The 143,457-nt window shown below is 42.6% G+C and overlaps 4 protein-coding genes and 1 long non-coding RNA gene across 9 annotated transcripts; 3 read left to right on the top strand and 2 right to left on the bottom strand.

Moving 5' to 3' along the window:
• Nucleotides 1-66,028: 66,028 nt before the first annotated feature.
• NDUFB6 (NADH:ubiquinone oxidoreductase subunit B6) lies at nt 66,029-76,483 on the top strand. The gene is made up of 4 exons (XM_008519032.2): nt 66,029-66,839; nt 68,775-68,867; nt 73,372-73,416; nt 76,306-76,483. Exons 1-4 carry the CDS (start codon nt 66,660-66,662, stop codon nt 76,372-76,374), a joined length of 387 nt encoding a protein of 128 aa, XP_008517254.1. The 5' UTR covers nt 66,029-66,659; the 3' UTR covers nt 76,375-76,483.
• Nucleotides 74,574-78,804, bottom strand: SMIM27 (small integral membrane protein 27). Its single transcript, XM_070590255.1, has 2 exons — nt 77,477-78,804; nt 74,574-77,146 (listed from the first exon to the last, which is right to left on the bottom strand). Exons 1-2 carry the CDS (start codon nt 77,519-77,521, stop codon nt 77,039-77,041), a joined length of 153 nt encoding a protein of 50 aa, XP_070446356.1. The 5' UTR covers nt 77,522-78,804; the 3' UTR covers nt 74,574-77,038.
• TOPORS (TOP1 binding arginine/serine rich protein, E3 ubiquitin ligase) lies at nt 77,333-87,045 on the top strand. Of its 3 annotated transcripts, XM_070590246.1 has the most exons (4): nt 77,354-77,522; nt 79,013-79,207; nt 79,638-79,863; nt 83,497-87,045. In XM_070590246.1, the coding sequence occupies exon 4, from the start codon at nt 83,500-83,502 to the stop codon at nt 86,434-86,436; it is 2,937 nt and encodes a 978-aa protein (XP_070446347.1). In that variant the 5' UTR covers nt 77,354-77,522; nt 79,013-79,207; nt 79,638-79,863; nt 83,497-83,499; the 3' UTR covers nt 86,437-87,045. The 3 variants fall into 3 exon arrangements, with proteins under 3 accessions (XP_070446346.1, XP_008517253.1, XP_070446347.1); XM_070590245.1 differs by lacking the exon at nt 79,638-79,863 and having other exon boundaries at nt 77,333-77,522; XM_008519031.2 differs by lacking the exons at nt 79,013-79,207; nt 79,638-79,863 and having other exon boundaries at nt 77,340-77,522.
• RIGI (RNA sensor RIG-I) lies at nt 77,343-142,203 on the top strand. Of its 3 annotated transcripts, XM_070590247.1 has the most exons (19): nt 77,343-77,522; nt 79,013-79,207; nt 106,975-107,109; nt 110,498-110,679; nt 111,608-111,755; nt 112,764-112,886; nt 114,367-114,456; nt 114,857-115,010; nt 115,550-115,808; nt 117,476-117,638; nt 119,123-119,242; nt 122,664-122,821; nt 123,789-123,924; nt 124,678-124,826; nt 127,297-127,387; nt 129,574-129,744; nt 130,942-131,093; nt 138,459-138,602; nt 140,298-142,203. In XM_070590247.1, the coding sequence occupies exons 3-19, from the start codon at nt 106,977-106,979 to the stop codon at nt 140,592-140,594; spliced, it is 2,670 nt and encodes an 889-aa protein (XP_070446348.1). In that variant the 5' UTR covers nt 77,343-77,522; nt 79,013-79,207; nt 106,975-106,976; the 3' UTR covers nt 140,595-142,203. The 3 variants fall into 3 exon arrangements, with proteins under 3 accessions (XP_070446348.1, XP_008517255.2, XP_008517258.1); XM_008519033.2 differs by lacking the exons at nt 77,343-77,522; nt 79,013-79,207 and adding an exon at nt 101,224-101,576; XM_008519036.2 differs by lacking the exons at nt 77,343-77,522; nt 79,013-79,207 and adding an exon at nt 102,203-102,597.
• Nucleotides 122,816-128,725, bottom strand: LOC139078628 (uncharacterized). The gene is made up of 3 exons (XR_011531651.1): nt 128,400-128,725; nt 126,391-126,614; nt 122,816-123,002 (listed from the first exon to the last, which is right to left on the bottom strand). It is a non-coding gene; the product is annotated as an uncharacterized lncRNA (long non-coding RNA).
• Nucleotides 142,204-143,457: the final 1,254 nt, after the last annotated feature.

Raw genomic sequence — 143,457 nt, 5'->3', positions numbered from 1 at the left:
AGATATTGAAAAAAGAAATCAGCTTGACACTTGCCACCCTTCACTGCAGCTGGGTTCATGCTTCCCGGGCCCAGTGATTTTGTTCAGTGAATGGAAGTTATGTATGAAGAGCAGGGTGAGAAAACCACAGAATTCTAAAGTCCACATAAGCTTTCTCTGGGTTGAGAGGGGAAGCAGAGAATAGTCAGTTGATTCTTTTACTAGATAGGTCACAATGAGGCCTCCTTATCAAGAGGTAGAGTAGAAAGAACTTGGCAACCACTGGCTGTCAGGGTGGGTTGGGGAGAAGTTAAGGATGATGCCCAGGCTTCTGACTTGGCAATTGAGGCACAGAGAAGGAAAAGTTTGTGGGAGAAATAAATGAGGCCCATTTTGGATATGTTGCGTTTGGATCCAGGTGAAGAATTTGGTGTGCAGTCAACATGAGGGTCTGAAATTCTGGATTGGGCTAGAGATACAATTTGAAAGTCATCAGAATACCTACAGTCTACACACGTGCAGGAAGTCAGAGAAGAGGATTTCAAAAAAGAGGGCAGATAATGATGCCAAATATCTCAGAGAAGTCAAGTAAGAAAGAACCAACTGTCCACTGGCTTTAGTAATGAGGAAGTCATTGATGACTTCAGGTGAGCAGTTTCTGTGGATTTGTAGGGCAGAAGCCAAATCATGCTTGATGGAGGATTGGATGGACGGCAAAGTGGCAAAGCTGATTGGAGATGACTCTAGAAGCCTGGACAAAAAGAGGTAAAATATAGAGCGATACCTAGAGAAGGCATGCAGGATGGTGGGAGTTTTGTTTATTATTTTTTAGATTCGAAGAGACTTGAACATGACTAAGTTATGATGAGAAGAAACCAAGAGGAAGGAGAAGTTGAACAAACAGGAGAACAAATAGATTATTGATAGAACAAACTCCTGGATGGAAACGGGGAAGAGTAAATTCAAGAGCATTGCGGTGATCTTGTTCTTGAAGCATCCGTCCTCTAAGACACCAGGGAACGAAGGACACGGGTGCAGGTAAACTTGTGAGTGAGAGGTAGCGAACTGAGGGAGCTCATTCCTGATCATCTCAATTTTATCAGTTAAAGGAAGTGGGGATACTAGAGCTGGGCTAGGGAGCATGAGAAAAGGGGCAAATGTTTAGACCTACCATAGATAAGAGGGGAAAAAGGAAAGTGACCAGGGAAACAGACAGGGTTGTCTAGAAGCACTGGGGGCCCAGATGAGACTGGAAATCCTAAGTGTGTAGTTGCAACCAATCCACCAAGCGTGTGTATTTCTCTGTTGCTTGGCTACCAGTCTGTAGAGCTGGAGAAGACAGATGTGTTTGGGTTACTTGAGGGTTGGGGATTTATAAGACAAGAGTAAGAGCAGGGACAAGGAAGCTGTGTTTTCCAGGTAGAGAGTAGTTGAAGTGATGGACCATGGGATCTGGGCAGGAGAGAGGAAAAGTGAAGAAAGAAGCGACTGGTGCCAGGTGGACGACTGAGATAAGACGGAGTCCTCAAGTTGCTGGAGACCTTGTGAAGGTCAAAGAACAGATAACATCAGAGGAGGGCTGGGAGGTCTAGGAAGACAGGAGCGTGTGGTGGAGGATGCCTACACTGGAGTGTTTTCCAAAACCCTTTACCTCTATTTCCACGTTGCACCGTAAAATTTACAAGTGTATTACAATTGAAAATACAAATGTCTGGTAAATTATTTGTTATTTTGTGTTATCTGTGCCTTTGGTTCTCTTCCATGTAATTATCCCATTCTCTTTTCATCGAAACAGGAAAATGTGGACCAGGTTTTAAGAGTATTATTTCTCTAATGCTTTGACCATTATATATGTACAATGATATTATTATCATTATTATATTTTTATTTTAAACATAAGATCTTGGGAAAGAAGCCAGTGTTTTCTATTTCAGCCATCCCAGCAGCTGCTATAAGCCTAAGCAAGCTTCCAATACATCTGCTTTCTCTGGCTTTGTCCTTTCCCCTAAATTTCAGTTGATTTTAGGAAAATTTAACCTATAAACCTCAAGAGGACAGATCATCTCAATAGAGTCCACATGACAAATGACTAACGGTACCAAAGTGGCCCTATGGGAATGGGGAAGGTCAGGGCGCTGTGCACACTGCTGTGACCTAGATTGGAAGCTGAGCCTGAAGCCAGTGAGCTACGTACAGGTTAGAGGGGCATTGCACATAATTAAGGTCCAGGTCGCCTCCGTTCTGTCTGAGGCCACTCCAGCTGTGCTTCTGGAAGAGATATTAAGAATTAAGTGCGTGCATAATTTGAACGTAGCTCAGTAGGAACACAAATATTTCATTTGTTATGCATCGTTTTGCTAAAATTTGAATTTAGCAGGTATGCAGATTAGGTTGAAAATGCAAACAGAATTGCAGGTAATGGATTAGAATCCCACTTGCAGAGAAAATTGCCCTGAGACATTTTATTAGTCAACAGGACTAAGGTGCTTCTCAAGAAGCCTGTTCAATTGTCTTATAACTGGACAGAATAAAGACGGAGTTGACACGTGTAATGGCCACCAACGTCTAGGAAAAAAATAGCAAAAGAAAATAAAAACAAGAACAAGGATTTATCATTGGGTCTGCACTCTCAGGGTGCACAGGACGGCTAGTGAGAAGATTCTTGTCCCTTTCCCAAGTATATTCCTACAAGATTAAAAACAGGGACAGTGTCTGCTCCATAGGAGGTGCTTAGGTAAATGGCAGGTCTGTTCTCATCTCCCTCCTTTGGGTGGAGATAGCGTCGCTGGTTGCCACATCTCTTGAGATTAACATCATCTAATTGCCACCGTCTGAGTCCATGCTCATCAAACCACCTGCTAATGGTAATTTACCTTCCTATGTAGACTTTTCAAAAAAAGAGCAACTCCCCGGCATGCTGACACAAGTATTCTACTTTGCTTACCAGTTTTGTCTTTCCTGTAATTAATGAAATAGCATTCTAGTTTATTTACCAGTCTCCTGTGAGATGGCTAATTAGGGCAAGTTGTTGCTCCTGGTCCTGGTGACTTTGGGAGGAAAATGTAAATTTCTCCACCTTTAAAGAAGACGAGCAGGCCTGGATTCTACAGGGCCCCCGCCACTCCGAGAAGCCCCACGCGAGCTACTGCCAACCTCTCTCTTTGATATCTTTTCTGTTTCAACAAATGCCATGTGTGCCCTCTCAAATCATACAGTGCTACCCCTTATTCTGGTTACAGCGCCTAGACTTCCACTAAATTGCCTGTAACTCAAGTAACCTCGACCTCCATGAGGGGCCTTGTCGTGAGGCAGTGGGGCTCAAACTGCAGTCTCATCCGAATGCGGGAGAAAATGTCCCTTCCCAGCTTCCCCATAGAGATCCTGCCCCCGCAGGTCCAGGGAGGACAGAGTCTGCCTTTTTAGCCTAACTGGTTCTGATACACGAAGTCAACAGATCACTCTGTGAGAAACGGGCTTTGACTGGGCTGCTGGCTCACTTGTGGCTACGGGCTCTAGCGAGGGATTTTTTCCTGTTCCTGGGAGCCAGGGGCCCCTCCCCCACCAGAGTGAAGTTTGATGCGCCCAGAGGAAGGGGAAATGAAGCCGGTGTGGAGCAACAAAGGGGAGAAAGCAAGGGTGGCAGCCTGGGAAAGGGGCTGGAAGACTTTCTGCTGGAGCTCAAGCTGTTTGCCTGAGATCGACCCACTCTGGTCACGGAGTGAGACAGTGTGTCTGCCTGACCAGCTGGACCTGTTGCCACACTCTCTCCTGCAGAAGCAGATTTCAGGTTTAAAGGGATGTTTACTTTAATCAGGCAAAGCTACTTTGGGAAACGGCAGATACTCCCTCAAGCTGCCTCAAAGAATGGCGGCAGCATGTTGTGTTGCAAATACGTGTGTGGCAATAAGGCTTCTTTCCCTTGTCCTGGAGGTCAACAATATTGGAATCTCTCATCCCTGTTTAGTGCAGGAAATCTTTATTAACTGGCATTTGGCAATCTTTTTTTTTTGGTGAGGAAGATTGGCCCTGAGATAACATCTGTTGCCAATCTTCCTCTTTTTGTGAAGATGGTGCCTAACATCTGTGTCGATCTTCCTCCATTTTGTATGTGGGACACCCTCCTCAGCATCGGTTGACAAGCGGTGTGTAAGTCCGTGCCTGGTTCCCAACCCGCGAACGCCACCGCCAAAGCGGAACCTGTGAATTTAACCACTACGCCACCTGCCGGCCCCAAGGCATTGGGAATCTTATCCAGGGAATCATAGAATCTAGAGCTAGGGCTAACCCACGGAGCGTGGTTGAGCCCCTCCTCATTTTAAAGATGCAGAAACCGAGGCAGAGAGAGGATGAGTGATTCATCAGTGTCCCACAGCATCGTGGAGGAAGAGCTGGGACCAGAAGTAGGGCTGCTGATGTCGGCGCGAGCGCCCGCTGCCTGCCCCCGGACCACGAGACCCGCGCCTGCTGAGTCAGCATTGATGAGTTAGATGCGTTGTTTCGTAACTGTTTAAGCATATTCTCTCGAACAGGTAGCAGACACGATCAGCTGCTTTGCATTTCGATGTCATCCATTTAACTCTACATAATTCCTCACCGCTTTAAGCAACCCATTTTTTTTGGTGATGGTTTTTGTTTTGCTTTGCTTTGTTTTTACCAGTGATCCTTCGAAGTCAGCATTCCTCCTCAACTCAGTACAATTGCCATCTAGTGGCTCAAAGATAGCAATAAAATTTCCTGCAAAAGCTTTGTATGTAGGCCAAAGGGATCAGCATTTTTTTTTTTGAGGAAGATTAGCCCTGAGCTAACATCTGCTGCCAAACCTCCTCTTTTGCTGAGGAAGACTGGTCCTGAGCTAAGATCGATGCCCATCTTCCTCTACTTTATATGTGGGACGCCTGCCACAGCATGGCTTGATAAGCGTGCGTAGGTCTGCACCCGGACCGGGACAGTGAACCCCAGGCTGCTGAAGGGGAACGTGGGAACTTAACCACCGGGCCACTGGGCTGGACCCAGGAATCAGAATTTTTACAATCTGGAAGGGAACTCCCTTGGTCTTCAGGTCCGATACCCTCATGTCACAAATGAGGAAAATGGGGCTCCAAGGGGGAAGTGACCTGCTGAAGGCCTGACAGTGGCTCAATGGAGCCAGGAGTGCCCTTGGCTATACTGAGGACCCGAGGTGGGAATGGCCCGGCCCCACCCTCTTGCCATAGGACGGTGCTCCTGGAGGGCAGAGGGGTGTTGGGCAGGGGGGTGTTGGGCGCACCTGGGACTTCAGAGTGCCTGGCCCAGCAGCTGACGCATAAGAGTGCCCAGGGTGTGTGTGATGGGTGGGTGGGTCCTCTGTGACCAGACTCGCCAATCTCCATTGTTTTTCTCCACAGTACCATCAAGCCAAAGTGATTCTCCACACGAAGGAGGCTCCATCAATGTGTGTTGGTGGCTGGACGGATGCCTGCTTTAGCTGAGTCCACCAAACAGTGTGCTGTGGCTTCTAGTGGGCGGGATGTGCTTTCTGCCTCTCCTTCAGCCACGCGCTTCTGCACCCTTTCTGGCTGAGCCGCCTGTGCCCGGGATGCTTTTGTCCTCAGAGTGAATTTCCTGACAGGCAGCAAGTCAAAGCATCCCCTGACAGAAGCGGGGTGAGCGCTCAGGGCCGCACTGCCTTCTATTAATAGTGTGTGTCGCTGTCAGGCAGTCCCAAAGAGGGTGCTCGGGGCAGGGGGCAGAGCTCAGAATGCGCCCGACCCACAGGAAGCGGCCTGTGCGGGACGGCCCCACTGGGGTTGAGGACGCGCAGGGCTTTGAAAGGCTGCAGATGGCGAGGGTGCCAGGGTGACAGACTGTGGGCGGCAGTTTTCTTTGTATTCCAAATAGGCTGAGGATTTTCTTTTTTGCACTGAAATCCCGGAAGAAAACGGGGACAGGAAGAGTGGCAGGCAGAGGAAGCCCCCATGGAGAAGATTTCATATCCTGGGGTCTGTGGGTGGGCTTCTGAAGGGGCGTGAGGTCTGAAGCCCCCCTGGAATTATACACGCACATTTTGTGTCTGTGTATGGTTTTGGGGACAAAAGGTCTCTCTCTAATCGGCTCCTCAAAAGAGTCCATGACCCAAACATGTGAAGAACCCTCAAGATCAAATCCATCTCCCAGCTCTCTGGTATGAACCAATTTTTCGTCTCATTCTGGAAGAGAAGATTCAGCCACAGTTGTTTTTCTCTCTTACCACCCTTCTCCCCGACACCTGAGTTATTTTGAAAAGGGTGTGTACACGTGGAAAACAAGTGTATAAGTAAAATCCGACTTTCTTTTATGATGGGTACAGATCGAAGTCCCAAACTGAGGCATGCAGAAAATATATGTTTCTTTTACTTTTCTAAAATTCAGTTAATTTCTCTTTTAAGCCCTCATTCCATTCATGGGGCAGAAATTTAATCTCTATGTTTAGGATTTTCTGCTTCTCTCTCTGCCCTGGGGGATTGTGTCTCAATTCTGGGGTGCCCACCTAGGACCAGGGTGCCTACCTGGGACCAAGGAGATGGGTGTTATAGGAGGCAACTGTCCTCTATGTCATTTGTTCACAAAGTCGTCTGCTGAGAGACATCCTTTATCCCATTGAGTCCTTGGCCATGGGACCACACGTGTCACCACTGAGCTGTCCACCCTCTGGTTCTGGCCCTGGTAGAACTTCCCGCTGTCTTCATGATGAGTCCCTGGGGCTGCACGTGGCTCTGCCTGCCCGAGCTGAGGCTCTGTCATCTTTGTAATCTCCAGGACCCTTTGATCCAGGAAAGAGGGAGCTTTGGATCTCATTTTGAGGTCCAAAGTTGCCAAATCTTCCAATTTGTTTTTCAGGAAGAAGCTGGAAATTTTCACTTGATGCAAACCTTTCTGATTTTAAATGTTGGAAGTTAATTCATTTTGGAAAAAGATAAATCACTGCAGGTCAAGCAAAAAGACCATCTGTCACCCCGTTTTGTCCCAAGGGTTGCCATTTTGCAGCCTCTGCCCGAAAGGCTTAGACTGGCAGAAACCAAAGCAGGAAGCCACCTTTTCTCCTGCTTTCACGTGTGTCGCATCTGTCCCCAAGCCAGTTAAGCACAGGATTATCTACCTACTGGAACAAGAGAGAGAGGCAAAGGGGAGAAATCTGGGGGCAAAACATTCATTAATGTTTCAAAAGTGTTATCCTTCTACACCTCGATAGTGAGCTTATAAAGACAGGTTCTGTATTTAAAAAAAATAAACTTCCATGGCGGCATCCCACATAAAATAGAGGAAGATTGGCTCAGATGTTAGCTCAGGGACAATGTTCCTCACCAAAACAAACAAACAAACAAACAAACAAAAACCAACAAAACTTCTATATCCAGGAACAAAGGCTGTGATTGCACAATACATTTTCAGCAAAGTAATCCTGTCCAGCAAATGCTTTCAGTGGAATTATAGAGCTTTGTAATTTTTTGTGGTTGTTTAACCCTTCATGATTGTTTAATCCAATTCCTGAGACTGCAGTGAATAAATGAGACAACTGAAGCCTAGAGAGGTAAGTGCCTTGGCCCTGGTCACCTAAAGGTCACCGCCAGCTGGACTGACTGTCTCTGACTCTCGGCTCCTTGTGTCTACTCTCCCCTCCCAGACAAGCCGAGGCCCAGGGCACCAAGCAGAGCGCGGTAGGGAGTAGGGTGTGGCATGGGAACGGGGGGGGGGGGAGCAGGGAGGGGCGGTGCCAGGACGCAGTGCTTAACTCAAGGAGGGAGGACCCAAGAGGTGATGGCCCCTGGAGAAGCCAAGTCAAAAGGGACTGAAAACTCAAAGGCAGTAACCCTCAAAAGGGCCTCAGGAGAGAGGGAGAAAGCATGGACAAGAGGCAGGTGGACACCAGGGAGTCGGTCACACAGCAGGCGGGATCAGAGCCTTCACAGGCCCCTGGGCTCTCTGTGGGGTGCTGAGGCCTCCAGTGGGTGGGTGGAAAGGACCATCAAGAGCATCATGGTGACCGCGACGCTTTGAACCATAGTTGGGAAGTGCCTCAAAGGCACTGTTACCCCAGGGACCTTTCTCAAAACACAACTTCAGTTAGATCACTCCTCTTCTTCAGACTGTCCGAGGGCTCCGTGTTGCCTGGAGGATAAGGTTCTAACTCTTCTTTGTAATCACGCCCCATGTACATTTCTAGGATCTTTCAACACCCTTACCCCAACCTGCTAATGCTCTAGCCCAGTGGTTTTCCAATGCTATGGTGACTGGATGGTGACTCAGAATCTCCTGGAGCCCTCGAAAAACAGATTACTGGCTCGCCATCTGCAGTTTCAGGTTCAGTAGATCTGCAGCAGGGCCTGAAAATTTGTGTTTCTTCCACGTTCCCAGATGATGCTGATGTTCTGGACTCTGAAAAGCATTGTTCTAGCCACATGCTGGTGTGTTCTTTGGGCCAGCAGCATCAGCGTCAGCTGGGAGCTTGTTGGAATGCAGGTTCCCAGGCCCACTCCAGAACTCCTGAATCAGAATCTGCATTAAAAAGATCCTCCGGTGATCCAGAGGACATTGAAAGCTGAGAAGTACTATTCCGGCCTCCGTGTTCTCTACGCTGGCTCCACCTGAGAACTGCCTGCAGAGCTTTGAAGTCTCATGTGGGCCTGCATTCCAGCCCTAAAGATTCTGATTTAATCACGCTGGTGCTGGGGTCAGGGATCTGTGGTTTTAAAAGCTCTCCTGGTGATCTTCACAGGCAGCAAGCTGCTCTAGCCACGCGGATCCACCACCGATCTCCAAACACAATGCAACCACCCTCCCTGCTCTTGATCTGCACTCCCTCTGCTTCCAGCCTATAACAAAACTTCTGCTCTTCCCCCAAAACCCAGGTCACCAAACTTCCTATGGGAAGATGTCCTGGAAGTTTTCCCCAGCAGAGTTAACTGCTCTCCTCTTCGGATCCATGTAGATGGATCATATGGGATTGTAATCATGTTTTCATGTCTCTTTCTTTCACTCGGGAAAACTAAGCTGGGAACCTCTTCGGGGCAGGGAATCTGGTTCATTTACTTCCACTGAAGCTGCAGAGCCCAGCTTTTGTGTGGTTGGTCCTCTGTATCTCTGTTGGTGATTGAACGCACAAATGAGTTAAGTTGAACTTTGAGAACCAAGTGTCCTTCAGATGTTCTCAGTCCCTCCAATCATCCCCACCAGAAAATTACCCCAATCCTGCCAACTCTTTACTATCCGCTCAAAGAAAACAGAAGAAAGCAAACCAGCAAACCACAAACCCCCGGGAACAGATGCCTACGTAATGCACGTGTCCTGGCTGCCTCAGAAGGGGTCCTTGGGAACAGACTGTAAGATCCACGAGGGCAGGGATTTTGGTTGGTTTTCTTCCTTGCTGTATTCCCACTGCCTAGAACAGCACCCGGCATTTAGACAGGGCTAGACGAAATGGATGGATGTTGAGTCAGGGGTGATTGTAAAACGGTCTTCTTTTTTCCTCTCCCTTCCCGTTTGTCGTTTACTCCAGTGATGCTGGGCCCTGTTTTGAACGCTGTGCCTTATCCCAAGAGAGCATCACCAGGAGCTCCCTTGAAGGACGCTCTGGTTTTGGAAATTTGCTGACCCTGACGACAGTATTTGCAGGCAAAGTGTGACTCAGTCCCCAGTGGTATTCTAAGTGCTTCTTAGAGACATGGTAATCTTTCAGACTGACCGAATATAATATGGTCAGAAGACCCTAAACTTTTTCATTGTTCACCCTCACCCCAACACACACACACACACACACACACACACTGAGGGAAGAGCCCGAGTTACACTAAGCTGTTAAACATTGAGCATCACTTGGATCTTGGTAAACCAGGACTCCACGCTATGTCCTGTCCTTAAGAACTCAGAAGCACTTCCTGCCAGTGGCTGAATCAGCAGTGAATTTGACTCTCTCTTGATGACTGCTTGTCTTGCTGAATCCCTGACAGAGAACGACAGAATGTAGCGCCAGAAGGGATCTTAGAGATCATCTGGTTTAACCCCACGCGTTTGAAGGATGAGGAGGCTGAGATCCAGAGACATGTCACTTGTCTAAAGTACCCAGCTCATTAGTTGCTGAGTAAGAGCATCAGCTGTGCCCTAGCTTCTGGTCAGCTGCGCTTTCTGTTCACCTTATTATCAGCTAGACTCTGCCCCACACGGGGTCTAAATTATTTAAAGTAGGGAGGGCAAGTCATTCTCTGTTCCTTATGTCTAAAAAGGACTTTAAAAGAGAGTTACGATCCTTAAAAATAAACCCCTTTAGGTTAAAAATGAGGTTAGAATCTGTTGAAATGCACCGGTCTCAGCTTTAAGGAACAGATGGTGACTTTTTTTTCGCTGTTCAACTGAAAACATTAGCATCCATTAAAGTTCTTCTCAAAACCAAATTCTTTTTCCAGATTTAGAACTTCACAAAGAAACAAAACCAAAACAATGTCTTAACTAAGCTGATTTATTCACTGTCCCACAAATACACTTTATATTTGTAGACTATCCTCTCCTCTTTAATCCAAATATTTTGTCCTGCCGGTGTCTATGCAAGTCACATCCTACATGTTTTTCCAAATCCAGTTAAACTTCCTCTCTTCGCTAAATGTCCTCTTGACCATTTGCTTTGCCTGGAATAATATCTTCTTTTCCCTAACTTCTTTAATATTTATTAGAGAATTTAAAAATTATGTATTCATTTTATTGTGTATTAGGAAAATATATTACTAGCATATCAGACTCATGTTTTCACAGTTATTTTTTTAAAAGGTGATTTAACTGAAGGTTGTATCAGTTCGTTATTGCTGCAAAACCAACTACTCCAAAACCTCATGGCATGGAAGAAAAGTCCTTGATTGAGCTCATGATCCTAGAGGTGGGTAATCTGGGCTGGGTTCAGCTGGGCAGGTCTTTTGGTTTCTGCTGGGCTCCTTCCGGTCTCTGTGGTCAGCTGCAGGTTTGCGAAGTGGTTAGGTCTCTGGGGACAGCTCGGCTGTCGGCTGGAGCCCGTTCTTTCTCCTCCATGGGGTCCATCATCCCCCATCAGGCTTGCCAAGCTTTTCCCCTGGCAGAGCCAGGGGTCCGGGAGATACAGCAGAAGCATGCAAAACCTCTTGAGGCTCCTTGGGACCGGCACAACATCACTTCTGCTGCATTCTATTGGTTCAAGCAAGTCATGAGGCCAGTTTCTCCCTCTGAGTGGGAGGAGCTACAAAGTCACATCGCAAGGGGCGTGAATGTAGAGTGCGGAGAAGAGCTAGGGAAACCTTGCAGTCGATCTGCTACACAAGTTGGTTTAAAGAAAAGTACAGGTAGTAGGAGACCACAGTAAAGACTGTGAAGTTGTTACCCAAATGCCTGCCTGCAGATCCATACAATCCACCTGACATGTAATCATTTACTGCCTGTAACAATTCTGGTGTGACTTCCCAGCAGCACCAGCCTGGGGTGCAGTTGGAACAAGGCATTCCCAGTGTCTTGATCTTGACTACTCGGATTTCTAGAATTCTAGCGCCATCTAAGACTTCCCTTCAGATCTTGGGATGGGGGTGTGTGGGGAGTGGGAAAGGAGCATGCTGGGGTGGAAGAAGGTCCTAAGGGCATCTCACAAAATGTTGTCTTGCTCCACAACCTGTAGGCCGTAGATACTGTGGACCCTGGGTCGCTCCCAAGGTATCTAACGCCAGTGTTGCTACCCTGCTGTCCGGGGCAGGTGTTCAACAGTTCAGCCGCTGTGATCCAGCCACATTGAAGCCAAGAACATTCTGCTGGGGCATAAATTACAACAAGCAAAATTTCAATTTAAGAAAAAATTAGTAATGCGAGAATGCATATTTTTGCCCTATTCCTGAGCCCTGCCCCAGAGTCCAGACAAGGGGTAGGGTGAACCACGCCATGTTGAGTGGTTGACAATGATGCAGGAGGTTAACCTGGGCTTCAGGCTGAAATGCTAAAATTAAATTAGAATACATTGAAAATATGGTTCCTATTAACCAGATTTCCACAAGCAACTCCTTACATAACTAGAAAAATGCAAATTGATCCACTCTGGCTCAGGGAAACAGCATAATCAAGTTGAACTGAAAAAAGAAAGAAAGAAAGAGAAAGGGAAAGAAAAAAGCTCCTCATAGGGAAGACACTGACCTGTCAAGTACTTTCACAATGAGTGACTGCAAATTACCTGGTGCAATGAGAGACCACAACAATCCTGAGGACATCCAGCCCCTCGTCCCTCGCGCCGGTAATTGGAGTCAGCCAACAAGCTGAGACAGTTTCATACATGTCGTGTCAGTTTCCTAGGCCTGCTGTAACAAAGCCCCACAAACTGGGTGGTTCAGAACAACAGAAACGTATTGTCTCACGGTTCTGGAGGTGACAAGTCTGAAATTAAGGTGGCGCAGGGCCATGCTCCCTCTAAGTGGTAAGGATTCTCCTTTGCCTCCTCCAGCATCTGGTAGCCCCAGAAGTTCCTTGGTTCGTGGCTCCGTCTTCCCATGGCATTCTCCCCGTGTCTCTTCACATCATCTTCCCTCTGTGCATGTCTGTCTTTGTGTCCAAATTCTCCTTTGTACGAGGACACAGTCATATTGGATTAGGGCCCATTCTAATGACCTATTTTAACTTTACCACCTCTGAAAAGACTCTGTTTCCAAATCAGGTCACATTCTGAGGTATTGGAGGTTAGGCCTTCAACATATCTTTTTGGGGGCACATCGTTCAATCCGTGACACGTGACATGGTGCCATTTCTCTGGAGTGGGTAATTTATTTGATTACTTAAATTGTAAATTTGCCTTGTAAATATGTAAATTTTAAATATGCCTCTCAAGAAATTGCCTGGTTCAAAAAAAATCACAAAGGAAATCTACAGAGAAAACAAGAAATGTTTTACCATCAAAAAATCTGGAAAAACAAATTTTTAAACATATTTTGATCAACTGCATCTATATTTACATAAGTTACCATTTATTACTGTTCTTGGTGAAGATTCAGTGGCAAATGGCTGTCTAATAATGAGAGATGGAAAAACAGTGAAATGAGGGCAATCCTGAAGACATTAAATTGTTTTTTCCGGTCCATATGTCTAATAAATGCCTTCTCTTTGTAACCCACATCCCTCTGGAGGCCCAGTGGACCTACCATCCTGGGGTGTTACATGAATGAAAAAAATACATCCCAGGATTAGGACAGAAAAATGTAACTGGATGCACTTCACATCTTTTCAGTGTCTTTTGACAAAATGCCAAAGTGAGAGAATATCCTTAACAAATAGTGAAAGTTCTGAGGGAGGACACTCTCCTGTCTCCCTGTCCCTTTCTCACGTAGACACAGGCACACATGACACTCACATACACAGCTGGCAGTGGCTTCTGAAGTCAATGATTCCTCTCTATTTTCTCCCGCAAACTCTTCTTTTAAAAATTATTTTATTGATGTCAATTGGTTTATATCACTACCTAAATTTCAAGTGTCCATCATTGTATTTCTGCTTCTGTACAGACTGCACCATGTGCACCACCAAAAGTCTGGTTTCCATCCATCTCCATACATATGTGCCTCTTTACCCCTTTTGCTCTCCTCCCTTCTTCCCCTCTGGTAACTACCAATCTGTTTTCTGAATCTATCTGAATCATATATCTTCCATATATGAGTGAAATCAGACAGTATTTGTCTTTCTCTGGCTTATTTCACGTAGCATAATACCCTAAGGTCCATCCATATTGTCACAAATGGCATGATTCTGTCTTTTTTATGGCTGAGTAGTATTCCATTGTGTGTATATATACCACATCTTCTTTATCCATTCATCCATTGATGGGCCCTTGGGTTGCTTCCCCCAAACTCTTTTAATACTCAACCATGTGATCAGTCTTCCTCTCTCTCTTTCTCTTTCTACCTGAGCCCTTTGTTATAGAGAACAACCAAGTCTCTCTGATTTCTTTAGGTTTTCTTCTTTGCTTTTCCCACTGTGCCTGTTTCTCAGATGCTGCAGAGCAAAGGAGAGCCTGAGCGTCAACCCAGCCTGCCAAAACCTACCCTCCTGAGAAGAGGAAGTGGAAAAGGCTGTGAATGTTCAGACATTAATATCTTGTCAGCTGCTACACTTCAATATTTTTGATGGTGTTATATTTTTAATATAAAGCAAGCAGTATACTATTTTATTAATAGAACACAGTTTCTTCCTGCAGCCGTTAAATAAACATTGAACAAATATTTTAGAATATCTCTTTGACTGAGTACCAGTTGATTAGCCCCCGAGGGACCCACATTTGAATGTCTTGGAAAGAAGTCCTTTTGTGATCAAAGGCGATAGGGTATTGATGGAGAACAACGTTGAAAAGCTTGGGAGTCAATGTGAAAAGATGATGACTGAGAGAAGATGTAAAAAAAAAAATCAATAAAATCATTGAAGGCATGGAGAGCACATGCATGTTAGCATAGTTTCCTAGTCCCAGGATATTAGAAGTAAACAAAGAGGGGTACTTTGAACCAAAAGGGAGGTGTAATTCCAAATAGCAATTTTAAAGTTCAATTTGTGTCATTTAAAGTTTTGGCCTGATGAAAAAAGGGTTTAAAATGAAGTCACAAATTTCCAGGATTTCATGTTAGTAGTACATGATATGCCATTTCAAATCTTCCCAATAAAATGCCTAAGAAAAGGCACGAAAAATACACCACCAGAAAATAAAGAAAAGACTATATGCTGTGGTCTGGTGGGAATTTCTACTACAGGGAATTTCTAAGAACAGAAACAATGATGAATGTACCCCCAGTGATGAATTTAGGAAAAGGCTTTGCTCACCCCCTCTAGATCTGAGATGTCTTTACTAGAAAAACAGGTGGTCAGAGCTCTTTGCAAGGGGCTGTTTTCTGTGATAGGCAGAATTGTGTAACCTGTCCCACACCTGCCTCATTGTTTTTCCTCTTATATCCTTTGGAAACTAAAACTCCAAGTGTGCACCACAACCAGGAGTAGCAGGACATAATTGGGTTCACATTGCACATATTCATCGTCTCAATCCAAGGGCCATATTGAGTAGGGTGGAGGGTAGGTGTGCACACATTTGTATTCACACTGTCTGAACATTCTCCTACTTTATTTCTGTGACCTAATCTGAAAAACAAAGGTGTGGAAAATACACTAATATCTACTGGCACGATCATTGCTATAGAACTGATTCTCCAAGCACTTATAATTATTCTGCAATGTGAGTCCCTGGGCTACACTCTTCAGACCCTCTTTGGGGTGATGTCGTTGTTAGGACATGGCAAAGTCTTTGGGAGCAGATCCTAACATAATACCAAAGTGCTGGAATTGCTAGTGCATATTTTATAATTCTAGGAGTTTATGAGGTCACATTTGGTGCCTATAATCCCTAGGGTGCAATTTGGAGAAGAAAAATGGAATCTAACCAAAGGCAATGTAGAAATTTTGAAGGAAATAGAGCGTTGGCAATTACAATGGGAAAGAATTCTCTTAAAATCCAAACCCAGATTTTATGCCACTACATTAACACAGAATGATAATTTTTAAAGTTAGCTATTTTTGTATAGTAAAAGGGAGAAGGAAAGGAAAATTTGCCCTAAAATTGCTGTCTAATTTTTAAAAAGTGACATTTACTTTTGCTTTCAATTTGAAAAGTAACATCTGCTTAGTAGAGGACTTTTAAAAATGATAACATTGTATTACTAGAGAATTTTTTTAAATACAGTATAACACTATAGTACTGCTAATACTATATAGTACTTACAATATGTCAGACGTCATACTAAACACTTGATAAATGGTTAACGTTAACCATTTTGGCTTTCACAGTAACTCCTTATGTAGGTGTTATTAGCCCCATTTATAGATGGGTAAACTGAGTCTAGAGAGCTTAATTAACACGTACATACTTGTGGTCTTCTTACTTTATAATTTCCTTTTATTATCTTCTATTTTTGAAGATCACTCGTAGCTCCCTTTTAACTTTTTCAAAAACATTGTTAACCTATATTTTTTCTAATAATCAAAATAAGAGATGAAATAGTATCATCGGATTTTCTTCTATATATATATGGATGAGGAATTAACACTTACTTCATCTTCTCATCTCCGTTTCTAGTCTTTGTTAATGTAATCTGGAGTTTAATTAAATTGCTTTTATATACTCTTTTTTTCTTTCAAGATTATAGTTTAACAACTCTATTCTGTTTTATAGCAAAGTTCATAGTTCTTCAGATTTATCTCAAAATGTTTTCAATGCTTGTTGCCAATTCTTTTACATCTTCCTATTTTTCCCTGAAATTTTGATTTGCCTCTTAATCTGAAAGGTTATTGTTTGCTTGCTTGCTTTTAAAGACGATAGGGGAGTGGAAACTTTTAGTCCCTCACAGACGTGGGACTGCCTTTTGATTGCCTTCACATCTATTCGAGTGAATTTTAAAAACCTGGATTGGAGCATTTCTCTCCTAAAAACTCTGCAGATCTGACTCCCTTGTGTTCTGGCCTCTGCTGTTGTGCAGAGAAGCCGGGGACCTGCCTGGTTTTGGTTCCCTTGTGTGCAACATGTTTGTTTTATTAAATACCTGTAAGGTTTTTCTTTATCCATATCATTCTAAACTTTTTCCAGAAGATGCCTATGCATGTATCTTTTTTTCAAAGGGAGGCAGGAAGCGTAATGGTTAAGGGCTCAAGCTTGGAAATCAAATAGCGTAGACTGAATCTCAAGTCTGCTACTTGAGTTGAGAAGTCTGTCAAACCTAAGCCTACAAAGTGGAATAATGGTGGCACTTTACCGCTTAGGTTTGCTGTTAGGATTCAGTGAGATCACAGATGTTAACCGCACAGCGCAGCGCCCCTCTCAGAGGAAGTGCTACAGTTATTGCAGTTAGTCTTGCCCGGAACATGGTTACTTTCAATCTTTGTACTAACACAAAAGTCAAAGCAGACTCACTTGAATCGTAGCGCCTCCTCCTCATCAAATTTTCCTAATAATTCCAAAGATAGAGGCAAAAACCAGGTGGAAACCAAGCATTCTTTTCCTGGAGGAGCCTGAAATCATCAGAAGCTTGCAAAAGTTTGCAAAAATATCCCCTTTTTTACACATTGGGTTTTGACTTTGGATTAACCAATGAATTTTGAACAATATGCGTGGAAATCTTGTTCACAAGGGAGCCATTTTGGGTCAAGGACCGTTCCATTTATAATCCATCGATCACACACAGATAGGAAAAGCTTACATGACTCCCTTTATCCTCCAGCCACCATACTCCTTAAACCCAGACGTTCCAGGTCTACTGACAGTGAGCAACCTGGACAGCCCGGCATGTCCTGATGGCAACATTCTCTAGAGACTCCTCAGGGAAAATACCATTAACATGTCTACAGTGAGGGCTGACTGAGGTCATTTATTCCCCTGGGTAGAGACGGGATCAACCCTTTCCTTGCTAATCTTCATACTCCAGTGGTTTTTCAATTCAGAAAAATTTTCCTAAAATATGTCTTTGATTACTGCTCCTGTCTCAAGTGTTCCTATTTCTTTGGAAGGAACATCAATAATTCTTCTGTCCAGTTCTCTTTCTTTGTGGTCCATGCCTATCATTTTAAAAATTATGTTTTCTTCATTCTTTTCCCCTCATTTTCTTTCATTGTGTACATTTCATCTCCAAATGTAGATTTAAATATTATATTTGGGTTCATATCTTTTCTTATCTCACTCATCTCCATTTTCATCTCACCCTGTTATCTTCCAACTTAGACTGTTCTCTTAATAGTTTTTTCTATAATAAGAGTATTATTTTCTTATATCCTGCTAAAGATGCCAAACAGATTTCTAGAATTTTCCTTTTTTGGATCTTAGATGATGTTCAGAGGTTTCTGAACTGAGTATACATTTCCATTTTCTCTATTCTATAGTATTTTTAAAATAAACTTTATGCTTTTTTTCCCTGCTAACTTATACTTGAGTAAGAGGTATTTCTACACTGATGATTATCAACAGACACAGCGAGTGGATGGGCTTTGGTCTCGTTCTTTGTCCTCTTGAATCTGGCTTATTCTGTTTTCAGAAGGCAGAATCTGGCACTCTTTCATTCTGTGTGGCTTTGCTGGACTGAAATGCTGCAGCCTCCTACCCCTACTGCCAGACCCTCTAGTCACTAAACAGATGATATCATGAAAGTCTGTCATTTCCTGTATACCTTGTTGTCAGAGCTTGTCTTTCGCCAGTTCCAACTCCTGTCCTTCACCTGATGACATTACCTGCTCGGCTGTCCCAATCCCCTTCATTCCCCACTTTGTGCTTGCATGGCTTATGGGAGTCATAGTTGCTGATAATGGAAAAAAAGTAGAATAAATAGGAGATAGAGAATAACGTTCTGGTAACCTGAAAAAAACAAATAGCATTCCTGCAGTAGATGGATTTGTTCTCAGTACTCCAGCTGGTAAAGGTCTTGACTTTCTCAACAGGGGAAGAAAAGTGGCAAGAAGCTAAACCAGACCTCTTAGTTTCTGCAAAAAGAGAGGTGCCAGGGTTCTGAGGCTTAGGATATAAAAGATATGGCGTCTCCTGCCTTGCTATGTTTTTGATCACTTGTTCTCAGGAGAGACAACTGTTGTGTGCTAAGTACACTCCTGCAGCCCTGTGAGGAAACCCACGTTGAGGGGAACTGAGGCCTCCCATCCAAAACCAGCACCAATTCAAAGCAAATTCTCCAGCTCCAGTCCAGTTTAGTCTCGACTTCTCCACGTGAATGTAGCCCCAGCAGCATCTTGACTGCTTATGAGAGCCCTCAAGTCAGAATCTCCCAGCCAATTCACTCCCACGTTCTTGACTCACAGAAACTGTGGAAAACCATAAATCTTTGTTTTGTTAAATTTTTAATTAAGATAAAATTCACATTACATACAATTTACCATTTTCACCATTTTACAGTGTACAATCAGTGGTTTTTAGTATATTCATGATGTCGTGCAGCCATCACCACTGCCTAATTCCAAAATACTTCCGTCATCCCCCAAATAGGTCCTGCACCTCCTGTTCTTCCCCCTGCCGCCCCCTGAGAACCACTAATCTACTTTCTGTCTTTGTAGATTTGCCTATTCTGGACATTTCATATAAATGGAATCATACAGTATGTGACATTTTCTTCCTGGTTTCTTTTATTAAGCATAATATTTTCGAGCTTTATTGTGTTGTAGCGTGTATCAGTACTTCATTCTTTTTTTTTTTTTAAGGATTGGCACCTGGGCTAACAACTGTTGCCAATCTTTTTTTTTTTTGGTCTGCTTTATCTCCCCAAACCCCTCCTGTACACAGTTGTATATCCTAGTTGCAGGTCCTTCTACTTGTGGGATGTGGGACGCCGCCTCAACGTGGCCTGACGAGTGGTGCCATGTCCCCACCCAGGATCTGAACCCTGGGGGGCCGCAGCAGAGCACGCAAACTTAACCACTCGGCCATGGAGCCAGCCCCATTCGTTCTTTTTTATGGTTAAATAATACTCCATTATATGGATATACCACATTTTGTTTATCCATTCATCATCAGATGATCTGTTCAATCATTTGAGTTGTTTCCACTTTTTGGCTGTTAAGAGTAACACTGCTATGCACATTCATGTACAAGTTTTTGTGTGAAGATAGACTTTGTTTTCAATTCTCCTGGATATATACTTAGGAGTAGAATTGCTGGGTCATATGGTAACTCTAACTTTAACTTTTTGAGAATAAATTTTAATTGATGTTTTAAACTACTAAAGTTTGGGGGTAACTTCTTATGCAGAAATAGACAACAATCACCCTTCTTTTAGTGCATAGAACAGTTGATATGGCACAGGTTCTCTCAAGCCAGTTTCATTGGCTTTGTGGTTAGAGACCGTCCCTTCAGCGTTCTGAGAATAGATTGAGTCTCAGTCACAGTATTCAGTCTTGTTATGATTTTTTCCAGTTTTTCTGTATGTGATTTCCTAACAATTTTTGCTGAAATTTGGGAAAAGCCATAAGTGAGGCTGTGTATTAGTTACCTATTGCTGCATATCAAGTTAGCATGAATGTAGCAGCTTAACTCCACACACATGTACTATCTCACAGCTTCTGTGGGTCGGAGCTTACTTCTCTGGGTCCTCTGCTCGGGGTCTCGCCAGCTGCAATCAAGGTGTCCCCTGGGCTGTATCCTCATCTGGAGGCTCATTTAGGGAAGAATCTGCTCATATCTTTGGCAGAATTCATTGCCTTGTGGTTGCAGGACTGAAGGCTCCAGCTTCTTGTTGGCTGTCACCTGAAGGGTTCCCACAGTTCCTAGTGGCCACCCTCAATTTCTTTTCACCTGGGCTTCCCCAACACGGCCACTTACTTCACCAAGCCAGCAGGCAGAGTCTCTAGAATGAGGGTGCTAGCAAGATGGAGCCTTATAAAATGCAAGCTAGTCACGGAAATGACATCCCATCACCTTTGTCCTCTTCTATTGGTTAGAAACAGGTCACAGGTCCTGCCCACACTCAGTGGGAGAGGACCATCCAAGGGTGTGAACACCAAGAGGCAGGGATCACGGGGGAGCGTCTCAGAGTCTGTCTGCCAGAGGCCACAAACCAAATACTATTTGAAACAAGGCGTGGAGAAAAATCTTGCAGATGATCAATCTCTTTTCCATTTTACTTTAATTAGTTTCCAAAAGACTAAAATTTATTTGATGGCACTTTTATGGTATATTTTCACTCTCACCTTTTATCATCTTTGATAACAGCGTTGTCCAGTTTTCTTTCCATCAAAAAGATTTTCTTTTCAGAACATGGCTCCAGCTCAAAAATGGAAAAACTCCTTGCAAGCCAGATCTAGCCCTCCTGGCTCTGATGTCTCCATATAGTCACCCTGTGGAAAACTTCATGAGGCCATGTAGCATAACGCTCACAAACATGGGTTCTGGAGTTAGGAAAACCTAGGTTCAAAATCTGACTCTGCCGTTTACTGCCTGTGTCGCCTTGGATAGGTTAATTAACCTTTTGTGTCTCAATTTCTTCATCTGTAACATAGGAATAATAATAATGTCTACCCCATGGGGCTATGCGTCTTCAAGGACAGGCTGCATGTCAAGTGTTTCACACACCACTTTATATACTGTAGGCACTCTATTAATGCAAACTTATAGTAACAGTGACAATAATAATTATTATTGACCTAAAGAGGAGAGTTTTGAGAAGGAGGGAACAATGAACAGTAAGGCTTAAAGGCCAAGTATGATAAAGACTGAAATATACTCAATTGATTTACAACTGGAAGGTCATTGGTGGTCATGGTCAGAGCTGTACCAACGGATGGCGGGGGGCTGTGCTGTCCTGCAGGAGGGGTGCAGGGGGAACGGGAAATTAGGAGGAGAAAACAGAAGGGAAAGACGTTGGCTCTGGCAGAAGAAACTTTGCGGGAGCGACAATTAGGCGATATCTACCATATGCCATTTGCCTCTGCGTACAATGGGTAACAGGATGCCACCTTACAAAGTCTATCCTGCAACTCCCCGAACTGTGCAGGAGATTGTGTCTTTTCTTTTTGGGTCAGTGCATTTCTAGCCTTTCTCATAAGAAAAAAATTTAAAAATCCAAACTTCTATTTCAGGCTTCTCTGTAGTTTGCTAAATTACAGCTTTAAATAGTTAAAGGTTTCCAGCATACATCGCAGGCTGATGCAACATATGCAAAAAGAGAAGCTGATCTGTAAGAGGCAGGAGAGGTTAGTAAAGAGTTACAAATTCCCAGCTGGTGTGGGAGTGAATGGTGGAGCTTTTGAGCATTTGGGGGAATCAAATGCAGCCAGAGATGGTGGATTTAGAAGTTTGAATATCGCATGCTAAACTGCAAACCCATTCGGCATGTGACCAACTGTCGATATGGGTAAAATGCGGAAGCTGATGTTTATATTTTTCCTGAACTAGTTGGAGGATTTATCTGTGTGGTAATAAGTTCTCCAGCTGGAACAGCAGGGAAGATGCTTGCGTTTGTAATTTATTATTATTCCACACTTAGCATTGTATTTCACGCCGGCAGTCACAATTTATGCAAGGGCTTTCTGAATGGTGTCAGTTCATCAGCCAGAAGGAAGAATAAGTCCTCAAGGGTGAGGGCCATGAGCCGAACGCTGTGCCTCACCATAAAGGGCACTGGAAACATCGCCTGATAGACTATCCGGATGCTTGTAGAGAAAGGAGATCCGCAGTTCTCCCCCTTGGGGGTGCTCATGGAAGCTTCAAAAAACTGTTACTGTGAGGAAGTGGAAAGGGCCTGGAGTCACAAAGTTTAATTTCAAATCCTAGTTCCGTGATTGCTGTGTGGACTGGGTCACTTCATGCCCTCCCTCCACCCCATTTCCCCAGCCGTGAAATAGGGCAGTTCCCTCAATCTCGTGGACTGTCTTACAGATGAGACAACACGCAGGGTATCTGGCATCTTGAAGATTTGGTAAGTTCTTCCTGAATCTGGATTCATAGCACATCTCTACTTCCTACTCAATAAACATTTTGAATTCTTCCTGTGAATATAACCCGTGTAATAACCGCTAAGTTCCATCCCCCAAATGGGGAGCCGTGAGTTACCTGTTCACAGTGACTGCCGTAGTTGTAGGGCAGAACACGAAGGGGGCAGGTGGTGAAGCCACGCGACTTCACTGCCCCGGAAGTCAGGACTCCTGACTGTGCCTCTGACCCACTGAGTGACCTTGAAAGTGATATTGACTCTCTGACTTCTAAATTATGCCCACGGGGCTGGTGGTGGTGTGGAATAAACCGTTCTAAGTTTTCTTCTCTCTTGAACATTCCCCGTCTAGATCAGCAGTTCTTTCCACACTGGGCTCTTGAGTCACTTTTGCTCACGGTAATTCATTAGGAAGCATTATTACCGGTCATTATTGCTACCACTAATTCTCAATGATTCCCATAGAAGAATTTAGCAGCTAATGAAATCATTCACAATAAATGAATTTGCTAACGAAGACGCGGTGCGATCCTACAAAGAAGAGAATTTGTTTTATTATAATTAAAAATTTATTAAAAGAAAATCATTATCATTCACTTCCTGAATTGCCTGTGCCTGAATATTTGTTTATTTAACGTGTAAATAGATTCCTGCGCTCTATACAAACAATCAGTGCAACAGGGTCACCCACGAGCATGGGCTGTTTGGAGATTAGAGGAAGCCCAGGAGAGGCTGTGTCCTGATCACTTGCCGTTCTGCGATGCTGTTCGTGACTGCTGTCCTAAAATACGCCTTTGCCTACGAGGATCCTGCAGGCTAATTTCAGCAGCTGGGAACCTGCCCAGGCTGTCATCGGCTTTGAGGTCTGCTGCTGCAGGTGGCTGCCAGCAGGCATCTGTCTCCAGATCTAGGGGGAGCTCGCAGTGGCATACCCCAGCCCCAATATGGAGCCCAATGGAAATTGATGTCATAGTCACAGATCCAAATATTTTTGTCAGAATAAATCGGAGACTTGTTTAAAAGTTGTAAATACACACAGAGGAGTTACCTTGACCACACGGGATCAATGCTGATATTATCCAGGACCGCCTATTGACACAGACGAGCAGGGAGATTACATAGAAGAGGTCCCTATGCTTCCAGGTGCTCGTACACCTGTCCTACCGTGGGGTCCTCCCATCAAGCACGTGAGCTTTGCAGTCAGCCAGACCCAGATTCAACTCCCACGGCTCCTTGTTAGCTGTGCGACTTTGGGCAGGTTTTCTTTTCTGTAAAATGGGGATAAAATTAGCATCCTCCTGACACACAGTGAATGTTAGAATTAAATGAGATAATGCATATTACATTCTTTGTAAAGTGCTTCTCACATGGTAAGCCGGGAAGTAGTATACTTTTTATTATTATTTTTATTTATTTATTTATTTATTTATTTATTTATTTATTATTCTTACTAATAACAAAAACTGGCGCTCAGAGAAAGTTGCTCAAGGTCAGGCAGGGCCACGTGAACACCCAGGTCCACCCCCCTGGATTATAGCCTGCTGCCCTGAGGAGAATGAGTGTGGTTCTCCGAGGACGCTGTGGCAGAGGTAACGCTTGCCCACTCACGCTGTTGTGGAGCAGTGGGTTCCGGGCAGAATCCTGTTGGTCAGCGACAGAAGGAAGGGGGGTCCGTCACACCTGCAACAGCCCTCCCACCTTTCTTCCCACAAGCTACAGAAAGACTTTAACCTGGGCCTCGGGCACTCCCGAAACCAGTCAAACCTCAGTGGACCTACTTGTGAACTGAGGTAAAATTTAACAAAATCAGTAGCAAGCAGTGCAACTAGCATGGTTTCTTTATTTGGTACAGCTTCTCTTTTGTCCTCTTCTATGCTGCCATCACTCCTGTGTCCACGCGGTGGACTCTGTGAGAAAATCTCTTTCCAGCCCCAAACTGGAAGTGGGGCACAAAGACCTCTGGCTTTCCTTTCCCCAAACTTTCTGGAGTTATCTTCTCACAGCCTTAAGGTGACACCCAGAAACGAAGGTGGGAGGGGAAGCCAGGCCCTAGGATCTAACCTCTCATCGCTCTTCTCTTCTTTTTTTTTTTTGAGGAAGATCGGCCCTGAGCTAACATCTACCACCAGTCCTCCTCCTTTTTGCTGAGGAAGACTGGCCCTGAGCTAACATCTGTGCCCATCTTCCTCTACTTTATATGTGGGACGTCTGCCACAACATGGTTGACTAGCTGTGCGTAGGTCCCCACCTGGGATCTGAACCGGTGAACCTCAGGCTGCGGAAGCAGAACGTGCGAACTTAACCGCTGCACCACTGGCCGGCCCCTTCTCTTCTTCTTTTGACAAAAGACTTTTTATTTCGTATTCCTGTTTAACAGGAACTTTCCTTAGGTCACCTCTGAGTCCACTCTACCTATGGCTTAGAGGAAAACTATATATTTTCAGACATATAAGCATTCCTTCTTATATGTACAAAGGAGATTTTAGAATTTATGAAAAATTTCTCTCTCTCCAATGTCTGGCTTTCAAGCCTGGCTTGATGTGGAATTAGAAAAAGAAGACATTTATTAGAGGTGGTATTGACCTTCTCCTTTCCTGGGACAATAGGAGTCTTGGCTTATCTTTAAGGCAGAAGGGATGCATGGGAAAGACAAAAATAACACATGGATGACTCAGAAATTACTGAGGAAATAACAGAAGAAACTTAACAAGTACTATCCCCATGACACTGGTGAAGACCCAAGGTTATGCTATTCGGATGGAACTTTCCTTCCTTCCTTCACAACTATTTATAGAGAGCCAACATGAGCCAGACACTGAGGTTCCCCACTTTCCACAGCCCAGACAACAGCACTGAGACCATCCACATTACAAGTGCCTGATTTTCATAAAGCTTGGAGAAGTCTCACTGAAAATGAGTTGGTGTTTTTCTGGACTGTCTGTGAGGAGAATAAAGAAATTTGCCATTCAAAGGAGCATTGCATAATGCCCTTTGTTCAGGGGTGCTATACTCCCAGACTGTCTGCATTTTGTATTGGTTATTTTTTGTTGTAGAACAAATTATGCTCAAATTTAGCAGAATAAAAGAGAAAATACATTATTTCAGAATTTCTGTGGGTCAGGAATTTGGGAGCAGCTTAGTTGGGTGACTTTGGCCCAGTTCTGTGGTCTCATAGAATTGCAGTCAAGCTGTCAACTAGGGCTATAGTCATCTCAAGACTTGACTGGGGCTGAAACCCTACTTCCAAACTCATTCACATGGTTATTGTCAGGCCTCAGAAGGTCTGCTTCCAAGCTTATTCGTGTGGCCTTCTCTACCAGGATACCTTACAACACGGCAGACAGCTCTCCAAGGTACGAGCAAAAGAGAGAGCCCAAGATGGAAGCCACAGTCTTTTTATAACCTAATATCAGAATTGACATCCTATCACTTCTGTTGTATTCCATCTGTTAGGAGCAAGTCAATGAATCCTGTCTGCACTCTAGGGAACAAGATCACCTCAAGGTGTAAATATTGGGTGCCATCTTAGAGATACTGGCTGGTACAACCTTCTTCACCTGCCAAAAATGCCTCCTGGGATACATGTCACAGTATAGATTTCTATAATTTCTCCCAGTTCTTTGGCATAAATGGTCACAGGCACTTCATAGAATGTTTCACACTTTGTGCCTTATTCTCAGATGAGTTTAGGCAAAACTACCATGAGGGTGATGGCCGGCAGGGCCCACAAAATGGGCACTTCCCTCTAAGGCTGCCTCTTGTAATCACTTGCTCTTTGCTTGCTATCAAGAGAGCATCTTGGGATACAATCATGGACTCTCAAAGGAGTGGTTAGTGATGAATCAGAAATACAGAGTTTTCCCCACCATGATTCACGTCCTGCCGTTTCAGGAGTTGTTTTAACCACAAAAGCCCTTGAACTCATCAAATCACAGAATTAAGTCAAGAAATCTGAATTTTGATCTCTGGCCCTGCCTCTAACTAGCTCTTCACATGGGACAAGTTACTTCACCTCTCAGAGAGGTGAGAGTCCACTAGCTCCCTCTTGAGAGAGAGTCCTTTAGAGTTCCGTTTCTTTATTTGGAAAATGACAGTTTGGACTGAATGGTCTTTAAGGCCCTTCCAGCTCTGACAGGCTGTGCTTCCTTACACAGGAGTTTTCTGCTTCAGGAGTTTCTAGTGGAGCCAGATAAATGATCTTGCTGCAACCTGGCTCTGTTTGTATAAACTGCTGGGATTGGGTAGATTGCCATCATTTGGCAATTTTCTAGTTTCAGTTTCTGGAAACTGCTGAGACACGTTCCCGCCAGTCTTGTATGGGAAAACAGTGAATGTTTATTGTAATCTTACCGTGTGCAGGCACTACGCTAAGCACTGTATAGGATTCTCATTTGATCCTAACAACAATCCTATGAAGTGGACATCTTTTTATCGATAGTTTATAGAAGAAGGCACTGAGGCTTAGAGAGTAAAGTAATTTGTCAAGATCACAAGCTAATAATGAGCAAGGCCAAAATTCTAGTGGTCAGTCCGTCTGGCTCAGGGCCAGGCTCTTGACCTCTAAGTTATCTGTCTTGTGCACTAGTTCCCTGGGTGGGGCCTGAGCAGTCAAGGGTCCAGGACCCTTAGCACTAGAGCTTAGCAAAGTGCTCTGGCCGGTGTGATGTCTTAGAAATGCTAAGCAACCCAAGGGAATGAGCCATATTGTTTCTAGAATAAGCCAGTGATGGAAAGTGTGACTTACAGGAGGGTGGGTCCTATGAGCACATACCATTTTCTGATAAGACCCCTAAATGCGTGTTGCTGAGCAGAGATGGCCAATAAACCAATGGTTCCTCTTTTTTTTCTTTCTGCTGTGATTTTTTTATTCCTCATAGATGTGCATTTCTTTGAAAACCTCTCCTGTGCTTTTGGTTAGTAGGAGGGCTGCAAAATAGAAATGCCTTTCTTGGCCCCTTTGGCCCTCCTGGAGGTATAGCCATAAGTTTCTTGTTGCCAGAAGGTCTTTCAAAGCGGGCAGGACTTCGAGGCTGTTTTTTTGCTCCTCTAAGCTTTCAGTCAGACAACTAGAGCTTAGACTTGAATTGGAGCCACAGCACACTGTAGAATAGTCTGCAAGAGCTCCACTGGGAGCCCCCTGGCAAAGGACACGTCTGGTCCCTGGGTCTTCTTAGTTCATGCTGACGCTGATGCTGATGCTCAAGCCAGTTCTTGCTATGGGCTGATGGGGGGCATCAATCACGTTTCAGTGGCTCTTGTTCCTAAGTGGCTGTTTTGAAAGGGAGCCCTTTAGAGTTGGAAGAAATACTATTTAAGATAGCCATTTATTTGGCTGTTGCTATAAGGAAAATTTCCAGCAACATGAAGAAGCCATTCCAAAGATTTTACTATATGAGAAGGGCTGCACTAAAATCATCAAAACTATAACTTGTTAGTAACAAGGCATAGTCACTAACATTTATGGAGAATGTTGCAGATTTGCACATTATCTAAGAAAATTCTTTCACCAAGCTCAGGTGATAGATACTATTATCATCTCCATCATGCAGATGACGTGTAGAGAGTTCAAGAGACTCATCCAAAGTCACAATTCCTTAACTGGGAGGGCTGGACTAGAACCTGGGTCTCTCAGAATCCAAAGTCAGTGCTTTAGGCCACTATGCAAACTACTTGCAAATAAGTTAGGGATTTCTTTTATTCAAACCTCAGAAATTTGGAACTGTGCTCATCTGTTTAGGATGAGATTGGCACTTAAAATGTTCTTTTCTTGAATTTGTATCATAGACAACATAATAGTTAAATTATTTAAAAAGAATAAACATTTGTAAAACACTTCAAAAGTGCTAATTTACAAAATTGATAGAAAATACGCAATCATAAAACCTCTGGATTAGAAAAGATCTCAGAAATAACAGACCGTTCTCCCCACATCCTCATGTCTCTCATCATTCTCACAGGCTCAGTTAAACAATCCTTTTCTTGGCAGAACACTCTTAGTTTATACAGCTCTGTGCCTTTAAGACATTCTGCAACTTGGCCAACTTTCTCATTCAGTTTCTACTTTCCTCAAAATTAGACCAAAATGGTGTGGGTTAATTACTATTGAATCAAAGTTTATGCAACAGCAAGAATCTCTTAAATCTCTCCATGTTTACTTTCCTTTGGAGAACTTGTACTACTTCTTTGTCTGTTCATTCTCCCAAGTTCCTTGAGTAGAGCCGTAGGGTCCAGTGAGGTTGCCATTGGCTACTTCAGGCCATTGAGCACTTGGAATGCAGCTAGTCCGAACTGAGGGGTGCTAAATGTGTAAAATACACGCTAGATGCTGAAGCCTTGGTACGAAAAAGAGAATATAGCATAGATCATTAATAAATTTTTATGTTGATTACATGTTGAAATAATATTTTGGGTACATTGGGTTAAAGCATATTATTGAAATTCAATTCACCTGTTTCTTTTAATTTTTTTTAAGGTGGCCACTAGGGATTTTAAAATGACATAAATTGCTCATATTATATTTCTATTGGCCAGTGCCAGATAAGAGCAATAAAGGAGATGTAACTAGAAAAGTTGATTAGGTCCCAAGCTTGGAAGGCCTTGAAGAATGTTTTTGAATCTCTCTGAGTGTACCAAATATTGGCCACAGCTTACAGAGATGTGCAATGTCTTCACTCAAGATTCACCCTGTAATATTGCACAGTAAGTTATAAGTTTACCATGGCAATATCCACAATTGTTTGAGCCAGTCACTTTTTCCAGTTCTTTGCTTTCATGTTTTATGAAGTAGTTAGGTAGTTAGAAAAAGCTACCCAGAACGGAGGTGAGGAAAGAAGAGGGCACCATTCTGAAGGGAATTAGGAGACAATTGCGTAATTTCCATCCAAAAATGATGAAAATGAAGGCACTAAGCCATTAACCCAGGGTGCGCTCTCTGGCAGGCCTTTGGCAAGTGGCACAATACCTACTTAAGTGGGTCAAAGCTTGACTGTTAATTTCCATTCATGAGGTTCCTTTCATTTTCTGGTGTCTCAGTCAATTCTAAGGGTATGCTTTAAATAGCTGTGAAGGCATCCGTGGAGGTAGTCAAAGTTTCCGGAGTGGTCATCATTAAGTTCCTTTGTCAGTATTTCTCCACCTTCCAATATGTCTTCAGCAGAATCTGAGCTATTCCGCTGGAATCCAGCAAGTTGTTATCAGGATTCTCCAGCCACTCCTGGATATCATTGCCAACGAGCTGGAAAGAATTACGTAGGAGGAAATGCCTGCCTCGCTGAATCAGGCAACTTCTTCAACTCAAAATTGGCTGGTAATTATGGTGGCTGCATTCATGGGACCACAGGAGGTACAGTCAGCCCAGACCCAGCTGCACCCGGCTTTGCACTCCAGAGGAGAGGGCACTGTCCAGGGTAGTGAAATGTTCCGGCTCTGTGCAGAGAAGAGTCAGGCTATATGCCGGCAGCAGGTGTGGTTACTAGCCCTCTGAATTCTGGGGCTCCTTTGGTTTGATTAGATTGCGGGTGAATGAGAGAATAAAAGCTGAGGGTTGATAAAACCTGTGCTACTCACAAGCTCATGCTTTCGATTCAGATCTAGTGTGGAGGAGGGTACACGGTCCAGTTTGAACAGTCCCCAGAGTGACTCTAACTTGGAAGTTTAGTTGAATCAGGGCTTTAGAGTCAAACAAATTGGAACTGAGTAGTGATTCCGTATCTTAACGGCTGCATGATCTTGGTCAAATCACTTCACCCCTACAATTTGCTCATCTGTAAAATGGGCGTATACTACCTCCCTTCGGGGGCTGTTGTTGGGCTTAATTGAGATGTATATGCCTGGCATCTAGAACAAGGAAGACAATGAATCTTTCTGACCTTTCCCCTTTAGTGTGTTTTTATTGTTAAAGACTTAATGTAAATAGATATCTCCCTTGTGGGACCAAATTCCAACCTTTGGTAATGATCATGCTTACTCCAGCTTCTTTCTTTTTTTTAACTACTTCACTTTGAAGATTGTTCAGCTCTCATGATGATGATGATGATGATTCATACTTTTATTTTATCCCGCACTTAGCCGAGGGTCAGCCCCGTGTTAAGTGCTTTTTGTATATTAGGTCATAAAGTTATCACAATAACCCCATGAGCCAGGTATTATTGCTCCCATTTATAATGAGGATTGAGGTTAAGAAAGACTAAGTAGGTTGTTTGAGGTTATAAAACTAGATAGTACAAGACCTGGGACTTAAACCCGAGGACAACTGACTCCAACGCCATCAGTCTCAACCGCTACGTTATATTGCGTCTATGCTCTTAGTTCACCTTCTTTTTCCTCAAACCAAAAGATTTCCTGTGTCTGTAAAAGGTATCAAAATGTGCTTTAAAACAGAACCACACCCAGTTCGAAATATCTTAAGTGGTTCAAACATATTTAATGTCCTATTGAAACAAAAATTTTAATTGAAAGACAATCAGAAAATCATTTTGATAAAAGAAAATTGAATTTCTTATTCTGTATGAGAATTTAGAGAATAAATATATTCTGTGGAGAAAAGAAAATAAGTTATGTTTACATCAAAGTCTGGAAGAACTCATTATAGAATAGACACAATTTAGAAACAATTGCAGTAGTTAAAGTTTTATTATGAATGTTTTATTATTCATGAAAATGTTTGAGAATTTATAGACATGAAAGCTTGTTTGTGTTCTTTTAAGGTTCCAGATGCTACTTTTGTTTTGTGTAAGAGCTCAAAAATTATGTAATACCCACCTGCTCCCATATCACAACATATGAGAATATTAGATAAATATGAGAAATTGGAGAATGTGGAAAATAAAAAAAATCCGGAAATTAAAGTAGACAAAGCTATTTCTGAGGTGAAAGAAATAATACTTCAAATAAATAAAGGGGCAAACCATTGAGCATTTTTCATGGCCAGAGTGGAGAGGAGTTTTCTCTCTTCTTTCTATAGAGTTGACACGAGGCAAGGCTGTTATTTGCTGCTGCCCAGAGGGTCTTATTAGAATTCTTTTCTTAGGTTTTACTCAAAAGAACAAATGCCATTCTAATGCTAATGTTGTCCAAGGCCATTTATTGCTTGGATTTACTCTTCCATTTGCCTTCTCCTTCTTAAATAAAATATGTCTTTCTAGAATATTAAAAGCCCTAATTTAACTAACGATGAGATTATTCAGATTAAGTAAAGTGTCTTTGAGCAATTGGCCTATCAATGTAATTCACATAAACTGTCTCAGTGGAAAATTAGGAAATCTTATGTTGGTACAATAAATAGCATCTTTTCTGTTAAGCTAAATAGAGGCTGTTTTTAAAGATACAGAAGAATTATTTTCACTTCGTCAATATCATTATTCTACAGAAATAGCCTCTGTCAAGTTCACCAATGACCTGGACATTGCTTAATCCATGGTTTTACCTGCCCCTCTAAGAACTATGCATCCTGCTTGCTTCTTGAGGCACTTTCTAAATTTGGTTTGAGATATCACTTTCTCTTGGTTCTCCTTCTATTCCACTGGCCAGTCAGGTCCTCTTCACCTCCTGACTGCTAAGTGTTAAAACACTTCAGGGTTTAGCTTTAAAACCTTTTTATTTCTTTGTCTTTATTTACTCCCTCAGTAACACCATCCCAAGTCTCTTAGCTTTGAAAGCATCTGTACAGCAATGATTCTCAAATTTTCATTTCTAGCCCTGACCTCTTTCCTAAGTTACAGGCTCGTAGTCAACCATCTGCTCAAATCTTTACTGGAATATCTAAGAGAGATCTCAAACTCAATCTGCCCCGAATCAAACTCTTGATTCTCCACCAGCATCCTCCATCCCTCCACTGACAATCCCCTCCTTGTACAGTCTCCCACATCTCAAGAAATGTTCTATGTTTGTAGCTGCCCAGGCAAAAGACTTATTTCCTGACTTCCTCTGACACTCCACATTAGTAAATCCTGTTGCTTCACCTTCAATATGCTATATGTCAAAGATCTGAACACTTTCCCCCCTTCCATTGCTATTTTTCTAGTCCAAGCCTCCATCATGTTTCCCTCCCCCCACCTGAATTATTTCAATAACTTTCCAAATGGCCCCTCTTCTTTTCCCCATGCCTGCTGCAGTCTGTTCTGAACATAGAGACCAGAGGAATCTATTTAAATTGCAGGTAAAACCAAGTCACTCTTTTGCTCAAAACTTTTAATGGCCCCTCATCTCATTCAGAGTAAAATCCAAAGACAATATGACCTGCAAGACCCTCCATAACCCTGCCCTCAGCTACCTCTCTCACCACCGTGTTTATCTCTTGTTCCCTGTACCCCTCATACCCACTCTGCTCCAGGTACACCCAAAATCTCCTAGAACAAATACCTCTCTCGCTGTTCACACGTATTTGCTCAAATATTGTTATTTTGGAAAAATCTTCCTTGACAACTCTTTCCCTCATCCACGGCATGCCTATATCCTTTATTCTGCCTTTTCTTTCTCCACAGCACTTTTCACCACCTGACACAATATGGATTCACTTGTTTATTTGTTTATTTTTGGTCTCCCCATTAGATCATTAGTCCATATTCCAGATTCCAGGACTGGCAGACTAGAGGATTCCAATCAAGCCTCTCACTTGAAGACCACTGAATAAGCTGAAACACACACATACACACGTGCACACACACACACATTCTTACAGGCATCAGAGACCTAATGAGATAGTAAGAAGTTAGAACAAGGAAACAATTAGAGTTGAAGAGGTGAATCAAAGCCTTTTTGGAGAGGCGGATTTACTGATAGTGATAAGGACACTGAAAGGCACAGCTTTGCTGAGAACTTGGACAATGACCCAACTGTATCCTGGAACCCAAGGGCTGGATTTGGCTCTGAGGGTCTTTGGCACCCACTGGAAGCAGATGAGGCACAGATCTAAGCTTCTGAGGACTCAGTTTCACGAAGGTTGGCGATGGGCATTCATCCCCCTCAAAGAAAGAGAGAGCCTAATATAATTTCTCTTCCTCTGCCTTGAGACACTCAAAGGCTGCAACCCAGAAGCGTGAGTATGCATTTTACTCTAGCCTGCAAAACCCCTCAAACCTGATCTCAGACTGCTAATATACTCAGGTGTTTTTTAGGGAAAAAAAGGAAAATAACATCATCCTGGGTCCCAAACTATCACTAAATATAATTTTAACTTGTTCAGCAAACTATCAAACATTTTAGAGCAAATGAAGATTCAAGACAAATGGCAAATAATGTGGTTCCAAACCACAATCCACTTAGCATATGAAAAGATGTTCAATGTCATTAGTCATCGGGGAGATGCAAACTAAAACCACAATGGCATACTACTACCCATTAGATAAAAAATTAAAAAGGAACTGATAACACCAGGTGCTGGTAAGGATGCAGAGCAAGTGGAACTCACATGCATTGCTGGTAGGAAAGCAAAATGGTGCAGCCACTTTGGAAAATAGTTTGACAGTATTAAAAAGTTAAACATACTCTTACCATATGACCCAGCGATCCCACTTCCAGATATCTGCCCAAGAGAAATAAAGATATAGATCCACACAAAAACCTGTTCACAAATATTCAAAATGACTTCATTCGTAATTGTCAAAAATCGGACATGTCTATCCATCGGTATTACTATGTAATATTTGCTAGGAGAACCACTTTTTAAGAAGCCGTGTTGACCCTTTCAGGACTGAGGTGACATTTCAGTCCCCTCTGGGGATGGCTGAGGAGCAGGTGGGAGTTCTTGAGAGTCGGATGGTGATAAACCTTCAACTCAGAGAAGGGCAGGCAGCCCTTCCATTTGACTCTCTTGGTTGCTTGTCTGACTTGGGGCTCCTTCAGTCCTTCCTGCTGTCACCTGTGGCTGGGCTCATGGCCCTCTGTGATACGGCCAGACAGTTGAGGATGCTTTCACAGGAAGGGCATTTGCTGTGGGCTCAGCTCCCTCACTAGTTCGGCCAGTGTTTTACATCACCCGGAGCAGGAGGGAGAAATAGACTTAGGACTTGAGGGCATGACCTTGACTTGCACTTCTTGTCATGACCATCACCACCAAGCACAGAGCCTTGTACACGGTGGGTGCCCAACACAGCCTTGCTTTGTATACAGATTGAAGTGTCTTTGTCCCAGAGTTCTCAAGTGCACTGAATGCAAACTAAAAATGCTGTGACAGAAGCTGTACTAAATTCATTGGAAGAGAAATAATAACTTTGATGTCCTCATATTAAAGATATTGGCTCTGTGATATATTTTTATTCATTCATGTATCAACAAATGTTATTAAATATCTATGATGTCCTACGTTCTATGCCAAATAACTTAGGCTAAAGGGATATATATCAAAGAACAAAACGATTTTTTAATTATGAATTTCAAAGATATATATTGTTCTTTGCACACTTTGCTTCCTGGTGAATTTACTTTTTCATTTTTTTTTTTCCCATAAGAAAGTAGATGTTTTTATGTACAGATGCCGTGGAACAGTGATTGGCAACTGTCTTTTCTGTCCTAGTGGACTTAGAGGACTCGATTCATTTCCACAAGGGACAGTAGCTTTCTACTGTGGAGAGTTTAAAGAAGGGCAGGATTGTTGGGGGTGGGGAGCGAAGGATCAGAATCCAGGAGAGTTAGGGGACGCATGTAGCCCAAACCATCTCTCCACCCCTCTCACCCTGCTGTGACTAAAAGCTGTTTTAGCATCTGTTTTGTTCAGAGGGAAGAGGTTTCCATGTTTACTTCCTTTTTCTCAACAAGAAAGAGCCTATTGCTTGACTCTCATGTTTTTGCTACTTCAAATTTTCATTAAACAGTAACTATATTCAGAATATTAAAGATATCCAGGTCAACTAAGATTTCTCTATCAGTCTATTATTATCTGTAGTTTGTTTCTTTCCTCCCTCCCATCCTCTCCCCACAACCCAAGCACCTCTTTCTTCTTGTCTTTTGATGATTTTGATTTTCTTTTCTTTTGTTTTGTTTGGGGTATCAGCACTGATTTTTATACATTATTGGTTGAAATAAATAGAAACGAAATGTCTACCAATGTTTGGAGACCTGTATGTGGACAATTGAATCATGTTCACATCCACTGATGCTAAGTTGGGGCATTGAATGGTTTGGGAGAAGGTATTCAGTAAATTTTTTTTCACTTGAAAAAAATAGTAGGCAATGTAACATCACAGGAAACAAAAATGTGTGAATCCCCATCACAAATCTCTCTAAAACTTTCCAGTTCCACAAGCTCATGTGCGTTAACATATGTTAAATCTGTAATTCTGGTGGTTGTGGAGGGCACAGTGGGAAAGAAGGGATTGGAAGGAATGTCCCAGATTGAGGCTAATGGTGTTTGTTGCTGGGATTCAGGTATGTCTGGCACTTCTGTCTGGAGGATTTAACTATATGGGGCACTAGGAACCTCCTGAAGAAAAAATCCTACTAAGGGAAGAGCAAACCCAGCAACGAGCTTGGCCCAATAAAACGCTTGCGGGGGTCAGAGGTGAGTCTCCTGAGGATCGCTAAACGGGGACTATCCAGTCAGTGAAGTAGTATGCTTCGGTCATGGGAATCTAGCCTGTTGATGGCCATCAGTCACTAGTCAAAAGGAGTCAAACCTCCCAGTCCCCAGCCAAGTTGATTATAACGTATTAAACAAAACAGATCTCCTCCCGTGGGTAGGGAGAAGGGATTTTCCTTCTAGGAAAATAAGACTATCTCCATATTGTAATGTACATGTCATGCAGAATAGCTCAAAGCGTGGCCTGACACATGTTCCCGGCGATGCACAGAGCTTGGGCTCCGGTTGACCTCTGCGTATACCACTGGCACTGCGTGAATGATTTGGCATATATGTGTGTTTATTTTTTTCATGGGAAATGAATTCATAACTTCTATTAACTTCTCAAAGGCGTCTGTAACCCCACAAGTAGTAACCACTGCTTTATATGTGGTCCCTGATTGATCTCATCAACACATAGCTTCATTTGTTATCTATGTAGTTATTCTCTTAAATACACATTCCCAATCCCTTTACTCTCCAGAAATAGAATTTGTAGATAATATAGGCATTCTACACATGTATTTAAAAAACTAAGCTTAGTGCCTTAACCATAATGTAAAGGCAAAATTTTTAAATGATTTATAACAAAATTGTATGTATTTCAATCACTAATGCTTGCACATGACTACATGAGAAGACATAAGGAAGTGGTCAAGGGTTAATGTTGAATCACCCTGCACGTGACAGCTACACATACAGCTGAGCATTTGGGTACTATTGGCAGCTCAAATACCACCAGAAGCATTGCCATTGGTGACAAAATTACCAAGACAACTCTTGGTAAAGTTCTAGGTGAAACAAAGTTCCCTGATTTATAAGGAAGTTTCATTCCTGAAAGTTCTAGTATATGAAAACCATACCAAAACAAACAAAACCACAACTACAGCCACCACCACCACAGCAACACATTTTGGGTTCTCTGTGAAAAAAAGAGTTAGGTTCTTGGCTCAGATTGCTATAAACAGGAGCATCACCCACATGAATCCTCCTGAGATAACGGGGAACAATTCTTCATTGTGTGGGACTGTCCCTCACATTTCAGGATGTACAGCATCCTTAGTTCCTGTCCACTAAATACCAGCTTCACATCCCCTCCCATCATTATGACAACCAGCAAAACTCCCACACCAAGTCCAGAATGCCCCCAAGGAAGTGATGTCACCTCCACTGAGAATCACTGACCTACTGGATAAAGTTCAGACCCTTGAGCTTTGCGCACAGATCCTTCATGATGTGGCTTCTGCCTCCCTCTCCAGTCTCATCACGCAGCATGGGCCCTCCCTCTGGCATTCAGACCACAAGTTCTCTGATCTGGTGGGCCTTTCCCTGCACATGTGGGGCTCCCTGTGCCTGCAGACGCCCCTCTCCTGGTTTGACTTGCTATCACCTCCTCTCCCAAGCTTCCCCAGAGTCCTCAGCTCATCTCCTCCAGAATGCGTGAGCACTCCCTTCATTCTCCTGCTTCGCTTGCTTACCTCTTCACAATCCTTAGCCCGTTTCTTCTCAGCCCCACCCCCAGAGTGTGATCTTCTTGAGGGCAGGAGGCAGGTCTCCTGTATCTTTATAGTCGGGTGTGGCACACCCTGGGGGTTCAACTCCCGTTGGCTGTTGACGTTGCCGTGCTGAGCGGGGCCTGGCCTTCTCTCAGCTCCTGGCTCTGTTCTGCCTCCAGCTCTTCTACTCGTTGTTCCTCCTTCCTGGAATGTGCCCCCTGATTCCTCATCTCCTACCCTCAGCCCAGCCTAATCCTACTCTTCTTCAGGTCTCTGGTTAAGTGTCACTTATCCCAGGATGCTTTCCTTGTCCCCTCCCAAGTGGCTCGCCAATTTTATTATTTGCCCTCGTAGACTGTTCTTCTCTTTCTTAACTCTGCCCGCATGACCGGGCCTTGGCAAGGACCAGGACAGAGTCCTCCTTCTTTTTTATGGGGTCTTGTAAGCCAGAGGTTCTTCCTAAATGACTTCCTAAATCATTCCTGAGTGACTACTAATGACTTCTTAGAGAATGAGACTCTTGGTCTCAATTTGTCTTGATTTGGAAAAATAAAGAAATGTGACTCTCTTGCTGGTTACATTTCTTGGCCTGAAACTAGTGTATAATAGAAGTTCTATATAGAAGTTTAATCCATAAAAGTCACACGCAGTGTCAGTTAGACTTTTTTATATAGAAAAGAGTACAGGCCCTCAGATCACCAGCACTCACATACTCTCCTGCAGAAACCTCAGTGCTCTGCAAACACATCAGCCTGCAGAAGGAAAACGGGCTACAGATGACCCAACAAATGGAGGGGGAAGCACTTTATTGTTGGAAAAATATGATTAAAATTCTATTTGGAGATGTGTAGGTTTTTATTCTATTAAGTAAAAAAACAAATTCTGCCAGTCTCCCCTCAAGATTCCTCCGCCTAGGGGCTGACTTGCCTGCCTGGGGGCGGAGCCCTCTCCGTTCCTCCAGCTCGGGGTCTGCTTCTCTTCCCTGCCTCTTGTTTGTTCCTTTGAACTATTCTAGGAGTTTGGGTTTTCTTTGAGTTTTTTTCTCTATTATTCTTTTTAAAAAATACTTTCCATTGGTTTGCCATTCAGTAATCAGTTCCCTATATACCCAGAATTCTGCAATTCCAGAAGAAACTTCACATCCTATGTGACTGAAAAAAATGCATTAATTCTAAACCCTTTAGCAGACTACATCCAGTTGCTATGAACAGTTCTTTCTTACTATATTAAAGAAAAAAAAAGAATGCCTCTTTAAAACAGAGCAGTGCGTCTCACTGATAATATGCCTGGGTTTTAGTTTTATCTTCCTGCCGACTCCATGTCCCATAGCCCAGGTAAGCTTTTTCTGAGTTTTTAATCTCAATATAGTTCATATTTTTTCTTATTGCCATTGCTGTTACTAATAATAAATGTTTCTTATGTATGAAAAAAGTGACAGATACTGATTATGCATAAAATTAGATGTGAGTTCTTGCTTACTGATTTAAAATAGAAATTGCTTGCATTATGCATGCATCAATTAGCCATCCCAAAATATTTACTTATGGGCTACAGGCAAATAATCATCAATAATGCATATCTATGCCTTAGAAGATGACTTTGCTGAACGATCTAAAGGGCTCCAGTTTATGGATTAGGAAGCAAATATAGTTTTTCACACACGTTTGAGCTGAGTTGAATAATTTAAAAATCAACCGTTCCCCATATATAGAAATAAAATATGACTTATAAATGTATGTTTAACCTACACGTAAATATTTGTAAACCACGAATTATTTACAAAGAACACATTCTACTTATGGATTAATTAGCACCACTCTAATAGACAATATTTACATTTTTAAATAGAATTTTGTAATAAAGAAAAATTGTGAGAAATAAGATTGCAGAGAATACAGAAGAATCCCAGAAAGAGCTCCCTATGAATTCCTATTGGCATGGTGTATATTTACTAATCACCTTAAACAAAAAAACCTACATAACTGTTTGCCTAAAGAGTATTTTCATGATTAACTATTGCTAACACATGATTTTTAAAAAGTGATCTGTGTATCTTTTGATTTTAATACATATTGTTAGTTTCCCAAAGGAAACAAGGAAAAGGAGAAGCAATTCTTAATATATTGTTAAGCACAATAGAACAAGAGGCAAGGAAATCAGGAAAAAGTGCGAGTATTATTTCTACAAGTACGAGAAATGAGGAAAAAGGTTTAAGACCCAAAGCCACTGAATGGATTCCAATTTTCAATAGACGTATGAGTTACAAGTGCTCTCTCCTGTCTATGTTCTTCTCTGTATGGAGTCATTCCAATATACACTGCTACTCATACATTCTGTCACTCACACAGGTGCCATGGCCTGGTGACCACAAAAACAGAGTGGTCAGCCTGTTGGTGTCATCCTGAAGTGGCAGCGTGAAGGTGCTCATGAGCTCCGTGTGGTCCACTGAGACACCGTCCACTGTTCCATTCCCAGCTCTCTATCTGTCAGATATGCCCAGGGATCATGTTAGACTTCTGGTTCCCACATATCTTCCTGGTTCTTGATGTCCAGCGGGAAGTGGAGACATAGCTGGCAAGTTTGGGACATGGGTCATGTTCAGATGAGCATCTTTGAATCAATAAATGCTGCATTTAGCTTGTTTGGTAAGGTTGATTAATGTCCTTTCTGTGTCACCTGTCATCAAAGAAGCTTGAGATCCTCCAATTATGACGATGGGAAACATTGTCAATCTCTTCATCACTCCGTTGGGGAAACCCTGCCTTCCTCCATGTTAGCGCTTTGATAAGCATTCTGTGGGTTTTTTTTTTTTTATGGCTGTTAATCAAGTGGATTCAGCCATAGCTTGTATGTTCATGTCCAGTATTACTTCCATTTCAATATTTTAATTTTAGACTAACTTCAATTTTTTAAAAAGACATACTAATGTTAAGAAAATAGCATAGCTTGTAGCCAATGTAAGCACATGCAACGAAACCCGGTAGCCAGGTGGCCCAGCAGGGTGCAGATTCCAACACAAATGCCTTTACCTCCTGTTCTTGCTCAGCCCAGGCTCTCAGGCCGGGAGCTGGGACATGGGGAGGAGGAGGGACATGCGACAAGCCACCCCATCTTAGGAAATGAGGAAGTGAAAAAAGAGTTCCCGTATCCTCATTATTCTCTGGGCCCAATCACTGGGAGGATTTCTGGAAGCACTGTCAGTGTTCTAGAAGCTGTAGACTAGTAATAAACTAGGGTGGGTTACGGCCGTCAGGTGGCGCCAAACCAAAGTTAGGACTAGGTCAGATTCCAGTCTCAAAACTGGACTTCGACTCCAGGTGGGGGTCATTTCATTAACCTCACAATAGGGGAAACTCGCATCTTGGGTCGCTGAATTTTTTAGGCTACTTATCGTGTTAGGGTGGAATTTTACTGAATGTGTTTGTATGTATATTCTTTCTCTTTTTTTTTGAGATAAATGTGATAAGGCTGTGTATATTGCTTTGCATCTTGTTTTTCCCCCACTAGCACACCTTGGATAACTTTCCATAATGTAGTTCAATAGTTTTTAACGGTGGCATTGCATTTCATCACATAAATGTGGCATAATTTATTTGATTCACTTAATGAAAAACAGGATTTTTTTCTGCCTTTGTGATTGTTTTTGCTGCTACTACAAATAATGTCGTATTGAGAATTCTTGAATATATATCCTTATGACATTTGAAAGTATATCCATAGGACCAATTCCTAAAAGTGGGTTAAAGATTATGTACTCAATGGAGAGAACAGGGACTCAGTACCAGAGAAAAGAGATCTGAAGCCACAGGAGTCGACCGGAAGGAGCTGCAGTCAGAGCCTTGAGGAGGAAAAGAACAGCTTCTATAAGTGTAATGGAACTGAAATCAGCACAAGGTGAGAAACGTAGAGAGAAGTGAGAAGCCTGGAAGTTGATGATGTTGTGGAAATTGTCCTCTGTATTTCTCACATACAAAGGGTAGAAAATATCTTTCTGGAAAAAAAGTAAAGAAAACAACTGAGATATTCATCAGTAGGGATTTAGTTAAGCCAATTTTGGCTTAGTCACCTAATAGAATACTATTCAGCTGTTAAAAATGGAAATGTCCACAACATATTTGGTTGCAGAACCTTAAGAAGGGTATGACACTGGGAGAGAATGTTAGTCACCTGCCAAATAGCCTTCTCCTTCAAGTTAAGGGAATGCTGTTTTTAGCGAGGCACAATGTCACTCAGCTAAAGATCACATTCCCCGCCTCCCTTGCAGAGACGTGGACATATAACTAACTTCTGATCAATGAGGCAGAATCAGAAGTTTCTCTTAAAAGGAGAGAGTTGTGTCCTTCTTCCTCATTTTCTCCCATCCACTACGTGAAATGTGGATGTAAATGGCTGGATTTTGATCATCCTGGACCACGAAGACAAGAATCACACTCCAGGGATTGTAGACTGAAAAATGAAGGTGTGGGGTCCCTGACGACTACGGAGCCACCATATCAGCCCTGAACTACCTTCCTCCTTTTGTTGTTTTTCTCTTGTGAGAGCACAGTAAAATTTATCTTGTTCATCTCATGTTTTTAAGTCTCTGTTATGTTCAGCCAAATCTAATCCCAACTGACACAGACCCCATTTGTGTTTAAAAATTAAATATGCACATGCACGCACACACACATATATCACAAATATGTATATGTGTAAACCACATATGCATAAAATATCTGTAAGTGCACAGAACAAACTGGTAACAGTGCTTATCTCTAGGGGCATGGGGTTGTAAGCAGGAAGTGCAAGGGGGCTATTAATTCCTTTCTATTATTTGAATTTTAGCAATAAACATGTGTTTTCAGGAAAAATTAAAATATTTCTACTTTTGCGAGGAAAAGAAAATAGCCCTTGACTGGTGATTCCTTAAAATTAAGTGCTGGGTTTTGAGTTTAACCCTTCTTCATTGCTGTCTCCTCCAGAAGAAGGGCTGTCAGTCTCCCACCTACTTTTCAGTGCTTCCAGTTTCACCCAGGATTACTTCCCTCCCATCCTGAATATTCCAGGTCTTCTAATACAAGTAGTTTAAGAGGAATGAATCATTGATTCAAATTGATAAGAAGGTCCTCACACAGCTGCTTTGGCAATAAAAGAGCTTTCCTCCAAATAAGACTTCTTATCATCAACATTCAGTTGTTACCATGGCTACGTATTAATGCAGAAGTCGATCCAGATAAGAAAGGATGGTCCAGCTCTCCAGATAGCTGGAGCAGGTTTAAGCAAGATTTGGAGAGGAACTTGAAATGCTTGCAGGCCTGGAAACCCAGGGACTTCCGGTCTGAGCGTTACCAGACCCTGAGCCTGCTGGTTCTCTCCTAGTTGTGTTCAAGTTTGTGAGGAACATGAAGAAACAAACACATGGAACACAGAGGTAAGGGACAGGAGAACTGGTTCCCTAAGGGAAACCAAATCAAAGAGCTAAAGGTGGGATGCTGAAGACATTGGTTAACGATATGACACACATTCAAAATTCAGGTAAAGAGAAGGGTCTTCATATGATGTTGTTAGTTCCACGGCTGCCTAAGAGGTGTGAAATTATTCTGTTTACAAATTCTAACTGTAGGCGGCGCGTATACATACATAGTTATATCTCTGGATGCCAATAGATATTTATAAATCGAGAGGCAGATGGTTAGGACATCAGATGCTGAACACTTGAATCCTAGCCTCTGCCAAATAGATGGTCCTGCATGGTCCCGAGAGGAAACAGCAGATAGCCACAGAGGAGAAGCTAGGTAAAAGGAGGGTTTCGCTACTGTGAAGGTGGGTCCCAAGCCCAGAGCAAAACTCCAGTTAGGCTGAACCGTATGGAGGGTGCCTTTTAAATACTGTATCTTTATTTTTTATTTATTTAAATACCTTATTCTTTTATACAAGGGATATGTGATCGGAAAAAAAGAGACGTGAAGCAGAAAGTGAAAATCCCCCAGAATTCTAAAACCTCAGAAATAAACATTGTAACCAAGCTGGTTTATATCTTCCAGGCCATCCTTTTAATAGCTGGATACAATGTCCCTGGAAGGGTGTGTGTATTTATTCCAACCAGTCTTATGCTCATGAGTGTTCAGACTGTTACCAATTTTTCTCTGTTATATAAAACTCTACAGAAAATATCTTTATACATAGATCATTGTGCCTTTAATGAGTTATTTCCTTAGAAGGAATGCTGAGAAGTGAAATTTCTAGATCACAAGTCTGCAACTTTTATATTTGAATGCAAATTGCCAAACTACCTTTCAAAAAGGTCGCACAAACTCTGCACCCAACAATGGCATAGCGATGTTGGTTTCCCTATGCTGTGCTTGCAAGATTGAAGATAGGTGTAAATAAATTAGATATTTTCTTTTTTATGTGAATTGTCAGCACATATGTTGTTGGACCATTGTTTGTTATCTGTTGTTTAATGAATACCCCAAATAAAACAACAGCCATTGTATTATATCTCATGATTTTGTGGGTTAGGAATTTGGGCAGGACTCAGCCAGGTGACTCTTCTCTCCACAGGAGTTTGAATGGGGTCACTTGATAGTGTGGGGCTGGCGCCTGGGGCAGTCTGGAGGGCCCCAGATGGCTTTCCTCACCTGCGTGGCATCTCGGTGGGGATAGCTGGAAGGATGCACTCAGCTGGGCCCTGGGCCTTCTCCAGGTAGTTTCAGACCCTGTCTGTGTGGACTCTCCAGCGGGGTAATCCAACTTCTTAAGGTGCCTCAGGGCTCCAAGAAGCCAGAACAAAAGCTGCCAGTGCTCTCAAAGGCTAGACTCAGAGCTGGCATAGTGTCGCTTCCACCATTCTAAATTGGTCAAGGCAGTCACAGGTCATCCTACGTTCAAGGGGGTGCCCAACAGACCCTACTCCTCAGTGAGAAGAGTGTCAAAGAATTTGTGGCCATTTTTAGCTTGTCACAAATGTTAATAATAAAGAATTTTTTTCAGGGGCTGGCCCCGTGGCCGAGTGGTTAAGTTCGTGCGCTCCGCTTTGGTGGCCCAGGGTTTTGCCAGTTTGGATCTTGGGCGCTGACACGGCGCCGCTGATCAGGCCGTGCTGAGGCGGCGTCCCACATAGCACAACCAGAGGCACTCACAACTAGAATAGACAACTATGTACCAGGGGGCTTTGGGGAGAAGAATTAAAAAAAAAGAAGAAGATGATTGACAACAGTTGTTAGCTCAGGTGATAATCTTTAAAAAAAAAAAAAAGAAATGCATTTTTTTAAAAAAGAATCTTTTCATTTCTTGGGGAAATCCTATTTGGACATGTGGAAAGTCCCTAAATATGTTCTTTTTTAAAAAAATTACTTTGGTGAGGTCACATTGGTTTATAATATTGAGTAAATTTCAGGTGTACATCCTTCTATTTTGGCTTCTGTGCAGACTGCATCGTGTTCGCCACCAAAAGTCTGGTGTCCATCTGTCACTGCGCACATGTGCCCTTTACCCTTCCACCCTCCTCCTACTCCTAAATATGTTCTTTCATTTAATTTGTACATGTTTTACCCAAGCTTTTTGCATCTATGTTGATAAATAAGATTGGTTTACAGGGGTTGCTGTTGTTTTAAGTTTTAGTAACAGGATAACTTTAGTTTTTTTAATAATTCAGTAGTTTTCCATATTTTTGTCTTTGAAGCAGTTTACAAAGTATAAGAATCATGTGGTTTTTTGAATATTTGAAAGGGCTCACCCACAAAGCCATCTGGGCTAGGAGGTTTCTTTGGAAGGAATTCTCTGATCATTTAAAAAAAATTTAATAGTAGTCTTCAGATTGGAAACAGAGTCAGTTATAGCCATTTAATGCTTTTTTCATATTTAAGTCTAAAGTTGCACATTGTGGCTATGTATTTGAACTTGGAAAGTACTTCGTAATGCTAAGGAAGAGACACCAAATGCTCAACAAACATGGGAAAGTAGTACTTTCTGGAAAGTTTTATTGTAGGCACAAGAAGCTAATTTTAGACCTTGTCTTAATTTTTTCATAAAATTCAAGAAGATATAGACTCTGAAATAAAAAAATGAAAGGAGAAATGTATAAGATCCAGAAAGGAGGGCAGAGCTTGAGAGGCAGGTGGAACAAGAAGGCAAGTTACAGCTCTTGGGAGCATCTTCACTCCCGGCGATAGGACGGCTCAAAAACATTTGCTGGGGAATATGTGAAAAATAAGTGAATGAGTGAATGATTGGGGCCGTCGGTTCTCACAGTGTGGTCTGGTCTCATGGAAGCTGTAGGAGAGAGCACCGGCCCTCAGAGATCTTGAGAATGTGCTCTGCATGCTGCTTTAGCTGCATTCTTGGCTCTTCTCCTCCACACCCCCTAAGTCGTCACGTGCTTATTCTCCACGCACGAGTCCAGCACAGTTGACTCTCACTTCTTCTCTTCCCAATGCTTGCTGCCGCTCTCCTGGTAAATCTTTTCCCATCTCTGAGCGTTCCACAGGCCCTGGCCTTTTTAACCACTTAACTTCCCCAGCAACTATTCAGGTGAGTCCTTGAATTCTGGATTTTCTCAGGCTACACAGCAAGTGAAAAGCCCACTTAGACTCATGGAAAGCTACATCCAGAAGATGTTAGGGGACATCTGGTGACACCTCCATCATTCCTTTGGTGGACTGAGGAAGCTGCTGAGCTGATGGCAGGAACAAGTTTCATTTAAGTGTATATTTCAGTGGGGCCGTCCCTGTGGTGTAGTGATTAAGTTCGCACGTTCTGCTTCGGCAGCCCCAGGGTTTGCGGATTTGGATCCTGGGTGCAGACCTGCATGCCCCTCATCAAACCTTGCTGTTGAGCTCCATACAAAATAGCGGAAGACTGGCACAGATGTCAGCTCAGGGACAATCTTCCTCACAAAGAAAAAATAAAAGAGTATATTTCAGGAGGCCTGAGTGTGGTTACCAGAAAAAAAAAGATACCCTGTGAGGTAAAGTTATTAGATTAGAAGGCAGTCATGCTATGAGGATGGATGCGTGAGAAGCAAAAAATCATTAACTTGTCAAACAGGAGAATAAATATCAGTGGGATGTACTTTAAACATTTAAAGTCATGGAATTTTAAATGTTCTATTTAATTTATCTAATCCACTATGTGGAATCAAAAAATCCTTGCAGTGAAATTTTCCTTGACAATCTCTAAGATGTGAGCCCTTTGCAAGCATAGAACAAGTATTTCTATCTCTAGTATCTCCAGGACCTACATCGGCCCTGGCCCCAGCCTGACCCTGAATCAACCTATTGTACCAGCCAGTCGAGGATATATATGCTGCTTCCACTGGCCTTTTGAAAGTGTACAATTAAATAATTCTTAATAAATTTACAGAGTTGTACAACCATTACCACAATCAAATTTTTAGAACATTTCCAACACCACGAAAAGAAATCTCATGTTTATTTACAGTCACCCCCTCCCCCATTCCGTTCCCACCCCTAGCCGCAGACAACCACTAATCTACTTCTTGTCTCTATAGATTTGCCTGTTCTTGGTATTTCATATAAATGGAATCATACAGTATGTGGTCTTTTGCATCTGGCTTCTTTCGTTTAACATAATGTTTTTGAGATTCATCCATTTATTCATCCATTCACAAGTTGATGGACATTTAGGTTGTTTTCACTTTTTGGATCTTATGGCTAAGGTTCCTATGAACATTCACATACAAGTCTTTGTGTATGTGACATAAGATTTCATTTCTCTTGGGTAGATAACTAGAAGTGGAATTGTTGAGTCACACAGTATCTCCATGTTTAACATTTTAAGAAACTGCCAAATGTTTTACAGAATGGCTACACCGTTTACATTCTCATCAATAGAGTACAAGAGATACAGTTTCTCTACATTCTCACCAACACTTGTTATTGTCAGCTTTTTTGTCCACTGGCTTTGCAAATATTGTAAAGACCCACACCACCTTCTTAGATCCTTAGGTGGAAGCTGCTGTCCTGAACCACATTTCAAGAAATAGATTAATTATCCTTTGTAGAAGCTTAGGATCTATGTACACTTTCCAGCAGCTGTATTAAAATCTAGAAACTCTAGTCCTGTTGTAAAAATATCACACCACTCAAAGCTTACCGTGTGAGTGTGCCAGACTGTTAATTGTACCCCAATATCCAGTATTCTCTTCTTACATAGAAATAGAATTATTGGGTGGGCACAAGCAAAAAGTACATTCCCCAGCCTCCCTTGCAGCTAGATGTAGCTACATGACTAAGTACAAGCAAGTGGATGTGAGCAAAAATGTTGTGTACTCTTAAATGGAAGAAGTGAGCCCACCTTTTACCCTCTCCACATCTTTACCAGAAAGTGGAAATGATAGTAAAGGATGGAGCAGCCCTCTTGGACCAAAGACAGCCCCCATGTGCTGAAGTGAATAGGGCATCAAAATAGAGGAAGCGGGGTCTCTGAGGATTGCCAGGCTACCGCATCAGCCCTCAACTGCTCACCTGGACTCTCACATGAAAGATAAATATCTTGTTTAACCCAGGGTCATTTTGATGCTCTCTGTGAAGATAACCAAAATGTGAAGTTACTAACATCTAGAAAGGCTGTAGAAACATGGCTACCATTCTGTCTCCATGAGGAGTATGATCATGTGAAGAGTGGAGGGGAATGTCGTGAAAAGGGCACGAGACTGAAAATCAAGTTACTGGGCGTTTAGTACTGACTTTACCTCCAGTCAGCTTTGTGACTCAGACATGTCTCTATATTTCTGTATCTGCATCTATAAAAGAAGGTGGTTATATGCAGTTAAAAATAAATTTTTAAAGCTTGAAAATAAAAGGTATGTGGTTTCAGAAGTACTTCACTACATTCATTTTTATTGATAACAAAACTCAATGAAAATTTAAAATCCATAAGTTTGAACCTTTGGTACCAGCCTTCTCTAACAAAATAATAAGATGATAATCGTCTTCAGCAGCTGCATCCTTTGACCAGGGCTAAGAATTCCCTCATCTATTAGCTTTGTAATCCTCGTGATGGGTGCCATTATTGTCTCCATTTTACAGATGAGGAGCCTGAGGTTCAATGCAGGTCAGTACCTTGCCCTGTCCTGCATTTAGTTAGTAGTGGAGCCAGGATTTACATTCCTGAGTCCAGAGCACAAGTGCTTAACACTGCTATCCTGCCCCCATAACAGTAACTGACCAGTCATTGTGAAGCATACCAGGACATCAATGCTAATGGTCATTGGCCCATATGGCCTCTTCCTGTTGTGACTCAGAGGCATCATTATACTTTAAAATGAATAGACAACTCTTACAAATTTGCTCACTAGATCAAGGTGACAAGTGGAGCAATCATTGTGAAACATCTAAGGAACACAAGGATAATTAAATGCTAAACGCTGAGAAGACAAGCAGCCCTCAAGAACCTGTGACCCAGCGAGGCTGGGCAGCGTGGTCACTGGACTCCAAGGACCAAACCTCCTGGGCTTGGCTGGCAGCTGTGATTCAAGGGTAGTCAGGCTGCAAGATGTGCTGTTTCCTGCCCGTTGACGTCGCAGAGGCACAGCGGAGAAGCCAAGCCTGATGGACTCTGAGCACTGGTTGGGTTTGTTGTTTTATTTTTTCCTGGCAATAAAATTAAAACTGCACCTAGGGATTTATCCACCCTTTTGCTGATCTCGATACGAATTGTGTGGTGAAATCCCTGCGCACAGCACTGACTCTATCTCCCAGGGTGTTGCTTAAAATGTGGCTGAGCACAAATGGAAAGCATCAAGTCTTGCTGAAGTCAGCACACAGAATTAATCTCTAAAAGTAACGAAAGAATTAGTTTCACTCTGTGAGATAAATGAATGCAAAGTATGGTAAAGTCAGAGATGTTCGGCTCAGCTGCTTTTGGAAGGAGACATCTTGGGAAAAGGATATTATATACTTGGGACACATTTTAATGCCATTTAATGCCATTTTAATTCTGATACCTTATGTGATTATGAAGATGCTTTGGCTTTCTTTCTTTAAATGCATTTAGTATATGAAGTTTTTAACCTACAACTATCACCTTCAGTGCTTTTTAACATTGGGAAAGGTAAAAACGTAAAAGTGTCTTGGCCTTTATTTATTTTTTTTAGCTCTTGGAAGCATATTATTTAAGTAAATCTAGAATTAGGAACCATCTCAATATTTAAAGCCAAAATGAATCGTCTCTTCGTTTCCACCTCATCCTTAATTTTACTTCTACCTTGACTCTGAATTTTATGCTTTGTTTTTTTCTAAGTGTGGTTCATGAACCGCATGCTTGGAATCACCAACCATGCTTGTTTAAAGTTGTTCTGAAAGTTTAGGGTAAAGGAAGTCATATCAGAGAACATTTCTCCCCCAATGAACCCAATGAAATGAACAGAAATATTGTTTTTCAAAAGGCCAAGAATTTATCACCAGCAGTCAAAATTGAAAAAGGATAAAATTTCATATAATAAAGTTTGAACAGTGGCTCTTTACCTCGCTTACAATGCCCCCACTTCCCAGAAAGAGAACTGAGGAAAGGTGAGTCAACAACATTCTGATGCCCTGAATTCACCTTGAAGAGAAGTAGCCAGAAGGATGAGTAAGTGGGGAAATTGTGAGCATAGGAGCTGCTGTGTGTCCTACTGCAGCAAGAAGTGTTGACAGGGCTGGCCGTTCTCCAAGGTCGCTGCTGAGTTGGAGGAACCAACCAGAGCCCACAAATTAAGAGATGCCTGGCCCTGGCTGGGAAGACTGGTCCTGGTAAAGGACCTTTGCTGGGACTCAGAGGAGAGGGTGTGGTCCAGGATCCTGGCCAGGACTGCAGGCAGCTCGAGAGGGGCTTTTCTCCTCCCACCCTCAAGTCTCAGGCTACAAAAAGTAAACAGATGCTGACATCCAGCCCCCAAGTTGTTGCCCACAGGGGTGATACATAGTTTCCAGGGAAGATAAGAAGAAGGTCAGGGTGATCAGAGAACGGCCCAACTGCAGCTTGAGCAAAATGAAAATAAATGGCACATTGACCTCGTAAATGTACCACAGAGCGGAGAGAGAGAGAGAGAACACGCCGGACACAGAAAACAAACAGTCTGGAAGAAAACAAAACCAAAAACAGATGAAAACTCCCTCAGATTGCCTTGTGCTAAAGAGAATCTTAATAAAAATATGCTATCAATAAAATAAAGATTCAAAGACAAAATGCTGAAACAATAGAAAGAGATGAAAGAGAAATTACAAGGCCAAGGAAACCAATCAGAACCAAAATAATAACAGTTATAGATATAACAAATAAATGAGAAATCAAAGAACAGTCTAGACACAACTGAAGAGGTTCTGGTGTTGAAGAAAGAATTGATCGCTTATGAACACAGCAGAAAATGACAAAGAAATTAAAACAATTAGAGACCAAATAAGGTGTTCAGATCTAGATGATACAAAATATAGATATCTATTGTTTCTGAAATAGCATAGTCAACAATAGAGGATAAAAATTATTTAGAAATACAATGGAGGAGAATTTCCCTGAAGTGAAAGAACAATACAATCTGCTATCGAAGCATCCACCATATACCCAGATAACTATTTGATATAAAACAATAGATGTCGATTAAGATATTTAACTTTAGGGACAAAGAAAGGTTTCCTGAGACATCCAGGCAGAAAAAGCTAGCCACTCACAAGGGGAAAGTTCAGGCTGGACTCCTGTTTTTCCGCAGAAGACAGGTGAGCAGTATCTACAAGTTTCTGCGGGAAAGGAAGTGGGATCCAATGACATCCTATTAAGCCAAGTTGTCATTCAAGCTGCAAGGCAAAGGGCAGGCATTTTCAAACACACAACAAAATAACCAAGGAGAAAAAAAGAAAGAAGAAGGAAGGAGGGAAGATAGTATCTATTTTAAAAACTGGACCACAGCACCTGATACGTTTTAAGTGATCAATAATTGTAGTCTCTCCTCCATGCCCACCCCTTCCTTATAGCCCTATACACTGGCGTTTGTTCTGTTCACTCAGTCTGGCTTTATGTTCCTATGCTGCTGTAGTTTCTCAGGTTGAGTAATTCATGGCTTAAAGCTAAACATTTTCTAGCAAACTGTTCTTAAAGTAGCATGGAGAAAATCATGGGCTTTGGCCTTAGAACGAGGCTTCAATCCCGGGTTGCCTCTCTCCTACGAAGAATGGAAATATGTGAAGGAGAAGAAAGGGAGAAAGGAACAGAGGCAGTATTTGAAGAAATAAAGACGGAGAATTTTCCCCAAATTAATACTAGATAACAAACCACAGATCCAGGAAACTCAGAAAACATCAAATAGAATAGATACCACCCCCCAAACTATACCTAAGCATATCATACTCAAACTGCATTAAATCAAAGATAAAGAAAAAATCTTGAAAGAATTTAGTGGAAAAAAACACGTTAGCTATAGAGGAGCAGAGATAAGAATTACATCCAACTTCTCCTCAGAAACCAGGCCAGCAAGAAGAGAGGAGTGAAATATTTAGTGTTGCGAGAAAAAATCCACCAACCTAGAAATCTGCATCCTGTGAAATTATCCTTCAAAAATGAAGGGAAATACTTTCTTAGATGAACAAAAATGGAGGGAATTTGTTGCCAGTAGACCTGCCTTGCAAGAAACATTAAAAGAAGTTCTTCTGAGAAAAGCAAAATGATATAGATCAGAAACTGGGATCTACATAAAGATAGGAAGGCTATTAGAAAATGAATAAGTGAAGGTAGAATAAAAACTTTTCTTTTTCTTATTCTTAAATCATCTAAAAGATAGTTTTTTTGAGATAATGATAGTAACGTATTTGAGGATTATAGTTTATATAAGTGAAATAAATGACAGCAATGATACTAGAGATAGGAGGGAGGAATGAGGAATACTTTATTTTATAAGGTTCTTGCACTACCCATGAAGAGATATGGTGTTATGTGAAAGGGGACTTGGATTAACTGTAAATGTATATTGCAAACTCTAGGGCAACTACTAAAAAAGTAAAAAAATAAAAAAGTAAAATTGATATTAATTATAATCGATATAATTGCTATGAAAGGAGAGAAAATGGAAACATAGAAAATGCTCAATTAAAGCCACAAAGGCACAAAAAGAGTGGAAGACAGAAAAATAGGAATAAAGAACAAGGGCAACAAATAGAAAATGGTAACAAATATGGTAGATACTAATCTGACTGTATCAATTATCACTCTAAATGTCAGCGGTCTAAATACACCAATTAAAAGACAGAGATTGTCAGAGTGGATCGAAAAATAAGACCCAATTATATGTTGCCTAAAAGAAACCTACTTTAAATATAAAGATATATACAGATTATCGTAACTCTGTCCTGCTATCCTGTTCCCATCCCCCCTCAACATTTAGACATTGCCAGATCTGTTTTGCTCATTGGTTCAAGGTCTCCAACCAAAAGTCTTGGCATCCACACCTGGAGTCCCCTGCTTACCACCACTCTGGTTCAACCCTCCCAAGACAGGCATTGTTCTATTTTCCTAACCATCCATGTATATAACTTTCAGGTTCCTCCTCTGGTTGCTCCTGGAATCTTAGTTACTCTCCCATCTCCTTTAGTGCCAATGTTCTCGTGCAGTGGTCACGGGCTCTTTGAGCTGCTAGGAAGTGTATTTTGTTTTACAGGTGTGCACAGTGCTGGTTCGTATTCCGTGTTTCAGTTAATGGATCTACCATCCACCTGGCCATACAGGCTATGGTCCAATATTGTTGCTTTCACCACCTGTGATTTAGCATCCAAGAACTTCAGAAGTTCCAAACGGACCTCATAGCACCACAGATTGTGACCTACCTATAGCCTAATGTCATTGGATGACCTCATCTAACTAGAGTTGATGATTCTGCTATGATTCTCCTAATAGCCTGTTCACAAATGGTACTTAGGGCAACTGTAGGGCTCGTCTCATTTATTTCCCTTTTCTCAGGGATTACAGTCCTATACTGCCTATTGTCCAATATCTGAAAACCATTGCTTCATAGATTTTGTCTGATTTTCTAATTGTTTAAGTCAGAAAGTTATACCCAGTCCCTACTTCTTCATCATGGCCAGAGTGGAATTATACGCACTTTAGCTTGGCCAAACTTAATCCTTCAACTCTCGGAACACACAAATGTATGGTTTTCGTGGTTTGGATTTTAATGGATAAGGAAATATATGGCTGCCATGAGTTTGGCAGAACCAGGATGGGAAACAGTTTCAGTATAATATCCAAGATAACTCAGATGACCACAGTACTGGTGGGAGATTATTTTAGGCTGTGATTTTCCATCTACAATTGTGGATGAGTATTAGGATGATTTAGTAATATTGAGTGTAGTGTGAGGGCTCCATTTAAATATAGGAAAAATCCTGAAGGATGGTAGGAGTGGAGGAAGAAAGTTCTGGTGTTGACTTCCTCTGTTTCTTGGAAGAAACCAATGTTGCTGTTATCAGATTTGCTAGAGGAATGATGAGAGCAACGTGGAAGGAAATTCCACCATTGCTCACCTTTGAGCAGGAATGAGGGCTGGGGAAGGGAAGCAAGGAGAGTCAGAGCCCACTATCCATTTCCTTGACTTCCTTTATTTTTATTCACATGCACTTCTTTCTTGCACTAAGAGCTAGCACCTGATACAAAGGATGCCAGTATTAATGGATGCACAAATGGAAAAAGAGACATTAGTGTCCTCTGTTCTATCTTGTCAGCAATTCTGGAGATGCCTTATAATGGCAACTACCAGGCTCTGGTTGCTAAATACTGGGTTTGCAGTTTTTTATTATAATCATCCCATTTTAGTTGCAGAGAATATTTTAATTGAGTGGCTTTGACTCATTCAGAGTTGTCAGAATCCATATAACATAGCAGAATAACCTTAGGGATTCTGAAATGTGTTTCTCAAAATAGAGCTGGAAAAAAAGGAGTAGAATCTGTGTTGGTTTTAAAATCCATTTGGAGCAAAGGAAATTTACAGCTTGGGTGGCTTTCTGGAGCCTCCTGACATCACTGCTGATTCTGCAGTTTGGGGGCAGGTTGTCATTTCAATGTTGCCAGGTTGTTCATTTTAAATGATCTGTTCTGAACAAAATACTCTCTGTTAAGAAAAATTTGAGCTAAATTCTTTTACCAAAACAGTTTCCATGTCATACTAAGAGATGAAATTTGCCACATCAATAGTATTTTAGGAAAACCAGCTACAATTGATAATGAAGTGGCCTAAATCCCTGAAGAGGTAAGAGAATTGCAATTCATCAGAAAGCCGTTCAGCTCCAGCTTTGCAAAGTTTTGAAACAGGGCCATCTAGCGGGATCGCCTAACTCTGAAACCATGAGTGCATTCTCTACATTTGAGTTTTTTAAATATCCTGTTTAATGCCCTTAAGTCCAAATTAACTATCCCTGAAATAAATAGTCTGCTCAGAAGTAAATATCATTCCAGTCAAATTCCTGCAATGATTAATTTCATAATATCATAATCTGTGGATACACATTTAATTAAACTTCTAAAAGGTCTAATTTGTTTACTTTTTCCCCATTCCTATGAGAAACAGCCCTTTCTAGCCTGCTTCTTCTCACACTGCCACCCCCTCCACCATGGACTCTCTCTAAAGAATTGAGAAATGTGTATGTGAGACAATCTGAGAGTTACACAAGACAGTGTACAACATAGGATCAAGATGTTATAGATGTAACTGGACAGTACACGACCCATCAAACACGTTGTCGGAATTGTGCGAGGTACCAAAGGGTGTTTCCTTGGACTGGTTGGAGAGAACGGGCCTCCAAGGAAGGGTGAAAATTTCTCCCTAGTCGAACGGGATGGAGGGTTTGTTCACCAAACTCATTTTGTTCTCTTCCTGGAAATACAACTAAATTACATTTCACAGCATCCCCTGCAGTTAGGTGGGGCCCCGTGATTGAGTTCTGGCAATGGGATGTGGGTGGAAGAGATACACCTCCCTCCAGTCCTGCCTCCTAAAATATCCTGCATTACCCTCTATGTTTCTTCTCCCTTCCCCACCCCCTATCTCATGGATGTCGTTGCCCAGGCGGACCACGGGAGCCTCCTTCAGCCTGGGTCCTTCAACACCTGTGTGGAGCCCACCCACCCCCTAATCCCCACAGCCTACAGTGGACTGTGATGTGGACATGAAATATGATTTCATCATTTTAAGCCACTGAGATTTGGGGATGGTTTTTTAATTACCCTGATTAACACAAGAGAAGAAACAGCAGGAAGAAAGGAAGGAGGAGAATGTGAGAATGGCAATAAGGTCCAAATTTCCTTTGGAGGCATTTGTGAGCATTCTAACTCTCTTCTCCAGGTTTCAGAGGTAGATCCTTTTGAGGTAGAAACTCCGACAGCTGGAAGTAGAACCTCAGCGCGCTTTCTGACAGGGTTTGAGCTTATGGGGTCAGGAAGGCAGGCTGTGGACACAGACGATGATGCTTGGAAGGAGAAGCTTCCCACAGCCCGAGACAGTGAATGCCGTGTGAAGTACTTACATCATGGGAAGTTTGGGAAAGTGGCCTTGTCAGCTTTAGCCACAGGCATTTACTAACATTGTTTCATGCTCGTTGAACTTCTCAGTGAACTCTCTTCCAAGATGTCCTGCAGGATATGGTAGTGCCTCTTTCTGTATAAGTGTTTCAGATGTGTTTGGGCTAGGCAGAGTAGGGTTATTAGCAAAATTGTTTATCTGAGCCATTTGTGGAAGCAATATTTGCCACAGGTTTAACACAAAAGGAGTCCTTTAAAGGGACAAAGCAATAGAAACCATTAGGCCGTGGAGGTTGATAAACGTAACTCGTATATCAGGCCCCACAAAGTGGAGGCTGCCCCAGTGGCCCAGCCCATGTCACAAATCGAAACTTAAGTCTTTCCCTTATTACAGAAAAAGCCTCAGTGTCAAGGAAACCTAACATGCAGCAATTACAATCCTCCCACTCAGCCTTAGCCAGTTTACCTTAGTCTAGAAAACAGGACCTGCTGGCCTTACAAGGAAACCCCCCACCTCCCCGCCTATCAGGCCCTGTTTCCGCTTTACCTCATCTAACGCTCTGTAAAACCCGCCCTTGCCCAAAATCCATTGGGAAAAGGGCTCCGCTGCTTTTGAGGCACTGTACTCCCCCAACCTGTGGGTTGTTTTCCCTGCATAAAGGACATTAAATTTGTTACGAAATTGTTCTACTTTTGTCCTTTGACGAGGTCTAAGTTTTGCAGTGGAGATGGGACTTGAGCTGAACTGTCGACTGGCAGAGAGGAAGGAGACAGCGGGACTGGTGTCAGGAGGCAAGAGAGAGGAATGAATAAAGCCATGTTGTTGAGGGTAGAAAGGTGATGGCCTCAGAAGTAGGATCGAGGGAGGGGAAGAGGGTGAAAGAAGCAGGGTAGGCAGCATGAAGGCAAGTTAGAAAGAGCCTTGAAAACCATCCCTAGGATTTGGATTTGAAGCTCCAAGCCAGAGCTCCCAGGCCCGTCGGACATGACCGACATGCTGGACTTGCCCGTCAGATGCTATGGTACTCGACAGACTTGCTCTTCTCCACGGCACACTCATGGATATTTCCAGCTGAGAGAGGGTCTGCGTGAACACCCTGCTCCAAAACCTAGACATTCAGAGACAAAGAAAAGGACTAGTGTGTGCTGCTCCCTTGAGTACTCTCTCTCCTCGTCTACCTGATGACAGTGTCTCATCCTTCCAGACCCGGTTCTGTCGCCTTCTCTACTCTGAGGTCTCCGTTGAAGCCTCACCCAGGGGGCTGATCACTCCCTCTCTTGTGCAGCCAGGAACCATCTCCTGCTTATTGCAACTTTTTAATACTCATCTGGCTCCGACGCTAATTGTGTTCTGGGAGTCAGGGGCTGTCTCATTTAACTCTGTATCCTTGACACTGAGGGCAAGGCCTGCCATCAGGTAGGTACTCAAGATTAATATATGATGAAAGCGCAGATGGATGGATGAGTGAAAAGTAGATGGGTTTATTTTCTCGAAAGAAAGCCTGGGGACTTATTCACTCATCCACCGTAGCCATTATGTACACTGATTTGTCTAAATATCTGTCTTCCTTTATCAGATTGTAAGGTCCCTTGAGTCTTGTTTATAAAGTTATTCTCACCACAGCTCAGCATCTGGCATACATAAAACACTAAATAAAATGTTATTGAATGAATGGATCCATGGATGCTTCCTGCTATAAGCACTCACAAATTACCAAGATTTGGTGATATGAGATCTTGGAAGGAATTCGATAAATGAAAATTACATATTATTATAAGTGAGCAGTTGCTAGAAGAGTGCTGACATATTCGCACGTGGTAAGACACGACTTTGAAAGTGGAAGTATGGTGGAGTTGCAATGCTGAACCCTTTTCTTCCTGCATCAGATAAACCAAGTTGAGCTTATTGTAATCAGCCTCTTGCTTCTCTGAGAAGTTCATGTGAGTAAACAGGCGGATAAAAAGTAAGCCGCTGTGTCTGAGTAGTAGCTTTGGGGAATATGGCCTAGAGAGGAGCTGAGCTCTATCTGCTGGAAGCCGGTATGCTGAGCCCGGCCATGGCAGAGGCTACTGAAGGGCGCAGTGTGCCAGCTCAGATGACACATTGAGACCCAATGTGCCCTGGTGACATCCACCTTCCACCCAGTCAAGAGGAGTCCCCCAACTTGCATTTCTACCCAACCATATCCAAGACCAGTAGAAAACGTCTGGGCAGTGGTTTCTTTTCATTCTTGATCCATCAAAACAAATAAACAGGACTTTTTGCTCCCTTTTTAAGAGGAGAGTGCTTCATGTGATCATGAGTAGCTTGGAGGGAAGTGAAATAGATCATTGCTTCTGATCTTAATTTCTCTGAACAACTTAGAGCCAATGAAAAACAGACTCAAAAGACTGTCGTGAGCATTAAATAGGATATATAATGAAAGTATCTCATAAACTGGTAAATTGTATGTCAATATTGCATGTCAATTGTATGTCAATAAAAGGTACTATTATTAAGGCTTATGCACAAAATGCACATTGTTTTCACTGAACAAATATTGGTGTGATCAATGAATGAAATGGTCCCTCCTTACAGATGCAGATAAAAAGTTCCAGTAACAGTCAATGAATTGAGCAACATACAAGCGTTGGTATAATTCTGGCTACAATAAATGTTAAGGAAAGGATTTTATCTAGTTTGGTGTCTCAACTTTCCATCTTATTGTGCCCAGTCTAAACATACTACTTCTTACTCTAAATTTGCCAGGTAAATAAAGTGATGATAGTGATTGTGGTGTGACCTGAAGTAGGTAGAATCTACCTGTTTGTGCGTGTGTGTATGTGGTGTGCATACATGAAAAACAAAGTGAAGAGAATAACAGTCACTCGTCCAGATTATGACCATTGTATCATCACGCTAATGAGATGCATAAGAACAGAACAGAGAACAAAAAAGCCATTCAAGTGTTCCCCTCACTCATATCCTTACAGAAACCTGTGGATCCTTCAAAGCAGGAGTGTGGAGATCAAAGATAACTTATGAACAGCAAAGAAATAAAATGATATTTCAAAAACACAAGCAGAAAACAGCTGCATTTACATAGGGATGAAAGGTTTTAATGTTAATTACACATTTTTTAAACAATACTTTTCCTTTTTACTGATAATGACTATAAGACACTTAACCAGATCTATTAAGTAAAAAGTCAAGGCAAAATTTATCAATTATTATGTAAATTTGTGTAACAATCAGTTGGGATGAATCAGTCCACCTCCCTCTCTCCAAATGCCATCTCTTTCATCCAAGAAAACCAACTAAAATTAAGGGGGGGAAAAGGCAAAATTAGTTGCTCATGGGGACAAAAAATGAAAAGAAAAATTGTCTTTCTGGAAGACTTCAGAAAATTCTGGGCTTAAACACTTTGCCCCTGCTGTTTTGTGAGATGGATCATTTATGAAATGTAATTTACTAGGTTTAAATTAAGGAATGATCTCTTACATTTAAGACTACTAGGTCCTACAAAAAGTTAGTTATCACTGTAGTCATCAAAAGGTAGTGCAACTGTTCTTATGACTACACACTCACTCTACCCTTAGTTTATTCCCTGTTGGTCATTAATAACTTTATAGAAAAGAAATAAACCTGTATGATGTTACAACAGTGTTTTCAAATTTAAGTAACGTAATAATCCCTTTTAAAGGAGGGAAGACAGGGGCTGGCCCCGTGGCCGAGTGGTTAAGTTCGCGCGCTCTGCTGCAGGCGGCCCAGTGTTTCGTTGGTTCGAATCCTGGGCGCGGACATGGCACTGCTCATCAGACCACGCTGAGGCAGCGTCCCACATGCCACAACTAGAAGGACCCACAACGAAGAATACACAACTATGTACCGGGGGGCTTTGAGGAGAAAAAGGAAAAAATAAAATCTTTAAAAAAATAAATAAATAAATAAAGGAGGGAAGACAAATTCTTGCATAGAATTCCTAAATAAAATTATTTTCATGATAACTTTACTTAAATACTCCAAACAGAAATTATGTATATACTCATTGTCTATATCTTGTTTCAACTTTAAAACTAAAATTAATTTATAGATTAAATGCCAACAAAAATATGACATTAATAAAATTCAAAAAATGATATGATTTAATACAACAAAAACGATGTTGTGTTGAATAGAGGGAAGACGCAGTTTGGGGTTTTCTGCTTCATTGTGTATAGCCTCGATTTTGGACATGCTAGAACATTATTTGAGTCATGGAGTATTGTTTTAATTTTTCCTTTTAAACAATATTAATTTTAACCAATTCATTGTTTCATAATTTGGCTCCTCTGCTAGGTAGCACCCTCCAAATTACAACAGTGACAAAATATTCTAACAATGAGAAAGCAGAATGAAAACTCTTTCATTTTTCGTATTTATTACCTTACTTACTGAATGAATGGTTGCTAGTCGATATATATGAAGACAGAATCTGTGCCGTGGGGTGCTGTGTGCTGTGAGGCAGCTCCATTCACTGCTTCCCACATCTGAACGACTGTGAAACCTTTGTTCAGAGTGAGCCTTCACATCGCATGGCCTCCACTTGGCGTCCGTGCAATTGCGCCCACACACACAAATTTGGGGAGTTGGTGATAAGGTAGTTATCCAAGTGATCTAGAATATCCTGACACTACTTTTTAAAAATTATCGTGAAATGAAAACACAAATTTTAGAACCTCTTGTGGAGAACTCGAGGATGCCTTCTGTGTAACAGAGTTAGTGGTTTTAATCAACTGCTCTTTCTAGAGTGTCTCTGGTTGGCATCAGTTGCCAGTGAAACTGCAGGGATCCAACTAGAAGCAAAACTTGAGCGAATGGACATTGTCTTGGATTACGAAATGCTTAAGACATCAAACACTTTGCTGCTCTATTAATCTCAGGAGGATAGGAAGACAGTTGCAGTCGTGCCGACCATGCAGCATAGATGGAAGCTCTAACGTTCAAATAAGAGCGCAGCTCCAACTCCATCTCTGGCACACAGCGTGTGACCCTCTGCCAGTAGTGAACTTCACCACGAAGCTGCTGATTGTATTCGTTTCTGTACACCTCCAAAACACTCATTAAAACAAAGCCTCAAAGTAGGGATTTGCAGAACGCCCCCGCTTTAGCATCTTCACAGGTTTTTCTATCAACATGAGCGAGCATCCCTTTCCTCTCTGTCCCCTTGGAAATAATAATGCCTGTATGGTGGGCTGATACAATTTTTTTTTAAAAAACAAAAGAACAAAATGAAAGAATCTTACTAGGAGATAAAGGAATTTAGAGAGAAATTAAATATGTTTTCAATTATTGGGCTTAGGCAGTGCTTAAAATGAAGACAGCACAAAGGCTTTTACATTTTTGGCTGAAAGAAAGGGAACTTTGATGTGGAACTCTCGTTCAATTCCCGGCTGTTAACTCAGTCTGACGGTGGGTCCTGCCCTCAGTTCAGCCTTCTGTCCCACATCACCTGTCAACTAGTGCACTTATCCAGGTCAAACCAAGCTGCCTTTTTAAAATATAGCTGGGGCCAGCCCCAGGGGCCTAGTGTTTGAGTTGGTGGACTCTGCTTCTGCAGCCTGGTTTGGTTCCCAGCCACGAGCCTACACCGCTCTGTTAGTGGCCGTGTTGTGCTAGTGGTCCACATCCTAAAAAATAGAGGAAGATGGGCACGGATGTTGGTTCAGGGCGAATCTTCCTCAGGAAAGAAAAAAAAAACATAGCGGGAAGTGTGGACCCTTACTACACAGATCCAAAGCTGAAGAGTAAAGTTTACTCACAGAAGACACCCTCTCACCTTATCTCCTGGTCCCTTCTTTTCTCTGCCCACTTTGCCTCAGCTCCTTTCAAGTTTTGTGGGCTGGTTAATGAGACCTTATATAAAACCCGACTTAATTGTATTTATAATTTTTCAGCAAGCTAGAGCGCCCTCTTGTGGAAATAGCCGGTAGTTAGCCAGGCACTGCGGACCGTCTGAATTTGTGTCTCCATTCTCCAGGAATGCTAAGCTGCACATGCTCTCCCACGAGCTCCATTACAGCCACCGGTAAATGGGAAGGGATGCAAAGATGGTAGGTAGGAGCCAGTGGTCTAAGAATATATTTTCCAAAACAATATTGATCTTCTTTTTCTTTTTAAATGTGGTTGTGCTGGGAAATGGGGACAGTGTAGTAATTTTCCAGAGAAAGTCAGAATGAAGGCCCCAAATTCAAGGAGTCATAGAATTCTTTAACTCTACTCACAAAGAGAACATTTATCTTGGTTATCAAAGGCAGTCCTTCCTGGGATGATGAGCACGCAGGAACTTACGCTCACTTGAGTATCCATCGTGTGGCTCTCATCATAACGGAACTGAGAGCTCTAGCCTAAGTGGGCTGCAGAATTTTAATCTAAAATATAGTGTTATAAAACAGAATGAAGATTAATAATAACTTAAACACATCGTTTACTTACTACTTCGAGGCACAAATCCGTATAAAGTGTTTATTTGGAAGAATTTCAAACACATACAAAATACTATATGAGAGGAGTATAATTAACCCCCATTTACCTATCAGACAACTTCAACAATTACCAGCTCATTAGTAATCTTATTTCCTCCAAACCGCTCCCCTCTCTCTCCAATTATTTAGAAGTAAATTCCAGGCATCATATCTTCTCATCCATAAATATTTCAGAAAGTATCTCTAAAAGATAAGAATTCCCTTTTAAAAATAAAACCGCAGTATCATCACATACAAAAATTAACTATAATTTCTTAATATCATAAAAAATCAAAGTAGTCTTCAAATTTCCCTCAGTATCCCTTTTTCAAGATTTCATTTTTTTAGAGCAGTTTCAGGTTTACAATAAAATTGAGAGATTTTACAGATTTACAGAGATTTCCCATATACCTTCTGCTCTCACACATGCATAGCCTCCTCCGCTATCAACATCACTCACGAGAATGGTATTTTTTTTTAAACCAAGGATGAACCTACATTGTCACATTAGAATCACCCAAAGTCCATAGTTTACCTTAAGGTTTACTCTTGGTCTTGCATTCAGTGTGTTTGGACAAATGTATAACAACATACATCCATCATTATAATATCATACAGACGATTTTCACTGCCTTAAAAGTCCTCTGTGCTTGGCCTCTTCATAACCACTCCTCGCCCCTCCGGCCTGACAACCACTGATCTTTTTATTGCCCCCATAATTTTGTCTTTTCCAGAATGTCACAGAATTGGAATCATACAGTATGTAGCCTTCTCAGATTGGTTTCTTTCACTTAGTAATATGCATTCAAGATTCCTCCGTGTCTTTTCATAGCTCGATAGCTCATTTCTTTTTAGTGCTGAGTAATATTCCATTGTCTGGATGTACCACAGTTGATCCACTCACCTACTGAAGGGCATTTTGGTTGCTTCAAGTTTTGGCAATTATGAATAAAGCTGCTACAAATACGCATTTTCAGGTTTTTGTATGGACATAAGTTTTCAACTCCTTTGAGCAAATACCAAAGAATGAATTGCTTGACTGTACGGCGAGAGAATGTTTACTTTTGTAAGAAACTGCCAAACAGTCCTCCAAAGTGGTTGTACCATTTTGCATTCCCACCAGCAGTCGATGAAAGTTCCTGTTGCCCCACGTCCTCACCAGCGTTTGCTGTTGTCAGTGTTCCAGATTTTGGCCATTCTAACAGGTGTGTAGTGGTATCTTGTTTTAATTTGCATTTCCCTGATTACATATAATGTGGGGCATCTTTTCATGTGCTTATTTGCCATCTGTATATCTTCTTTGGTGAAGTGTCTGCTAAGGTCTTTGGCCCATTTTTCAATGTGGTGGTTTTTTTCTTATCGTTGAGTTATTGTTGTCTCTTTTAATCTATGGGTTCTCCTTCTCTCTCTTTTTTCCCCCTTGATATATTTTTGTTTAAGAAACTGAGTCTCTTGTCTGCAGTTTCTACAATCTGGATTTTTCTGAGTGTACCATTTTGATGTGGTACAAGGAGTTGCTCCCTCCCGTCTTTCATGTAAACGAATAGTTAGATTTAGAAATTCGATCAGATTCAGCTTCAATTTTCTGTTTGGCAAGGCTACTTCGCGGGCAGTGAGGCGGCCTTCCACCAGGAGGCGCAGTTGGTCTCTTTTTGAGATGTCGGCAGCCATTGATGATCGCCACATTGGTTCGTTACCCAACTAATGGTTGCAAAATAGTGACATTTTAACTCTGCCATCTCTTCTTCTTTTAGGTTTTTATGCTTCTTTGAGTAAATTTCCTCTCATAAACTATTTTATTACTCTGAGATGTAATTTATGTAGAGGCCATAAAAATGCTTGATTTTTCAGTCTGTTTACCAGTTTTCAAAATAACGAGTTGGTTCCCTAACACCATCCAAAAGTGATGAATGAGGTTTTTTAAAAAAAATCATTATGAACTCACGTATGTTAATGTATTTGATATTTTTCATTACACCAAAGTCATTATTCTTATTGATGCTCAAATTGTTCCATCTTTGACCAGTGGAAAACTATTTCAGCTGGCTCCCGAATCCTCTGACATGCCTTCCTAGTCTCTAAAAACTTCCCTGCTTTCTGCTAAGACACGACGCTCTAGGCTGCTTTTACATTTCCTAACTTGCAGCTAGAATAGCTATTTGTCCGAGGCGATGGTTCTCAAAGTGTGATCTGGGGATCCCCTGGGAGTCCCTGTGATCCTTTTACGGGGTCTGTGAGGTCAAAATAATAGTACTAAGACGTATTTGCCCTTTTTAACTCTCATTCTCTCACAAACATATGTGGAGTTTCTCAAAGGCTGCATGGTGTGCGATACTATGACTGAAGGCAGAAACGGTTATAAGAACTCTGCTGTCATTTATTAAGCCAGACTTTAAAGAGATTTACAAAAATGTAAAACAATGGCACTCTTCTCACAAAATAATTTTTGTTAATGAATATATTATTTTAAAATTTGTTTTCATTTCCAATGCAGTAAACATCAAGAGATACAATTCACATAAGCAAAAGCTCTTCAGAGTCCTCAACAATTTTAAAGAATTTAAAGAGGCTTGGGAGCAAAATGTTTTCAGACCTGCTGCTCCAAGGAACCCTGGTTCTTTTTAAGAAAAAATGGTATTTAGTGATCATAATCTAAGAGCTAAAGATGTTCCTGGTTTCTGGGTTGGCCATTGTTTTTAGGCCATTTCAATGGGCAGAGCTAAGATAAAATGATAAATATATTTAAAGATAAAATACATCATGAGTTCATACTGATTCTTCCTATACAAATTCAGATCTACAGTTTTTACTGATACAATTTACATTTGTATCTCCTTTCTCCCATAACAAAAATCGCAGCATAAACCTTTATTTCAGTGTCAGATTGACAATACCACCACTATCATCACTACCAACAATATGATTTCTTAAAACAGTTTAAGATTTTTTTTTTTTTGCAGTTCGATTTGTCTTTGAGGTATATCTCTCTATGAATATACAGTAATTTTGATGGTTTAAAGTTACTTGAAATGGTGTGTTTTTAATATTATGCCACCAAGCAAATCAGTTAGTTCCATGTGTTTTTACTTTTAGTTTTTAGAGGCTGATTTTTGTAAATTCAATTATAATGATATGAAATGGTTACATGGTTCTAGAGTCAAATCTATTAAATAAGATATATTCAGAGAAGTTTAGCTTCTATCTCTGTCTCCTCTATACTATTCCCTTCCTCCTTCATAGGTAACATTTAAAAAAAACCAATACTTTTCCTTTCCATTATTTTAAAATGTAAGCAAACATGTATATATATTTATACATTTAATATTACTACCACCCTCCCCTTTTTGGATAAAAGGTAGCATACTATATACACTTCTCTCGACTTAGCTTTTTTCACTTAAGGATATATTCTGGAGATCATTCCACAGTTTGTATACAAAGCACTTCATTGTGTATTTGTACCATAATTTACTCAACTAGTCCTCTATTGGGAAATTTTGGAGTAACTTCCAGTATTTTATTAGAAATTACAAAGTGCTGCAGTGAATACTCGTGCACATTCCTTTCATATTTTTACCACGCTATCTTTAAGATAGAGTCCTAGAAGTCGGATTGCTCGGTCAAAGTGTGAATTTGGCTACGAAATTCTGCTAGACATTAAGCTACTCTTTACTTCGGCGGGACACGTGAAGAGACCGAGACAGCTGTTCAAAGCCACATCACCAGTCACTGACACGGCGGGGATTTAATCTTGTCTGTAAGTGTCTCCACAGACGCTCAAGGTCAGGGGAAGAGGAATTCCAAGGTGGGAGAGGCAAGTGAAGAATTTTGCATTTGGACATCAAATTCATTGAATCACATATTCTCAGTCTTCCAGCTCAGCTCCCAGAACACCAGTTCTTCTTTCTTATCAGAACCTGAAGTCCTCCGACCGCTCGTACTTTCCTGCCCATCACTGCCCCGCTTCCGCTTATCCCATAAGTACAGCGCTCCCCCAACCCTCTCGCTCACAACCCTGACCGACGGAGCGGGACGCAGGCTTTGCGCATGCCTGGCCGCGACGCGGCGATTGGAGCCGCCGCGGAGGCGGGACCAGAGTGACGTCATAACGGCGCGCCGCTCCCAGGCGTCCCCGCAAGGTCGCTGTGCAGAGTGGGAGCGCGCGTAAGTGACAAGACCCTGGTGCGGGGGCGCGCCGTGTCTCTCTGCCTGGGTACCAGCGGCGACATGTCGGGGTACACGCCAGACGAGAAGCTGCGGCTGCAGCAGCTGCGAGAGCTGAGAAGGCGATGGCTGAAGGACCAGGAGCTGAGCCCCCGGGAGCCGCTGCTTCCCCCGCGGAGGATGTGGCCTATGGAGGAATTCTGGAATAAGTTTTTGCAGGACAAGGCCCCCTGGAAGAACATGGTGAGTGACGGCCCCGTCCCCAGACACACACCCCGCTGCGACAAACCCCCCCCCCCCCCCCCGCCCCAGCCTGGCTGCAGGACGCCTGCTCATTGGAACCACACCGAGGAAGGGCCGCTCTGCGCCCGCAAGTCCCGGTTGTTCCCGAAGGAGAGTCAGGTCAACCGAGACTGAGGTTTAGCTGGGACACTGTCTTGTCCCAGGAGTCTCGGGCTGGGGGTCAGGAGTCCAGGAGCATGTGTGGCTTTGGGAGAGTCATGCCCTTTTGCTGTCAAGTGTGATGAGGAGGCGAATCTTTGCTGGGTTTTACCGGACGCTATATGTTTGGTCCTCTTTTGATTGTAGAAATCTTCCCTCCGGATGATAGCCAAGAATTCACTGGAGTTACAATTCTATGATTTTAGTATTTGGGGACACTTGCTTGATTTTTAAAGTTGAGGTTATAAAGACCAACTAATCCTACACCCCACTACCAGAAGGCACAGTGAGCCCCTAGCTGGCGGTGCAGTTCCCTGTCATCACCATAAAAGTCGGGTTCTCTTGGTGTGCCTAGTGAGTCACATCCAAGAGCCACCTTTCTAAACTACCACTATGGACTTTTAACTCTGTTTCATTTAAAAACACCATTCCTGGGCTTTGCAGAAAAATCACTCGTTCAAGAGCTGCCGTCGTTTTCAGGGTCTCTGGACATTTTCTTGAGGTCATTAATTAAATTACATCAATTGTGAGTGATGAACTCTGCACCTCAGAATTGCTTTCAGTTAGCTATGACATTGGCTAATAGTAATGGTTATACTAATAAGTATCATTTGGGTGCTTACTTTGTGCCTGGTACTTTGCTGAGGGTTTGACATGTGTTACTTTATTTAATTCTTTTATAAGATAGAAACTATTCCTAATCCTCATTTTAAATGTGTGGAAACCGAGGCCTACAAAAATTATCCAGGGTCACAGAGCTAGGAATTGGAGGAGTTCACATTAAAAGCCATGTGTATCTCCTTTCTTACTGTGCCCCTAAGTCTGGTGCAAATTTTTCTGAGAAAGTAGTATTACTTATTTTTGTGGTAAAAATTGTAGTAAAATTAAACTCTAATTCAACCCTCCAATCCCCTTTGTATCCCCCACGTTTCTTGTGGATTTTGGCAGCTACTGGTTGAAAGCTGACATCCCACCCCTCAGCCAGTGATCTAAGAAAATAGATGATTATTTCTTGAAATCCATCTCACCTGACTTTGAGTTAATTTTGTCTTCCGTAATCATATCTTTTATAATACTTAGAATCTAGGTTGTCCTTTCCCTGAAAGGATAGATGTGTTTCAGTCAAATTGGCTGCCATGGAAAAGTTCCATTTTTAGTTCTCTTTTGGCTTTCTCTTTTAAAATAGTGTGCCTGAAGGCATCTCAAAGTGAGCTTGTAACACCCTATCCAGTATGTAAAACATTCTTTTTCCAGCATTGGTGTGCTCCAGGATGTCAGCCTTACACCTAGAATGATAAAAGTGGTGTTGATGGTGGCCATCTGAAATTGATAAATTAGGGAAATGACTACCTGAAAAATTCTGTAGGTTTGATTACTCTGGTTAAATTGATTAAAAGTATTCTTTGATTATTTATGCCTTGTTTTATCTTTAACAAACTTATTATAAGGATATTGTTAGAAGCCTTTTTTTAAAAACATATCTATAAATGCCTTACTATATAGTCTTGCACAATGCTACCTGTCTTAAGCTTCATTTGCTTTGAACTCTTTAGCTATCCTGTAGCAGGCCCAATGTTTAGTAAAAATATTTGAATGAGTGAGGTTAGCTATAGACTAAGGAAATATGTAGCATTTAGAGATTTTAAAGTAATCACGAGATTGTTATGACATTGATGTTTTTCTGCTACAAACAAAAAAAATGGGATATCTACTTATTTTGTGTATTTTTTTCCCCAGCTCTATAAGACATATCGACATGGTATCCTTGCTTTTACTCATGTACTTATACCTGCTTGGATTATTCATTATTATGTCAAATATCATGTGACTGTAAGTATTTTTAAGGATGTCTTTTTCAGAATTTACTTTTATATTGTACAAAATTATTTCCTATGTGAGTGTGCCTTACTCTGCTTTACTTAGTGGAAATAGTCTGCCACTTAGAACTGATTTTTGCCGGGGTCCAGCCTCGGCAGAGTCCAGGTTCCCGCGGGAGAGACAGCATCGGCGAAAAACTGGGGGAGGGGAAAATAAAGAGGACGTGAGACTTGGGTTGGTGTTAGCAAGTCCGACTTTACTGTGTACAAGTGTCGTTTATATATTTTTCAGGATTAGTACAGAAATAGTTCTACAAATATTCTCAGAGAGATAAGGAAGTAAAAAACGAGCACAAGAATATTTATTAGCCTTCTATTCTATAGAGCATAAGGTTAATGGTAGTCTTCTCCGCAATTAACTAGTGTTTGTTGTCTCTAAGCTAAAGGAGATAGGTACCTAGGCATCTGTTGTAATTTATGGTAAAGTTAAATCAAAGAGAGAAGGTCCAGGCCTCTGGACAGGACAGCAGTCTGTCTGGTTACATCCTGGTGGAGCCATCCCTGCCTCCCTCAATCATTTATGCCATTAGTGTAGATGGTTAATGGGAACAAAAGGCGACTCCAGGGTGTCTTATCCCCAGGGCTATCTGCATTCTCAGTGGGCAGTTAAACATCTTTACATTTTCCCGCCCTTTATGGGGTGAAAGCATTCCTTTGTCTTTTAGATTGTGGAGCTAACAGTCCCTTAAACACACTGCCGGAGAAAGTATCATTTTGTTAGTAAAGTAAAGGGCTGCAAAGCTAAGCTAAACTATATATCTTCAAGAATAAAAAACAGAAATAAGTATAGACATAACCTTGCTAGAAAGCATGCATATAATTCAGAAAATATCAGGGGTGTCGGCTGGCCATTCTTCACCGAGGGGCATTCTTGCACCCCTCGGCCCTTCTACTCATCAATTATTTATTATTTATTGCTTTTAGGAGAAAACCTCTATAACATTTTAACAGAAAGTGGAAGGTCAAGAATAATATGTAGATACTTCTTGATCATCCAATTAACCAGCAAATTTAGAAGGACGATGCATATATATATTTAGACAAAGAACTGGAGGGAGAAGGAAACATTAACCAGATAGAGGCCATAAACCTAATTCGACATCTTATCTGGACAGGATTCCTTTCTGCTTGTCTCAAATGGGACTGTGTGCTCCTCCGTTAATTAACTGAAAAATATCTTGAAAGTTACCTGCAGGTGGTCACATTCTCTTACTATATCTAATTTTCCCGGGAGGTAGTGCCTCCCAAGCAGCCACCCAAAGGAGTGAAAACTGGAGGTTAAGAAAGGAAAAGGAATGAAGGGCAGTTAGAAGCAGCACAGGTTTCAGAACTATGTGAGGGGCTGGCCGGTTATTCTTCACCAAGGGGCGACCCTGCACCCCTCGGCGTTAATCGGCTGGACCCTGTCAAACAGCCGATCAAATGATGTAGCCACGGCTCCCAGCAGATTTTGAACTACTTTGAATCTTTTTAGGTAAGAAGTTTAATGAACCTTCAGTAATATATGACTTTTCAAAAAGTTAGTCTTTATATTACTTGGTTACAGCTTGAAACCCATTTCCTCAGAAACAGTGTTTAAATGATCAGAATGTAGTTGACCTAATGATGCTAGTGTAACCTTGGGGTCCTGAGGAGGAAGGGAGAAAAGAACTTCTGTTCCTTTTTTTGAGCCTAGATCTGATATAAAATAAAATTCAAGATAGACAAAGGTTATCTCTGTCATCATCCCATTTCCCTTTCCTTCATTCTGTCTGATTTTTTACAACTTTCTTTCTTTAGAGTCCAGGATGTCCAAAGCTTGAACTTTTTCACTGAAAGATCTTGCATAGGGTGATTGAACTGAGCCAGCTGCCATATTTTAAAGACTAGGGATAGACTGGTGTTGAGTGCTGGATCCGGGGTAGGGTGAGGAAGGAGTGCATTTCAGGGAGTGGCATGGAAGGAGTTGTAGTGGTGGGTGGCTGCCCAGCATGGAGTGTTGTAACCCAAACAGAGTGAGGAGGACGTTCTTGTACCCAGTGAGGCAGGTTAGATCCTGAGTGGGTTGCTGGGTAGGTGGCGGCGGGGGGGGGCGGGGGGGGGGGTTGGTGAGTACAGCTGTTTGGAGAGCCCCAGTGGCAGCAACCAGATGTAGGATATTGGAACCTGAGCAAGGGGAGGAGGACATCTGGAAGAAGGGTGGTTTGGGGCAGTGATGGAGGTGGCAGCCCAGAGTAAGATGTCAAACCTGCATGAGGTGAGGAGGTTATTTATACTGGAGTGTGGTGGTGGTGACAGGAGGTTGGTTATGTAGAGGAAGATTGATCAAATAAGTACATGTATTGATGATAATGGGAGCCAGGATTCTCACTGTTGGAAAAGGGAGTTACACATATGGAAAGGGAGAAAAACCTGCGGTACTGGAGTGGAATTGGAAGTATTGGTGTGAACTCATGGTTTTTAATATGTATTGATATAGAAATAAATATAGATGTAAATGTGGATATTCTGTATCTCTGTCCATTGCCAGGCCTGGGAGCAGTGCTACCCCATGGTAATTAGCACATCTAGCAGCCTAGTCTTATTTTGTAAAAACAATTCTCCCCTGAAAGGATCTAGAGCTCCTTGGAGAAATGGCTGATTCCAGGGCTAGGGCAGGGAAAATACAAGCTAAGTTTGTTGTGCCAGAAAATAGAGAAGTGTTCAAAGAATGATAGAGATCTATCAAAACAACACAGCTTAAAAGGACTCCCACTGAGACAATTTGAGCATCAAAATTTTTTTTTTTTTTTTAAAGATTTTTTATTTTTTCCTTTTTCTCCCCAAAGCCCCCCGGTACATAGTTGTGTATTCTTCGTTGTGGGTTCCTCTAGTTGTGGCATGTGGGACGCTGCCTCAGCGTGGTCTGACGAGCAGTGCCATGTCCGCGCCCAGGATTCGAACCGACGAAACACTGGGCCACCTGCAGCGGAGCGCGCGAACTTAACCACTCGGCCACGGGGCCAGCCCCTGAGCATCAAAATAAATAATGATAGTAATAGATGATAGCCAACTGAATACATAAAATGCAAATCCATGAGTCCATACTCGTATAAATTAATTAATTAAATGGGTAGAAGAGAAAGCTTTTTTGTGTACAATTGATTGCTAAATAATAAATGGACAGGGAATGATAGAAGAGTCCACTTGAGCGTCATCATAGTAATATTTTATTTAGCCAAGGAACGGCAAAAGATGCTAAGATTAATTTCAAAATACCTATCTTCAACATCTGTTACAAAGGGAAAAAGATTAACTTTGTAGCGGAGAAACCTAGGGACAAACTGAATTGTGTACTGCTTGATAGGATGCAGTGAGAAGAAACAGCATCAAGTTTTCAATATTGCTGCCGAAAACGCATAACCAAAATCTAATCATGGGGAAACATAAGACAAACCCAAACTGAGTGCCTTTTCTGTAATTGACTTGTTATGCGCAAAAGGGTCAAGATCATGAAAATTAAAGAATGACTGAAGATTTGTTCCAGATTGAACTAAAGAGATATGCCAACTAAATGCAATTCTTGATTAATGGGCATAAGCTGAGTGCTTAGTCAGAAGAACAAAGATAGCATTGGTAGTCAGAATTTTATAGATCCTATGCAAGGGAGAACAAGTCATGTAAGAGGGGATTTTTCTGAGAACTCTAAACAATTATCGAGACAATTGGTAAAGTTTGCTTGGGTTCTTTAGATAGCAGGTAGTAATGTATCAAGGTTAATTTCCTGATCGTGATGGCTGTATTGTGATTATTTTAAGAATATCGGCCTTATCTGTAGGAAATACACACTAAGTAATAAAGCATTCAGCAATTTACTATGAAGTGATTCAGTAAAAAGATTACTTTTATAGTTTTTGCAACTTTCTGTAAGTTTACTTTAAGGTAAAAACAAAAGTTAGGGTCTGCCTAACAAATTGCAGACAATCCAGTTAAGGTTTGCTTTCTGTTAGCCTGTTGAAAGAAGAGTGAAACAAATAACCAAAATTGTTTGGGGTTCTCAGAAAATTCCCTCCAACATCTGGCCTGCAGTGGAGAACAGTGTAGTGGGGCACACACGGAAGCCGGGAGACTAGCAGGTGAACAGTGGTGGAGGCCTGGGCAAGGGTGGTAGCACTGGAGGTGGTGGGAAGCACTTAGATTCAGGGTGGAATCTCAAGCTGGAAACAACAGGGTCTGCTGCGGACTCAAGGCTTTGGCTTCCGTAAGTGTGAGAATGAAAGCAAGCGGCATTTACTGAGACAGGGACAGTCTGGGGCTGGGGGACGTTGTGTTGCACCTGGTTAAGTTTCTGATGCCAGGCAGAGATCTCGAGTAAGCAGTTGGATGTATGAGTCTGGAGAGCGATGAAAGTTTTGAGCTTAAGTTAAAAATGTGGGATGTGATCTACTTTTAGAAGAAACTCTAAAACCGTAATTAACAGAGCATTACTTTTATTGCAGAGAAAACCATATGCCATTGTTGAAAGGAAGCCCAGAATATTCCCAGTAAGTCTTAAAACGTCTCTGGTTTTTCTTTTGTTCATTTTTTTCCTCTCTCTTTTCCCTTCCCAAGTGATCATTAGACTAAAATGTTCCCTTCTTCTCACTGTCAGTTTACATGCCTGTTTTGTATATTCTTGTTTAAAAAAAAAAAAGAGGAACTAGTATGAGGTAGCAGTTGCAGTTGAAAATGGCAGGTGGGCACATCTTTCAACCTTGCTGTAAAACTTGTTGCTTGACCTTTGTTGTCCTAAAGTGAATGGAAGGTACCAACAGGTTTTCACTCACCGGTGCCCTATTTCATGTCAGGTAAGGACTTAGGGCCCTGGCCTAAGCAGACACCTGAGCATAGTGACAGCAACTGAATTCCTCCATTATTTCCAGACTATCATTTCTTATGGCAGTTTGACCTTAACCTCTCTATCTGTGAATTTAAAATCTGCTCATGTGTGCTTTAAATTTCATACTAGGAATATGTAAGCTATCATCCCAATTTAAAATGAGTCTTTTCACGATTAAAAGATTCCTCAGTAGTCAGTTGGTGTTTCTACTGGCTGTTTGTGAGGTTATTATGTAGCGCAGTAAAAGATGTGCTATGTTCTTGTCCTATTTCTAGCCACAGATACTGAACTACCATCAGTCTCTAAGTTCTGTAATTTTCAAAACCAAAACTCAGTGTTGATTCTTGCTTCAATCAAATGACATAGTCAAATAATCCATTATCTACTGCAACAGAAGGGAATTTTAGAGAGAACCACCAAAATTGGTTAACCCTTGCAGTTGGAGCTGATTTAGGAAATAGTAGAAGATTTCTTCCATATTTCATTGTGTATAATTGATGTGTGTCAGGGTCTAGGTAGTCTCAAAATAGGAAATTATCTTGGTGGTTTCACCAGTTGGGTAATTTATTTATTCTTCGATTTATATGTTTGTCTGTTATTTATTCAGTCCTTACTGTTCAAAGGAGGAGAAGGAGGGCTCTCTATAGAAGACCGCATAGTGATTCCATAGCATTTCTTGTTCTCTGTATTTTTTGCCACTGTGGTTCTTTCCTATTTCTGTACTGTTGACCCCTTGAGAAGCTTCCCCTTTGAGGACCTGAAGAATGCTCATTTGTACATACATTAGTTAGAATAAGATAGACAGTAACAGACCCCCAAATCTCAGTGGCTTAACAAAGAAAGGTTTATTTCCTGTTGACATCACAGACTACTGTGGATCAGACTGTCCTCCTCAATCTCATAATTATGCCATCTGGAACACGAGGCTTCCAAGATCAGAGTAAGGAGAGAGGGCTGGACGTCTCGGGGGACCCCATCTAAAATGAGTTTTGGGAAGCATGCCCTCCTTAGGGTTAGCCTTCAGAGTCTGCCTCCTGCTCAGAAGGTTGAGTGCCAGAGCTGGTGTTAAGCTCAAACATTCACAGGCTTTTGTCGTCTATGTTTGGTTTCTTTGACCATCTCATTCCCATAACATTTGGTAGGTATGGAAAGAAAAATCCTTGGTAGGAGTCTAAGCTATTTGCCTCTGGTCAGTCCCGCATGCCAGTATCTGTGCTTTCTATACACAGTCACCAAGTTCTCTCATTTCTTTGTCCTCATGCGACTGCCTCTCTCAACTCAGTGGCAGCTGTGTGGAGGCCATCTGAAAAAGACGGTTCAAAGGCGCCCTTCACTTCTGTCTGATCTTTGCCATAGTGCTGATCCCTCTGTTTACTGAGTTTTATTGGGCTTCTGTTTCTCAGAATCTCTTCAGTGTTAACTCTTACTCTTTGGAGATTCAGAAGCAATCTGATTTTCCAATATTGCAAGGTCCTGAATTTTTGGATCCTCTCCATTTTTATTTCTCCTCTGAAATCATCCACTTCTTGCCTGAGCTCCTGCTTCTTAAAGTACATTCCCAAGGCAGCCAGTAGTAGTTAAACACACGCTATACTTTTTCTCAGCTACTTCTCCTAGAACCTCAGGCTCATTAGACCGTGTGCTTCCAAGTCATCACTGCCTTTTGTTTCCATCTTTCAGCCTCCATTGCCAGTGTCCTTGCCGCCAGACTGCTAAGCCACTGCCATGTGGTTCACTTTTTATTACAGCAGCATTAGTACCACTTCACGTTATTCATTTCTGTCTTAGGATACTAGCTGTGCTAATAAATTTTGCGCCACATGTATATTGGCTTAAACATAATACAAGTTTACTTCCTCAGGTCACAGTCCTGAGCGGAACAAGGTCAGGGAAGGGCAGAGGTGGGGATGGGGGTAATTCCACTCTACCCAGTCATTCATGGGCCGTCAGGCTGACAGAATCTGTTATGTTAAACACAAAGGTGAAATGAAAGCTAAGTAATTTGCCTAAAATTATACAGCTTGTCACTGGAGGTTCTGGTTCTCACCACTTGGTTCTGTCCACAAAGCCCGTGCCCTTTCTACTACACACACTCTGTCTATGTTTGAAAAGACACCTGAACCAGCTGCCCAGGGAAAGTTTGCATTCTGTCTCTCAAATCTGAGCCAAATGGTAAACTGGATGCCTAACACATTCAGTTGCTGGGATCATTACCTCCTTATATTCAACTGAAAATATTTCCCTGCAGCTTCTTTCTGGGGCTTCTCCTGTTTCTTGGGGCCGTGCAAAAGAGAGATTATCCCTTCATTGCTTTGTAAAGACACCTTTCATGTCCTTTCTGGTCATTTTGTTTGAGTGAAACTTCCCTTATTCTTTTACATATTCCTTAAGATTTTGAATACTGGTTTCTCATCTTCACACAGCCTCTACTTTGTGTAAGTCCCTTTTAAAGTGTGAGTGCCAGAGCTGAACTGGATTTTCCATGCGAGGTCTGACCAAGTGGAACTATCACCTCTGCAGAGAAGATTTTTCTAACGCATCTTTGTTTTTCTAGGGTGATACGATTCTGGAGACTGGAGAAGTAATTCCACCAATGAGAGACTTTCCTGATCAACATCATTGAAGGTTACTTTAAAATTTCAAAGGTGTATGAGCCCAAGTTTGTTGCTACGTTACCACATTTACTGAATATATTTTCTGGAAAAGTAACTTTAATAAAGTTTACTCTCAGATATGTTGTCTATTTCTTCACAAACATTGTACAATTTGAGACTGAATTATTTAACAATAAGTAAAAACTGGGCATGCTAAAAAAATGATATAAGCAATCACCTACTTTTTCTGGTCATTCTTGACTTGGAAAACAGGATTTGATAGATTTTTTCTTTACGCAGTAATTAATCTAGTCTGATGTGAAGCGATGCAGCAGAATGAAATGCTGCAACAAATAAATATAAGAACAAGCTCCACACACTTTTCTTTTAAAGAAGGCTTTCTGAGGCATTTAAGAAACATTTTAGAAACTAGATTGAAAAGCCAGTCATTCCATCTATGATGTGATCCTCAAAGGCTGTCAGATCTAGGTTGCTTTGTTTTGTCATATGAGAGTGTAAAAGACATCCCTATTTGAAAGATTGGTGTATTAGTGGTTATTATAAAAAACTATACGAAAATAAATTTGCCAACTTTGTATTAAGGATTTTACATCTAGAGACGTGTGAGATAAGCATGAGGTAAAAGAACTGTATTTGCAGAGAATTATATCCAGAGGAATTACAAATTTTCATTCATCCGAAGGTTTTGTGTGGGTATTCCTTCCTTAGCTGTCGTCGCGCAGCCACTGTCGATGCATAGATGACGTACCCCCAGGACAGCAACACAATCGCGAGGAGCAGCTAAGAAAAATGCAAGCGGGGGAGTAAAAGCAAAAAACTTCGTGTCACGTGAGGGGTCCTCCCCTCCCGCCCCCATCAGGTTGCCGAGCGCGTTGCTAGGGTGCGAATCGAAAACTCGAAGAAACGGGGCTCCGGAGCGAGGACCGCGAGCAGCCCTTACGTAAGAAGCGGAAGAGCGTGTCCTCCAGGAAGAGGCGGAGCGGAGGTGAGCGAGTGAGAAGCTGAATTCAGGAATGGATTTTAGAATTTCTGGGCGCTGAAGAAATAGGGGCCTCCCGCCCGCGGGCCCGGGGAGTGGACGCCGTGGGGCCCCGCCCGATCCGGACCTACCGCCGAGTAAATCCAGTCCAGCGTGCGGCGACTCAGCGGCCTCATGGTAAGGCGGCGGCAGGCGGCGGGCGGCGGGCGCGGCGGCGGCGGGCCCTAGAGGAGCCTGCGGGGCGGCGACGGCGGCCGGGCGGCGGCGGCCATCTTTCAGCCGGGCAGCGGCCCGCCCCCTCGCCCACCGGAGCGCAGCCCGGCGGCCGCTTCCGCCCGGAGCCGGCGCGGTCACGTGATCGGGCCCAGCCCGCCTTTCAGGGAGGCGACGAGATGAACGAGAAAATACGTTAAAAGTGGCTTTTTTTGCCGCCTAGAGAGAGGGGCGGTCTTCGTCCAGTTGCAGCGCGGTGTCCAGGCGGGGTAACGTGCCGTCCTGCGTGCGCCCAAGTTTATTTGGAAAGAGTCCACGTTTTAAACATTCCCCGGCGTCTAACTTGGATGCATTGCCGTATCCCCCGCATCTGATCGCACACAACATAAACAGACGTCCGCACGTTCGTCTTTGACAAGGGAACGCGAACACACCCGCGTCCGTGTAACAGTACCGAGTCGTGGGGAGCTCCGATCGGGAGCCTTCCTCAGGGCGCTGGAGTCCGAGGACGCGCCAGCCTTGGCTGTGAAGGGTCGGTCTGAGAAGGGCCCTCGGCACGGTGTGCCTGCCAGTCGGCCAGGCTCTGCGGGCGGTTGTGCTGTCCTAGAGCCCCGCCGAGGAGAGCCTGCGGACGGCGGTTTGGCGCGGGGGGATGTCGCAGGTTCCGCTCTGGAACGGAGGGACGCTCGCGGGGAGGCCCGAGCGTGGAACGGGGCAACCGGCCGCCTCGGGCTCGGGTGTTGTGTCTCCGCAGCTCAGAGGGCGTCTGAGCGCGGTTTCCCTCCCGATTGCGGGGAGCGGGAAGGGGAGAGGCAGCCCTCGCAGAGAAACCGCTCGGTTTGGTGAGAGTTCACGCGGCCGCTCTCTCGGGTGGTCCCCGTTTATCCCACGTTTGGAGCAGACTCTCTGGAGGCTGTCGAGGATGCGGGGTGGGCTCTGGCTTTGGATTCCATTCGAATCCTCGTGCTGTTATGTCCTCGCTGTGCAACCGGAGGTAGAGTCACCTCACGTCCGTGTCACCCAGTTCCTTTTTCTACACCCTAGACACAATTTTAGTAAGTTTTCGCAGAGTTTGGTGAGGTTTAAACGAGACCGAGCTAGTTACCGCGCTTTCTTGGTAAGTAAGGGGCAAACATTAAGCTAGTGCCCCTGTCTTCCCCCCTCAGCGTTTAATAATAACGAGTCCTGGCGAGGCTGGTGACTTCTGCCCCGGGGGTCTCGTAGCTCTCACGCCAGGAACCCCGGGGGCGGTGGGGGAAGGGCTGGGCTCCGGCCGACCGCGCGCAGGCCCGCCCTCGGGGGGGCGGGGTCGGGCGCCCTCGCTCCGCGCATGCGCCACGCAGGCCCGGGCTGTGTTTTGACGCGGCGGCGGCGGCGGCGCCGGAGCCGGAGCGGGTTTCGCTTTCCGCCGCCGCCCCCAAGCTGCCATTGGTGATGAGCGTTTTACGTCACAGGGGTCGCAGCAGCCGCCGGGGTCTCCGCTGTCTCGCGAGGAGGGCGAAGCGCCCCCGCCCGCGCCCGCTGCCGAGGGCCGGCGGAGAAGTCGCCGGGTACGCCTCCGCGGGTCCTGCCGCCACCGACCGAGCTTTCTGGGCCGCCGGGAGCTTGCCACGGGCGCCCCAGCCGGGCCTGCGCCCGCATCCTCCGAGGTGAGCGAGATCCGGAACAATGGGGCGCGGGGTCGACGGGGCCGGGCGGGCCGGAGCTCCCCCTGCTGCGGGGCGCGGGGCCGCGGGAGCTGCGGTCTGGGCCGGGCGCCGAGCGGGCCGCGGCGGGCAGGGGCCGGGCGCGCGGCGGGCGGGCGACTCCGGTGCGCACCTGTGGATTTGTGCGGCGGGTGGGGGAGGGCTGCGTGTCCAGGGAGCGCTCCGAGGGGCGCGAGCCCGGCCTGGTACTGGAAGGAGCTTGGTCTCCGGGGAGAGACCCAACACGAAACCTTCCCCTCGGAATCGTGGCATCGCCACTGTCCGAGCCGTGACCTTGGACAGGTCCACTGATCTCGCTGAGCCGGTCTGCAGAATGGGAACAACAGTATTGTAGTTCGCTGTGATTACGTAATGCACGTGGTGCTCCCCGTAGATCCTGGCCGGTGGCAGTTCTCAGCCAAAGGAGGCGACTGTCGCCGCGACTCTTGGAGGTGTCTGTGCAGTGTCACACGTTGTGGGCTGGGCTCTCCTGCCTGTGCCTCCTTCGTCTCTCGAGTCCGCGCAGCTGTCCTCGTGGGCTGCTGATTCGTGGCCTGGAAGAGGGCCGTACTGAGATGAGGCAGATAGTGATTTAAGAGGAAGAGTGAAAAGGATTTTTGGTAGGTAATTTTCAAGATTAAGATAAAAGAGCTACTCGAGATTTAAGTTAATAGTGATGAGAGTTGGGTTTTTTTATTTTGTTTTTAGTCGAGTGACGTCTAAAGCTGTATAGTGAGCCAGAACAGTCGTGCTTATCTGGAATGAGTGGCTTTAGAGGGGGTTGGTTCCCAAGCAGTTGTCTTAATTGCTGGAATTGGAATTAAATTTTAGAGGGTCTGGTCAGTAGATTCGATATTTTCCATGTGATCTTTTGGAACTGGTGATTAAATTGCAGTTCAGGGAGCTATAGTGATTTCTTTAAGGTCAGACCCAGATTACTTTTAATGCTTGGGGGTGTTCATCCACCTGTGAACCCTTTTTAGCAACTTTACCTAGATATATTAGAGATAGCAGTTATATTAAGTATGAAGATTATTTAGTTGTTGTGGACTGTCATCTTTCTGGGCCTTTATAATCAGTTCTGGATGATGGAAAAGACCAAAATTAACTTCATTTTCACATAACATAGGGAAACAGTATTAAGTTCTGTGCACCAAACGCTATGCTAAATGTTTACGTGGACTATGTCCTTTCACACAACCACCTTTTCAGGTAGGTACTGTTACGTAACCTATTTTAGAATTGAGGAAATAGAAGGTTTTGAGAAATTAACTTCATCCAGATCACGCCACTAATAAGTGGTTTTCGTTCCCAGCCCTGGCTCTGTATTAGAATTAACACTACTCCCCCAAATGTAGTCAGCTGGTGATTAAATGTTGTGTGCAGTGATAATTTAAGGAATGTCATAGAGGGTGACTTTTGTAGAAAGTTTGGCTTTATAGGATACTTAATTCTGCAGAGCATTCCTACTTTTGTTTATATCGCTATGCAGTTTTTTAAATGTCCAGTCTCTGGTCCAATTTAGATTCCAGCCTCCTGATTCTTTATCTGCTCCCTCCCCCCATCCATTTTCCCTACATGTGTATGCTTGTTGATTATCTGAAATTCCCCCAAAATGTGACACAAAGGGTTCTTAGTCTTGTTAAAGCCAACAGATTTGAAGATTTGGGGAAAGGAAGGTTTGGCTTGATCATTTATCCTAAAGGTGGTAAACTATTTAGAATTTGGGAGCCAGTTAAGGAAATGGGATCAGAAGAACTGGTTAATCTTCTCTATGGGGAAATAAATTTGGAGTCCTGATTGCTAGAGTGCTGGGGTTGTGAAACCTTTGTTCCATGCTGTTTCTAGCACCTGAAGCTTGAAATCTACCATCAGGTTCACTTTTGCTATCTAAACCCAGAACCCCTCCAACTAACCTGCAAATCTTAACCTGTTTGCTAGCCATCCCTGTTTTATACCTTAATTTGTTGAGATGTAATTTACATTCCATCCATAAAGTTCACCTGTTTAAAGTATATAATGTAGTGGTCTTTAGTATATTTATAGAGTTGTGCAACTATAATCGAATTGAACATTTTCATCATCCTAGAAAGAAACCTTATAATCCCTCCCCCTCTCTCCCGGCAACCACCAGTCTACTTTCCATCTACAGATTTCTCTCTTCTGGACATTTCGTATGAATGACATCATAGAACATGTGGTCTTTTGTGATTGATTTTTTTTCATTTAGCATAATGAAAACATTCATCTGTGTCGTAGCGTGAAGCAGTACTTCATTCCTTTTTACTGCTAAATATTTTATTGTATGGGTATACCATATTTTATTTATCCGTTCATCAGCTGATGGACATTTGGGTTATTTCCACTTTTGAGCTATTATGACAAGTATTGCTATGACTATTAACTTACAAGTTTTTGTGTGGACATATGTTTTCATTTCTTTTCAAAAGCTAGGTATGGAATTGGGTCATATGGTAATTCTACTTTATTTGTATCTTAGCAAATATTTTAATTTTAGTATTTAGTGATGCTTTTGAAGAACTACATTTGATGATTTATATTCATTGCCATTGTTTGATGTTTCTGTTATCATTCTTTGTAGCTAAAGATATTCCTGTGTAGAAGTACAAAACGGAACTCCAATTAATTTGTTCTTTTTACCTACTATGGATGACATTACTGGTCATTCTTTAGACTTGTGCTGTCGAAGTGGTTAATAGGCTTATGAAACTAGGGAAGGGAAGACTAAGATTCCATTTTTTAAAAATCATGTTTAGTTGAGACTTTATTTTATTTGAATTTCAAGTTTACTACCTAATAATTTCCTTTAATAAATTCATTTTGGGTTGTAATTTTTATGAGAACTGGAAATGTTTAGTAAACACTAAAATTCTATATTCCAAAGAAGCAAGTTAAGGTAGGATGTATTAACTCCAAATTCACCAGTCTTTTTTCAAAGTCTAATAATCCCTTTACTGTATAGAGCGGCACCCCAAAGTGCAGAGTTAATGTGGGTTTCTCCAGTTTACAGCTAGTTTTAGGTGAAACTGGTCCTCAATCCAGGTCTTCTGATAGCCTCTCCAGTTCCTTCTCCACTCTCACTCCTTCCCCTAATGCTTGCCCACTCTTTCTTATCCTAAAGGTTTTTATTTTATTTTATTTTTGCTAAGTAGGAGAATAAAAAATATTAGAAGTAGAGGGAAATGCTGAGAAATTTATGCAGTATTAAGGTTTCAGAGTTTAAATATATTAACAAAAAAGCAATTAGTATATTTATAATTTTACTATGTTGCTTAAGGACAGTGGTGATTTTTGCGTTTCCACTCTAGAAAATAGAAGACTAGAAATCTGTGGACACCCTGAAGAGACTTGTTTAGCATTAGTGAATTCCCTGTTTTAAGTTATGGCTCTGAGAAAGCTAAGATGCCCAAGATGAGCAAGTTTAATTAGAAATCATGGTGAAATACTTCTATTTCATAACTGTAGATTTTTGTTGTGGGTTTTGTTTGTTTTTGTTAGAGTTTGGTAGGGCCAGTGAGTGTACTGTTTAGAAAATTACAGTTCTGGGGCCGGCTCTGTGGCCAAATGGTTAAGTTCGCGCGCTCCACTGCGGCAGCCCACGGTTCGGATCCTGGGCGCGGACATGGCACCACTCATCAGGCCACGTTGAGGTGGTGTCCCACCTCCCACAACCAGAAGGACGTGGAACTAAGATATACAACTATGTACCGGGCGGGGGGAGGTTTGTGAAATAAAGCAGAAAAAAAAAAAAAGATTGGCAACAGTTGTTAGCCTAGGTGCCAATCTTTGGGGGAAAAAAAAAAGAAAATTACAGTTCTGTTATTTGACCAACTTGACAGTAGTTGATTAGTGATGGAATTTGCTGTCATAGAGAAGGTGGAGAAGGATGAGTAATAGGCCCAGGAAAACATTAAGGAAGAAACTAATATTTAGTATATACAAAATGATTAGTATAGAATACAGCTAAGGAGAGATTTTATAAGATAAGGCCAAAATGTAATGCATACTCGATTTCAGCTCTGGCAAATTTATTTTGGGCCGGTGTAAGTTAAGTTATGGGCCAATATAAAGTGATAAATTTAAAGAAAACAAAACTAATCTTTAAGACTCTGGAGATCCTTGTGGGAAAAGAAAAGGGAAGGGGACTGAAAGCAAGTCATGGTTTGCATGTTTTTCAGATTTAGTCATTCCTCTTTTATCAGGTTACTGATGTATTTTTTTCCCTTTTACAGATAATGGCATCAGCCACTAAGGAGTTTAAAATGGACAACTTTTCGCCTAAAGCTGGCACTAGCAAATTGCAACAGACAGTCCCAGCTGATGCATCTCCTGATTCTAAGTGTCCTATATGCTTGGATAGATTTGATAATGTGTCGTACTTAGATCGCTGTTTACATAAGTTCTGTTTTCGCTGTGTACAGGAGTGGTCAAAGAACAAAGCTGAATGTCCACTATGTAAACAGCCCTTTGATTCTATTTTCCATTCTGTGAGGGCAGAAGATGACTTCAAGGAGTACGTCCTAAGGCCTTCATATAATGGTTCTTTTGCCACCCCCGATGTTCCACGATTCCGCTATCGTACAACTATGACACGGGAACGAGGTGCTTCTGTGTACTCACCTAGTGGTACCATGAGTAGAAGAACAACAACCCCCCCCGACAGTGGAGTACTGTTTGAAGGGTTGGGCATTTCCACAAGACCTAGAGATGGTGAAATTCCTCAATTTGTGAGACAGTTTGCAATAAGGAGGCCAGCTACTGCAGATGAAAGATCTTTGCGGAAAATTCAAGAACAGGATATTATTAACTTTAGGCGGACTCTCTACCGTGCTGGTGCTCGCGTTAGAAATATTGAAGATGGCGGTCGCTACAGGGATATTTCGGCGGAATTTTTCCGTAGGAATCCGGCCTGCCTTCACAGATTAGTTCCTTGGTTGAAACGCGAACTTACGGTTCTTTTTGGAGCTCATGGATCTTTAGTGAACATTGTCCAGCACATCATCATGAGTAATGTTACTCGCTATGACTTGGAGAGTCAGGCATTTGTGTCTGATTTAAGGCCATTTTTACTTAATCGGACTGAGCATTTTATACATGAATTTATCAGTTTTGCTCGATCTCCTTTTAACATGGCAGCCTTTGACCAGCATGCGAATTATGATTGCCCTGCTCCTTCATATGAAGAAGGTAGCCATTCTGATTCTTCAGTCATAACAATATCTCCTGATGAAGCTGAGACCCACGAGCTGGATATCAATGTAGCCACTGTCAGTCATGCACCATGGGATGATGAAACTCCAGGGCCATCTTACTCAAGCTCAGAGCAGGTGCACGCTGCCATCTCTTCCCTTTTAAATACTTCTGACAGTTCCGATGAAGAACTTGTAACAGGAAGAGCCACATCTCAGATACAAGGAGTACAAACCAATGAGGACCTAAATAATGATAGCGATTCCTCTTCAGATAATTGTGTCATTGTTGGGTTTGTTAAACCACTAGCTGAGAGGACCCCAGAACTTGTTGAACTGTCCTCTGATTCTGAGGAGTTAGGCTCTTATGAGAAAATGGAGACAGTGAAGACACAAGAACAGGAGCAGTCTTACAGTTCTGGAGATAGTGATGTCAGTAGATGTTCATCTCCACGCTCTGTCCTTGCGAAGGAGGAGCAAATAAATAAAGGTCATTGTGATTCTGGTACAAGAGTCAAATCAAAGAAGGAAGAGAAACGGTCTACATCATTGTCCTCTCCCAGAGACCTGAGCTCATCTATCAGAGGAGACAGAGTATATTCCCCGTATAACCATAGACACAGAAGGAGAGGAAGATCGAGAAGTTCAGATTCACGTTCCCAGAGTAGAAGTGGGCATGATCAGAAGAATCGTAGGAAGCATCATGGGAAGAAAAGAATGAAAAGCAGACGATCCAGAAGCAGGGAGAGTAGCAGACCCAGAGGTAGAAGAGACAAAAAGAGATCAAGAACTAGAGATAGCAGTTGGTCGAGAAAAAGCCAAACTCTGTCTCTAAGTAGTGAAAGCACAAGCAGGTCAAGATCTCGCAGCAGTGATCATGGTAAAAGAAGATCACGGAGCAGAAATAGAGATCGTTATTATTTAAGAAATAATTATGGGAGCAGATACAAGTGGGAGTATACTTACTACAGTAGGAACAAGGACAGGGATGGCTACGAATCATCTTACAGGAGGAGGACTCTGTCCAGAGCTCATTATTCCAGACAATCTTCAAGTCCAGAATTTAGAATGCAGTCCTTTTCGGAAAGAACAAATGCTAGGAAGAAAAATAATCACAGTGAAAGGAAATATTACTACTACGAAAGGCACAGGTCAAGGAGCCTGTCTAGTGGTAGATCAAAGACTGCATCTACAGGGCCTGACCGGGGCAGAAATGAAAAGCCTGGAGGGAAACGAAAATACAAAACACGACATCTGGAGGGTACTAAGGAAGTGGCTCAACCATCTCGTGAATTTACTTCTAAAGTAAAGGAAGGCCATTACCAAAAATCTTCATCAAAATTGGATGGAAACTACAAAAATGAGAGTGACAGCTTTTCAGATAGCCGATCATCAGATAGAGAGACAAAACACAAGAGGAGGAAAAGGAGGACCCGAAGCCTAAGTGTGGAGATAGTTTATGAAGGGAAAGCTACCGATACAATGAGACATCATAAAAAGAAAAAGAAGAAACATAAGAAGAAGCATAAGAAACACCATGGAGATAATGCATCACGGTCCCCGGTTGTAATTACCATTGACAGTGATAGTGATAAGGATTTCGAAGTGAAGGAGGCTGTAGTACGTAACAGTAGTGGTCCTCAAGACTCTCTACGAAATGAGTTTTTGCCTCCTTCCTTGGAACCATTTGAAACTAAAGATGTAGTTACAATAGAAGATGAATTTGGTGTCCTGGACAAGGAGTGTGATATTAGCACACTTAATAACAACTTGAACAGTGCCAACAAAATTGTAGATAATATTCCATCCCAGGCAGCTTCAGTTGAACAGACTCTTGATGTGAGAGAGGAGAGCACCTTTGCCTCTGATTTGCAGAACCAGCCCAGTAATGTCTCTATTCAGACTGAGCCATCAAGGCAATTGCCATCACCACGGACATCATTAATGTCAGTGTCTCTTGGTAGAGACCACAACATGTCTTAAAACTGCCAAAGCATCTCATTGAGAATTCTCATGGTATAAAAAGAAAAAAATGGAACAGTGTCATCTACTGCAGTCTATTTAAAGATGACTTGGTGAAGACTCTTTTCCCCCTTAAAAATATTTTAAGTGATTTTTTTTGTGTTAAAAATTTGTAAAAATCATTATTTGTTGAAAAAGTATGTGTCCCACCCTCAGAGATTTGCACTTTGAAAAAAATGATATTGCTAGCAGTTTATTTAAAACTTGGAATCCTTTTTAAATAAAAAAATATAAATTTTAGAAGTTATTTCATAAAGCCATATGGTATTGACATATTTTTAAAGTAGTCAATGAGTATTTTTGAATTTTTTTTTTTGAGAGTTACTCTGGAAACGTGTTATAAGCTAGGAGAATCCCTTTGGACAGTCTTTATTTTTCTTCTTAAAAATTTGTATGATTCAAAACCATTTCTTCAGGTTAAATTGAGGCATTTTAATCTGCACAGTTTATCTCTATATCTGCCAAAAAATTTAAATATTTCCTTTATATACTTGTTTATCTGGACTGCCAGTAAAACAGATGTGTATTCAACAAAAGAAAAAATAAAACAGTAACACTTTAAAACAAGAATTCAGAAATTTTACTAAGCAGTATTGATTTTTTAAAAAAAATCAGACTATTTTAGTGGAGCTAAAATCGTGAAATAGTTGAGGATATACTTGTGTCATAAATACTGAATTTTAGGTGATCTGCATTTATTTTCACAGTTTTAATGATTATTTTAGTTCCTTAGTATGATTATGAAGAGTATCTTATTTGCTTTCTATCTTCAGCAAAGTGAAGTTATTTAGCGTTTAGCTTACTAAAAACAAAAACCCTTGCCAGACTGCTTTTACACAGTTTCTATGTTTATGTTCTATCCTGTTTTAGAGATGATAAAAATTGCTCTACGTCTGTAGCCTGATCTAGGATTGCCAGTGAACAGAATGGGGATTAAATCTAAATTTAGCCTTCAGTTTGCCTTGCTACCGTATTCATTCATCATTCAACCGAAATTGGAATGCCTGCTGTGGCAGGTTTTAGGTTTTTAGGGATTCAGTGATAGAACAAAACAGATATGCTCTGTGCCCTCACGGGGTGCATATTCTTCTACATATATATCTCTATATAGACATTACAAACTATAAGTTCCCTGGAGAGGAAGTATGATTTCCTATAAGAGCCTATAGTGGGGCCTAATCTCAGGTGGAAGTGATGGTTGAATTGAAATCCAGGAAACACGTAGACATTAACTAGGTGTAGAGTTGCTGTTAGCAAAGGTAAAGATGTGTAAAGATCAAAAGGCAGCAGGGGAGCGTAGCGTGTTCCAAGAACTAAATGAATGCAGGCTTAGCCAAAGGACAGAGTGTGAGGCCAAGCTTTGCAGGCCATCTTTACAGTTGTGTTTATCCTAAGGGCGGTAGGAAACTGATTTAAAGTGACAGTATAAAATTGATGGCAATTTTTATTAAGCTCAGACAGTGAGAAATTGTAGGAAGACTATAGTTGGTCAAGGAATAGACTTTGAAATTATAAAATGATGAACTAACTTTGTAGTTTTTCTTAAGTATTAAAAACTTAATGCTGTTTTAGTCCACATTCTGATTTTACATCTTTTCAGAAAGTTAAACATTTGGTAAAAACCCATCTCGATACATGGCAGCATCACGTCATCCTCTTAGTTGTTGAAGCCCAAAATTTCCAAGTCTGATTCTTCCCTCTCCTTCAGCCCCCTCATCCAATCACCAAATCCTGGCCACTGAATGTTTTCCTGGTATTTCTGATGTGTCCACAGCATCATCCGTCTAGGCAGCCAGGATTGCTTGTCTGTACTACCATAATGGGGCTCCCTGTGTCCACTGTTGCTGCATTCTTGATGCGCATTCAAAAGATCTTGCAAAAATTTTTTTTCATTTCATTCCCTTAAAATCCTTCAGTAGCTTCCTATTATTATTAGGATATTTATTAAAAACAAAAATCCAGCCTAATATGGCTTACAAATCTCTGCCCAATCAGGCACTGGTCCATCTTTAGCTTTTCTCTCATGTGATATGTGCTCTGGCCACGCTAGCTCGCTTCAGGTTTTTGGAAGTGCTGCTCCCTCCTAATTCAGAGCCTTCACACGTGTTGTTTTTCTTCTGCTGGAAACCAGATTCCATCCTGGCAAAACTAGGCTGCTGTTAAAGGGGCCCCCCCCAATTCTTTTTCCTCAGTTCCTTGCTCTCTTAACCACCCTGGCCGCCTCCAGAGCACACGTCACACGTTGTAGGTGATGACTGCATGTCTTGCCTCTCGCCAGCCTGGAAGTGCCTTGACACTGGATGTGTGCTGCTGTATGCCTTCTCTGATTCCTCCCTCCCACGTGGGAGGTGGGTGCAGCGCTTGCTGGATGGAGGACTGGTGCTAGAGAGTTAAAAAATTGCCTAAGACCCGCCTTCGGCCTTCAGGGATCTCCACTATCTATGAGACGTTTTGTGTTTCCTCAGGTTTTCAGTGTTTTTGACTTTTGCAACTTTATTTGTGTAAAGGAAAAGCAGCCAAGCATTTGCAGTTGCTCATTCATTGATCCTCAGAGTCCCAGCAGGACAAGTCATCACTACTTTTACTTCTAGGCTACGTAGGCAAGTTTGACCTCAGCTGTTGGGGAAGCCGACCCAAGGACTTCCCTAACCTAACTGAGGGACCATGAGCCGTGTGTACACAGGGGCAAGGACTTAGGCAAGGTGTGCTGACTGCCCACGCTCAACCGGGAATTCTTCCATTATGGGGAATAGTTGCAGTCTGCTGCTAGTGTAGACTGTGGACACCCTGAGCCAGCCAGCGATGGAGTTGGAAAGGTTTTCAGAAGGTGCTTCAGGGTGCTGGAAATCACATATAGCCTGCTTTGGGTTGTTGCCAGCCCCATTGTCCCCACCAGTGGAGGGCAGGGGAGAGGGGTTCCTCCTCAAAAACTGTTTCATCAGGGTTCAGAGCATGGGTCCATTTCTAACCTTAAGCTCGTTAGACCTACATACAATTGAAATATGAACTGCCTAAATTAGTATGATAGGTAGATGTCACTGAGACCAGAATTTGCATAGACATGTCCAGTAATTGGCACCTTTAGGAAAACCTACATGGGAAGCCAAACCTTAACCATTGTGTATGTAATCTACTCTCAGATGGTTCAGAAAAACTACAAATGTATGTGGAGAGAGAAAGATAAAGCATGTTGTAAAATGTTAAAAACTAGTGAATGAAGGTAAAAATACAGGAATTCTTTGTACTATTCTTGTAATTTTTCTGTATGTTTGAAATAATTTCAAAACAAAAAGTTAAAAGTGCCTGTGTATAGGCCTGCAAGTTTGCCTGCATGTGAGCATGTGTCAATCAGAGTGAGTTGTCAGCCGTGTATACTCAGCAAAAGGGAACAAAATCGCAAAGGCAAACACGCAGTGACTTAAAGCCCCTCTCTCTGCGAGAAAGAGTCAAGTCACCAGACAGGTGTTCTGGTCCCATTCTGAGGCTGGGCCTGTGGAGCTGAGGATATTAGTGCGAGGTACACAGTTAGTACTGTCGGTGCCACGCCCAGAAGCAAGCTCGTGTGGGTATAAAAATCAAAGGAGAGTTTTCTTTGTTTTTTTAAATTTAGGATAGGAGGGAAAGACAAGCTTTTTGGGAAGGAGCCCCTGGAACTGAAAAATTCTAAAGTAAAGGAGAGTGATAACTGACGTAGCCAAGTTCCTTCAGTGGGAGAGGGGATCCGGAGCACAGGTAGGTGAACAGTCGTGGAGAGGAGCAGAGGCAAGTGTTCGTCTAAAATGGCAGAAGGAGGTACAAATGCCCAGAGGCATGCGTGCGTAGATGCAGTCAGATGAGGTCGTTCATGCTCCAAAGCCTCTCTTCTCCATGAAGCAGGAAGCAGTGCCTTCTGAGAAAGATGAATCATAAGCAGGAATGGGCTTGAGAGGAGTGGAAAAATGCTCCTTGAGGGGCGTGGAGGGAGGGTTCGCTAAGAATTGCTGAGTGTTGAGGCCTCACCTGAGATAAGGGATATTTAAATTTATGAGAGACTGAGATCTGTGATTGTGTCCTGGGTAGCATTCAACACTGGGAGCAGAAGCTGAAACTAGTGTTGGACGTATAGTATGCGTTCAGTATTTATACAGTAGATGAATGAATGGATGGATTTATCCGTGGTTGAGGTTCTGCTCAAAGGAGCAAGGGAGTTGAGGGAGATGGTGGTGCCTGTGGTTGAATCGATGTGTTCTGGTGTCTGGGCTGTGTAGGGAAGGAAGTGAGACTACGAGGTGACCATTATACTTAGAGAACTGGGAGATATCAAAGGATTAGTTTTCCAATGAGGTTCAAGTAGGTATAGTGGGGGTAGGAGTAAGAAGACTGAAGGAATATTTTAGAGATCGCCTAATTCTAGGCGTGATTGGAAATGGGTGGAGGTGAAGGTGATTGGAATTGAGGATCGTGATCAATAAGGCTGTAAATCCTCTGCATGGAAGACGCTCTGGGCGATGCAGGAGGTAGAGTATGGAGAAGAAAAGGGTAGTTGTGTCATGGGTGTTATATCTTGTGCTTTAAACTCTACTTGTGTTCTGCCACAGCAGCTGGTACATGCTCAGAGAACATAATCAAAACTTGCTAAATAGATTTATTTCCTCATTCTGAGTTTTTAGTCAAGACCTGAATCACTTAGGTAGCAGAAAATAGTGGGATATGGCCATTTGAAAAAGTACAGTGAGATTGCGTGTTACAGTGTCATGAAAATTAGTGAGTTCTTTCGTACTTTACCTGCAAGGGTGTTAGGGGGTGGTAAACACCATTGGATCTGGGCCCCAGAAAAGCAAAGGGCAAGGAAAATGGAATTCCAGTTAGGCCACGGTCTGAGTCTAAATTCACCCCAGTGGGAGCTGCAGCTGTGGCCTCTGCTGGAACATCAGATGATGTGCTTTTGTATCAACACGAGGGCGAAGTTAGGCATCTGGTATTTGCCTGGAGGAGGCTGGCTTCTGCTCTGCATGACCATCTGCACTTTAAATAGGCAGACAGTTCTCTCTTAGGCAAGAGGATATCTCTGCTTTTCTGTCTGTAAAATTCATTTATTCATCAAACACTGAGTACATACGGTCCAAGACTCTGCTAAATGCTAGTGGTATAAGGATGAATGCTGGAACCAACAGGAATTTTAAAGGAGGTGGCAATGGAGTGGTTAGATTTGTTCTTAAGAAACAGCTGGTGATAATGTAGAAGAACGTTTGGAGTAGGAAAGCCTCAGGAAAAGACTTTAAGAAGTTCCGTGCAGTAGCTCAAACCAGAAATCAGAAGGGTCTGTGGAACGTTGGCAGTGGGATCCAGAGGAGAGGCTAGATTCAGTAGATTTCTGAGGTAGACTCGACAAGGTTTGGGCACCATTTACATGAAGAGGGGCTGTGAGGGAGAGGGAAGAGTCTCATGACCAGACAGTTTTTTTCATATGAGAGAGGCATGGTGATAATCTTCAAGGTAGGAAATACAGGAATAGGGATCGTTGGGGAGGAAAATGAGTTCAGTTTGAGACTGCTTGAGTTGGCTAGAGCTGTGCTGTCTAGAACAGTAGCTACTAGCCACATGTGGATATTGACCACTGGAAATGTGGCTAGTAAAACTGTAAGGAACTGAATTTTTAATCTTATGTAATTTTAATTAAGTTTAAATAGCCATGTGAGGCTCACGGCTACCATATTGGTAAGTACACGTGGAGAGCATTTCCATCATTGCAGAAAACTCCTGGATAGCATGGAATAGAGAATACCCAGGCAGATGAAGGTTTCCAGTAGGTAGCTGGGCATAGTGTGACTCTTGGAGGAGAGATTGGAGCTGGAGAGGACTGAGGAGTTACTGGAGAATACGGTAGCAATGAGGCTGTGGGATTGGATGAGATCTAGAGAGAGGAGGTCAAGCAAGAAGAGAAGCAGACGTAAGTGAGAATTTTAGGGAACACAACATTAAGGAGGCAGGTGAAAGAGACCAGGAAGTGTTCCCTTGAGTCCCGTATACGTTCTTTGCCTCCAGTTTTATCTTGTGTCTTGTACCAAACACAGTGCCCTGCACATGGACATCAGCAGACTTTCCAAGAGGTTAATCTAATCTTTAAATTCTTGGGAGCACCTCATCGTTACCTTCCTGTGATCATTATATCAGGAAATGTTGCTCTGGGTGGAGCAGGATATCTCCTGTCCTAGATATCATTGTATCTCGGTGCCTCCAAGGACATCTAATAGGAATTTTGGACAGCACACAGGACTAGGAAGTGCAGTCTTTTGACCCTACTCTATCAATCACCCTCCTCTGCCCTTCCTTTTGGGCCCAGCTGTGATTTCCTGGGTTGGTTAAGTCACTCCCTTGCCGTACCTTCCAACTCCGTTGCCCTTCTTTCTCTCCTGGTTCACCCAGTCTAGGGGTCAGCAGCCTTTTCCTGTAAAGTAAATATTTTAGGCTCTGTGGGCCTTATGCAGTCTCTGTTGTATAATCTTTGTTTTTTTCTGCCACACTTTAAAAATGTTAAAATAGTTTTTAGCTTGTGGCCTGTATAAAAACAAGCCACATGCCAGATTTGTCCTGCAAGCAATAGCTTGCTAACCCATTACCTAGCAAGACCTCAATTGGGGTGAACCCAACTCTTCAGTTGGGCCTGCATGCAACCTGCTGGGTGTTCCTAAGGGAAATCAATAACTGTGCAGCTTCAATCACCAGCCTCAACTTCATGTGACACACATTAGTGAACAAGTTTATTTAGTATTCTCATTGACAGAATGGCTGTTTCATACCTTTTCCCCCTCAAACCTCCCACTTCTCTCTACCACACGTTTTCCCGATTGGCTGGGCATTCTGGTCAGCGCCAAGCTCAGGCAGCACAAACCCTGCCTGTTTACCAAAAACAGTAACTCTAGCATATTGTTAGAGACCCTGCTTGCCCAGTTGGTCTTGATTGGCTTTCTCATGTGTCTGCTAAACTAGGGTGGCCTCAGCTGGGATTACTGTGCTCTCTCTATGTGGTCGCTCATCTTCCAGCGTTTAGCCTGAGCTTGTTTACATGGTGGTTACAGGGGTCCGAGAGAGAAAGAGCGGAAGTGCGCTAAGTCTCTTGAAGCCTGGGCTCAGAATTGACAAACCATCATTTCCACATTCTCTTGCCTTTCGCAAAGTCCTAAGGCTGGGCAGATTCAAGGGGAGCTTCCCTCCACTGTTGATGGGAGGAGCTGTAAAGTTACATTGTAAAAGGTGTAAGTATTGGGGGGAGTGAAGAATTGTGGTAATTTTGCAGTTAACCTACCGCAGCATGCAGCATCCGTCTTCTCTGCACTCAGTGGATGAAGCCCTCCCCCAGGCGTCTGGGTCTCGCTTTCACATGCATCACAATCAGCTGGAGGGTTTGTTGAAACACAGCTTGCTGGGCCCCACTCTCTCAGTTTCTGATTCAGAAGGTCAGAGATACCAAGAGTGTGCTTTTCTAACAAGCTTCCAGGTGGTTCTGTTGCTGCTGGCTGCAAACCACAGTTTGAGAACCACTGTTCTAGGCTAATCTCTCCCCTGTGCTCTGGATTTCACTTGCCCTCAGTTTAATAACAATTTTGGTTTTTAGTTATCCTCCTTTTTTCTTTATCTCTTGTGTTTTAGTGACTTTGCTACTCAGAGTGAGGTCTGTGGACCAGCAACATCAGCCATCACCTGGGAGCTTGTTAGGAATGCGGAGTCTCAGACCTACTGGATCAGAGTCTGCACTTTAACGAGACCTGTGGGTGATTTGTGTGCCCATTCATGTTTGAGAAGCACTGCCTGCAGATCATTCTCATCAGCAAGCAAGCAGCCACATTCTTGATTTCCTCCTCCAAGCCTGCCCCTCTTCCAGTGACCCCTGGTAACAGATGCTCCCACCATTCACGCAGCTGCTCAGGATAAACAAAGTGGAGTTCTCCTTGACTCCTCTCTCACGTATCCTATATCCAATTCATCAGCAAATTGTGTAGGGTTTTAGGATTACATATCCTGCTCTTCACCATTCCCACCACTTTGATCCTAATCCAAGATGCCATCACCTCTCGCTTGGACTGGTGCTGTAGCTTCTTACCGGCTCCGTGTGCTTCCACCCCTGCCCCCTGCAGTTGGTTTTCTTCCAGTCAACCACAATTTAAAAACACGAGATCATGTTCTTCCCCCTCTCAAAATCCTGCAGTGGTTTCCCATCATATTTAGGATCAAAATCGAAGTCCTTATCGTGGTCTCTCAGCCCTTACGTGAACTGCCATGGCCAACTCACTCCTCTCTCTGTCCCTGGCTCACTCCAGTCTAGCAACCCTGCTCACCTCCTTCTCTTCTGCAGGCCCAGTTCACTCCTGCCTCTGGGCCTTGGCACTGTCTGTTCCTTTTGAGTAGATTGCTCTTCACCCAATTGGCATGCACTCTCACTTCATTGAGGTCTTCCTTGATCGACCCATCTGACATAAGCAGCGCCCGTGATTCCTTACTCCCTCATCCTGCTTCATTTCTGCTCACTGTGCTCGTCGCCACTCCACAATGTGGTAACTCTGCCCCTGTCTTCTCCAGTCAGTGGTGGTGCTTCCATTCTTGGAGTTGTGCACACCAGATACCTGGAACATAGCCTTGATTTTTTTTCCCTTTCTTTCCACTGCTGTTCACTTCAACCCTATGTGTACGGTATATCTCAAACGGTTCACTTCTTACACTGTCCACTGCCACTGGCCTTATCTACGCCCTCATCATCTCTTACTTGAGTCGCCTCCCGACCAACCTGCTCATTCTGCACAGGAGCCAGAGAGGTCTTTTTAAAAATGTCATCAGATTATGTTACTTCTGCTTAAAACCCTGCAGTGCACTTCATTCCTTGCCGTACAAGGCCCTGTTTACCTGTGCACCAGCACTGCATGCCGTTTACCCCCGTTCATAAAGTTCAAGCTACAAGTGTCTTTCACCTTGTCTTTTTGACCCTTTTGTGTTTTCCTTCCCCCTGCATGAAATCCCCCCTCTCTGCTTTTTTTGAATAGTTGATTCTCCTTCTTAAGAATTCAGCTGAAATGTGACCCACTCAGAAAGATATTCCCTTACCACTGTATTAAACAGTTTTTTCCATCTTCCATTATTTGCTGTCTCATGACTCTTATTTGCTTTCTTTGTATCACTTCACATTTGGCAATTACTTAATTATTTGTGTTTTTACCACTTTATTGTCTGTTTTCTTCCTCCCCCAGTCAGACTCTAAGCTTATGGGGAAGATTCTTTTTCACTTACCTCTGTATTCCCAGTGCTTTTCACAACACCTGACAAATTAGTAGGTATTAGTAGACACTCAGTAAATGTGCTGGATAAATTAATGCCCAGGTGAGGAGAGGGTCTAAGACTGAGTTCTTTCTTCTCACCATTCTGTGTACTCTCCTTCTTCCCTGGCCTTGGTCAAATTTTATGTATAAATTTGCCAAATGAATCCATTTCTGGGACTTCAGTTCTTTCAGATTCAGTCTACTTTATAATTGTTGATGTTTAATAAATCCATTGTTATTCAAGGCTATGTAATTTCCCACTGGTAGCATAAAAGGAGGCATGTCTTTATATTTTTAACAGAATTTTGGATCTGATTTCTTTTTCTCAGTTAAAAATGCAAATTCAAGTAGTAAAGTATTCAAATTCAAGTATGAGAGAACGATTATAAAAATGGAAAACAAAGGACAAGTACTTGAAGGCACTGGAGGAAAATCAAAAGGCAGAAACTAGAGGGAATTAGACCATTGAGAGACGGGAACTGTACTGCATGATAACTGCATTTATTTGGCTTTTCTTCTGAGGGTCCTCCCCAGTCCACATGGAGGTTAGGACACAAGCAGAAAGTCACAGTCATCGAATTAGAATATGAACTCTGGGGCTGCCAGAGTGACCATATTGAGAGGGAAATTTCAGAAAGAAAGGAAACACAAAATGGGAGCCCTAAAATTTGTATATAACCTTCACTGAAATCCTTAGCTGACCTTGAAATGCATACATGCAGGGGAGACTCTCAGGAGCCCAGGTTGTTGTGAAGGAACCCAAAGTGAAGAGAAAAAGCAGTTGCAAAAGCCATGACTGGAAGGCTCAAAGAGCTCAACAGATGTCTTAGCTGCCACCACAGGGAAGACAGAATTTGGAGTCTGAGTCCTACCAATTTAGAAGGACAGGGGAAACCTAGGGCTTTTCATTGAAACTCCTGAAGGGCCACAGTTTAGCAGAAGAGGCTATAAAATAAAAATGACTACACATGTGAAGGAACCCAAAGTCAAGAGAAAAAGCAGTTGCAAAAACATACTGTGAGATAATCCACATTATCAAGTACTTTAAAGACACTTAGAAATATGTACATGAACTTAAAGAAAAGATAGTTATAATGAATGGACAGATAGAGGTTCTGAGTTGAGAAATCGAAAGTAGAACAAAAGAGACAATGGAGTTCTTAGAACTTTTAAAAACAATATTAGAAATGAAAAATTCACTGGAAACCTTAACAATATATTGGAGAAGCCAGAAGGGAAATGACACCAGCTGGAAGCGAGTACCTACAAATGGGAATGAATGGCACCAGAAATAGTAAACAGCATGGGAAAATAGAAAAGACTATAATTTTCTTAAGACAGCTGACTTTTTTACAATAAAGCTGATAACATTATAGTATGTGGTTTATAACACAGAGAAGTGAAATATGGCAACAATAGCACAAAGGATGGGCTGGGGTAGATGGAGGCATGTCATTGTGGGGATCTTACATTTTACCTGATGTGATTGATATAACACTAATTCTAAAGTAGACTGCTATAAGGTAAGGATACATATTGTAATCCATAGAGAAACCACTACATATATATCTCAAGAGAGAGACATATAGCTAAAAGAATAGAAAGAATTACAGCTAAAAGAGATCAAAGTAAAAATATGTTTGATTAACCCAAATTGAAGGAATAGAGGGGCAAAGGAAGAAAATCGGATACAACAAACAGCAAAATTGTAGTTTTAAACCCTTTATCAATAGTTAAATGTAAATAGATTTAATGCTCTAATTAAAAGGCAGAGATTATCAGACTGGATAAAAAAGCAAGACGCAACTATAAGCTGTAGACTGGAGGTGCACTTTAAATATTAACAGAGAGGTTGAAAGCAATAGGATGGAAAAAGATACACCATGCAAACAATGAGCATAAGAAAGCAATATCACATGAAGTAGACTTTGACATAAGTATTAACAGAGGCAAAAAGAAACACTTCATAATGATAAAAGACATAATTAGGAAAACATAATCCTAACTATGTATGCATCTAATAACAGAGCTACAAAATTTATGAAGCAAAAACTGATACAACAAAAGGGACAAATGTACAAATCCATAATCATAGTTGTAGGTTTTAACACCCCTCTCGATACTTGACAAAACAAGTAGACAGAAAATTAGTAAGGAGATAGGAGACTTGAACCACAACATAAACCAACCTGACATAATTGACATTTATAGAACATTACACCAAAAAACTGCAGGATACACCGTCTTCTTGTGTCTGGAACATATTCAAGATAGTCATATCTGGACTGTAAAACAAGTTTCAATAAATTTCAAAAGACTGAAATCTTACAACATATGCTCTCTGATCATAAGAGATTAAAATGGGAAGTCAATTACACTAAGATGTTTAGGAAATTCCCAATATTTGAAAAATAAACAGCACACCTCTAAATAACTCTTAGATTAAAGAAAAAATCACAAGGATATTAGCAACTATTTCAAATGGAATGGCATTGAAAACGATATATCAAAATTAATGGGATGTTAGAAGCCAGCTGGGAAAAGGGAAAGTTATAGCCTCAAATGCTTATATTGGAAAAGAAAAATGTATAAAATCAGTGATTTAAATTTCTACCTTAATAAACTAGCAAAAGAAGAGCAGATTAAACCCAAAGGAAAGAAAAGGATAATGATTAGAGCAGAAATCAGTGAAATAGAATAACAACAAAAAAATTATCAAAGCCAAAGTTGTTTTTTTTAAAAGATAAATAAAATTGGTAAATCCTTGGTGAGACTGATTTTTTTGTTTTTTGTTTACTGAGGAGGATTCGCTCTGAGCTAACAGCTGTGCCAATCTTCGTCTAGTCTGTATGTGAGCCACTGTCACAGCACGGCCACTGATACTGAGTGGTGTAGGTCCACACCTGGCCACTGAACCTGGGCTGCTAACGTGGAGCGCGCTGAACTTAACCACTAGGTCACCGGGGCTGGCCAAAGACTAGTTTTTTTAAAAAGGTAAAAGGATAACAAGAAATATTGTGAACAACTTTATGTCCATAAATTTAACAATTTAGAGGAAATGGTGAAATTCTTTGAAAAGCACAACTTACTAAAACTGATTCAAGATGAAATAAAAAATCAGAATAGCCTTATATCTAGTAAAGAAATTGAATCATTATAAAGAATCTTCAAACAAAGAAAACTCCAAGCCCAAATGGTTTCATTGATGGATTCTGTTAAATATTTAAGGAAGAAATGATACCAACCTTACACAAACTTGTTTCATGAGGCCAGAATAACCCTGACATTATTAGAAAAGAAAATTACAGACCAATATCCCTTATGAACATAGATACAAAAATAATAGTAAATTGAATCCAGAAAAAAGGATGCTACATCATGACCAAATGGGATTTATCCCATGAATTCTAGGTTGGTTTAATGTTCAAAAATCAGTCAGTGAAATTCAGTATATTAACAGAATATATGGTCACCTCCACAGATGCAGAACACTCCTTCACGATAAAAACTCTGAGCAAACCAGGAATAAAAGAGAACATCAATCTGATACAGGGCATCTAAGAAAACCCTACAGCCAACCTTGTAGTTAAAGTGAAACATTGATTGTTTCCCTGCTGAGATTAGTAATAAGGTAAGGGTGTCAACTCTCAGCGCTTTTATTCAACTTTCTCTTGAAGGCCGCAGGTGGTGCAATAAGGAAAGGAAACAAAATAAAAGGCAAAGATTAGAAAGGAAGAAGTAAAAAATCCTGTTCCACAAATGTCGATTTTTTAACTAGAGAAATGTAAGGAATCTACAGAACGATTACTAGAACTAAGTGAATTTAGCAACGTTGCATAATACAAGGTCAAGAAGCAAAAATCATTTGTATTTATATTAGCAACAATTTGAAAATGAAACTTTAAAAACAATGCCATTTACAGTAGCATGGAAGAACATAAAATAGTTAAGAATTTAACAGAGATGTATAGGACCTGTACTCTTAAAACTATAAAACGTTGCTGAGAAAAATTTTAAAAAACCTAAATAAATGAAAAGACATGTTCATGGATTCGAAGACTCAGTATTGTCAAGACGTCAGTTCTCCCCAAGTTCGTCTATAGGTTCAATGCCATCCTGATCACAATGCCAATAGACATCTTTTGTTTTTGTAGGAAGTGACAAATTGATTCTTATTTTGTAGTGAAATGCAAAGATCCTGGGATAGCCAACACAATCTTTACAGAGGAGAATAAAGCAGTGTCAGCAAACAGATAAATGGAACAGAGTGGAGAGAGAAAGAGACCTGTACACATACAAGCAATTGATTTTTTTTTTTTTTTTAACCTAGGAAGACCAGCCCTGAGCTAATATCTGCTGCCAATCCTCCTCCTTTTGTTGAGGAAGATTGACCCTGAGCTAACATCTGTGCCCATTTTCCTCTATGTTGTATGTGGGATGCCTGCCACAGTGTGGCGTGATGGTCTGTGCAGGTCCGCGCAGGGAGCCAAACCGGGAAACCCCCGCGGCTGCCAGCGGAGCCGGAGCCGGCAAACTTAACCACTGCGCCTCCGGGCGGCCCCCAGGTTTTTTGACAAAGGGGCCAAGGCCATTCACTGGGAGAAGGAAGTTTTCAACAAATGAAACAATTTGTGCTGGGACAGTTGTAAGTATGGAAATAATGAAACCTTGACCTCTACCTCACACCACAACAAAATTGAGATGATCATAACGTAAAAGCTAAAAACCCAAAGACCCTAAAATCACAGAATACCTTCGTGGCCTTGGAGTAGGCAAACATTTATTAAAGAGGACACAAAAAACAGAAAACAAAAGAAAAAACTGATAAATCAGATTTCACCAAAATAAACTGCTCAAAAGACACCTTTAAGAAAATGAAGCCGTGAGTGACAGATTGAGAGAAGATATTTGGAGTTTATATATTTGACCATGGGCTTGTATCCAGAATAAATAAATAACTGGTAAATCCACAATACAAAGAGAACCAACTCAAGCAGGCAAAAGATAGGCACAGATGTTTCACAAAAGATCTATGAATGGCCAATAAGTACATGCAAATGTGCCCAACAGCATTAATTATTTGGGGAATTAAAATTAAAACCACAAGAACACACCATTTCACACCAACCAAGACGGCAAACAAAGAAGCAGACAAAATAACCTGACCAACGTGTATTCACTGGGCGCGCCTCTCCAGGAGCCCTTAAAACCCGGGGGGCAATGCGAACTGGTATGGCCATTGTGGAAAACAGGTGGTTTCCTGTAAAGTGAAACACGTACTTCCCATAGGACCCACACTCCTGGGGCAAGTGGTGACACCCCTATCCATTTTTCAAACCTCATGGAATTGTACATCTGAAACCTGTGCATTTTATTGTATGTGAACTTTACCCCTATAAAAGCAAAACAGAAAATAGAAAATGAAAATCACAAAGCAATTCCCAGGAGTCCTCTGGGGGCCCTCGGGCCCAGCGGCACGCAGGGCCGGGCAGCGGCGGCCGCAGCGCGGGGGAAGCGGCGGGGAGGTGGGGCGCGGAGCTGCCCCTGCGGCGCCGCGGTTGCAGTTTCGATTTTCCCTCTCCGGTTGCGGTTCCCCGGCAGCTCCTCCCTCGGCGCGGGGGTTCGGAAAGTCCCTGCCGGACCCCGTCGGCTTTAAAGGCAGCGGGGTGCGGGTGAGGCTGGGACTCGCGGGACGCCCAGCCGCCGTCATGACCGCCGAGCAGCGCCGGAATCTGCACGCCTTCGGGGACTATGTCCGGAAGACCCTGGACCCTACCCACATCCTGAGCTACATGGCCCCCTGGTTTAGGGACGGTGAGTGGTCCCCGAAGGCGCCTGCCTATGGCGCGGCGGAAACAGTTCGGGACTTGTTTTCTCTTTGCTTTTTCCCTCTTTTTTAATCAGTACCAGTAGCCTGCTAGGAACGCGAGTTTGTGTCAAGATCCCCCAGCGTTTTAGACTAGAGCTTGCCAGAGTTTGAGGAGCCCTTGGCGGCTCAGATGGGGAAACTGAGTCCCAGCGAGGTGGGATGACTTGCTTAGGAGTACCCATCTATGTAGGTTCAAAGCTGGGGAGTCAAATCGTTGTCCATTTCACCTATTTCTACTAATAGTTCCGTCTACTGTGTGTTGGACTTTGTGCTGACATCAGAGATTCAGAAATAAGATACAGGCCCTTCCTTGAAATACTTTGCAGCCCAAGGTTTTGGCGGGGGGGAGACGAGTCAGGACAGATACACACAGATGATTACAAAATGCTGTCAGAGCTCCAAGGAAACTGATGCCTACTCTGCCGGGTCTTATTTGCACTTCCAAATAAGGGGGAACTCGAGGGGAGCGAGACCCCCTGGACCGAATGGCTTTAGGTCAGTTCAGGGCTTTCCATCCAGCTTTTGAGACACATGATGATGGGTAATGGCCAGTCTGTGCGGTTGTACTGAAGTGCTTGGTGCTGGAGGTGAGCCGCGGCTTTGGGGAAAGAGAGGGGAGGTGGTGTCTGGAAGGAGTTCAGATGAGAGGCGGGATATGGCAAATTCCTTTTCAGACTCCAGGTACCTACCTATCTTTCCTGAGTGAAGCAGCTTTTGGAAATTGGATTAAAGCAGACAGGTCACTTGAATGCTAATTGCTGCGTGAAACCAAACCACAGGCTGTGCAGCCAGGAGTGAAAGAATCCCCCCAACAGAAGTGGACCCCCAGCTTCCAGCTGTGCTCAGAGGGAAGGACCAGAGTAACTGCCTAGCGGCCACGAAATAACTGGGGCCCCTGAAGAACATAAGCCTGTGCAAGACATCTCTGAGAAATCCTTGGAATGAGTGCGACACCAGCAAACTGGTGTGAGTCCCATTCTTTCATGCACTCGTGTATTGATTCAATAAAAAAGCCACTCGTGTCAGGCATGGTGACGCTTTGGAGGCAATTTACACATGTTACTGCACACATTATCTAATAGGAGGCATCGTGTTAGGGACTGAGGAATCATTGGTGAGCGCGATGGAAATGGTCCCTGCCCCCGCAGAGACTGGAGTGCTGTGTGAAGGCAGGTCACTAAATAAACAGTAGATAATAAAGTGTGGTAAGCGCTTTGATGGAAAACCTTAGTGCTATGGGAGCACATAGGTGGGATAGTTTGAAGCATATATATTAGTTTTAATTTATAGTTAGAATGCAATCACAATAAAAATACCAAAAGGTAAGTAAAAAAGCAAGCTGAAGAATGCTATGCATAGCATTATCTTATTTTTGAACGTTAAAGATGCCATAGAAGTTTTATTTCAAGCCCCTCCCAGAGGCAACTGTTGTCATTTAGTTGGTTTATATCTTTCCTGTTCATTTCTTTATACTTTAACACTTACACATGTGTCCATAAACTTTTTGCTTTCTCCCTATCTTTTCCTGTTTTCTGTTAGATTGATAAAGTCTCCCTATTCCCTATGTTTTCCTTAGCTGCTTTGGAAGCTCTGGATTCTATTGGTTAACCTTAATTGTGACAAGTATATTCTATCAGTCAGGATGCAGTCAGGGAGCAGAGACGCTAATGAGTGTTGTGGCTGCATATGAACTTTTGGACTCAGTTTTTGCCCTCATTAGAAGGCAATGGGAGCTTATCCATGCTCTCCTTATGCCCATACATTCCCCCTGCACGCACACACGAATACACCAATATGTGTAAATGACACTAGCAATACTCAGTGTTTTTTACTGTAACCCTTCTCTCCACATGGCGGATTTTGTGCACTGGTTGCATCTTGGGAAAGGAGCATTAAGGCCGTGTTTCTTCCTGAGAGCTTGCATGGTCACTGGGCTACTGAAGGGCTTGGTTATTCACAGATTATCCAGGACGTTTCAAGGTAGATGTGGGTGTGGCCTACAGATTTTTTGTAAAATTCCTTCGGAGTCAAAGGCTAACTCTTATCCTGGAGGGGCACTGGGTGAGCAGTATCTGAGTATTTATCCATTCCTTCAGTAGTGGTTTCTGGACACGTGCATGAGCCAGGCACTTTGTTGATGATTAGAATACAAAGATGAAGACGAAGACAGCACGTCCGTGGTCACAGTCTAAGGGAGAGGATAGACCCTCAGACAATCGCTATAGACTAGGCAGTGTCAGTGCTCTAGCCAGAGGCTTGTAAAGAGGCTGAGAAGCACAGAAAGGAGATTAAGAAATTCTACGTTGGGAGCTGAAGATGGCATCACAGAGTGGCCAGGATGGCAAAGGCTTCGGGAAATATTGACTGCCCAAAAATGAGATTTTCTCTGCTTTGGATTCCCAGGGCTTTTGAGGAAAGTTGCACTGCTTAGTGGTAGCAGATACTGGGGCCAGGTAGCAGCAGGATAGGCCCAACCAGGTACAAAGTAAACCTGAACTGCCAGGATGCTGCAAGGCAGTTCACCTGGGACGGCCTCAGCTGAGACTGGTGCGGACCACCATGTCGAGTGTCAGTAGCGGCTGGTAGCATGTCTGAGGGAAGAACACACAGCAGGGAGGCCTGGGAGCAAGAACCCAGCTGTAAGGACTGGTTTAGGAACAGGATTGACTCGAAGGAGTAGAGTAGGTTATGTGCCCAGGGAAGCTGGGACAGGTGACAAGATAGATTGCTGTTATGGGTTGAATTGTGTCCTCCCCCTCAAAAAATATGTTAAAGTCCAACCCCCAGTACCTCAGAATATGACATTATTTAGAAATGGGATCTTTACAGAGGTAATTAGTTAAGATGAGGTTATACTGGAGTAGGGTGGGTTCCCAATCAAAGGTCATGGATGTCCTCATAAGAAGACAGCCAGGTGAAGACAGAGGCAGAGACTGGAGTGATGTGGCCACAAGCCAAGGAATGCCAACAAGCACCGGAAGCTGGAAGGAGCAGGGAATGTGTTGTCCCCTAGAGCCTTTGGTGGAAGTGTGGCCCCGCCAACACCTTGATTTCAGACTTCTAGCCTCTAGAACTGTGAGAGAATAAGTTTCTATTGTTTGAAGCCACCTAGTTTGTGGTAATTTGTTATTGCAGCCACAGGAAACTAATAGAGATGGCTAAAGTTAAAAAGACAGACAGTAAGAAGTGTTGACAAAGGTGTGTAGAAGTTGGAATGCTCATAAATTGCTGGTGGGAATGTAAAATGGGGCAACTCTTTTGCACAACAGTTTGCAGTCCCCTACAGTGTTAAACATGGAGTTACATATGACCCAGCAGTCCGTAGGTGTATACTGAAGAGAAATGAATACGTGTCCACACAAAAACTTGTACATGAATGTTCATGTACTGTTTATAATAGCCCAAATGTGGAAACAACCTTTTGACCTCAAACAAATACACAGCCAGTTATTTCTCCAGCAAAAAATGGGTTTATTTGGGATGGGCAAAGAATTTCAATTTGGGGTCTGTGATTGTGGCGAGACATGTGCAAGTCCTGGAGCAGCAAGGGAGCAGACACTCTTTTCCAGAGGGCAAGAGGAAGTTGGGAGGGCGGTTGTGAAAAAAAAGAGTTGGAGGTGTAATGGGTTTTCATTGGCTGAGTTGTGACAGTCTCTCATTGGCTGAGCTTCTTGCCCATCAACAAGAGGAAGTCTGTCTTCTTTCTTTTGGGCTCTGCAATAGTTGTAGGGTGTGAGAGCTCCCCCTTTTGGCCTCCTGTCTCTAATTTAATGAGATTTCTGTTTATTAATTTGCCAACCTAAATGCCCGTTAACTAATGAATGGATAGACAAAGTGTATATCCACACAATGGAATATTAGTCACCAGAAAAAAAGGAATGGATGATACATGCTACCTCATGGATGAACCTTGAAAACATTAAGCTAAGTGAAAGAACCCAGTCATACAGACCACATATTGTGTGATTCCATTCATATGAAATGTCCAAAATAGGCAAATCCATAGAGACCCAAGTAGATTAGTGGTTGCCTGGGGTTAAGGGAGGAAGAATGGGGAGTGACTCCTAATGGGTACAAGATTTCTTTCTTTCTTTCTTTTGGTGAGGAAGATTGGCCCTGAGTTAACATCTGTTGCCAATCTTCCTCTTTTTGCTTGAGGAAGATTAGCCCTGAGCTAACATCTGTGCCAGTCTTCCTCTATGTTTTTATGTGTGGGATGCTGCCACAGGATAGCTTGATGAGCGGTGTGTAGGTCTGTGCCAAGGATCTGAACCCATGAACCCCAGGCCACCAAAGCAGAGTGCGTGAACTTAACCACTGCACCACCGGGCTGGTCTCAAGATTTCTTCTTACAGTAATGAAAATATACTAAAATTAGATAGTGATGATGGATTCACCACTCTAAAAAGCATTGAATTTTACTGTTTAAAAGGGTTACTTTTATTGTTGCCAAGATAGAGACCTTGGCAGAGAAGGAAGGCATTTCTTCCTTTCTTCTTTCGTTCATTCAACATATCTTTGTTGAGTGTCGATCATGTGCTGTGTCCTCTTCTAATCTCTGAGAATACAGTGGTTAACCAGCCAGACAACTGGTTGACTCCCTTGGAATTTACATTCCATTGACACTAGGGAAAAAAACGGAAAATTACCAAATGTTAAGTCACATGAAGGCAGCAGTTTGGTCACCACCCCAGACCTGGAGTGAGAGTACGAAGCCAGTATGGCCACCAGTAGGCGATGGGCAGTTTTCTGCTACCTAGCCTCACTGTGTCTCTCTTTAGCACCTCTTCCTGTCTCTCTTCTGCCATATTTCCTACCATTTTAGCAAAAACCTGGAAAAAGGACCATGAAAGTATCTCTGTTTGTAACTCGGCTCGCTGAGTTCACTGTAATTGTTGCTGATACCGTGGAGTGGTCCTATGCTCATACTCTTTTAGTCCTGCAGTTAATTTAGACTTTTGAACAAGATTTTGGTCAAAATGTTGGAGGAATCCTTTGTTCTTCCATCTCACCCAGTGCTTCCATGAATCCACTCTTGTTGCGGGGAGACTTTTTCAAATATCTTTAAGAAACTCTTTTCTTAAGGACTGCCCTAGAGCGTGTTCCCAGAGTTCCATGCCAAACTAGGAGAAGTTTCCAGAGAGGATGGGTGGGTGGGTTGGTGAAGAATGGGCACAATCTGCTTGCGCAGAGAATTTGCTGCCGCCCTGCAGCTCTTTCCACGGCTGTGATTTGTTATAATCCCCACGCCCATTTGAGAAGGTCTGACAGCGCTTTTCAGGTTTTTCCTCCGACGAGTGTTGGCTCCGCAGTTTGATGAGTCGCTCTTGCTTCTGTTTGTAGACATGGTGCAGTATGTTCAGGCTGAGAAAAACAATAAAGGCACGATGGAAGCCGCCTCACTTTTTCTCAGGTACCTGTTGGAGCTCCAGGAGGAAGGCTGGTTCCGTGGCTTTTTGGATGCCCTTGACCAAGCAGGTTAGTTCATTCATCCTACTCACAAAGGAGAGTATGTTACTTGTCTGTTTCAGAATGCTATAAAAATGAGATGCTATTAATTTTGAGGTATCCACATGTAGTTCATCTTAATCTGACGCAATGTAAAGACTATTTTCAGGCAGATCATATAATTGTCTACCTGAAATAGCCAAAGAAATCTACCAAGAGATTATTGCAACTGAGGGGAGAATTGAGCAAGTTTATTGGATATAAGATCAGTATACAAACATTAGTAGCATTGCCACCCATTGCAAGCAAACAGAAAATGTAGTCCAAAATGAAACACCATTTATAATAGTAACAAAAGTTATAATGTATTTAGGAATAATCCTAGCAAAGGATGTGTAAAGGCTGAACGGAGAAAATGATAAAATGTTATTGAAAGATATTAAAGAAGTCCTAAGTAGAGATATATACCTGTGCACGTGGAGAAGAAGACTTGATGTCATACGAGTGTCAGCTCTCCCTACAGTGATCTATGTATTCAGTACAATTCTAGCAAAAATCCTGCATGCTTTTTCACGAGCTTGACAAGCTGATTCTGAAATGTACATGGAAGAATTATGACCCAAGAATAGTCGAGGCATTCCTAAAGAAGAAGAATTAAGTAGATTAGAGTTTTCCCTTCTAGATATCAAGATTTATTATAAAGCCATAGGCATGGAGACAGTGTAACGTTGGTCTGACATCCACAAACTGACCAATAAAATAGAATGGAGAGCCTTCAATTAGACTCATGTATTCATGGAAACCTAATATACTAGAGATCACTGGAAAGGAGGGTCATTAGGCAAGGAGGGGCTTTTTGAGAAATTGCCATTGAATTCCCATGAAAAATGGGGCATTATAAACAGAATAACCTAAACAGGATAATGTTAAAAACCAAACAGACCCTGACTTTCATATCCATGTGGATACAAATAAATTTGTATTTCTTACCTCATTCCATTCACACAAAATGAATTCAAAAGAATTAAAGACAATTCTAAAAGGCAAAATTTTAACAATTTTAGGAAAGAATAAAGAATAATATTTTTATGACCTTGGGGATGGCAGGATTTAGGAAACAAGACCTTAAAGCATTAACCATAAAAGAAAGTTTGATAAATTTGATGACATTAAATTAAGAATATCTGTTTATCAAAACACACTATAAAGAAAGTGAAAAAACAAGTCCCAACCTGGCGAGGATATATGCAAAATATAAAATCACCAAATAATTAGTATCCAGAATACATTACAAAGTTTTTAAAATTGATTAGAATAAGACAGAAAACATCCACAGGGCAAAAGATGTGAGCTAACACTTCAAAGAATAGACAGCAGGAAAGGTTAATAAACATGTGAATAGATCCGCGGCCCAATTAGCAATTAGGGAAATGTAAATTAGGAACATGAGATAGCATTTTATAAATCGTCCTTAGTGCCATCCTGCAGATTCCAACTCCTAGAGACCTTGTGGACAGCAGAGCGGAACCCTGCCTGGTCTTTTTGTGCCATCCTCTCATCTTCTGGCGCTACAGCAGACAATGCTCCCCTGCTATTCATGGGGCTTTCATGGCCAATTTTTTCAGAAGTGGGTGGCCAGGTCCTTCTTCCTAGTTTGTAAGCTCCGCTGACGCTGTCCACCGCGCGTGAACCTGCTAGTATTTGAAATACCGGTGGCACAGCTTTCAGTATCACAGCAACACACAGCCACCACAGCATGACAACTGACAGAAGGGTGGTATGGTTCCCTGACCCTGGGAAACGAGCCCGAGCTGCAGTGGTGAGAAGGCCGAATATTACCCAGTAGAGCACCAACTTCTTAACTTAGATAGCAAAACTTAAGAAGTCAAACGGTGTTAAGGCGTGAAAAGAATATTGAATAATGGGAAATCTTAAATATCGCTAAACAGAGTGTAAATTGATACTACTATTTTGAAAAACAATTTGGTATCATCTTGTGTAGTTCAACACTCCATGTATCCTTCTATCCAACGGTTTCAGTCTTAAGAATGTGCCCGAGAAAAACTCTTACACACATGTTGCAGAATACGCGTACAAGAACGTTCATAAAAACAAAAACAAGCCAAGCAAACAAATGAAACTGGAAGCAACCCCAGCATCCTTCAAGAGGAGGATGGATATGTACATTTTGTTTTATTTAATTTTTTTTAAAGTTTGGCACCTGAGCTGATATCTGTTGCCAATCATTTTTTTTTTTTGATTCTTGTCCCCAAAGTCCCCCTGGTATATAGTTGTATATTCTAGTTGCAGGTCCTTCTAGTTGTGCTATGTGGGACACTGCCTCAGCATGGCCTGATGAGTGGTGCTAGGTCCACGCCAGGATGCAAACTGGTGAAACCCTGGACCGCCGAAGCGGAGTGCATGAACTCAACCACTTGGCCATGGGGCTGGCCCCGCGTACATTTTATAATATGCACATGATGGTCCATTATCCTGCAGTGAAAATGTATGAACTCAGCTACAGACGACAATACAGGTGAAGCTTAGAAATGTAATATTAAACTTTCTAAAGAGTCAGAGAAAGTTACATTTAGTAAGTTATGCTTATAAAGTTCCAAACAAGCTAAACCAAATGTGTATTGTTTAGGGAATCAGACATGGGCCATACAGCTATTCCAACAAATCAAGGAAGTGACACATCAAATACAGGACAGTGGCATCCTTGCAGGGAGGTTGAAGCCCGGGAGACAGGAGACACCCACCCACAAGAGTATTGGAATATTCTAATTCCTAAGTTGGGTGGTGGTTCATAGGCGTTCATTCTGTTGCTGGTGCTCTTTAGAGCCTCATGAAGCGAGTGTGGCCTTAAAGTCAGACAAGGTTTTGTTAGAGAAACTTAGAGTGAAGCATTCTTGGATTATTACAGTTGGAAATAATTTTTTTCCTCCTCAAATTTCCCATTATACTTAATATTCTTTTCTTGGAATAATGTAGAAGGTGAGCTCCTGAGGGGCAGGAATTAAGATTTCTATTTCTTTTTGCTCTCTTTACTACTTTGCACTGAGAAGCTACTTAGTAACAGGATGGTTTGACTCATTGAAAGACAAATCGGAGTTGGGGGTGAACTCCAGGGAGCGCTTTGGAAGGAAGACTTTGTACTGAGAGCTAATGTAAGACTTCATATTTAGCTGTAGTACTCTCTCCTAAGAGACGATACATGCTGTTAGAGGATCTCAAATGTTAGGTGCCTAAGATGAGGACTGACTTTTCTTTTTGAAAGGTCACTAATAATTGAGGTGATTTACAGATATTTTTTGAGTTCTTTCACTCTCCATTCAAACATGATTCCTATGTTATTAATCTCGAAGTAGTTTTTAGTTGGTCTCATAAAAGCCCCCATTTCCTTCTTTCTTTTCAGGTTATTCTGGACTTTATGAAGCCATTGAAAGTTGGGATTTCCAAAAAATTGAAAAGTTGGAGGAGCACAGAGCACTTTTAAGGCGTTTACAACCAGTGTTTAAAACCAGAGTTAATCCGAAAGATATCCTTCCTGATATATCTGAATGTTTAATTGATCAGGAATGTGAAGAAATTATCCAGGTAATTTAATTAATATAAAGCACTGAATTTGGGGGAAATGATTTGCACATGGGAAATGTCTTCTGCTTTAGCCCTGAGAAAGATCATCGAAATCCACAGAATTCCTCAAATCTAAAGCATAATTACCTAGAACTGTACTTTTAATTGTGATCCGAGTAATTTTTATGTCACAACTTTTTTTCAGGTTTGCCCTACTTTCAGTTAAAATTGTTTTATTATTTTTGTGAATAATGTTTTATGCAAATCTAAATGAAATCAAACAGTTTAGCAAATAAAAAGAAAAAAGGCTCTAGACTCTAGTGGTTAAGCATTCCGGCTCTGGACACAAATGAATTCTGTCAGAATCCTAGCTTACCCACTTACGAGTGATCTTGGGCAAGTTACCTTGTTTCTCTAAGCCTCTGCTTCTTCGTGTGTAAAGTGGGAGTAATAGTACCTTACTAATGTCGTATTTTTATAGGAATTAAATGAGATAATATATGTAAAGTACTTACACATTCCTGGCACATAAGTGCTTGATAAATTTTAGTTATTAAGTAATGTATGTCCCACTACCCTGAAAAAACCATTTGTTAATCTTTTGTTATATCCTTCCAAATCTCTCTCTGCTCATATGCTCATATTTTGAATGGTTGTCAGATGGATTGTTTTCCTCATATTGGTGCTGATGACAAATATAAGATCTCAGAGGAGGTGAGAAGGCCTGGCTTAACGTAGTGATATCATGTGTGGAGGACAAGGATGAAGGAAAGGTATCTTAAAAGACTGTACTGGATGGGGCAAAAATGGTCATGAAAAAGACCTTTCGAACCATAGTATATGATGACTTTAAATCAGGTAGTGATTGAACTGATATTTCTTCAGTAAAAACTCATAAAAGGAAACCTTTTGAAGTAATTGGTCAATCAACTGTGGTTGTGTTGCTTAGGTTTGTTCCAACAAGGGGCTGATGGCAGGTGCAGAGAAAATGGTCGAATGCCTTCTCAGATCAGACAAGGAGAACTGGCCCAAAACTTTGAAACTTGCTTTGGAGAAAGAAGAAAGCGTGTTCAGTGAGCTGTGGACTGTAGAGCAAGGTGGGATGTTCCAGGAGAGAGCTCTGCAGGGTGGGAGGGGCTGAACCTGTGCTCTGCCTTCCTGAGAATTCGCCTCAGGGCCTCCTTCATTCCTATCTGATTTTGCTCACAGCCAGAGGGGTTTTCCCCATGGTACATCTCTGGTGAGAGACCAGCAGGAAATCTCTGGGAGGCGAGTGCCTACTTGCCTACAGAAGTAGTTTGGTTGTATATAACCCCTAAAAATGGACCAGGGCAAACGGCTCTCATCCGAAATTAGCCCATCTGGCCAAAAGGACTTGGGGAAGGTAGGGTCTGAGCTTGCTGTATGAGTTTAGATTATCAGAGACATAGCTTGAAAGTACTACAGTTAAAGCTTCAAACTCCAGGACCCGCCCCCTTTTCAGAATAGACTAATGGTAGACATTGCCTGGTTCTCTGGCCTGGAAGCCATCTGAACCAGAACAGAACTGTGAAGAATCGGTTGTGAGAAGCATCTGAGCCATCGTTTGGCTTCCTGAAGCTAACGCCTTCTCCGAGCGTTGTTGCAGGCTGAGTGGTAAAGTTAGCTTTTCCTAGGCTTCTTTAGATCACAAAGTTGTTCCAGAAATTGTATAAATACACCTCTGATTTCTTGGGTCAGATCAAGAATGGAAGACATCAAGGTCTGCTGACCGCTGCTTCTCTTCTTTAGTGTACATGTCAGTCACCTGGAGAGCTTGTTAAAATGCAGATGCTAATTCAGTGGAGGCTCCAAAGTCTGCACTTCTAACGAGTTCTGGAAGTTGCTGGTCTGTGTTCCACACTTTGAATAATAAAGCCCTAAATGACATTGGGGTTCAAACTCCAAACTGATATTTCAAACTCAAAAAGATTCATAAAATTGTTTTAGGAGGTGAGGGTAGTGGTTGTGAGAAATGTTAATGGAAGCTTAAAAATTTAGTATTAGGACCTCTTTGTGGGGCTTTCATCATCAAGACTATAATTACAATATGTAAAGATACTAACATGATTTTTGGTCTCATAAAGGTGCAAAAGGAGTTGAAACTAAAGATCTTGGGGATGAGGAAATAGAAACTTCTGAGATACAGATTTTCTACAAGGAAGAACCAGAATACCAGAATCTGAGTCAGAATTCAAGTCCGCCTTCAGGTACCCAGCCCTGTTCTTTTCCATAATGATGCCCTTCACTTATTTTGTGTGGGGATGCGTTTTGCAATGCCAAAAGTCACAGCCTTCTGAACAGATTTTTAAGGAAAATTAAGAAAGAAAAGAGAATTTATATTAAAATAGAGACTTTTTCTATAATTAGAAATGTCATTCTCTCCCTTCCATAGCTATTGTCAGCTTCTTCTTTCTCTTTCGTCGTCTTCTTTTGTCTGCTTTTATCACTAAGAAAGTATGTGCATGACTGTATGTGCAAATGTGTGCAAAGAGAGTCCTCCCAGCTGCTCAGCATCTGTGAGATCCCAAATCAGCCCAGCTTTCTAAAGAACTGCTTCTGCTATTTGTGAGTCACTTGCTCCATTTCCTTTTAAGATCCTGGGGCTGCACTGTCAGTTGATTAGGTTTGTGCACTGCACAACTGTGCTTGGCTGAGAGGTTGAGTGGGCGCTGAGATCCAGCCTGTGCCGTGTGCTCCACAGTGCGCAGAGGAGCTGTGTCCTCTGAGAGAGTCTTCTTTTTCTAATTCACACGACGGCACTGCATCAGTTAGCTGGGGTCCTATAAGGCCTGCCTTAGGTTTCTAGAAGCTTATTTTCATGAAGGCACCAGAAAGTTGCATAGTAAGCTGTAGTAAAAAGTTATTGATAAAAGGGCATCGGGGAGGAACTTAGGATTAATAATGAGTAGTGTTAGAAGGATGGTGTGATTTTAGGATAACACCATCAGAAGAAAATTTACAGGTTACTTCTGCAACTGAATAATACAAGATTCTTTTCATTCTGGAATAAAATCAATGAATGTTAAGTTGCTTTGAATTTTCCTGACATGTAGAGATCCTTAGTGAACTCAGTTAACCTTTCAGAAATTCTCCTTTTCTCTAAAATGGATAGGTTGGACTCAGTGTTGATTTCCAAGGTCTTGTCCAACTCTTAACATCCTATATGCTTATCTGCTAGTGAGATAAAGCCTCTGACTGTTTTTGAAAACTTCGGTTCTGTTGCTGGGAAATGCTGCGTGAGAGCCTGCAGAATTACACAGCGTGGGTGCTCATCAAGAAGAGATTGCTTTGGGAGTTCAGGATTTACAATTTGGTGTTTTTCATACCTCTCAGAGGGATTCGTTGTTGTTTCGTCTTGCATAGCTTTTCCTATAACTGGTGGCCCTCTCCTGCCCTGAGTTAGGCTATTCCTGCTTTCGTTTCTCCTTAGTAGGCTCCCATGGTTGTTTAAGAAAGAAATCTGTGTGGGATTTTTTTTTCCTGTCTTACCACTGGTGCTTTGTCACCGGGGGAGAATCCTGTGCTTCAGATCAGTGGAGAAGCTGGAAGGGTTAATAGAGACAAGCATTCCTGACTTCCAGAAGTGAGGCCTTTCTTGCTGGAGTCAGAATTCCTGTCTGTTTGATGGTAGCTATTGCCTGGATTCCTCAGGGCAGCAACTATTTGGTTGTTCCTTTTGTGTTACAGAAGTGGCCCCATTGAAGATAAGAAATTACCAACTGGAGCTCGCTTTGCCTGCCAAGGAAGGAAAAAACACAATAATATGTGCTCCTACTGGTAAGCCGATTGCCGTTACGTAGTCTGTTTCTCTGTTTGCTGCTGCTTTTTTTCATTTATTGAATATGGGTCGAAATGGGCAAGTTTTAGTTTTTTCGTTGTTCCATTTGTCTTTTGCGAAAACCGTCCTAGTAATGTAGTCACAAGGTATTTTAAGGAACGTGAGGAGGGAAAGACAGATGCCCTCATGCCCTCGAGCCCCACTGTCTGAGTGCGTGTCACCCAGGAAGCAGCTTGATATTTCTGAGTCATAGTGTAAGTTCTGCAGTTGTTAACCCATCCACCTTACCAATTTGCTAGTGAGCGCAGTGGTTTTAGGGGAGCCAAAAATAATTACCTTTCTGCAGAAATATTTTAGTATAGTATCAGTTACGTGTCTTCTTTTTTTATATATTAAAAGGTTGTGGAAAAACCTTGGTTTCGCTTCTTATATGTGAACATCATCTTAAGAAATTTCCACAAGGACGAAAGGGGAAGGTGGTCTTTTTTGCTATTCATCTCCCACTGTACGAGCAGCAGAAATCCGTATTCTCGCAATATTTTGAAAGACGTGGGTAGGTATAACAGTCAGTCCACCTTCTTTTTCTCTAGCTTTGTGTCATTGGTGTGTTTTCTGCTTTGATTTGTTTTTGGAAAACCATGATTCAAAAAATTTATAATAGATTCAGCTTTTATATAATCTAGATGTAATTCCTTCATGGATTTAAATATTTTTTATTAGAGATGCCTGAAATCCTAAACTGCTTTAGAGTGAGTAAATGACTTGAGATTAGTTTTACAGGTCAATGGCACATTTAATTTTTTAATGATTTTATAATTTATTTAATATTACCCCCTTATTTAAGTACTATTTGTCTTTCTGGGTGGTTTGAAAGAATTAATATCTACTATTGACTATTGAAACTAGCTTGCATTTATTGATCACTTACCATGTGTCGGGCTCTGTGCTAAGCACTTAACTTGTCTCCAGATGTATTCCTTTTGAACTTAGGGAGAATTTAATGATCTTTGTGGTTCTTTGTGGATCTTTCATATCTTTGTGGTTCCTCATTCACATCGTGGTTGGTCATAGGGACGTTCTGTCATTTTCCAGGTACAAAGTTGCAGGCATTTCTGGAGCAACATCTGAGAACGTCGTAGTGGACCAGATTGTTGAGAACAATGACATCATCATTTTGACTCCACAGATCCTCGTGAACAGCCTTAAGGATGGGACTATTCCATCACTCTCTGTCTTTACTTTGATGATGTTTGATGAATGCCACAACACCAGTAAACACCATCCTTACAATATGATCATGTTTAATTATCTAGATCAGAAACTTGGAGGCTCTTCAGACCCACTGCCCCAGGTAACTCCAAAGTCAGAGAGATTCCTCAGAACTGTCACCTTCCTAAATCCTATGTACTTACCCTTGTGGCCATGTTGAAGATGTCCTTCTCAGGTCGTAAATCTATATTGTACAACTCCTTGATTAATTTTGATTGATTCATTCATTTATTCACTTAAGAAACATGTATTAGGGACCTCCATGTGTTGTGCACTGTGCTAGGCACGAGGGATACAAATATGAAAAGACATAGTCTTTGCCCTCAAACAGCTTAAGTCTCATAGGGAGCCAGATATGTAAGAATTATGTCATAATTTGTCATGATGGGTACGAGGTGCAGTTGGAATAGAAATGAAAGAGCTCCTAAGTGTGCTGGAAAAGTGAGGCCAGACCTAACAGAACGTCAGATTACACAAAAACTAACAAGAGTTTACAAGGCGGATAGCTGGATGGTTTTCAGTAAAGGCGAATGTGTGTCCAGAGGCGCAGGGCTATCGTGTACTCAGAGATCTTGAAGCTTTTCGGTATCACCTGGCTGCAGAGTGTGAAGCAGTGAAGCAGGATGGGAGAGAGGCAATGACTGGTAGAACGAGGTGCCAGGAGAGACCAGAGGGTGTGAGATAAGTAGGCAAGGGCTAGACGGATCAGTATGGGAGAGCAGATGGAACACCATTTTTGTGTCATCACGGGGAGGGGATGAGAAGAGTCAAGACAGAGTAGCTCATAGATGGGGCAGGAAGGGTAGGGGATCCCTGGCATAGAACCCCTCTTTTCTCTTGAATGTAGGAGAGGTAGATAGATGATTTGCTGAGAATAATCAAGATGGGAATGGGGGAGGGGGCTCAGGGTGTGTGGAGAGGATTCGAAAGGGGAGGGAGAGCTGAGAGGAATATACAGAAGAATGGGTTGGTCATACTGGGGCCCAACTGAGGTTGGAAACCAGGAATTTATAGTATACCAGTCTCACGTTTGTGTAAGGTTCTCTAGCCCTAACAGTTACCTGTTGAGGAAGCCCAGGTTAGAAGAGCTTCAGTATGGTGCCCAGAGACAAAATTCAGTAGCAGTAACATTTCTTACAACTTTTTCTTCTAGAATAAAATTGATAGTTAACTAGATACCTTGCTGATGAGTCATTCATTCAATATTTATTGAGCGGCTACTAGAGGAAGAAATAAGTATTTATTAGGTGACCATTCAACTAAATTCTTTACAAATGTTATCTTACTGAACTCGCACAGCTACCATTTTCAATAGCTGTTCCCCAGCTCTATGGGGAGCTGAAGAGACTTGTCCAGGGACACACAGCCAGGGTGATGTGGCTGAGGTTGGATGGGAGTATGTCTGATTTCAGCCCTTTTCATTTTCAGTCTGTTGTTCTGTGTATCATGGGGGGTCACAAGGGTAGAGAGGAGAGAAGTCCCGCCTTGGAAGGGTTTCCTCTTTGGGTTTCTATGCTGATTTGTGTCCAGCTGATGAGTTGTGATACCTGCATTTATTCAGTGCTTTGCCTAATGGGGACCTTTCCACTGGCAATATCATAGAGAATGTCAGGGAAAAAAAAAAAGGTGTTTTTGCTCTTTATCTGAAGTTAGTAAGGAAATCAACTTTAGCAGGAAAGGGTTACACGAGGGCTTGTGGCAACGTCATGCTATTTCCAGACATCTAATGCTTTGGGATGCTCCTCAAAGGTCGTTGGGCTGACTGCCTCCGTTGGTGTTGGGGACGCCAAAAACAGAGATGAGGCCATGGAACATATCTGCAAACTGTGTGCTTCTCTTGACGCGTCAGTGATCTCGACCGTGAAAGACAACTTGCAGGAACTGACGGAAGTGGTTTATAAACCCGAGAAGAGTGAGTGGGATTCAGTAACAAGCCTTTGGGACTTTGTTAGCCTCTGTGATTCCTGGTTCAGAGCCATTTAGATGAGCACTGAATTTTAACCCTTTCTCTGTTTAATAGAAAACATTTAACCCCAAACTTGGGAAATAAGCACATTTCTAGCCTCTCTCCCCAACTAAGCGCTCTCCCCGAGTGATGGTGTGGCCTCTGGAAAGCAAATGTCCCTGCTCTTCAGTTCTCTCAACTCAGACAGGGCCCAGCACTGAGAGAGATCATGAGAAACCAAGCACGGGGATGCCTCCATCCTTCCCTGGGTCCAGGCCTGAGGGAGAGACTGTGTAGACATTCATTATTTGAATATGTGTCTGATAATTTTGGTTGACGTGAAATTATCTCAAATCATCATATCTTTCCTCAAAAGATCAGAATATGATTTTTAAAAATAAGATTGACTAATAAATGTTTATGGAATACCAATGCTCTTCTAACCCAGCAAGGGAGAGAGGGGTACAGAAGATATGTATAACTTTATCCTTGCTGTCTGAATAGCATATGACCGCATGGGTATGAGGCAGAACAACACACCTCCACTAGTCAGGGAGGGGTCAGCTGAGGTCCTTCATGGGAGCTGCCTCTAAGGAGTTTAGAGAAGGTATCCAGTCTACACTTTTTAATATCACGTACAAATTTCTTTATAATCTGGTCCCCCCCGCCCTCTGAGCTGCATCTCCTCCCTCTTCCCATGAACCCAGCCATGTTGCATTCCTCTGCACTCTGCAAGTCAGTCACGCGCTTTCTCTCCACCTTCGTACGTTCTGTTCTTTGTACGTGTCTGCGCTCACTTCCTCCTCACCTCTTCCCCCATTTATCCCACAACACTGCCTCCCCTGGAAGAACTGGAGCGTCCTTTCCCTGTGCTCCATGACCCCTTGCACACACTTAGGGGACAGCACTCAGTCGTGGTGATTGGCTAAGTGTCTTTCTCTCCCCTAAGAACACAGTCTTCTCTGGAGCAGGAGTGTGTTGTTTTCAGCTGTCTCTAACCAGAACGTGGCACACGGCAGGTGATTAATAAGTTTCTGCTGAAACATCACAATAATGAATGTTAGGAACATCGCGAACACTCCTTGGGAATCGGGGGTGGTCGGGAGGGAGAAGAACAGAGAACAGAGACAGGGTTAAAAATGTGGCCCCTGCAGAGACAAGAAGGATATCAGCCTCGTAAGAGCAGAGGCTCTGTGCTGAGTGACAGCACAGAGTGATAAACTGGATTAGACCCAGAGATGTTAGAATCAGCGCCTGAAGCACATGAGAGCTGTTGCAAGCTGTTGGGGCTTTGTTAGGGCATTTCTTATTTTGTTTAGCTGACCTGCTTGTGAGCTGGGGGTCTCAGGTCTCATGGAGAAGTGACAAAGGCAGGAAAGGTGTGGGGATGTCTACTTAGAACTGTGAAACGTTTTTCCTGAAAAATGCTCATTTTCCTTTGATGCCTCTAGATTTCAGGAAAGTGGAGTCACGAACCACCGACGGTTTTAAGTGCATCATATCTCAGCTGATGAGGGAGACAGAGAGTCTGGCAAAGAGCATCTTTGACGAACTTGGTGCTGTCACTCCTGGTGAGATAAAGCTCATTTTGTGTCCTCTGCATCTAGGAATGGTCACCTCTCGTTCACCAGGGTCTGTTTGCATTCTCAGTTCAGACAATGTGCAGACCACATCCACAGGTTGACTTCTCGATTATGGGTTATTCAGGTACCTTATGAGTCCTCTGTTATTCTCTCTCGCTTTTTTCTTTTTTTTTAATCCAAAGTAAATCCATCTGGACACACACAGCTGAAAAATACCCTATTCAGATCAGTTCATTGCTCTCTTGACCTTCCAAATTAGCTTTCCATCCTGACTTCCTTACTTATATGAATGAAACCACCATGCCCGTGATGGTTCAGGTTCAAATCTGGGCGTGGTCTTTGATTCTTTTTGAGACTCTCTCATGAAGTCACCAAGTTCTATTCTTTTCATTCATTCATTCATTCATTCATCGGTTCATCCATTCACCAGGCAGTGTGCTAGGAGTAGAAATGACAAGATCGGAGACATCCCCACCCTCGGGGAGCTCACAGTCAAATAATGAGAATCAGATGGGAGCAATTTCCAAGCAGCAGGGTGGGAGAGAATTACACACTGGGTGCCATGGGAGCACATGCCGACTCTGGCCTGGACTGGGCTGCAGGGAAGGCTTCCTGGGCGGGGGGGGGGGGGGGGGGGTGCCTGCGACAAATCTTGCAGTCAGCCAAGTTAGGGAGGAGAGACAATCAAGTGAGGTCGCAAAGGCCTCAGGCGTGGAGGGAGGAGAGAGCACAGTGAGATTTAGGAAGTACAGGCATTGCATGATCGCTCTAACATGTGGGGAGTATAAGGAGTGAGGCTAAGGGGAGAGGCGGCGGGCAGACAGGGAAGGGCCGGGTCGGCCACGCTCAGTCTGAATCTCACCCTAAAAGCAGCGGGAAGCAGCTGAAGATGTTGAAGTGATTATTGATGTGGTCAGCGTATCAGTGCATGAAGAGGGCCACACAGAGGCCATGGAGCTGGGTCGGTGAGAGAGCAGGCTTGTGCAGGGCGCTGCGGAAACCAGGCGTTAGGATGGAATGACTGACTGGATTTGGTGGGAGAGAGGGGAGAGAGTGGGCGGCTCCCTCCCAGGCTCTGGCTGGCTCACCTATACATGTGCCAGCTGGTGGTGCTGGTGCCAGAACTAGGCGCAGCTTTGGCAGGTACAGGTGAGTTTAGGCTTCTGGAGATGCTGAGTCTGTGACATCTCTAAGACACCTCATGGAGTCTCACCTTCTCTCACACTGACTTTGCTTTTCTCTTTCCTTTTCTCTCACAACTTGACTTAGGACTTACCCTAATGGCCTTCTAGCTGGAGTGCACACTCCCACTCTCTTTTCCACCCCCCCACCCCATTGTCTGGTTAGGCTTCCTGAAATGCTGGTCTTGTCGTGTCGATATCCTGCCTGACAGTCTGCGCCCTGCACACACATCTGCTCCTACTTCCCCAGTCTTACCTTCCACGCCTTCCCTGCTGGAATCCTCTGACTTAGCAATTCCTTGAACATGTTCATTCCCTTGTTCCTTCATTCACTGCCAGGCAAGATGCCAGGCGATGGGAATATAGCCTGGGCCCTGAGACGCAGCCCCTGCCCTCGTGGCACTTCCAGTCTAACAGTAAAGCCAAAATTAGATAAGTAATAATGATAAAGCAACAGAGGAGGGGTTAGGTGGGTGGTGATGATAAGTGATGATAAGGTGTGCTCCAGACAGAGGGAACAGCATGTACAAAGGCCAGGGAGTTGAGAAAGTCTGGGGACCTCCATAAGCCCTGGAACATTCAGGAAGGGGAGCAGCTAGAGATGAGAGTCAGAAGTGGGTGGAGACCCTGCCATGGAGGATTCTGAGCTGGATAGGATTTTGGCCAGAGGAATCCACCAAGGGCTTTTAAGCAGTGGGGTAGCACAGCTTCTCATCTGCGATGTTGGCAACTCCCCCTCGCTGCTGAGTGGGGCGTGAGGAGCGAGGAGTGGGTTGCGGGGAGCAAGGCGGGAAGCGGGGAGGGAGGTTGGGAGGCTGTCCTGTTATCTGGGAGCATTAGGACGTGGTCCAAATGGGGCAGGTGGCAGAAGGGTAGGGAGACCTGAATGTCTACCTTCTTGTTCCTCCCACCCGGGTACCCTACCTCCACCTTCTCATACGTCCAAATCCCATCACCTGCTCCTTTCCAGATTGCTTAGCTTAATTTCACACCTCCTCAAGTCCAATCAATCCTTGTGGATCCATCCGGTTCAATGCTGGCCTCTTGTTTGTAGTCTGGGCTGGAGGGAAGCGCGTCAGTTCTGCTTGTTTGGGGAGCCCCCTTTGTCATCTTACGACAATGTGTGGGTGAGAGGAGAAGTTTAACCCAGAAATGTAGCTCTCGCCTCTGAATTTTATTGTTCTGTGATCTGCCCGAGGGGCCCTGGGAGCTGAGCCTAGAGTAACTCATAGACTGCATTGCGTGAGAACAGGGCCGTGTCTTCCTCACCCTTTCTCCCCAGCACCCTGCACAGAGCCCGCAATTCTTGAACCAAGCAACAGAGGCTTAGCTCGGGAGATGCATGCGTACGAAGCATCCATGATAAGTATCTTTCAAGCACCTGTTCTCTGCTTGGCCCCATGAATGGTGCTGTGGAGATCAGACGGCCTAAGTTCACAGCACAACAGGAGAGGCTGTGTTGAGTTCTGTCTTTCCTGCTTTTAAATCTCCTCCTCTGTTACGATCTATTATTTTTACTGACTGCTCTTTCATTTTTAAAGGCTAAGTTAGATTTTTTTCACGTCCATTGTTTCACTTCTGGGCTGCTTCGGTGTCAGCTCATAGAGCCAGTAAGGCTGGGGCATGGGACACACATGGATTTGAATTCCTGCGTTCCCCCCATGTTCTAGCTGTGTGACTTTTGGTAAATTACTTCACTTTTCTTTTTTTTAAGGAAGATTATCCCTGAGCTAACTATTGCCACTCCTCCTCTTTGTTGCTGAGGAAGACTGGCCCTGAGCTAACATCCGTGCCCATCTTCCTCTACTCTACTTCTGGGACGCCTACCACAGCGTGGCTTGCCAAGCAGTGCCATGTCTGCACCCCAGATCCAAACTGGTGAACCCCGGGCTGCAGAGAAGTGGAACATGTGAACTTAACTGCTGTGCCACTGGGCCGGCCCTTACTTCACTTTTCTGAGCTTCAGTTTCCTCATCTGTAAAATGTAAAATTTACCTGATGGGGTTATGAAAATGAGCTGAAATGATGATTGTAGGCCCTTCGATTCTTGGTGCATAGGAACTGTTCAGTCAACAGTCATGCACATGCACACATACACTGCTGGAAGCTCAGACGTCTAGAAGGCCTACTGTGTTTACAGAGAGTAAGAAAAAAAGAGAGGGCGAGGCACGCTTCAGACCTTAAATGGCTGACCTTACGGCACAATGAAAACCTTTTTTTTTTTCCAGAAAACTTATCTCGCTTTCAAAATCGGGATTTTGGAACACAGAAATATGAACAATGGATTATTGCAGTTCAGAAAGCGTGCATAGTGTTTCAGTTGCCTGACAAAGCCGAAGAGAGCAGGATTTGTAAAGCGCTGTATCTGTACACTTCTCACCTGCGGGTACGTTCCTTCTTTGGAAAGGCCTGTTTCACTTGCAGCAGCTACTGGGAGCTGCGCTGTGGCGGCTGACAGAACATCAGCGTTTCATCTTGTCCCCGAGAGCTCATTAGGAACTTTCCAGGAGGTTCTTATGAAGCAAACTCCAAAAGTTATCCCATTCAGCATCCTCTTTGTGTACTTTCTGAAACATAAGAATAGAGGCAACAGGACAGAAACAAAGGCTGGAGATCTGGGCTGTGCCTCCAGCATTCCCATGATTGACGTGACCGGAAAGAGTTGGGTGATGACAAACATTATTGTAGATATGTGACCCATGGCAGCCGTCTTTGAAGTTCAATGAGTGGCTCCTGTTGCCATATCCTGAAGCATGTGTGTTCTTACCTTTGGCAAAGCCACGTGCTCAGAAATCCAGGCTCTCCGGTTGCCTTCTGCGTCACTAAGAAGTTAAGAAACAACCACCAACAACTCTGCTTATCGTGCCATGGAAAATATTTAAAATGTGCTCCATCAGTGTTCGTTGATAGAATTTTCATGAACCTGATTGAATATTTGGTGTAGGTGGTGGGGGCCATGATTCTGAACAGGTGCAATTACAATTCAGCGAGTGCTTTGGATGAATAGTGATGAAGTGGAAGTCTGAGTTATGAGGCAGGCTGATGTGGAAGTTGATTTGCTTTCGTTTTTTAATCTTTGACATGTACTTGTTCTTGTAATTTTCTCTTTGTCTTCCTAGGTATAATTCTAGAATCCAAAGCGATCCTAATTAATCAATGATTCTAGCTAATTGAGATTTTGTTTTACAGTATTTTGTTAGGGACCATTCATCTTAAAAAAGCAAGTTGGAATAGATTTGAGAAAAGTTTATTCTTAAAATTAATTCTGTGCTAAGTACAGCTGATTGAACTTATGTACAGTGAATGTGTTAGACGTTAGAAACACATTGAAACTCAGTTTTCATTTTAAACAGAAATACAATGACGCCCTCATTATCAGTGAGCATGCACGAATGAAAGATGCTCTGGATTACTTGAAGGACTTCTTCAATAATGTCCGAGCAGCGGGATTTGATGAGACCGAGCAAGATCTCACTCGAAGATTCGAAGGTGGGTGTTGTTTCTAGAGGAGGAAGGCATGGGCACCTGGCGACAGCACACTTACATTGTATTATACTTAGCATACAGTGATGCTGAGGGAGCTGTCCTGGGCTTAAGAAGATATTATTGATGGCAGGACTATTAATTAAGCTTCAGTGAAATCTGGTACTTATGGAAAACATATACTGCTTACACCATTTCCTATTTTGAAGAAGGAAAAATAGTAGGATTTGCAAGGGATATATCCCTTAGAACTAGTAAATGGATAGCATTTTTTGGTTTAATTTTTAGTAATTTTATACAGGCTTAGAAAGTACAAAAAAGTGATTTAATGATATTAAAAGACTATAATTTATATATCCTATATAAAGAAGAAAACCAAAATGGCCTATAATCCCACTGCCCTCATATTATGAAAAATATAGGAAGATATTAAATGAAAAGCAAGTCTTTCTTTTCCCTCTGTCAGATTCTTTTTCTCAAAGGTAATTACTATTAATAATTTTTGGCCTATACCAAAGTATTTACTATACATATATGCAACCCAGTGGTGTGCTGCTAAACAGTGAACAACCAGCTCTTTGGGGAAAAAATGTATGCATTTATCAATGTATTTAATATATGCATTAAATCAGTGGTTATTACTCATAAAATTCTGGTCAAAGATTGAGAGATTAACTGTTTGAACTATAGCTAAAGGTCACAGTATGTTCTAGATTTCTAGAATTTATAAGCCATTTATAAAAGGTTCCCCTTTTGCAGAAAAGCTACCAGAACTAGAAAGTGTTTCCATGGATCCCAGCAACGAGAACCCTAAGCTCAAAGACCTCTGCTTCATCTTGCAAGAGGAGTACCACTTAAACCCAGAGACGAGAACCATTCTCTTTGTGAAAACCAGGGCACTTGTGGATGTAAGCTTCCTCCCCCTCGTGGATGACAGATTGATCCAGGACCACTTTATTGAGAACACTGTCCTCTCCCCACTGCTTTGCGCTCAAGCATCCCTATATGTGGGGCCTGTCTCTGGGCAGCCTGTTCTTTTCTGATGATGTGTCTGTTTATCCTTACACTGTTTATCCTTTATGCCTCACTGTCTTAACCTCTCTAGTTTATAATGTTTTGACACCTATAAACCAAGCACTTCCTATTTTTTATTCTTTTCATCAATTTAAAAAATTGTAGCTATTCTATGGGCTCGGTAGTGGCATCCCACTAGGGTTTTAATTTGCATTTCACTAATGGCTGACACGGTTGAGCATCTTTTCATATACTGATGAGCCATTCCTATATCTTCTTTGGTGAAGTGTCTGTTCACACACCTGGTACCCATTTTAAAACTGGGTTTAACTGGGTTGTTTGTCATGTAATTGTTGAGTTTTTGAGAGTTCTTTCTATGTTCTGACAAAAAGTTCTCTGTCAGAAATGTGATTTGCACATATTTTCTTCTAGTCTTTTCATTCTCACAACAGTATCCTTTACATATTGAAAGTTTTAACTTTTGACAAAGTTCAGTTTATCAATTTTTTTCTTTTTGTGGATTGTGCTTTTCTTTCGTTTATTTTTTTTTGAGGAAGAATGGCCCTGAGCTAACATCTGTTGCCAACCTTCCTCTTTTTGCTTGAGGAAGATTGTCACTGAGCTAACATCTGTGCCAATCTTCCCTTATTTTATGTGGGATGCCACCACAGCATGGCTCGATGAGCAGTGCTAGGTCCGTGCCCAGGATCCAAACCTGTGAACCCCGGACCACCAAAGCAGAGCGCATGAACTTAACCATGCCACTGGGCCAGCCTCTTGTGGATTGTACTTTTGAAATTGCCTCTAAGAACCCTTTGCTTACCCAAGATCATAAAGATTTTCTCTATGTTACTTTCTAGAAGTTTTATAGTTTTACATTTGAAATTTAGGTCTACAATCCATTTTGGTTATGGGTTGAGATGCGTTTTTTTCTTTTTGTATGTGGACATCTAATTGTTGCAGTACTGTGTATTGAAAAGACTATCCTTTCTCTTTTGAATTGCCATCGTAACTTCTTCAAAAATCAGTTGACTGTATTTCTGTGGATCTATTTCTGGACTCTCTGTCCTGTTCCGTTTGTCTATATATCTGTCCTTTCAGCCATCCCTCACTGTCTTGATCACTGTAGCTTTATAGGAAGTCTGGAAATAGGTAGTGTGCGTCCTTCAACTGTTTTCTTTTTTTCAAAATTGTTTTATCTATCTTCCTTTGCCTTTCCATTTATATTTTAGGATCAGCTCGTCCACACCTATGAAAAAATCTGCTGGGATTTTGTTTGGGATTGCATTGAATCAATAAAATTGGGGAGACACGACATCTTAACAATATTGAATCTTCCAATCCATGACCATAATACATCTCTTCATTTATGTGGAGCTTCTGTATTAGTTATCTATGGCAGATCACAAATTACCCCAAAACTTAAAGGCTGGAAACAACAAACATCTATTTTCTTACCATTCTATGGGTCAGGAATCTGGAGATAATTTCACTGGGTGTTTCTGGCTCAAGGTCTGTCATGAGGCTGCAGTCAAAGTGTTGGCCTTGGCTGTAGTCATCTCAAGGCTTGACTCGGGAGGATCCACTTCCAGCCTCACTTACGTGGCTGTTGGCAGGCCTCAGGAGATGTGCTTCTAAGCTCACTCATGGGGGCCTCTCCCCAGCCGGGCAGCTGGCTTCCCCTAGAGTGAGTGATCCAGGAGAGACAGAGAGAGAATGCTTAGTAGGGAGGTCACAGTCACTGTGTACCTTCCACTGGAAAGTGACACCCCATCCTGTCTGTCGTATCTTACTCCTCAGAAGCGAGTCAGTCAGTCCAGTTCACACTCTAGGGGAGGGCTTACACGCGACCCTGAGCACAGGGGGTGGGGATCACCTACCACATCTTCTCTGGTTTCTTTTATCAGTGTTCCGTCATTTTCAGTATGCAGATTCTGCACGTATTTTGCTAGGCTAATACCTAAGTATTAATTTTTTAATGCTATTGTTTACAATACTTTTGTACTTTTAATTGTTTGTTGCTGGAATATAGAAATACAACTGATTTCTGTATATTGATTCTGTGTCCTGAGACTTCACCAAACTCACTTATTCGTTCTACATATCCACTATTCTGAACTTTATTTTTTTCACTTAAAAAATATCTTAGAGATTAAACCACATCGGATCACAAAGATCTATACCATTACAGTTAATTATTGGTTAGGATTCAATCCCAAGAAGCTTTTTTCTCAGGTTTGTCAGTCTGAAAACTGTCTGTATACTAACTTAAAGGGTTTTTTTCCTCTTGCATATATTTCAATGTTGAATTAATCCAGATGGTATACAAATAGTGTGCAACTGATGATGGCTTGTCATTTTCAGGCCTTAAAGAAATGGATTGAAGAAAACCCCAAACTGAGCTTTCTGAAACCTGGCATATTGACTGGCCGTGGCAAAACAACTAATAACACAGGTATTTATATATTGTGAGTTGGATTTAGTATACTGTATATATGTATATATATAAGAATATGGGTAATATACTCAAATTCTTTCTTAATGCTTGTATTAGTCAGGGCTCAATCAGAGAAGCAAAACCAGTAGGAGTTTATACATACACACATATCTCTTGTCTATATGTGTATGTTCACACACACGGGCGTTTATCACAAGGAATTGGCATATACAGTTGGACTGGAAGAGCAAGTCTGAAGTGGTCAGGAGCAGGCTGGAACCCCACAGGCAGGAGCTCCTTGGAGTCTCTGAGCTCAGGGAATGCCTAAGCCCTCTTATAAAGGGCTGACTTGATTAGGTCAGGCCCACCTAGGATGAAATCCCTTTTGATTAAGGTAATGTCAACTGATTAGGAACTTGAATTACATCTGCAAATTCCCTTCGCAGGAGCACCAAGATGAATAACTGGGGACTGTAGTTCAGCATAGCCCATTTGACACATCAAAAGCCATCACAGGGCTCAAATGTCAAAACCTTGTATGTGTTACCTCCTCCCTCATGTCCTGCAGACAAAACCAAAGTTATTGTTTTAGATATTGTTTGGGCATGTTACTCTCCTGCTCAAATTCTCAACCAATAGATTAAGATTAACTGGAAATAGAAATGTTCTGTGATTATTTTATCATTATTGTTTAAACTCTAGATGCTTTTGTGTCTATTATGTATTTTACAATTAAAAAAAATATCCAAGCAGACATTCCTGAAATCTAGCTCAGGTGTCAAAGGATGAAGCTGCCTCTGGGATCCTCCAGGAGCGTCATAGGTCGCCAGCCCTCACCTTGCCTCTCACAGCCCTGCTCCCCGTGCCTTGGTGACCGGCACTGACAGGCCCTCACTCTGTCTCTCCTGTTTAGTGTTGTTTATCACAAACAGCCCCCACCCTGTCAGTCCTCAGCCATCACCCTTGCACTTTCCCCCTATGCAAAATTTAAACCTCATGAGTCTAAAAAGTAAATTCAGATTTGGCTTACCAAATGAAATCCAACACCATGTTATTGTGGTTGGATTCAAAGTTCTCTGCCATCGAACATGAGTCCAATCTGATTTTCCAACTCCACAAATAAGCAGTCAGAATATATTTTGTTTGTTCATTTCTTCATCCATCCATCCACATTTATTTAGAACATACTCTGTACCAGTCGTTGTGCTTCTGCCAAGCAGCCTTCTCCAGCCTCCTAAGACTAGTAGAGGTGTCCCTCCACGTTCCCATAGTGTCCAGTTCTGCCTCCATTTCATTCCTCATCCCATTGAATTATATCTTCTTATTTATATCCTTCTTCCACAAACTCTGAACTCCCTATAGATAAAAATGGACCTTTTAACCATTGTATCCTTATCTGACAAACCGTAATTGCTAAATAAGCGTTTGAGGAACAAATGGATGAATAAGTTCAGAAATTAATGGAGTGTGGTGTCTGTCCTGGGCATGCTTATTGCTCAGCAGAAGATGATGGTGAAAAGAAATTGTTTTGGTGTTAGCAAAATATATCTCAAGATTTTGGCTGCCAATATGCTAGGAAAAAATTGGAACTTTTATAAATTCTGTTAACTCTGAGGTGGAGAGCACTGAAATTCTTTGTACTCTCCGTCTGTCGGCGCCTGAGAGCTGCTCACTATTAAGGTCCTTTCAAGTTCAAGGCCGGGTTCTGTCGCTAGCTAACCTGGCCGTTTACCATCCCTCCAAACCTCAAGGTGTCCGTCCATAATGGGGAATCATAATGCTTGCACAGCAACCTCAAAGGGCTTTGTGAAGTAAGTAGATGTGAAAATATTTTGTCAGCTGTAAACTTCTATCCATGTGCAAAGGTGTTATGATTAGCTATTGATATTTTTGCAAAAAAAAAAAATCAATATTTATTTTGAGATAACATGACTGAAGCCACCTGGCTAGTAAGTGCTGCAGCTAGAATTTGAACTCAGGCCACCCTGTGGGCAGAGTCCAAGTTGTCAGACACCACCCTAAATGTCCTCTCTAAAACAAGGATAGGAATGGGCCCTACTGCCTGGGGTTGTTGTGACATCATGAATACAAAGCACTTAAACAGTACGTGGCATGTAATAAGCATTCCATAGTTAATGGCTATTTTTTCAAGGGTAAAGTTCCCTACCTGGTGAGTTGTATAATGCCCTCTGACTCTGACGTAGGAATGACCCTCCCAGCACAGAAGTGTGCATTAGATGCATTCAGAACCAATGGAGATAACAAGATTCTGATCGCCACCTCAGTTGCTGATGAAGGCATCGACATTGCTCAGTGCAATCTGGTCATCCTGTATGAGTATGTGGGCAACGTCATCAAAATGATCCAAACCAGAGGTGAGAGAATCTTTGCTGCCATTACTAAGTGGCTGCCAATTTGTCTGATTTGTGAGTGTGTCTGTCACTCTGGCCTTTCTCCTTTACCGGGTCATAGTTGGGTGTGTGACCAATGGCACAATAGACTCTGGTATCCTTGGCTCTAAAAGTGGCTTACTTGGTCAGGATTGGGTGGCTACAGTTTTGTCCACTAACATATACCCTGTTTGATTCAAAAACAATGAATTTTACTTGACCAACACTGACTGACATATGTATTATGGAAGCATTAATTCCCACTCTGATTGAGGCTTTGGCAGTCAACGTGTGCACCTTTCATGGTTGTGTTAGGTGCTGGTGGGCCCCCTGGATTACAGAAGAGATCCTCCAAGGAGTTCTTCTGTCCCACTTGAACTAGACAGTCTCCTGCCTAGTCCGTCTTCCTTTTTCCAATTTCTGTAACATCAGCTGCCACATTACTTTTCCTGAAAAACAGCTCTGAGCCTGTCACTTCCCTGTATAGAAACTCCAGGGGTTCCCCAATTTTCTTGATGTTAAAAAGTTTTCAAAATCCAGCACTCACCCGTCTTTCCAACCTTATTTCTCATTCTTCCCCTTATTTATTATCCACTTCAGCCAGCTGGACTTGCTCCCTTGTTGAAGGAATTGCTCACGTGCTGCTGCTGCTGGCTCCGTTTTGCCTCTCCCCTCCTCCTGTATCAGCTGTTGCCGATTCTCCCAGCGGGCAGCAGTCTCTCTTTGGAATGACCATAAGCCTTTATATCCGTCTTTCTTTCAGCACTCATCATTTCTACCTATATTTGGCTGGTTGTGAACATAACTTACTCTCCGTTTCCTAGAAGGCTCTTGGGGGAGAGTCTGTTTATTATTCGTCTCAGAGCGCTCACAGCGTCACTCCTGAGGGTTCACGTTGGCTTGTCTTTAAAGCAGTGACCCTGGCAGGGTGCAGTGCAGTCACCCTCACCATGGAGACCCTGAGGAAGCCGGGTTGCGGGGGCTCTCGTTTATCCGCATGGTTGACGTGCGGGTGCACGCTGCATTTGAGTCCATCCTCTAACTGCCCAGCTGCCCTAAAAAGCGGGATTCAGTGAACCAAAGCTGAATTTTGAGAATACCCCTCTCCCTTTACTTACCTACTCTCAGAGCTATCAGAGTTTTAAATCAAAGACACTAAATAAAATATTTATTTTCTGATAGGCAGAGGAAGAGCAAAAGGTAGCAAGTGCTTCCTTCTGACTAGTAATGCTGATGTAATTGAAAAAGAAAAAATGAATATGTACAAAGAAAAAATGATGAATGACTCCATTTTAAGCCTTCAGGCATGGGATGAAGCAATATTTAAAGAAAAGGTAAGTCTTTGCATCTGTGTTACTCGTTCAGAATCTGCCTGTAGGTAACCGACAGGGACTGTGCGCATGGCTGGTGCCTTTGACCATATTGCTCCAAGTGTGGCTTTAGAAGAGTCAGTCCATGCTTAAAATTCTGTCCTGCAGTGAACATCAGATTCATTCTACTTTGTCTCAATGTGATTAAAATATATTTTATTAATGCTAATACCTAAAGTTATGTTTTTACATCTAAAAGGTAAACTGAGCTAGAATTGCTCTCAAGTTGACAGCTCATCTCGAGGGCCACACCCAACACTGCAAGACACAGCTCTTTTTGTCTTTTCCTCGTCTCTCTCTCTCCTGTCCGGAGTCCTCAGAGAAAAGCTCCCGGTGCACCATGCAGGTGTCGGAATGCCTGTTTTTAGGCATGGAGAATGATGCGTACTTGGGAGTGGCACAGATTCAGTTCAGCCTCTTGTAGTGACCTTAGTTGGATTGTAATTTCCTTAATAACACAGAAGCATGGAGCCAGGTTGGGGAAAGTCAAGACACACACACACACATACACACACACACACACACACACACACACGTTCTCCGGACCCTCTGCAGAGATTTCCGCCTCAGCAGCGTGGAAGCATTGAACACTGCAGGGCTTGGGGGGAGTTTAACATTGGAACCAGTGGTTTCAGTCCCAGTTCTGCCACTTACAAGATGTGTGACCTCGGGGAGTTCCCCTTGGAAATCATCAGCCTCCTCATTTGCAAAGTTGGGAGAATACGGTATTTAACTCACGCGAGGTTCGGGGGCGGGGGGGTGTAAAATGAGAGGTGTGCATTGTTTCGCACAGCGCCTGCTATAAAGTGACACTCACACGTGGGGGTTGTTGGCCTGAGGTGTGAGGCACCCTGCAACTCCATGCAGGGGAGCATGGCAGCTCAGCAGACCGGCTCCGTCGTGTCCATACCTTTAAAAAGTCACGATCTGTGTGCTCAAAAAAGTATCGTGAAGCAGAGATCTAGAGCAAACCAACACTTATTTTAGGACAAAATTACAACTTTATGTCGGTAGTTACTCATTTTAAAACATTTCTTCCTAACGTTTGGAGATCAAGATATTTAAAAACGCCTCTTCCACATTTCCAGGGAGAGGAATTGCAGGGAAATTCTTTAGTTCCTCCTTACTTTTACTGAGGACAGGGTTTTTTCACTGAGCCACCTCCCTATTTTGTAGAATATGGGGATGTTGCCAATAAAGGCTTTAAAACCACACTAGCTCTAACACCCATGGCATAATTTTTATCTCCTCCACTGGGTGACAAGCTGCTTAGACTCAGATGTGGCAGAAACAACAGACTAAAAGTCTATTGAGGGAGACGGAGGCCGGGCCAGACGTAGACATCTCCTGTAACCAGCACAAGTCAAGGAGTGGGGTGAGGAGAAAACGGGTTAAATGTCTGTTGAATTAGGTATTTAATAGCATTTGGGATTCCTCTAACACCCAGAGATGGAAAACGGGCAGAGATGGTAAAGAATGAGAAAGAGCCCGGAACAGGTGCAGCCAGGAGTCACTGGCAGCTGCTAATTCCGGGGCAGCTGGGAGCTTGGCGTCTTGGTGTCATCCCTGGCCTGTCATAGGTGACCTGGCCCCGCTGCTCCCTTGGAAGAGGGAGCTTTTGCTTTCACAGGCTTAGTAGAAGTATAGTAAGGTGGGGGAAATCTTATATTCTTGGAACTAAAAGGTCTTACGGTTCCTGAGGGGAGACCCCTTCTGTGGTTTTGCTAGAGGCTTGGGCGTTGGATCTGAGCGCTATGGCCCTTCGCCTGGGCTTCTGTGGGAGGAGGAAACTGCAGAAGAGGGGAAAGCCGTTTGGAGCTCTGTAGGGCGGCCTCTGAGTAGCTGCATCGTCCACTGTCCGCGCGTGGCGACCCTCCCTGGAGCACTGTGGCCCCCGGGACCTCTGGTTACTCTGCCGCCGTCTTACCATGCAGACAGTCCGGAGGTATGCCAGAACTTCCTTCCATGATGGAAGCCCAGGATTCGGTAGTATTTCATTCTGGAGGAATAAGGTATAAGGGCTATTTCTCACAGCTCTAGCTGTGAAGGATTATCTGGGATCAAAATGAGGCAGCCTGCTTTCTTTCCTCGTGGAGTAGAGAACAAGATACGGGGTGACAGAAAGTTCCTTTTGGCAGGAGAGCTTCCAGCCTGTGTACCCGTGCCTGCGCACAGACGGAGCTTCAGGGTCCTGCCTGATTCCCCTCAGTGGGGGGGAGCTGGGTGGCTTCTCCAGCCAGTGCGGGAGGGAGGCCGTGGGCTGGCTACCGAATTTGTGACTTTGGTTGAGCCTCTTTATCCAGTTACTGAGTTTTAGTTCGTCTTAAGTACAGCAGTGGTAGTTAGTTTTAACTGATTAGGATTTATATCTGTTGCCCACGGTAGCATTTTAAATATTTGAGATTGTTAGTTTTTAATTGAATTTTTGTCTATAATTGAATATCATTAGATATATGTGAATGTTTTTTTAATTGGCTGCCCAAAGGGCAAGTGTGTATGTGTACCCTCTTTCCTATCACATTCCCCTACCCCCAGTGTGCCTCAAGGAGTGATGAGAACTATGTCTGAAAAAAGGAAATTAACTGTGGGCAACCCTGTGGCTGAGTGATTAGAGTTCCGCGCTCTGCTTCTGCCGCCCAGGTTTGTGGATTCAGATCCTGGACGTGGACCTTCTCCACTCATCAGCCCTCCTGTGGAGACGTCCCACATATAAAGCAGAGAAAGATTGGCACAGATGTTAGTTCAGGGCCAATCTTTCTCAAGCAAAAAAAGAGGAGGATTGGTGGCAGATGTTAGCTCAGGGCGAATCTTCCTCAGCCAAAAAAAAAAAGGAAATTAAAATTGCTCATAGGGAAATGTAAATAACCTAGGAATTTCATGTCTAGAAATTTATCCAGGGGCCAGCCCTGTGGCCGAGTGGTTAAGTTCGTGCTCTCCACTGTGGCGGCCCAGGGTTTTACTGGTTGGGATCCTGGGTGCAGACATGGCACTGCTCATCAGGCCATGCTGAGGTGGCGTCTCACATAGCACAACTTGAGGCACTCGAGGCACTCACAACTAGCATATACAACTATGTACTGGGAGGCTTTGGGGAGAAGAAAAAGAAGAAAAAAATGATTGGCAACAGTTGTTAGCTCAGGTGCCGATCTTTTCAAAGGGAAAAAAAAAGAAATCTATCCAAAGGAAGTAATGGATAAGTACATATATGTCACAGTTTTACAGCAGTGGGAAATTGAATTGAGAATAGGAGGCATAAACATCCTTTATTTTTACAAAAACAGTGAAGCTAATTTCAAATGGGATGAGGTGGCAGCATGGGAAGAGAAAATTATATTTTGATTGTTTTCCTAACCTATATTGCAGACCTAAGTTTTTGATATACATGAGATTTTATTTGAATTTGAAGTCCTTGAGAGGTCAGTGGATTCTGTGTGGATGATGAGTGACCAGTAGAAGATATGAGGGGGAGAGGGAGGTTTCCGTTCACAGTGACAGCAGCAACCACAGCTCATACCTGCAGAACACAGACCCTCCACTGAGCCTGCCAGCGCGTTCTTTATGTCAGCAGGCCTCGTGGCTGTCTGTGCAGTAGAGCCTCTTATTAGGTCATTTTATAGGAGGGAGACCGAGGCATGAAAATCCTCAGTGCCAGGGCATCACACATCTAGTTAGGGCTGGAGCTGGCAGAGGCCATCTGTTTAACTGCTGCACCTACTGGCCTAACCAGAAATGTTTGAAGCATCAATAAGGACAACTCCAAAAATTTTACTGAGAGATAGGAGGTGAATTAAGACAAAAGAAAAGCAGTGCCACGTTCTCGAATGGAAAGACTGAATATTTTAAAGATGTACCTTCACCCCATAATCATTTATCGCAACTCATAATCGAAGTTTGAGTGATATTTTTAACTTGATAAAGTGGTTCCAGAGTTAATATAGGATAATAAATAAATGAAAATAGCTGTGATATTTCTGAGAAAATAACTCATGAATGGTATTCCCCTATCGGATACTAAAGCACAAACTGCTATATTGACATGTTCAGGTTCTTAGCACTAGACTAGTCTAACAGACCAGTGCTAACGTCGACGAGCAGTTAACCTGTGCCAGGAGGTTCTGAGCAGTTATAAAGTCATGTTAACTCCCAATAGCCCATGAAATAAATGCCATTATTGTTCCTATTTTGTATTTGAGGAAACAGAGGCACTTTCTGCAAATCACACAGCTGGTAAGTAGTAGAAACAGGATTTGCATCTAGGCTGTCTGGTTGCACCTGGAACACTGGAAAACGTAGTCTAGTCACAGAGAGGCAGCGCCACAGACGGGGCTGGGCAGCTCCTTCTGCCACCGATGTTGTGGAAGTCACCGTGTTCTCTCCTCCTCTGTGATGTTTCCAGGCTCCTTCTTTTGTCATTCCCTTCTGTCTAGAGAACTTCCTTTGGCCGTTCTTTGAAGGAAGGCCTGCTGGGGAACCGAGGTCTCTTCGCTCTCCTTCATTTGAGAATGTCTTGATTTCCCCTTTACAGCCAGGCATTGCTTCCTGATGGGGACGTGTTCTGAGAAATGCATTGTTAGGTGATTTTGTCATCATGTGAGCATCATAGAGCGCACTTACGCAAACCTAGACAGTATAGCCTCCTGCACACCTAGGCTGTACGGTGCTAATCTTATGGGACCACCGTCATGTATGTGGTCTGTCGTTGACCCAAACGTCATCATGCAGCACATGACTGTCTTTTGGAAGGATCTATTGCTGGGTATAGGAGTCTGGGTTGACAGTTTTTTCTTTCAGCATTTGAAAAATATTGTGTCACTTCCTTCTGGCCTCCGTGATCTCTGATGATAAATCTGCTGTCATTCAGATTGTTTTTCTCCTATAGGTAAGGTGGTGTTTTCTTCTGGCTGCTTTCAAGACTTTTTTCTATGTCTTTAGTTTTCGCATGTTTAATTATAATGTGTCGTGGTGTGGATTTATTTGGGTTTATTCTTTTCGAGATTTATTCTGCTTCTTGAATCTGTGGGCTTATGTTCCGTTATATTAAATTTGGGACATGTTCAGCCATTATTTCTTCCAGTACTTTTTAAGCTCTGCTCTCTTTCTCCTCTCCTTCTAGGACTCCAGTGACATGAGTGTTAGATCTTTTTTTTTTGGTGAGGAAGAGTGACCCTGAGCTAACATCTGTGCCAGTCTTCCTCTATTTTGTATGTGGGTCACTGCCACAGCATGGCTGATGAGTGGTGTGTAGGTTTGTGCCCAGGAGCCGAACCTGCAAACCCCAGGCCGCCAAAGTGGAGAGTGCGACCTTAACCACTATGCCACCGGGCTGGTCCCTTAGATCTTTTTTTTTTAAAATAGCCCTAAACATCCCTGAGGGTCTGTTCATTTTTTTTTTTTTCAGTCTATTTTCTTTTGGTTTTCAGATTCGGTAATTTTTGCTGTTCTGTCTTCCAGCTCCCTGATTCTTTCCTTTGTCCCGTGCATTCTGCTGTTGAGCCCGTTCACTGAGCTTTTTATTTTGGGTATTATATTGAACTGAAAGGTTCTAAAATTTCTATTTGGTGCTTCTTTATATCTTCCATTTCCTTGTTGAGCCTTTATATTTGTTCATGTTTCAAGAGTGTTTATGATTATTTATGAAAGCATTGTTGTTATGGCTGCTTTAAAATCTTTGTCAGCTAATTCTAACATCTCTGTCATGTCACTGTTGGCGTCACTTGATTGTCTTTTTTTCATTCAGTTTGAGATCGCTCTGGTTTTTGGTATGAAGAGTGATTTTTTAATCACAACCTGGGCATTTTCATATTGTGTTAGGAGACTCAGGATGCTTTTTAAACAAAATTTAATTGAATTAATTTATTTATTTTTGAGGAAGATTAGCCCTGAGCTGACATCTGCCACCAATCCGCCTCTTTTTGCTGAGGAAGACTGGCCCTGAGCCAACATCTGTGCCCATCTTCCTCTATTTTATACATGGGATGCCTGCCACAGCATGGCTTGATGAGCGGTGCCATGTCTGTACCGGGATTCGAACCGGTGAACTCCATGCCACCAAAGCAGAACATGCACACTTAACCACTGTGCTGCTGGGCCAGCCGCGAGACTCAGGATCTTATTGAATCTTCTGTGTCAGCTGGCTGCTTCTGACACCCTTCTGGCAGGGGAGGCAGGGACACTGTCTCGCCCCTGCTGGGTGGAGGTAGAAGTCTAGCTTCCCTGCCCAGCCTCTGTTGATACCAGCAAGGGGGAGGCTCCCCTCGCTGCTGGGTGGGAGTCCCAGCTACCCACCTGATCTCCACTGACACGCATTGGGCTGGGCTGCAAGTCCTGGCTCCCTCCTTGGCCTTCTCTGACACCACCAAGTGGGCGTGTTGGGGTGCTTCGTTATCGCCCTGCAATGCAGAATTCTAGGTTCCCCTCTCAGCCTTTGCTGGTGTGGGTGGGGTTACTTCACAGTTGTTGTTGTTTTCTGTGGTGTTTGGCGGGAGTAGAGCAGCTGTTGCCTAGAGGTTCTCTGTCTTGCTGGGCTGCCCCCGTCCCGGGCCTTTGGCTGGAGAGGGTAGGCTTGTGCTGAGACTTTTTTATCTGTGCCCTTAGGCGTCTCTGGTTGCCAGCTTCTTCAGCTCCAAGTCTGGGGTATATGAGGTGAAAAAGACCCCAGGGAACTCACCACCATGTTGTTCCTAGGGTCTCAAGTGCCCTCGCTAGTCTGCTTTCCTCTCTTCGCCCTTCAGAATCTTTCTATGTTTGTCGTATATGTAAATGTCCAGAGTTCTTAGTTGCACTGAGCCACGGCCTAACGTTTGGAAGAGAATGCAGTCATCCTGTACACGCATTTAACTTTGCTGCAATTCACAGCACTCTCTGTGGTTGGAAGGGGAGAGACAAAAGATTTTCGATGGTGGGGGCTCCTCTGCCTGCTGTTCCATTCGGTGGGTTTATGTCCTGGAAGTGGGTGTAATTATGCCTGAAACAATCAATGCATATCGTATGTCTATTTGTGAAAGATTTTTAGAGTTTTGCCAACTACTGAAGTAGAAAGCATGGTTCACATGCCTATTTTATGGCTATTGTTAATGCTTTTATGGGCATCTTTGATGAAGAAATTAAAGGACTAATTGGAGGGCACAGTTAAACATTGACTAACACAGAGTTAGGAGAACCAATAAAATTATATGGGATTTTTATAAACAAAGCCAGGCACTGTATGTTCATGGAAGTTGTATGTGAATGAATGATTATACACATAAATATGTGTGTGTGTGTGTATATATATGCATATATATCCTCGTTATACTCAGATTACATTTATGAGTTTTTCTTTGCGTATAGGTTTGCCAGATACAAATTCATGAAAAATCCATCAGAGATAGTCAAGGAAAAGCAAAACCTGTACTTGATAAGAAAAATAAAAAACTGCTCTGCAGAAAGTGCAAAGCCTTTGCATGTTATACGGCTGACATAAGAGTCGTGGAGGTAAGCAGCCTTTTTAACAAAGCGCACTGGGTCATTTTTTAGCACTAATTAAACCTTACTGTGTATTGGTGAGCTATTTATAGTAAGAATACCATTGTTTCTGTTGTTATCATGGCCCTGGTCCACGTATTTTCAAAAGGCTAAAAAGTTAAGAAGGAATCCTTAATGTTCAGCAATAAAGAAATAGTTAAAAAAATTACTGCACAGCCACTTAATTAGATATTATGTAGCCATTAAAAATAATAATTATGCTAAATGCAGTGTGGTATCCTGGATTAGATCCTAGAACAGTTAAAGGATATTATTAGAAAGACTGGTAAAATCTGTAGTTTACTTAATAGTAATGTGCCGACATTAATTTCTTAGTTTTGACAAATGTGCTGCAGTATGTAAGATGTTAGCCTTCAGGGAAGCTGGGAGGAGGGGTACAGGAATTCTTGAGACTGTCTTTGCAACTTTTCTGTAAACCTCAGATTATTCCAAAGTAAAGTTTATTAAACAAAATGATTATGAAGCTTATGTAGTATAATGAAAAACTCCTTACAGACTAACGGTAAAGTGGGAAAAATAACCAGGATACAAAATTATGAATATGCTATAGTTATCTCGGTGTGAAATAATAGCAGCAACACCACCATCAGTACCAAAAACTGAAAAAGCAAAAAATTTACTTTTGTACAGAAAAAAGCCTAGAGGAAATATACGAAAATGTATTAATATTTTGCAGTGACTCCATGCTTTTTTTGTTTTTCTACTATTTTATATTTTCTAAACTTTTGGGGATATGGATCACTTTTATAATGAAAACAAAATATCTCCTTATTTTAAAAACATGACACCTGCAGATTAGCTTTCTCTCTATGTATGTATTTCTAAACTTTTAGATAAAGGACTAGAAAAATCTCTAAAGACAAAAATTGGCTGTCCCCCTTGCTGCCGATGGAGGGAGGGTGCAGGCCCGGGCCAGCTCAGACTATGAGCTATTACTCGAGGGTTCTGTTTGGTCCCGAGGGCGGAAGTCTGCAATCAGTGCAACCGTTGGAGCAAGCAGCCTGTTACGGGTGACACTGGCAGATTCCCATGCCTTTCTGAGCCCACTTCTCTAGCTTCGAAAGGTCCTTCCAGCTCCAGGGCTGGTGATTTTTCTATTGAAATGGCTCTTTTAGACTGTACATTCTCCTGCCTTGGTCTGTGCGGTGTAGCCTTTTCTCACTTACTCTGAGGTTGACTGCAGGCGGGGCCTGTGGACACAGAAGTCCCTGATCATCTTCAGGTCCACATTGACCCTCTTCTTGTTCTTCTCTGTACCCTTTGGATTATGCCTGGCAGGGCCACTGGTGGACTCAGGCTTCACAGATCTTCAACAAGTGCCCCTTTTGTTTCTGAATTAAGAAAGAGGTTCTTCTTATAGAAGCTAGGTTGCCTGGAAACTTAGTCCTCCTCTTCATGAGATGTCCCCTATGTCCCTCCACGTCCCGTCATCCGTCCCTACCCCCCACCATGAATTGGGAGTCAGGCTGCATGGATTCCACTCTGGCCTTCAGGTGAATCCATATTTCCTTCCTCCCCCATCCACAGAACAAGTGGGATCCCACCTGCTCTCCCTCAGCTTGTTGTGGAGTCTTCTTTTTGTAATCGCGGTTATGTGCTGGTCCTAATGTTCTGTTTTGTGTCATCCACGCCCTTCCTGTGTAGGAATGCCATTACACTGTGGTTGGAAATGCTTTCAGGGAATGCTTTGTGTGTAGATCACACCCCAAACCAAAGATCTTTGGGAGTTTTGAGAAGAAAGCAAAGATATACTGTGCCAGAGAGGACTGCAGCCATGACTGGGGAATCTGTGTGAAGTATAAGACATTTGAGATTCCAGTTATCAAAATTGAAAGTTTTGTGGTGGAGGATATCGCAACCAGAGTTCAGACACTGTATGCAAAGTGGAGGGACTTTAATTTTGAGAAGATACCATTTGATGCTGCAGAAATGTCCAACTGACCTGAGGACTTCAGTCTTCAGCTACAGGGAATGGGTGACCTTGAGCAAAGAAGAAGTGAGCCCCAGCGAGCAAACCATGGATCGCCTGTACCACCATAAAGATGTTTTACCAAGACTTGTACTGCGCTGAATATTTGTCACTGACCTTTGCCTTCTGTTCATTGTTTTCAACAGTTTGTACTCTGTCGTACGTGTAAAGCACATGGGAGCGAATCACAGCATGGAATGCTTTGTAGACCAATAGAGCTCTAAGTACTTGGGAAAAATTAAAAAGCTGAACTTTCCTTTCTATCCTTCCCTTCAGAACTAACTGCCAGTGTGTCCCCAGTAGCCACTCAGCGCACATTGGAATAAATGAATGAATGAAGGTTGAAAAAGTTTTCCATACTTCCGTTTCTTTCCTTAACCCACTGTAAACTGGCTTTTGCTCTTAACAATCTAGTGAAATTGTTCTTGTCAAGGTCACCAGTGACTCTGGTCGCCAGATCCGTTGGGCACTTCTTAGTCCTTCTCTTTCGACCTCTTTGCTGCGTTTGGTCCTGTTGAGCACTCCTTTCTTGGAACTCCCTCTTGGCTTCTTCCCTTGCAGCTCTATCCCAGTCTTTTCTATTGGTTCCTCTTTGCGATCCCTTAAATGTTGATAATTCCAAGGCTTCAATATATGTACATATACATATGTATCATAGTTACATATGCTCATGTTCTCTGTGTAGCAACATGTGGCACGTAATCTTAAAACTCGGGTGGATGACGTTTAGTAATGGGGGCATGTAAATGATACGGTAGTGCTTGAGAAGCTGATATCTGTTCTTTTAGTTGATTGTACCTCTTGCCCTATTAATTTGCTTTCTTAACCTGTACCATCATTCCCTTTGAATGGTCATCTCAGGCCATTTTCCAACAATAGTGGATGGTCAACATTCGGACTGTGTTCTCGGTTAGGTCCCTTGGGTGATACTGATGAGGCAGTTTAATTTTCTGTTCTTGCTGTTTACAAAATCAGAATACATATCCAGATGCCATTCCTGTGTCACTTAACAAGGTTTGCTGATGCTCCATAGCTTAGTTTTGGATTTTCTAGACATGAAGACAGCTGCCTGAATTTTGCTGTTTCCATCCAGGCCAAGATATTTTGTGTTCGGTTCAGGGTAGGCTCTACAGTAATTGAAGCAGCTTCTTAAAACAGACTCAGATTAGTTGTTTGTAATTCAGCAGGACCATCAATGGCTTAAACAAACCTCCAAACATCATAAAATGTTAATAATATGTTCAACATATGTGATTGCATAACTCTTTTCAAGTGGCACCTGTTTACATCTTTGGTGTCCAAGAGACCACCCATATACCCCAAATCAAGCCTGGAGATCAGTGGGGTGACATGCTACAGCTCCCTCACTCTCCATTTCATCTGGCTGAGAATCAGAGAACCTACCAGGTACATAACTTCTCCTTGGCTTAATTTTCTACATCTGTAAAACAAGGGTTAGTGGAGGGTTTTTAACTGAAATAATGTATGAAAAGTACATGATATACACAGTAGTTGCTTGATAATTGTTATTACTAGAGGTAGTCTTAGTAAGTCACAATTAAAATGGGTTATTTAAGCCAATTTCCTTGCTGATTTTTATTCATTTTCCATTTATATTTCATTAGCGTATTAAGGTTCTGGTCACCAATTCCAACGTGGGGGGTTTCCCCACACCACTGAGCAGTTCTCTGGCTCAGTTCTGACACTACCTGGACATAGCATCAGATCTCACAGGTTAAGGGCTCCATCCTACAAGACTGTCCCCCGCCCCCCACTTCAGATGCCGATCACAAGTCCAGGTTGTCACCTGTGCTTCTGGAACAAGTGGCTCTAGATTGGAGGTTCTTACGGCCTCCTCCTTGGGTTCTATTGATTGGCTAGAGCATCTCAAGGAGCTCAGAGAAACGTTTTACTTGCTAGATCACCTGTTTATTATAAAAGGATGTAACTCAGGAACAGCCAGACGGAAGAGATGCATAGGGTGAGGTACGGGGAAAGGGCGTGGAGTTTCCAAGCTCTCTCTGGGTGCACCACTCTCCTCAAATCTCCACGCTTTCACCAACTCGGAAGCTCTCTGAACCCTGTCCTTTTGGGTTTTTATGGAGGCTTCATTACGTAGGCATGATGGATTAAATCACTGGCCGTTGGTGGCTGATTCAACCTCCAACTCCTCTCCACTCCCCAGAGGTCAGGGGGTGGGACTGCAAGTTCCAACCCTCTAATCACACGGTTGATTCTCCTGGCAAGCAGACCCCATCCTTAGGTGTGTTCCAAAAGTCACCTCATTAACATAACAAAAGACACCTTTGCTGCTGTCATCACTTAGGAAATTCCAAGAGTTTTAGAAGCTCTGTGCCAGAAATGGGGATGAAGAACAAATATGTAGGCCTGTTTTTCTTATTACAAGTCACAGTCTCACAGGCGTCTCTGTTTAAATGCGATTGCCTTTTTTGGATGCTGTTGTTTCAGAACTCCAATAGGATGTGTAAAACATCTACTGGAAATCTGTTTGAGAGAAGTTCTCTCGAGTGTCTAAATGGCTCAGTTTGGAGGAAGGTGAATGGTCCTCTCTTCAGCCAATAGACGGCGGCAGACTAAAGCTGAAGCAAGCAAACTCAGAATTTCCTTGTTGGGCTTTAGCTTGGAGTCAAGCCATTGCCAGGCCTGGAGCCTGGAAGAGGGTAGGCACTTGGTTAATGTTTACTGAAGGAAAGACACTGGTGGGTAGGGTTTAAAAATTGCAAACTCTTGACTGACACCCAAATGCTGGTCATTGGATTTCTAGATCAAAGGCTGCCTTTTGGAACCAACTGCAGAGTCTTTTTCATGAGCACA

This window comes from Equus przewalskii, chromosome 22 (assembly GCF_037783145.1).
Source record: "Equus przewalskii isolate Varuska chromosome 22, EquPr2, whole genome shotgun sequence".
In the NCBI taxonomy this organism is placed as follows: domain Eukaryota; kingdom Metazoa; phylum Chordata; class Mammalia; order Perissodactyla; family Equidae; genus Equus; species Equus przewalskii.
Note: the sequence above shows the minus strand (reverse complement) of the source record. Positions and strands in the feature narration are given on the sequence as shown.

Bases quoted from the DNA above. Each gene is read 5' to 3' on its own strand.
- SMIM27 (XM_070590255.1), bottom strand. From the start codon at position 77,521: ATGAGGCCGCTGAGTCGCCGCACGCTGGACTGGATTTACTCGGCG. The intron at 77,147-77,476 runs GTAGGTCCGGAT...CATTTTTCTTAG, and splicing joins TGGACTGGATTTACTCGGCG to CTGCTCCTCGCGATTGTGTT.
- RIGI (XM_008519033.2), top strand. From the start codon at position 101,471: ATGACCGCCGAGCAGCGCCGGAATCTGCACGCCTTCGGGGACTATGTC. The intron at 115,011-115,549 runs GTAGGTATAACA...GTCATTTTCCAG, and splicing joins CAATATTTTGAAAGACGTGG to GTACAAAGTTGCAGGCATTT. The intron at 124,827-127,296 runs GTAAGCTTCCTC...TGTCATTTTCAG, and splicing joins AAACCAGGGCACTTGTGGAT to GCCTTAAAGAAATGGATTGA.
- TOPORS (XM_070590245.1), top strand. The intron at 79,208-83,496 runs GTGAGCGAGATC...TCCCTTTTACAG, and splicing joins CTGCGCCCGCATCCTCCGAG to ATAATGGCATCAGCCACTAA.
- NDUFB6 (XM_008519032.2), top strand. From the start codon at position 66,660: ATGTCGGGGTACACGCCAGACGAGAAGCTGCGGCTGCAGCAGCTGCGA. The intron at 66,840-68,774 runs GTGAGTGACGGC...TTTTTTCCCCAG, and splicing joins AGGCCCCCTGGAAGAACATG to CTCTATAAGACATATCGACA. The intron at 73,417-76,305 runs GTAAGTCTTAAA...TTGTTTTTCTAG, and splicing joins GGAAGCCCAGAATATTCCCA to GGTGATACGATTCTGGAGAC.